This window comes from Aythya ferina (genome assembly GCF_964211825.1).
Source record: "Aythya ferina genome assembly, chromosome: Z".
NCBI lineage: Eukaryota > Metazoa > Chordata > Aves > Anseriformes > Anatidae > Aythya > Aythya ferina.
In genome coordinates this window covers 22007043-22128938 of record NC_140299.1, presented here as the reverse complement: position 1 = coordinate 22128938, position 121896 = coordinate 22007043, and the positions used below count along the sequence as shown (strand labels likewise).

The window sequence follows — 121896 nt, the reverse complement described above, 5'->3', positions numbered from 1 at the left end:
GATGACGAGCAGGATAGGATCCAGTATTGACACTTGGGGTTCACTGATAGTTACTCACCTCCAGGTAGACTTTTTTTCACTGCCCACAACCTCATGAGCCTGGCTGTTCGGCCAGTTTTCAGTCCACCTCATTGTCTATCAATAGTCTGCCTTATTACTTTTTGCTAATGGCATGTCCAAGGAGAGCTTGTTATACTGCTCCACATCTAGCCCAGACCAATCCACAGCATGTCTTGCCTCCTTTCTCTCAGCATATGCTGGGCTATGTGGCTGAACACCAGCAGAATACTCTTGCTGTCCTACCTTCATTTCTTCCTGTAGTCCGCATCTCCCCATGTACAAAGCTGGAATTCCCCAGAAGGACATCTAAAACCTTTGTGGGCAATCTTCTCTTCTTGATCAAAGCCAAACCACAGGATATTTCTATTCAGCCTGCTGTGTCTTCCCTTGAGGATATGAGACATAACCATGTAAGTAGGATCTGTTGTTTAAACCAAGAAATGTCTCCTGCTACATCTGCTACCCCTGCCAGTGCATGGTGATGCTGCTGTCATGAAGGCAGAAGTGAAACAGGAGCATCTCCGTGTCATGGTCATAGAATTTTACTTAGGAAATAGCAGCCTTCTCACTCTGAAGGCAAAAGTACTGCATTTAGGCTCTTTCTATCTTACGTTCATCCTACCCACTGTGCATTAGCGAAAGCCATCTGGTCATCTAACATAACTGGTACATCCTTACAGGAATATCTTAGCAATGCTAAGGTGAGTTCTGTTTTTTGCACCCATTGTAGCACCAGAAAAATAGCAAATGTGTAATTTCAGTCTTCTTTCCCTCTCTAACCTTTCCATCTTACAGGGATTCACGTACTAATTTCACATACTAATTTCTATATTATGAAGTAGTTTGAGCTGTCAAGGGCAAAAGATGTTGAATATAAATTCACAAAAGCAGTGCTATGCAATGAGACCATTACTTGTCATGATAGCTACAATAGTTACTCCTTCTCCCAGAGATTCATGTTACCAGTGCTGCTTTTCTCTAAAAACAACAAAATAAACCTAAACTCTGCTTCTTTGTCATCCTTTTTGATCCCAGAATCAATAACTGTGGTGTAGTGGGTTTATGTGGCAAGGTTTTGGTAGCAGGGGGCCATTGGAGTGGCTTCTGTGAGAAGAATCTAGAAGCTGCCCCATGTTAGGCACGGGCCCCACTGCTGACCAGAGCCAAGCCAATACGTGATGTTGTTTGTGCCTCTGTGAGAGAGTATTTAAGACATGGAAAACAAAACAAAACAGAACAGAACAAACAAACAAACAACAACAACAAAAATGCTGCTCCTCACAGCAGCTGGGAGAGTGAAAGGAGTGAGGAACAGCCTTGCAGGCACCAAGATCAGTAAAGAGGGAGGGGGAGAGGTGCTCCAGGTGCTGGAGCAGAAGTACCCTGCAGCCTGTAGTGAAGACCATGGTGAAGCAGGCTGTCCCCCTGCAGCCCATGGAGTACCACAGTGGAGCAGGGTTCCACGCTGCAGCCTGTGGAGGAGACCACGGTGGAGCAGGTGGACCTGCACTGACGGAGGCTGCCGCCTGTGGAGGACCCCTGCTGGAGCAGATTCCGGGCCGGACCTGTAGCCCGTGGAGAGGAGACCACGCAGGAGCAGGTGACCTGGCAGGAGCTGCTGCCCGTAGGGGAGCCAGCTTGGAGCAGTTTTCTCCTGAGGGATGGACCCCATGGTACACAGCCATATCTGGAGAAGTTCTGGAAGAGCTGCTGCCTGTGGGCAGCCCATGTCGGATCAGTTCAGCAATGACTGCATCCCGTGGGAGGGACCCCACAGCACAGGGGATGAGAGTGACCGAGAAGGAGCAGCAGAGAGGAAGTACTATAGACTGACCATAACCCCCATTTCCCCGTTCCTCTGCGCCGCTTGAGGGGAGGAGGTAGAAGAGGGTGGATGGGGGGAAGGTGCTTTTGGTTTCTTTCCTTTGTTTCTCACTTCTCTAGCTTGTTAGTAAACAGGCAATAAATCTTGCTGTCTCCCTATTCTGAGTCTGTTTTGCCCGTCATGATAATTGTTGAGTGATTTTCCCATCCTTATCTCAACCCTTGAGCTCTTTGCATCATATTTTTCTCCCCCTTTCCCTTTGAGGAGGGGGAATGAGAGAGCGGTTGTGGTGGAGCTCAGCTGCCCACCCGAGTAAAACCACCACACTGTGATAATAGTGTTACTGACATACATAAATATTGTAGGTGTATATGCAGTGTACTGGCAAAGGCTTACCTTAGATCTCAGCTTTTGTGGGAAGGTACATGGCTGTGAAAGGATCTGTTGTGCTTCACAGGTACTACTCTCCGTGCAGATATTGTGCAGAAATTTTTCAAAAAAGCTGTGGATGACCAGGCCTCTGGCAGAGCTACAAATATACCCACTGCTAGGCAAGAAACTCACACACTTCTGAGTGCATACACAGTGCCTTTGCCAGTCATAGGCAAATTTTTCAGTCTTGTCCTAGATTTATGCTGCCCTCAACAGTTAATCAGTCTGGACTAAGCACCAGCACTGAATCCTCTGCGTTACCAGAATGTGTAAAGATCCGCACCTTGCCCCAAGATAATTTTTGACAAAACCTGACCATTCTCTGGAAAGTACTGAAACAAACAAACAAACAAAAAAGGCTGCTAGTATGAAAAGAGGTAATCATCATAAAGAAAGTTCAACAGACCCCAGCTGCACCCCAAATAGAACAGACAGCACAGCAAAACAGATATTCACTGAAAAAAATATTAAAATTTAATTCCACCAAGCGAAAGCTAGTACATGGCTGCAAAATATTACAAACAACACAAATTTTATTGCAAACATTTTAATACCATTGTAGATAAGAAAGACAAGATTGCAGAGCAGGATCTACTTGACCAGAAAATTGCTTACAGAAGACCTGCTCTTGCTCCTACAGATATCAACAACATTTTACAGGCGGACTTCAATGAAAACCAGGTTTGAACTTCTGAATTATTGTTGTCTTTTTACAAAAGGTATCATAGAATCATAGAATCATAGAATATCCTGAGTTGGAAGGGACCCTTAAGGATCATCAAGTCCAACTCTTGACACCGCACAGGTCTACCCAAAAGTTCAGACCATGTGACTAAGTGCACAGTCCAATCTCTTCTTAAATTCAGACAGGCTCGGTGCAGTGACCACTTCCCTGGGGAGCCTGTTCCAGTGTGCAACCACCCTCTCTGTGAAGAACCCCCTCCTGACATCCAGCCTAAATTTCCCCTGCCTCAGCTTAACCCCGTTCCCGCGGGTCCTGTCACTAGTGTTAATGGAGAAAAGGTCTCCTGCCTCTCGACACCCCCTTACGAGGAAGTTGTAGACTGTGATGGGGTCTCCCCTCAGCCTCCTCTTCTCCAGGCTGAACAGGCCCAGTGACCTCAGCCGTTCTTCGTACGTCTTCCCCTCAAGGCCTTTCACCATCTTCGTAGCCCTCCTCTGGACACTTTCCAACAGTTTCATGTCCTTTTTATACTGTGGTGCCCAGAACTGCACACAGTACTCGAGGTGAGGCCGCACCAGCGCAGAGTAGAGCGGGACAATCACCTCCCTTGACCTACTAGCGATGCCGTGCTTGATGCACCCCAGGACACGGTTGGCCCTCCTGGCTGCCAGGGCACACTGCTGGCTCATATTCAACTTGCTGTCTACCACGACCCCCAGATCCCTCTCTCAAAATGTATCTCAAAAGAGCAGTAAAAGACAAACAATGTACCTTGTTTCTATGCACTTTTTTTTTTTTTTTTTTTTTTTTTTTTTTTTTTTTTTTTTGTCCTATGGAGGATGTCTCAAAGTTGCAACAGTCTGAACTATGAGCATTAACCCTTTAAAAGTAATTATCCCCTGGAATTAATAACAAACAATATGAAGTAAAACAGTGTAGGCCAAGAAAGAGTTTGCTGATTAGGTCTTAAAGGTACTGCTACACAGTTAGAAATGTCATACAAAACTGTCACTCTATTAAATTTAGGAAAATGCAGCCATTCCGCAGTCATCAACTCTTGCTCATACAAAAAAGGGCCAATATTACCTTGGATTTTTGACTCTTCTTGTTGCCTTTTTCAGAATAAATCCACGGTAACATGCTATTAAAAATTATATAAGTAACTCTTTCTTATATTATTAATTAGTACTTATATTATGTTTCTTATGTCTCAATATATTTCAAAATATTTACTTAAGGATATTTCTTTAGGAGATATCCTGGTTAAATTATTTTAATTTAAAATATTACTGCAATTTCAGACTACGTCAGTTAAGTTAAAGTAATTTTTCATTACATCTCTTTATTCTAGTATATTCTGAGATCAAAAGGTAGAAGTAATTTTGGCTTAGCAGGTAAATCAGTCCCTCTCTTTGCTAAGATAGGCGCATGAAGTTTGTAAGATTAGAGACAAACCAATAATGTGGGTAGAATCCCTGTCCTGGGATAGATGAGAAAACTTTTTAAAATTACTGATAACATTAAAGCATACAGACCTACACATCTGCATATAGCAAAAGATGAGCCTATGACCAAGGAAAACCTAGCTTTTTAAAGGCTTGTTTATATCAATACAAAGGGGAAAATTTACTGAGTGCTTTACTACAACCTTAAAGCTTTTAAAATGGCATGCCTAATGCCACCAGTAATAAAGCCAATCATTTTTAGGCAGAGATCAAACCTTAGGTTAAGATCAAACTAAGGGTACTGCAATTGTAGAAAATGTATTTCTGTGATGACCTTGTCTGCATGGTGATGTTTAATTTCAACTATTGCATCTCCTTAAGCTTGCATATAGTGTAGTTAGACTTGTAATTTTTAATTCTACATATATATTCTCAAAGATATAAAGAAATTATTTTATGCAGCCTGTAAGAAGACTAACTAAACAGTAGTAGCTGTTAAAGTTTCTGGTCCTGATCATTGTATAAACTATAAGAGACTGAGCATGACGGCCCTGCTCCAGCAAAGATGCATAAGCACATGCTTAATGTTAAGCACACTGATAAAACCTCTGATTTCATTCCATTCCAACACATTTGGCAGATGGCACCTTCCATAACACATTTTTCCTTGTTCTCTGCTAGAACAGGGGAGTACACCACCTACTGAAAAAAACACAGGTCTCCCACACAACTCCTGATACCAGAGCAACAATATACATGCTTTTTAAGATCAAACTACAGTGTACTTTATAGATCATGCCCTCACAAATAAGAACTTTCTTGTACCTTCCTGAAAAGTAAGCCCTTTAACTACCTTGTACCATTCTTGGGCACTTGATTCCCACAATAGTTTATAATATCCTCCCTGTAATTTAATAGATGCTTTTCCACTTCCATTTGAAAATATTGTGTAAAGCAGCAAGTACAGAATGACTGCTGAACTTGATGTAGCTTGTACTGAAAAACAGCAATCTTTACATGGAATAGCTATAAAGTGCTTTATAATTCTTTTACATGAAAGGTGCAAATAAATACTGTGTCCTCTTACATGGTCTCCTTGGAGACACATAGTACTGATGAGCCCACTCTTAAAGAGTATCCTGAAATTGTTACAGTCATTTAATAATGATTCAATCACACCTAGATTGAATTACAACTGGAGAATACTCCATTTCTATTATTTCCCTATTATTTACAGGGCATCACAGTTAGCAGACCTGCTGCTTGCCCTCAGTAACTGTCTTGCTTGAGCCATATGCACTCATCTGAATGGATACAAAAGGTACAGTGCTACTCTGGGAATCTGCGCAAAAAAGGTCCCTTTAATGTTCAGTAGTAGGGTTTGTTAGTCGATTTCTTCCGATTGCCATTTGCTGAAAAGATGAATTGTCAGCATGTGGTGCTGTATCATTTCTCTTTTTGGTTAATAGGCTCGAAATTTTAGGCACTGAGTACATCACATCCCCACAGCAGAAAGCTGACAGTTCCATCAATTGTCAAAACTTTCTAGAATTTGGATTATGCCAGTGAAATTGCTCCCGTAAATATCTATATAATATATGGTGCAGCACTGCAGTGCTTATCCCCAACAGATCTGACTATAAAAGGCATTTTTTTTTTTTTAAATATATACAATGAATTGAAGCACCAATGAATGAGAAGACTTACTTATGCTTACAAAGTGTGTCAATATAGAGTCAACCCCAAAAATGACTCTATGGATCATATTCTGTTATAGTACACAGAACTCTTCTAAGAATAAAAAGTACTGAATAATTCTACGGAGTAATTATTTTATACATTAGCAGTAAAATGCTGTTCTCACCAAAATCAAGGCAAAGCTCCCACTGAATGAAGAATGATCTGGATTTCACATTATTTCTGGAACCAAACTTGACTACTTTGTCACACACAGCAGAAGTATCAAATAGCCTCACAGCATGCTTGATGCAGTCTATTACAGTTCTGAATGATAAAAATGCAACATCAAACAAATATTTTGCCTTCTTCTTTTTTTTTTTTTTTTTTTTTTTCTATTCATATTATTGTGTTCACAATTGTTGTTTTCCTTAAGTGTGATTTTTACAGACTAGAAAGGAAAAAAGAAATAACAAAGAAAACAGAACACAATAAATCCTATTACCCAATTGACTGAATAAATGTAGATTATCACCATGTCCATATCAAACCGCCATCCACGGCTATCATCCTCAAAGTCCATGTAGTCCATCCTGTGAGCAGCGTGTGGGAAATGCCTCCTTGTTACAGTATCTGAGCGTCTTCGAAAACCTGCTGAAAAATACACCATGAGATAAACATTGTTATAAAAGTAACTAGATTCAGTAAGACAAAAATACTCCTGACTGGGAGTATTTGTGACTCCTTCTCCCAGTTATTCTCCCAATTATTTACAAATCAAATGGAAGCAGGAAATTTCACACCTCACTGCTAGGTTTTCTCACTTCGTTGGACAAGATACTCCCCGTGGACTTGATTTTGAAAGATTTAAAAACTAACTCTTGTCTTCCATGTCTGACAAATAATATGTTTGTCTAGATTTGGTGCTCCCTACATTGTAAGGTAGCTCCATAGGCTTATCTCATCCAGATCTATAAACACCTCTATTTTGGTGCCTTCTTTCACTGGATATGATTCAGTGATCTAGAAGTGAAATGCTTCAAACACTGTAATTCAACTTGAATAATTTTATACCTGGATTCCTTAAGTCTACTTTTGAGAATTCTTCAGGAATCTAGTCACATCCACATATGTACCCACACAGTTCAACAATGCAAATATATTAGAAATCCAAATTCCAGTATTTGAATTTATTTTCAAAACACTCTTCAAAGAAATTCTGCTTGCTTTAGTACTATGTCTCTGCATGATGAATACAAGAAAACGAGTTTTTACATTTCTGTTCGTGCCATAATAAAAATATAGATGCAGATACAAATGCAACTTTTCAAGTACAATTAAAATCCCAACACAAAACTCAATATACTTAATTAATCTAGACACACACACTTCTAATTTTAAACTTTTTTGTTGTGAGACCAATCTATGCTAAGGAATCCTCATAAAGATCAGCATCCAGCATGCCACTAGGGAACAACATTCCTAATAATAAAATTTTAAGTAAATGAGTCATTTGATTTCATGTTTTTGAGTTAGATTTTGAGATACTTGAGCTAAGTCATGTGTAACTTTCTTTGTAGCCTATACTATTTTTGTAAGCAATTATGATAACTCTACTGGCAGAACTAAAGCAGAGAGGACATCCACAATGAAAAAATACAGGGACTGATATACCACACCAGACCAATGGTATACTCCATCCAGCTTCTCTTTGTAACAAGTAACAAATGACACAGAAAGGTATAAAGAAACCTCTGTTCAACAGTTACACAACAATCTGATCTCATCTGCAAAAATCTAATTTGAAGAAAGTTGATTTTCATCCTCAAAATAAAAGGCTTGCTGTGTGCTCAAACAGTATTTCTGCGTAGTCACTCTTGGTTTTTAAAAAGGTTACTTGTGCCACACTTTCAAATATGCAAAGCTGAAATCATAGTTTGAATTCTGTAAAGCTCTTAATGTCAAAACTCTGAAGAATCAAGGGCTGGATGAGCAGAAAATATTAGTTGAACAGAAAATTCATTTCATAATGTAAAGCTTTTTTCCTAATATCTTTGAACTCTTTTGAACTTTACTAAAAATATGTTAAAAAAAAAAAAAAGGTAAGTCATGGTGGCCCATACATTTTGCAAGTTTCATTACTTTGTCTACAACGTCAATCACTGCAACTTTTCTCCGAAGAAGGACTTTTCCATATCTGATCATCTTTGTTGCATGTCTCCATGAAAACCCTCAATTTCTCTCTGTCATTTTGGAGATGTGTAATGAAATCTAAGCAGCTGAGTTAGAGACCTCCCAGTATTACACAGCCTCTGTGATACTCCAAGAACATCTTCATTGCAGGGCCCTGTCAAATGGTCATTTTTTTCCATTCCTCCTAACTTCCCTATGTGGTAAGAGAAATACTATTTAAGTGTATTACATGCATACACCAAGATAAGCTGCTCATGAGGTTAAAGAAGCCTTTAACCATCTGTGTGAGACATCAGTCGGTGGCACAGAAAAGAGTCTGGGGTGTGAGTTGTGAAGGCTGAAGAACTGGCCCACCTGTGAAGGACAAGGAGGCAAGGCAGCTCCTGCTTTACTTGTTCTGTTTTCAGGCTGCTCTCAATCATTATGACAGGTCTTTGCTGAGCTGCCCAAACTCTTCTCCTCTAAACAGATGTAATGGCTTTCAAAGTGAGTAGGGAGAGAGAAAATCTGTCTTCCCTTCACTGTGCACCAGTGCCCAAGAGCATGCATCAGAATGTATTCCTGTTTTACTTACTACTGTGCTGCCTTCTAGTCCAGCTTAATCAAGCCTCCTTGAAGTTCCTCCGTCTTCTGTTTTGGCTAATATAAATAATTGTGTCTAATTGATGTTCATATGACAGTAATTCTCATTTCATAACCTCAGACCTTTTTCAAGATAATTGAAACATCTATTTTAAAAATGTGTTCTAATACAGAACTTTACTGGATTTTCACTATTTTTCTTTTCAGTAGTGGATACTGGCTGTGTCTTTGTATTTTTTTTCTGAATAAATATTTTGTACAGAACTTCAGCACAATTGTTTCCACACCCTTTATACAAGAGTACTTTATCTCCTTCCTATACTTTATAATATGGTTCATGACTGTTTTCAGCTCTGGATCCCCCAGCACAAGAAGAACAAGGATATATTTGAACAACTCTTGAGGGGAGCCACGAGGTTGATCAGGGGCTGGAGCATCTCCCCTACAAAGACAGGCTGAGAGAGATGGGGTTGTTCAACCTGGAGAAGAGAATGCTCTGGGGGGCATAGCAGCCTTCCAGTACCTCAAGGGGGTCTGCAGAAAAGCTGGGGAGGGACTCTGTCAGGGAGTTCAGGGCTTGGACAAGAAGTAACGGTCTTAAACATCAGGATCCCTCTAGTTTCATTATTTTGGAGACTGTACATGAAATCTTCATGTTAGGGAAGGGAGTGATGATGTTTTATGATGATTTTCAGTGACTGCAGGTAGACTAAGATTTACCTCACACCTAAATATGCTATCCTGATTCTTGAAAAATAGTTAAAAAGTGGGATTTAATTACTAAGAGTACATTTAATTACTAAGAATACAACACCACTGAAACTTATGCATGCGTGAAAGCTAAAGATTTGCTTAAAGAGAAGAATAACTGTGCTAGTTTTGGCTGGGATGGAGTTAATTTTCTTCCTACTAGCTGGTGCGGTGGAGTTTTGGATTTAGGATGAGAATAATGCTGAAATCACACCAATGTTCTAGTTGCAGAGAAGTGCTTGCACAAAGCCCAGGACATTTCAGCTCCTTGTGCTGCCCTGCCTGTGCACCCCCTTTGTGCTGGGGGTGCACAAAGAGATGGGAGGGGACAATGCCAGGACAGCTGTCCCAGGATGGCAAAAGTGATGTCCTATACCATATGATGCAATGACGAAGAATAAAAGGCACTTGGCTGGAGGGGTGCCACTGCTTGGGGACTGCCTGGACATTGGTTGTCAGCAATTGCTTTTTGTGCATCACTTGCTCTATATATTCTTTTATCCCCATTATTATTTTACCTTCCTTTCTGTCTTATCATTTCTCTTTATAGCAACCCACAAGTTTTATCATTTTAGTGATTCTTTCCCCCATCCCACTTTGGGGGAGTGAGTGTATGGCTGTGTGGTGTTTAGATGCCTGCTAGGTTAAACCACAACAGTCCTTTTGGCACCCTGTGTGGGGCATGAACAATTGAGATAATGACAGATCTGACTGAAGTGTATTAAAACAAAATTGTTATGAACATTTCATTAGTTTAATAATTTCTGGTCACAATGTTGATCTTTTTGCTCTCAGAATTGTGTTTGTTCTCAGAGTTGTTTTGTGTAATACTTTACTTGCTGTACTTGTTCCCTGTTGTGCTGTTTATCATCTCTGGGGCTTAGATTAAGGTTAACATATCTGTGTAACACTGGCTTATGACATGATAAAAGTACCAGTTGTGAGACTAATCTGGTGTTTGTATTCAGCATTGCTGTCATCTCTGTACTTCAGGAACTATCTCTTGGAAATTATTAATAATTACACTCTTCACCTTTTCTCCTCAGGGAACCAATCTATGGGGGAAGGGAAGCGTGATACTTTCTCCCACTTCTTTCACTTCCCTTTTTCCTTCCCCTTCCCCTTCTTCACTAGGCTAGTTACAGCAGCTCTTCAGAATTTTGAATATAATTGGGATGTTCAAAACAACATGTTCCTATTGCTATGTCTCCTGAATGTGTTTCAGGTTTTGTTTAAGATTAACCAACTATTTAAGAATACTACCCAGAAACCTGCCCTTATTCAGGATAATTATGAGTGGGAGGGAGTGTGGGAGGCTATAGGCAGGCATCTAGAAGAGTGGGTACCTCCAATGCTTTAGAATTTCACCACTGAACAAGTGCAGAACTCTGACAATCTGGTAAAATGTTTAAGAGGTATGCCGTCACCCTGCAAATTGCATAGGGACATGAATCACTGCAACATGTTGGGGCCTGGCCTATGCGTACCAAATCACACTTAATATTAAATCAACCCTCCACAACAAGCACTTTGGCTAACCCAACCCCTGTGACAGGCCCTGCAGCTGAACCAGAGAAGCAACCCATCTTGTTTAAGAAGGGAAAGGAAGAAGAAGAGGACATGGGAAGCTACTCTGAAGTAGGTCCATCACGGGAACAGGAGGAGGAACAGGTAGGTTTCATAAATGATGCAGTAACTGCCTGAACCCTATCCTTAGATGAGAGGTGAGATATGTGAAAAGATTTCAGCTGTCATCCAGGATGTATTACAAAGCATGAGATCTGGCCATGAGGGCATCATGTAGATGGTATGGAATAAGGGCTGGATACTGTCCTGATCTCAGATGGGACCGAGTTAATTTTCCTCATAGTGGCTGGTATGGTGCTGTTTTGGATTTAGGATGAGAATAATGCTGATAACACACCGATGCTCCAGTGGTTGTGAAGCAGTGCTGAAAAGTCAAGGACTTTTCTGTTTCTTATACTGCCTTGCCAGGGAGGAGACACGGGCTTCAAAAGGAGATGGGAGGGGGCACAGCCAGGACAGCTGGTCAAAGGGATGTACTATACCACAGGGCATCATGATGAAGAATAAAAATGGGGCTTTTGGCTGGGGGGAATAAGTGGATGGCAGTGTGATACTTAGTTGTCTACCAGGTTAAACCACAACAATGTTATAGAATTCCTTATTTATTTATTTATTTATTTATTTATTTTTTTAACATTATGATGTAGATTATGTTAATTTCAAATTATGTTAATTTGAAATAATATATTTGATTACTTAAAAATAATATTAGTAATTCAGTAATTGAATTCTGAAAAATGTCAGTCTTCTTTAATTATCTACCAAGATGTAATTCACTTGAAAAATACTCATTAAAAAAAAATCTTGATTTCAGTTTTCCTTAACTTCTTTTCTGACACTCCTTAAACATTATTGTAAAATACAAATGTGGATTTATGTTTTTTTTTTTTTTTTTTTTTTTTTTTTTTAATTTAATTTGCAAATGACATTAAATTTTAACACTAATGCTGTATCATTCACTTTCCCTTTTAGACATCAATTTTAGTGTATACTATCCTCTCTGGAGGGTCTTAGTCAAGACTGCTACCCATTATTTCTTTTTACTTATTTCTAGACTTACTGTAAAGATAACACGAAATGCTGGAGGCTGTTTTTGGATCAACGGTTTGGGAACATCTCCTAATCAGGGGAATTTTGTAAACACGTAGCTGCATTAGTTTTGATGAAATATTCCTCACCTTCAAGAGGATTTAAACAAACATTATCCTTGATTTGCCTGTGCAATTCACCTTAAGCAAACATGCATTGAGTTTATCATGGATTAGACTTTGTAATGTAATTATTCTACATTCAAGAACAGCAGTTTCAGTCTAGGAAACTAACTATTCTCTAATTGCTCTTGCTATAGAAAGCCACAGAAAAACATAGGTGCTCTATTAAAGATACGTATAGGTACTCTATTAAAGATACGTATACAGTCAGGAGCTGCTTAGTGTACAAGATGTGTAATCTCTGTGGTTTCCCTAAGTGTGAGTAAAGCTATTGAATGTTGACAGCTCGTTATATGGATAGGTTTTAAATCCATTTACCAACTGTTAATTGATTAAACTTCAGGTGAAATTGTAAATAGTACAACTCTTCTGTAAACTGAATTATTGAACTTAACAGAGGCTAAGAAAGGTCAACATCTGTTTCTTTATCCTGACTATATTACAAAAAAATCTTAGGTACAGTACTGAAGCAGGTCAAATTTAGAAACCCTATATGATCATGCACAAAGTTTACTGCAGACACTATGATCCATACTGTGACTACTGTCTTCAGTAAGTTGTGACATGAAAATTACCTTCAGATGTCTCTCTCTCTAGCTAGAGTTGAAATATGCTGTCTCTGCATCTCATTCTAGCCATCTGCAGATAAAAACTGAGAGCTGTAAAGTTCCTTATAAACTGTACAGCAACATGCAGTATGGGGTTGAATTAGGAAGCAGAAGAGCTGACAGAGCTCCAAAACACTCCTAAAATATTTTCTTCTTTTTTAAAAAAGCAAACTCTACATTATTTGGCAATTACATTTCCTAAATCATTTCTACATAGGCATATATTTGTTAAAACATACACCTTAATTTTTTGTGCATGCCTGTTTGCTGTACACTGAACAAGAATGTCCAGTCAAATCATATGCATATGCATGCACAGTGTCCGCAGAGTCTGACAGACTGCTAGTAGAAACCTGTTGCTGGATAACAAAAGCAATGTTGTGTGCACATCACACTTTTATAATGACAGTGTGCATATCAAAAAAGATTTTCACCAGAACATGAACAGGCACATCTGTTGCATGTGTTACTGCCAAAGTTTTTGCAGCCTCCTGTTGAGGTACTAGCTCAAAATAAGGCTGCAAACAGTTAAAAATATCCTCCTGATTTTATAAGTTGGCGGAACTCAGTTTGCTATGACTGAAGAAGGTAAGATGTGAGAAGGAAAGCTTTCCTTTAAAAATGTGCATTTATAACCTGCAAGTTACATTAACTGTTTATCCTGTAAGAGCTCATGTAAGATTAGATTACATGAGAACAAATTTATCAAATACCAAAGTAATTTTAACCCAGTCTCCTATTTCTTATATGACCAGCAGCAAACAGACAGATCTGATAGGCTAAGAAAAAAGGAAAGAACAGATTGACACCTTCCCCTGTGCATCCTTGCAGAAACCAGCAGCTTAGGGCCCCAGCACTTTGGAAGTTGTGTTCAGAACAATGCATTAAAATATCATTGACAGGACTTTCTTTCCTGAAATGCCTGAAAGCATATCAGTACTTTTCAACCAGAACTCGCATTGACCTCACTTACTGCACTTTTTGTCCCTTAGTAGAGTAATCTCAGAGCAAACAAATTGATTTCACTTTGGGTGAAACTAAACCAGAAGATGAGCTCCAGGAGCTCTGATATGCACTGGTAATGTGCTCCAACCACTAATGGGCATTCATTCCATGGGATCAGAAGTAAGCAATTCCTCTCTTCCCTAAAATGCAAATGTAGACATATGGTCCTCGGTGACAACTGTTTGCCCCATCTTTTGTAGCTGATTTAATTGCAAATGTAAGAACACTTCTGAGACAGTGAACAATCTTTCCTAAAACATCTTTATGCCATTCATAATTTTAAAGACCTCTTGAACATTTTCTGTAATCTTTTCCAAATGAAAAAGTTGAAGACTTCCTCTGCATGGAAAAAGCTTTCAAAATTCAGTGCATTCTTTCTGTATTATGCCTCATTCTGCATTATCCTTCAAGATAATGGAATTCAAAATTATATAAAAAAATAGAGATGTGGGATCACCACAAATCTAGGTAACAGCATGCTGTTTTCTATTTTGTTATGAATGTAATAATTCCCATTTGCTTTCTGACTATAGCTATGCATTGAATGTTTTCAGAAAACTAACCACAACATTAACCAGATCTCTTAAAAGGCAATACATTATTTACAGCTCAAGAGACTGCATAGTCTCTGTGGGCAGCTGCTCCACCACTCAAATGTCCTCCTAGTGAAAACATTTGTCTTAATTGCAGTATGAACCTTTCATGTCCTCATCCTTCTGTCATGAAGAGGTGGCTCTGTCCTCATGGTGGCCTTCTTAAAGGTATTGCAGTGTTGCCTTGACATACCTCTGAAAGCCCTCCCTTTTCCAAACTAAACAAGCCCAGTTCCCTCAGCCTCTCCTTGCAGGGCAGGTTGCTCCAGCCCCCTTAACAATTTGGTGTCCCTCTGCGAAGCCTTCTCTAATTTATCAACTTCCTTCCAAGGAATGTTTTGTGCCCAATTGGGGGCACCAAAATTGCAGTACTGTAGGTGTGGCCTGATGAATAGCAGGGGATAACAACTTCCCTCATCTATTGGCTTTGCTTGTGTTTATACAGCTCAGGGTACTGTTGGGCTTCTTTGCTGCCAGGGCACACCGCCAGCTGTTGCTCAGCTTGCCCTCCAACAGGATGACCAGGCCCTTTCCACAGCACAGCTCTCCAGTGAGTACCCAGCCTGTCTCACTGCCAGGGGCTTCTCCCTCGCAGGTGAAGGACAATGCATTTGTTGTTGAGTTTCACAAGGTTCCTTTAAGCCCATTCCTCCAGCCCATCTAAATCTCTCTGAATGGCAGCCCTGCCTTTGAATCTGTCTGATAGTCCTTCAATGTACTGTCATCTGCAGACCTGAAGACAGGCAATTCTGCTGCCTCCTCCAAGTCACTGATAGAGAAAACTCTTAGATGTCAAGTTCCTATTTCCTTCATTGGTGAACTAAACAATTTTGTATCGCAAGTGATCTTCATCAATTCACTCTGTATTCATTTTCAAAATCACCAGTGAATGTCCTAACAAACTGCTGTGGGATTCCAACCATCCAGTGCAGTTTGATATATTCTTTTATAGCATATTTTTCGTCTTCTGTCTTGGTCTGTTTTCCTTTCTGTGTGCTCTGCCTGAAAGAGGACTTTATTTCATGAAGCATCTGCTTCCACTTCACTGTTTCCCACATGAAATTTCTCAGTGTTTGCCGTGTACTTTTTTTTTTTTTTTTTTTTAAGGATAAAGTATTTCTATGTGCTTTCACAGATGAGGTATCACCCCAAACTTCTTACATTTGTACCAGCCTTCTCCAATATGCATATGATGAGGTTTCATATTCTGGTTATAGCTAGTATTGTAAATTGTAAGAATTACTATTTAAAATAAGTGATGACTTCTGTATTTCCAATAAAGAAAAGAGCATGTATTACTAGAGAAGTTTATGAGAAAGTGGCAGTCATCCTGTGTAAATGCACACAAGTGTGTCCCACTGTGTCCCACTGACTCCCAATCTCACCTCTCAGGCTCTAAGTCAGTCAAACTCAACACAGCATTCTTCTCACAACATCCTTCTCTAAACCAAGGCCACTCACCACAATCATCATACTTCTCAAATCCAGACTTTTAGCTTTTCCTGCATGAAAAGCTTGAACTTCCATACCTTCCTGCCTGAGACATTTCAGTTCTGCACACCTGCTGTCTCAGAGGTCAAAATATCATTCTTTTCTACAGAAAGCCCCTGAATTCCAAACTTATTGTGCCCCAGGATGCACACCAGAACTCTTGGCTTCCTACACTAAAATTTCTACCATCCTGCTTCAAGGTCTTTTTCAATGCTAAGTCAAATCATCTTCCCCAATCTCATCCCAATCTTACTCCTACCTTTCCTTTGCTCTCTTTTAATACTTTACTGCTCTTGCCCTTCTAATTTCACCTGTGGGCTTTCACTGGCTGCCGTAACTTGTGCCTATGTGTGACTGAAATTTTATGATGGCCTAAACATCCTGAATCAATCCTGTTCCATCCTGAAAAACCAAGTCCTACTTTCTGCTAGCATCTGGGCTTTAAAAAACCTGGGCATAAGCTGTACTTAAGATGGACATAATCCTTATCTGAAACCATTTTTATATTCACTGTGATGTCTGTTTTACTGGCTGTAGAGCTTTTATAGAGCTTTTGGTTTAAATGCTGAAATCTGTGACAGTCCTAGACAGATAAATTGTGTGTAAGCAGTTATTTCCACATCCATAAAAGCTGATTTATTGAATCCACTTTGCATGTAATGCACAGTCCTTCTGTACACAAACAAATAAGCAGCATACAGGCAATTTAGCAGGCAGTATACAGTAACTACTTTTCAAGATGTCCAAAATCTTGTCTGCCAAGGGTATGGAAAAGCAACCAATTACTGTGAAAGTCTGAAAAAGCTGTGGCCTTTCACAAGGGACATAAGATTTCATTGTATACTGAACACTCCTTTTTGTAAGTCTGAGTGGTTAGGAACCATTGTTATCTCTACACTGTTGTAACTAGATTTTTTTTTTCTTGTGACTTTCATAAGTCATTTAGTATAACAAAAAGAACACAATGTACAGACAAAATTGTGCAGAAATCCCAAAATGATCTGTTGGAGAAAGAAGTTTATATAAACTGTTGTCCTACAGAATCAATCTTCAGTCAAATAGTCTTGCTGATCAGTTACCAGTGTAACTATGGACACTGCTATATAAGAATCATTTGTACTCTCTTAAAACTTTATAAATCCTACACGGATCTGGAAAAAGAATATACACAAGTGAACCAGGCATTACTTAGTACTTAGAAGAAAAAAAATAAAATAATTTATATAAGTTCTTGTAGCAATTATATTTCTTCTTTCTTTTTTTTTTTTTTTTTTTCAAAATTCAAAATATGTTTTTTTTTTTTAGCTATTCTCTGACTTTTTTGTACAGATATATGTAACCTAGATAAATTAGGCTCTAGATAAACCTAGGCTCTAAGCTTGTATACTGCATATTAATTCTCAGAAGCCCTGCTTGATTTCAGCATTTATTTGGACCATTTATTGTTAATCACTGCAGATAACACCTCTCAGGTCTTTTAGACAGAAAGAAGTGTTTTTCATTTGGAGTATTCTTCTGGTTTGAAATACTGTAAGTTTCATTCAATCAAAAAATTACAAATATTTACACCTCACGAAGAGATCTTACTCTGGATAGAAGTAGAAGAGGATATATATTTTTTTCCATTAAAATAAAGATTATTGGATTTTGGTGGATATTATTTAAAATTTAAGTTTTTTGCATAGCTACTGTTCATACCATTAATTTGAGTTGAAATATATAAATACAGTGCATGTGTCATAAATTAACAAAAATATTCTGAACCAAATAAAAAATTATGAAGACAGTTACCTCTTACTATTTTATAGTTAAAGAATTCAGCTCTTACCAATTAAAACACAAACCATAAAGCTAGCTGGTATATCTCATCAAATAATCAAATTATTGGAAAGTAAAACAAGAAAAAAATCTAAAAACTAATAAGAAAATCCATAAAGCCACATTAAATGAAAGCAAACACATTTTCACATGACTAAGTTTTATGCATAACTAAGATTTTTGTTAATTTATTAATTTATTATATTTACCAAATTTATGTAAAATATAAAACTACTGTGCCCAGTCACCCTTCTAAAAGCAAAGCTAGACATTTGCTTTTGCATTGTCTATCTTGGGGTGTTTATTTCCTTGGAAGTAAATGAATCAAGAAGCAAGAAGATTGTGGGAGGGCAGAATGATCTCAGAAAACATAGTCTGTCTCTGTCCAGACATCTGTGATTGTTCAGTAATTACCAATACTCACAAATACAAGCTAATTGGCTAGTCTAAGTGCTGGGATGCATACTAAAACAGTGGCAATTGATCTCACACTTCACAATATAAAAGTCATTTGACTGTGTGAGTTGTGAAGAAATTTTGATAGCCAGTCTGGAAGCAGATTTTTTTAAGTCAACAAATGCTTTATTTACTTGCTTTTTTTCCCTTCCCCTAAAACATAACACACTAAGTATCATACATACAACAGCTTTTTAAAATGATTTACAGCAAAACCCACCCTTCTACTTTAAAAACACTTTATTTCAAAATTCAATTAGGGGCAATGCAATAAAAGTAATATGCAGTAATTGAAATGTATGTCCTTGTTTTTCGAGGTGCAACCGAGCTCTGTAAAATGAATCATTGGCTTCTTTAACTCCCTTTCCCTTCACCATCTTGCACTTCTGATGGCAATTAATGCAGTCTTTGTAACCAATACCAAAAAATGAGGGTGTACACTGTCTCTGTGAAATGGTGTTTTGGATCTAAATACACAGTTTACATATATTCTGGACCAAAACCAACATCTTCCTTTAATTTTAAAGGGCACATTTTCAAAGTAAGCTTATATGCATAGTTTTAACATACATATGATAATCTAATAGTCACTGTAATTTTTATATATTTGCCCTTAAGATGGGTATTCTTAATCCATATTAATTATATTAATTCTTAATATTAATAATTAATATTAATACTATTAAGATTTTTTTTTTTCATTTTCATTTTCATGTAGACAAACTGTATCTTAACAGTGAGTTTAACTTGGGGACAACCTCTCTTCTTGCCATGACAGTGCAGGCAACCCAAAACAGGGAACGTCAAGCAGCAATTTCTAACATTTAATTTTCTGAGCATATGTATCAATAAACAATATGAGAAATGTAAAAAAAATCAGAATATTCTTACTCAATATAAATCTTCTTATAAATTCCCTTGTATCTGTTGTTCATTTCTCTTCCCTTGTCTCTTCACAGTCTCAAATGCTGTTCATTGTCGGCACTTTTTTTGCACTGCTCCTACTTTCTTACCACTGAACAGCTTCAAAAATCATATTGCAAATTTTTTTTTTTTTTTTTGGCCACTTTTGTCATCTCTCCAACTGATAAAATACTATATTTCAGATATAATCAACTCTTGCTAAATTATTATAAGATTCTCAACCTTTTACATCATGTTGCTGTAATGACATCACCTTCTGCTAGTTTCATCCCTCCTTCCTCATTAGATATAATACTAAAGATCATTTAATATAACCTTTGAAAAATTTTGTTACATACCGCTGTCCACAGGCTTTTCAGTGCTTAAGGCTTCAGTATTTTAAGCCAATTTTATTGGAAGACAATGAGGTAACAGTAATGCAAATACTTTCTTAAAACAAGTTAATGAATTGGCTCTACTTGTCTAAAGACGGGGTTGGTCTGACAGCAAAGGCCAGAGGCAACATAGAGTGTAGGCATTCTGGAGCCTCACCAAACCCTGCTTTAAGACAAGGCTTATATTTATGCAAAGCCTTTAGTTTATGTTTGCAAATCTAGCTGCCTGGCAGCATGCCTCCTGTAATTCCTTACATAGTGAATTGTGAATGACCTATCTTGGAGCCATGCCATTGTCTTCAAACAGACTTATATTCAGTTTTATAGTCGATGTCAATTCAGAAGATTCCTAATTGTTATTTGAGAAAACAAAAGAAATACTAGTTTCTACAGAGAAGGAAAAATACACAACACAAGACCATATCTTGAGAAAGCTGACATAGTTTTCTGGAACAGAAAGTTTTCTGATACTGGCATTACTTAACCATGTTTTAGAAAGCTGACCAAGGTTTTAAACAACTAGCTGTCTGAAAAGCCACCATATTTATTCACTGGAAGATTAAAAATAGATTTTCACAAAGAGAAGTTACCTAAAAGATTATCAAGAAAGAAACTATTTAAATTTAAAACATTAAAACTTTTTATGAACTGTTGAAAAATTCTTCCTTTAATCCTTCACTAAATATGCAATAGTAGTTATCTCTGACTTTTTCTGATGCCATTTCAAATACCTATCCTTATCTACTTAGTAAAAAGTATCTATCATCCTTATCTACTCTATCATACTAATCTATTCTACATCCTTGCCTACTCAGACTCACTGAAAGTCTCTGAGATATCCTGACTTTACTCTGCTGTTTGATCATCTCTTGCTCCTTGGAGAAGCTTCTTATCCCAGCTCTGATCTAACCTAAAACTGATCACTTTTTTTTTTTTTTTTTTTTTGCTTATTATTCTCACGCCACCTTGATTATTTTTATATTTCCTCTTTCGTACCTTCAACAAATTCAGATTTTGTTTTCACTTTTAGGGATCTACAAAACTCTGCCTATCCAAAAATATTTTGTTTAATTTCATATAGTTATGCTATGGAAACGGCAAATTCCTCCAGAAATCTTAACAGCTTTTTACCCAATAAGTGCTCCAGGATCAATCTGAACTCATATTCATGTCCATATTTTGGAACAGAGTGGAACTGTCTGTCCCAATGTTAGAGACACATGTGCACTGGGTCTGGCTGGAATGTTAACTTTCCCGGCAGCAGCCCATACAGCGCCGTACTCTGTACTTGTAGCTGGAACAGCAGTGTTATCACACCAGTGTTGTGTCTACTGCTGAGCAGCAGTGGCACAGCATTGGGCCTTTCTCTAACCCTCCTAGGGGGTGGGCAAAAAGTGAGGAGAGAAACATCACTAGGGCAGCTGACCTAAACCAATCAAAGGGATATTCCATACCATGTGGTGTCACACTCAGCAATAAAAGGTAGAAACAGGAAGAAGAGGGGAGGGGTGGGCTCTCGTTGAGAAGACGTCGGTCCTCCTCTCGAACACCGGCTGCGTGCATTGAGGCCTTGTTTCAAGGACGTGGTCAATCATCGCTCATTTGTGGGAAGTAGAGAGTAATTTCTTTCCTCTGCACTTCCATATAGCCTTCATTTATTTTGTTTGTTTTCCTTCCTTCTTTTTATTTTTCCTTTTCCCCTCCCTTTTCCCCTTTCCCTTTTTATTTCCCCTTAGTTAAATTGTTTAGTTCATGGTAGTCTTTATTTAATTATTATTATTATTTCCCTTTAATTAAATTATCCTTATCTCAACCTGTGAGTTGTTCTTTGCTTTACTTCTCCCCCTCCTCATCTAAAGGAGGGGGAGTGAGAGAGCGGTTGTGAGGTTTAGCTGCCCAGCACGGTAAAACCACCACAACATGAGAAAGAAATCAAGGACATGTTAGATAGCAGAAAAAGATACATGTTCATACTCTTTTGTTCTGTGATAACTGAATGTAACAGGTTGCCCTGAGAAGCTGTGGATGCCCCAGCTCTGGAAGTGTTCAAAGTCAGGCTGGATGGGGCTTTGAGCAACCTGGTCTAGTATGAGTTGTCCCTGCCCATGGCAGGGATTTGGACTACATGATCCTTCAGGGTCCCTTCCAACCCAAAACATTCTGTGAAGCCATTCTCACAACCTTTTGTCAGCCACAAATTTTTCTTTACTCTTAAAGTAAATGGGATTTCTGTATGGTATCAAATCAAAGCTCTAAAGAGTGAGCAAACATAACTTTCAAGACGTGTTTACAGCAGCATATCTTAGACTCTAGGAGCTACTTCATTACAAACTGCTCTACTATACAGTACATTTTAGTACTACCTGAACTAGGGGAGTACAGTGGGGAAGCATGTTTGACATAACCACTACTAAACGTAATTAGTTCACAGCTAATTATGAAGAAAATTAGTTTTACTGGTTCAGTCGTAACTATTTTTTTATCATTCTACTAGACATAGCTGGCCAGGATCATTCTCTGCTTCCAGTAAAATGCAAATAAAGATGCTTGCTAATTCCTGTTGTTGATGAAGACGGAAAGCATCTTTGCTTGCACTTGTTCACAGAGGCCGGTCATAAACTGAACTGGTCTCAGCAGACTCCTATGCAAGGCATGAAAATTAAGCCCATGAAATATATTATGCTCTAAACAGGCTCTGTGATGAAAGAGTACCACTGCAAAAAGCTGGTAGTTCCAAGTTTGGCTATGGTGGTTTAACCAGGATTATGTACTGTTCTCAATTGCCTTTAAAGGACAAATATTAAATATTTATGTAAACTTATTTGATAAATACATGAAATCATTTTATGATGCCTAAATTAAATTTGTAACTGAAGATCCCACTGTCAGCAAATTATAAGATATCTCATAAGAATAGGTGTACTGGAATAGACTAAAGGTCTATCCTATTATTGTTTCTCTGACTAGGTCAAGCAATGAGGAATTGATGAATGGTGATTAGAACAGGGCAAGAATATTGCTGTACTTTCCTGGTATATTCTCTCAACATCCATGGACCTGTGGTTCAATGATCTCTGTGGGCAAATGTGGTATCTTTGAGTTTAATTGACTTTACTGTATTTTTCTTCCAAGAATCTGATGTTATTTAAACATACTCTGTAAGTTTATGCACTTTTTATGTGGCATCCTGGAACAGCAAGTTCCATTGTCTGATTGCAAGTCTATAAGATTATAAGTCTAAAGATTTCCTTGACTTTGAATACGCCATATGATAATTTTATTTGATGTTCTTTTATTATGAGACAGTGAACAATAGCAGCCCATTCACTTCTGCCATGTCTCTCATGATTTTAATTAACTCTATTGCCTTCCCTCTTAGTCATCTCTTGTTCTGACTGAAGAACCTTAGTCTATTTACATAACTTCTGACTTCTTTATTTCTATTCTCTCTCTCTACCTTTCCATTTTAGTACTTTCTTTTGTGATGAAAGGAAATGAATGCAAACATTGCTGAAGATAACTCAGTATCATGACAACCTTACGCAACTGCTTGCAGTTGGCTTTCATTTATTATCCCGAGTATTTTAATACTATGAGCAAATTTGAACACCTCCATTTCTAGTTGCAAATAAGCTGGATAGTGCAAACTGTATCATAGCTGTTCTAGGATCAGACTGTGAATGTTCCTCCAGAGAGAAAACTGAATAATTTATTTCTATCTTTTTTTTTTTATTATTATCCTTTAACCATCTACTGATGGATGAGAGAACTTGTACTCTAAACACAGTTATGTTTTTTTTCAAACATCTTCAGAAAAAAATCTTTCTCATTGTTTGACCTAGTCAGAGAAACAACAATAGAAGGATAGAACTTCAGTCTATTCCAGTACACCTATTCTTATGAGATATCTTATAATTTGCTGACAGTGGGATCTTCAGTTACAATTTTAATTTAGGTATCATAAAATGATTTTATGTATTTATCAAATGAATTTACATAAAGTCTTTTGGAAGTTAAGAGCTGCAAGGTGAAAATCATGATGCCTCTATCTTTGTATGAGTTCAGCAGGGTACCTCCAGTGCAGCTCTGGGACCACAACTGGATAAGAGGTCTAACTTCTTAGCTTGTGAGTAGAAATACTTGGTTTGCTATGCATATTAACAAGGCCACTCTAACACCCATTCAGAGACATGCCGAGAAATACATGAGGAAAGACTAAGGTATGGGATTTTGTTACAGCCATTCTATCACAGTCTTTGGTGTATAATTATAGCTATTGATATTTCTGGCACAGCAGTCTTTCAGTACCCTGGTTATAGGTAAAAAAGCAACTCTGATGACACATATAGGTGACTTAGAGTTTGATTCTCTTTAATACACTAAGACACTCTCAATCAGCAATGCTTGGATCCTGTGTTTTCTGTCTTGGTATACTCTAGGCATAGCAGAGGCTCAACAACAACACTTCCCAGTAACATGTGTCTCCTTAAGAGAGAAAATTCACTTGCTGTGAAGACTGTACATTGTAAATTCATCTGGTGAGAAATGCATGTATGCAAATTGGCCTTCTGTGATTCCACAAGTTATACTAAAGAATCTGATGGATCCTGGCTACAAAAGGCAAGCATTCTGGTCAGGAAGCATTGCATGATCCCACAGCTGCAGTCTTGAGTACTATGACAAAGGAACAAACAAGTTCAAGAAATGAGGAAGGAAGGAAATTAACAGAAAGAAAACAGGACATTAAGGAAGGACACAGTAGTAGGACTGGAGGAAAAAGAGCTTCTACGGTTAAGAGGAACAAAGGATTGTATAAGCCGTGCTATCAGACCAGAAAAACTCTACAGACTACTGAAGTCTAGAATGTTAGCTTGTTGAAAGCCATCAAAATGAGAATGGATGTGTGATCATTGCTTAAAAACCCAATATACTTTCCTGTCCTGTCCTGTCCTTTCCTTTCTGTACTTCAGCAGCAAAGGCAAATAATTTATGAAAGTCTGAATAGTAATATAAGTATTATTCTAAGACACTTATACTCCAACATTATTATTTCTGGCTAAAATAAATGCTGCACCTTCTATTTTCAATAACATCTATTTTGTTTCTATTCTCTGTAGATATCACAGAATCCGTAACTTGAAAAACAGCATCAATTTTTTCTTCTTCACTTTAAACAGAGAAATACGATGAATTTAAAACCTAGCTAATATAATTTGATGGACATACATTTTTACAACTGTTTAACATCCTTCCTTTAGCATGTAACTGAAATCACAGTAAGAACCTTGAATCAAGAAAGTAGCTTTTAAAGTGTTGGACTCCAGTGTACAGTTTTAAAGATAGAGATAAAAAAAAAATCTGCCAATAGGTATTATTAAAATATTTCACAATATTTCTATTTTTTGTAAACTACATAGGAAATTGAGTGCTCTTTTCTTTAGAGAATGATTATGTAAAAGGACATGGTAGATGTGACCTGCTGTCACAATAGGAATTTCCATTGGTATCAGTAGGAGCTGAAGATGCTGTTGTGTCTTGCAATCCCTGCTTGATGCAGAAGCCAATAGGTTTTATTATGTTACTGGACAGATGAGACTAGTAAGGAGATAGCACAGATTTCACTGTATGCAACACTGGGGGAATATTTTCTAGATTAAGCATTCAAAAAAAAAATCTAAATTGGCTTTCCAATTTAATGATTATATTTTAAATAAAAATCTTATCACAAGAACACTTAGAAGGAATTTCCTATTACCTTGGCAAAACCTGTATCTTGAAATAGTAATCAAGGGCTGTAACTTCAGTGGTTTTGTAATTTCCATCTATCATTCTGAACACTATGTGTGTTCATCTTCAGGCTTATCAAATATGTCTTTCTCTAAGCAGGCAGCTTTCACCATTTTACAACTTTAACACCACTGTCTTGATTATATCCTATTTCTCTGGTTTCACTAATGTATTTCTATCTGAGTTCTATGCCAGAGCTTTTGAAATAACCCTTTTAGGCCCCATGCACTAACTGTCTCAGTCTGATTTTGATATTCCAGCTCTTGGCTACAGTAAATTCTCTATGTCGTATTATCATATCCTCAATTTAAATGAACTTTTTCACTGATTTTTTAATTCACACTTCTGGAATCAAATTACTTTTGGAGATTTACTAAGTTTAGTTTATAGAGTGAAACTCCAGTTTGGCATTGCCTGCCAAAGGCTGAACTCATGATGTTATTAAACCCTAAGTGTTAGAAAACAAAGTCCAATGAAGCATGTTTGCTATCTAACTATCCTATCCAAAATACGCCATGTATTTTAAAAACTATTTAAGGAAACTATTATTTTCAGATATTATTTTTATTGTGCAATTGCATTTTTAATGTTGACAATATCTGAAGTAATAGATAATATAATATCTTTGTTTATTTCATAAAAAAGAAAAGACATTTTACAGGCAGACTTTAAATCAACTTGTTAACTGTCACATATATTAAGTACCTGAAAGGTAAAAGATGATTGGCTTTCATTCTTGAATAGCATGTCTGTTTTATCTTTAATGTATCCTTGACCAAACAGAGCAATGAAAAGCAATGGCAATACATGTATAACATTTATGAAGCAAATGGGCATTCTGCTACTGATTTTAACCAGGGAAAAGAAAAAAAAAAAAAGGATAAACTATTTGGAATTAATTTTCATCAACTAAAAGCAAAGAAGAGCTACTGTGCTGTGGTTTCTTATTTTCTTTATACAAACTCAGAAGCTCTGTATTTTTATTTATTTTTTTAATTAGAAGAAAATATTACATTCCTTGTGGCAATTTTCGTAAGAGAGAAGACTCAGGTATTGATTAGAAAATCTGTCTTGGAGAATCAGTTCGGAAAAAAATTAAGAAAAAAGAGAAGGTGCTTGATGTTATCCAGCAGTCCTACTATATTCAGAAAATCTGACAAATCTTCTGTATAATCTAAGCTTTTCAACAACCATCCTTCTCTGCTTGCATCCAATCTAATTCTGAGTTCTAATTTTATCAGGTCTCACACCTCTAATGAGTGGTTTGCATGTTCAATATCTGCCATTTTAATGTACAGAATATTAAAAAAATATTCTGGAAATGGTTTTGTCATGTAGAAAACTTGAATGATATGAATTTTGAAAATAGCTGTCAGACTCTTAGTGACCATGACATCTGCTGGATATGAACCAGATAAAAGTGGATATGCATTTCTGATAGGGTCAATTTTATTTATTTATTTATTTTTAAACAATAAAAAAGCATATTATAAAGAAGCAGTTATCCTCACATTTGAAAAGTACGTATTTTCATCTCTTTCTGAACACTGTAATCATGTTCTTTTCTCTCCACTCACTCCACTAATGTCACCTACCCTTTCAGCTCTTTTCTTTCCATGTAGTATTTTTTGCCTTCAACTCTCATGTCTTACTACACTGTCACTTTCCTAATGAAGCAAAAATTAATCTAAGTTAGCTCTTTTTCCCTACTGCTCTCAGTGATGTTAGGGTTTCCAGTTAAAATGGCATCTATTATGGTCTCAGCAGGCTTTTGCTCCCACTATACTCAGCCTTCTAAGGCTGTAAAGTCCCTAGAAGCCTCCTGAGCCAGGGATCACAAGCGAAACTAAGAATACCAAATAAGGAGTTTTAGTTGGTGCTAAGTAAAATTTAGATGCAAGACCAAAAAAAGCTATCCAGCGAGAAAAAGCTATCCACTTGCTTTCTGAACTAACACAAACCTTGCAGTGATTTTATTCAAGTAAAAAGTCAGAGGAAAGATGTGGTTGTGACAATTGTATTTAAGAAGGCAAAGATAAAGTTTCAGAAAGCTACATGATTTGGGTTTCCTATTAACTAGATCTAATTGTGTTCCTGTTCAGTGTGTGGGATTTCTAGGCTGTCCTTTGGAGACACCTAATTCCAAGCACTCTAAATTACCTCTGTGGCACAAAATGGTTTATATGCAAATAGTACGATATTTAAGCTGTATGACCTCCCCAGATTTTCCTTTTATTTTAATATATTTTTATTTTGTACAAAGCTCAACACGCTAGCTTTTCACAAATATGAAAGACATAAAGACATAATTCATATGATGTTATGGCACATGTATCAACTATGTCACATATATAATGGAATACTACAATAAAGCAGTAAGTTCAACATGAACATCCAAACTATTTTAACTGCCATTAGAGAAAGCAATCACTTTTTTTTTTTTTTTTTTTTTTTTCTGCCAGAAACTTCAATTTCTGAATAATATCAAAGATGATCTGCCAATCCTCAAACTTCTCAAGTCTGATAATTTTTGATAGCTAGGAGTATTTATTATTTTCAGCATCAAATCATCACCATGCATTACACAGTTTTATAACTGAAGGGTATATCAAATTTGACCCACGGAAAGGCCTGAGTAGGCTCATAAAAGGAATATAAAAAGAATGTTCTGTTTTATTTTTTTTCCATGTACTTTTACAAAAAAATTATGTTGTTTTTATAAACGGGAAAAATACATGATATCAGAATGCAGGACTACAGAAAACTGCTGTGTAAGTAAACATAGAGGGGGCTTAGTGAAAAAAGGCCATTAGATTGAAAACAGTGAACCTGAGTAAAAAGTGAATCCCATATTTCCGTGCTCTAACTTAAATGTGTTTCAGTTAATCAACAGTTAATAGCCATAGAAACACTTAAGTCATAAACTATTAAGAAGAGGACTAAGCTTCCTTCTTATAATAAACAGAAAATAAAAGAAAGCTAAAAAAAACACACCTTTATTGCATTTCACATGTATAAAGCAAACAATGCAGAATAATATATATAATATTTTTCCAACTTTAATATGACTTGATACATAAAAAGCTGATTCTGATTTTTTTGGGGAGCAGTCTTTATTGACAAGATTCAGAATTGGGAACTTTTTATCTGGTCATTTTCTTTCTTCAGCTTTTCAGACACTTATTTATTTATTTATTTATTTATTTATTTATTTCTAAACAGTAAATGACATAGAATTATCCTGATAATGTGCACAAAATTAAAGATTTAAGTATAAATAAAAAAGTATACACATAAACTGCCTTTTTACATTTTGCAGTTTATGTTTAGATTCAGAGCACTGTGTATGAATCATACAAGGAGAATTTTACTCTCTTTTACTCCAGTAATCATCTGTCTCTGATATCCTATGACATGGACTAGCTAGAGGCTAGTGTTCTTGAGTACTCAAGATGGAATAAAGTTTAGGAAAAATTTCAATAAATACAGGTAATCAAGTCTGAAAATTAACCTTGTCAAAAATATACAGAAGTGATTTTCTTACCTTCAAATACTCTGAAAGCTTTCTTGCAGCTTGGTAGAGGCCATTTTGCAGAATTTGATTTTTGAAAACTTTCTTGTAACTTCAAATATTCCGTAGGGAAAAAAGACTTGGTAGAGTTGTTCAGTTCTACAATAATTAACAGGAAAGAATATTTGCATGTAATTTGCATATGGCTATACTATAAAATATAGTGCCTTATCTACTATACAGCACATTTTCTGATTAGAACACCTCTTAAAGATTTTTAAAATCACATGAAAATAATCTTTTCCAGATATAGCAAGAACAAGTCTTAAACATGCTCTTTTGATTTTATTCCTCAGAACTAAAGCACTTAGAAAACAAGATGTCAAATGCTAACAAAATGAAGTATGTTATAAATCAGGCTATTTAATTTACAAGCCTATGATGACCTCTATGAACGAAATAACATCTATCAGTCTGACTGTGGAATTAATTCTCAGTTCATGTTGTTTTTTGTTTTAACATTGTCACTCAATAGAGAGGGAAAAAATCTGACAATTATTTTGGAGTATTTTTTTATACTGTGAATTAACTGGCTTTAAGAACGCATTCATAGAATGATGAATGATAGATTGCAGGAGTTGACAATAACCTACAAATTGCAAGAACTCATTAGCTCCTCAGGATATAATTTGGATTATAATTCGGATTATATTTGCATGGACAGCTACTCAAAACTGGGAAAATTAACCTGTCCATAGCAATACAGAAATGGCAAACACAGCTTAAAAGTGACCATATTTTCCTACCACTGAAAAGAATTGATTTGATGGTAACAGGCAGAGTAGCCGAGTTAGCAGTTAGCATGGGAAACTTCAAAACCCCCAGTTACGCTTGCTTAACAAAGATTCTTCCTTCTAATTGTCATGACTGCAGATAAATACTAATAGTGTCAGCAGCTACTGCAATTTCTTGTATACTTTAAAAGGAAGAAAAGACTCTTCACAGACCTTTGAATAGACTTATGTATTGCTACTTTACTTGTTTCATTGCAATTTTACATACTTTTTCAATGATCTGGGTTTTATGAAAGGGACAAATCTTTTTCTCCAACAAATTAGAGAAAAGTCACTTTATAGAAACAGGCTCCAGAAAGAAAAAAAAAAAAGCAAATGCTCTTTAGCTGCAGTTTCTTTCTCTGTGTAACAGGAAGATGTTAGCAGTTTTGAAGTAAAAAAAAAATATACTGGCCTCATTCTAAAAAACTATTGGGTGCTTTTTGGTATTTCATCATGTCAGAATCCAGGTGGAAGTAGTCTACAAAAGACACACAAAGCACAGAAACCCCCAAATCCTTTTGCCTCATGTAAGAACAACACTATTACACCAATAACCCTCTGTCAGTGAATGGAAACAGCTGTTTTTTCTCCTAAATGTAAAGGGAACAAATTTTGTAATTTTCACTCATGTTTTTTAAGTTTTATAGAAGAACTTCATATGCTACTTAACATATTTTGATTAAGTACTATTTGTATTCAGAAAATAGCCTCTTGCCTCTGACAGCATCAACAAAGGGTGTTTTAGTTTTCTTCTACAGGCCTAAAAATTGACTCAGCTCTTTCAACTTTATTGTTCAAATTTAAACGTTGAATCCTCTACTGAGGCATTGATTTTTATTTATTTATTTATTTATTTATTCACTTTCTTTCCTGAAGAAAAGGCAGATGGGAGAAGGGCTTTCAAGAGTCTTCAGGAAGGATTGGAAGTTCACCCTCACGGTAACCAATAGAAAAGGCTCACTTGATATGGGCAATAGGACAGGATAAGTATCCTTGTGGATCATGTTTTAACACATCCTTTGTGGACAGTTGAGCTGTTTGCCTTCATCATTTTTCAGATGTTATGTGCATCCTTCTATTGTAGTTAGATTCAGTCAGTTTGCAAGATAGCACAAAAAAAGGTTATCTTCCTAAATGTTTTGTTTTTGAGATATCCTCGTAAAATAAAATGCAATTATACAGAAGGAACATTGCAGAAAGCATACAGAATAAATTAATGAGGGAAATGAGACATCCAGGCTGTAGCTATTAGAGAAATAAATATAGAATACTAGCAATTCTGCTTCCTTAGCTACCCAAACCTATAACAACAGTGACTTTTGCATAACTTTTAAAAGGATTAATAAGCCTCCTGAGTTAAAAAAAAATATTAATTACTTCTTATATTGGTCCATCATCATCCATTTTCCCTAATGTGTTGATTTTATTAATTTAAGGATAAATTAAGGATTAATTTCAGGATATAGTTAAGGATATGTTATCATCATAGTGGGTGATATTGGTAGTAGGGTGATGGTTGGACCAGATGATCTCGAAGGTCTTTTCTAACCTCAATGACTTTATGATCATCAGTATTTCTTGGTTGACTTAAAAGCAGCCTGAAGTGTTAGGCATTGGGAAATTACAAAATATTTTTCTTAGTATATAGTTAATCCTAAACACATGTCATACTGTTATTACTACTTACATTAGACTCTCTCTGTATAACATTGTATTTACACTTCAGCTGCATAAGTCCAGTTCCTCAATAAAACTAAATAACTTTTATTTAAATAACTTTTAAATATCAAAATAAATATTTTGATAGAATGGGTTAGGTTGGAAGTCATATCCTGAGATCAACTAGTCCAACCCAACTGCTCAAGCAGGGTCAGCTAGAGCAGGTTGCCCAGGTATGTCCAGTTGGGTTTCGATTCTTCAGGTGGATTTTCCACAAACTCTTTGAGCAACCTGTTCTAGTGCTTGGTCACCCTCACAATGGAAAAGTGTTTTCTTGCATTCAGATGGAATTTTATGTGATTAAGTTTGTGTCCATTGCCTTCTGTCCTGTTGGTGGGTACTACTGAGAAGAGTCTATTGGTCTCTGCTTTGCTCCCTCCTATCAGGTATTTATACACATTGTATATTTTGGGTTAGAAACTGGCTGGATAGCCGGGCACAAAGAGTCGTGGTGAATGGAGCCAAGTCCAGTTGGAGGCCAGTCACTAGTGGTGTCCCCCAGGGCTTGGTGCTGGGGCCGGTCCTCTTTAATATCTTCATCGATGATCTGGATGAGGGCATTGAGTGCACCCTCAGTAAGTTTGCAGATGACACCGAGCTATGTGCATGTGTCGATCTGCTTGAGGGTAGGAAAGCTCTGCAGGAGGATCTGGATAGGCTGCACCGATGGGCTGAGGTCAACTACATGAAGTTCAACAAGGCCGAGTACTGGGTCCTGCACCTGGGGCTCAATAACCCCAAGCAGAGCTACAGGCTGGGAGATAAGTGGTTGGAGAGCTGCCAGGCAGAGAAGGACCTGGGAGTGATGGTGGATAGTCGGCTGAATATGAGCCAGCAGTGTGCTCAGGTGGCCAAGAAGGCCAACGGCATCCTGGCTTGTATTAGGAACAGCGTGACCAGCAGGGCTAGGGAGGTGATCGTCCCCCTGTACTCGGCTCTGGTGAGGCCGCACCTCGAGTACTGTGTTCAGTTTTGGGCCCCTCGCTACAAGAAGGACATTGAGGTGCTTGAGCGGGTGCAGAGAAGGGCGACGAAGCTGGTGAGGGGCCTGGAGACCAAGTCCTATGAGGAGCGGCTGAGGGAGCTGGGCTTGTTCAGCCTGGAGAAAAGGAGGCTCAGGGGTGACCTTATTGCTCTCTACAGATACCTTAAAGGAGGCTGTAGCGAGGTGGGGGTTGGCCTGTTCTCCCACGTGCCTGGTGACAGGACGAGGGGGAATGCGCTTAAGTTGAGCCAGGGGAGTTTTAGGTTAGATGTTAGGAAGAACTTCTGTACTGAAAGGGTTGTTAGACACTGGAACAGGCTGCCCAGGGAAGTGGTGGAGTCACCATCCCTGGAGGTCTTTAAAAGACATTTAGATGTAGAGCTTAGGGATATGGTTTAGTGGGGATTGTTAGCGTTAGGTAGAGGTTGGACTCGATGATCTTGAGGTCTCTTCCAACCTAGAAATTCTGTGATTCTGTGATTCTGTAAAGTAAGAACTGAAAAACTATAAATAATCCTGAAATATTTCACTTAAACAAAAATACTTCAAAGGTGTTTAAAGTTTTCCAAATACATTTTATCAAGTGTCCATTTCCCTCTTTACACTCTCCCAGTAATGTTTTACTGCAGCAACTCTGTTAAATAGCTTTTCTTTACTTAAAATCCCCTCAATAACTAAAAACAATTATCTATTGGTGAAACACACTTTAAATCAGTTCCAAAGGGGCATTAAACATTAAGAAAATGAAATGAAATCAAGCTGAAACTTCTAAACACCAGGTAGGCATTTTTTTTACCCATCTTCTCTGCTGCAGTGCTGGCTTAGTCAGTCCTTACCCATGGCCACCACCAACTCCCCGGTGAACCATCTTGTGGCAACTAGTTCATCTGAAAAAAATGCCTCCTTCCCATCCAAATAACTTTTTTTTTTTTTTTTTTTTTTCCTTTTTAGTCCAGACAGTTCCTCAAACTCATCTGTCATCAGATTATATAAAATTGTGCCTGTGCAGTGGAGGAGTCTGTGTACAACCAGAAATACAAGCTGGGCAGCTCTGCAGATCAATAGAAAATCTCTCTTTAATCTACATTCCCAACCTGTCATCACCACAGCACTCGCTCAGTTTAAACGGAAGAGCTGCATGATCTCTGAAGCACACGAAAATAAACATTTCAGCATGGCTGAGTTATTTCCATTATTTTGTGACCAGTATATGCACAGTTTTAAGTGCTGTGAAGGGCCTAGTTCCAGTCATCAGTCATATCATAGTGGAATTTGACTATAGTGGAATTCTATTCATATGGATATCAATATAAATTCAAAAATTTTATGAATTTACTTTTTATAGTTCCAGGTATAAAAGACTGACTCATGCTATTCTAGGTAAAATACCTGTGGCACTCTCTCCTATTCCTATATAATTTATGACATCAAAAAACACTTACTGACCATGTTTTCCTACTGCTTAAAGTCAGGAACACTAGAGATGAGGGTGGAAGAGGCCAGGAAAGAAGACTTTAAAAATAAGATTAGTTAGTAGAATTCTATAGTACTGCCAACCTTATTTTCAATTGTAGCTGAATTAAAGTCACAAAGCCAAAAGGTTTATTTTTTGCTAATTAAGTTATCCATTTAAAAAATGCTGTTCTAGTGAGATATTTTGAGAAAATGTATGCTTATAATGCTTGGAATTTGTAATTATTTAGCAAGAGAAAGCCAAAAAATACAAAATATCAGAACCTCACTTCAAATATCAAAAAGTTTTAAAATACATTCTCAGAATAGTTCCTTACAACTTAAGAAAGCTTGTGTGGCACAGTCCTAGAAAGAATCCTAGCAAAGAATTCCTCACAATGGATAACAAGACTACATTTTAATCTCAATGGATTTTGGATGTACTTGTACATTATTATTTCTTTGGACAAGAAACTAATTTTATGACTGTATTTGGTCAGCATGGATTTACTATACTTTTAACTACATATTGATTCAGACCAGAAATACAGGAATGAAAAGCAAGAAAAAATTGTCTATATTGTAAAAACTTTAATTTTTATACCTGCTTGGAAAAAGACTCTGGCTATTGTAGTACGACATAGTGGACATGGAGTGCTGGCTGGATTGTCTTTGGCAAGCATCCTTAAACAAGGTTCACAAAAGATGTGGTGACATGGATAGCACATGTAAGGATTGAAATAAACATCCAGGCATACGGCACAGAGATAGCTTTCTTTATCTCTTCTGAGTTCAGGCTCATCTTCTGTATGCAGGTTATCATTTGCAGTCTGCAAGAAGAAAAAGAAAAAAATCTCTTTACAGCTCATAACTATTTTGGATAAAACAATATGTAGGAAGATGTTTTTAAATAAAACTTAAGAAGTCAGTACACACCGACTTCATTAATTTTTAATACAGGTTACTTTTAATGAGATGATGAAACATACAGTTAAGAGAGGACTGCCACAACAAGCATGGGAAGAAGAACAAATATCATATGAGACAGTAAAAGAAAGAAATAACAAAACCAAAAAGGTTGATTAAAATTGTACTCTGGTCATATTTCTTAAAATAAACTTTACAATTTATTTGTAACTTTGTTACCAAAATAACTGGTTACTTTTCTATGAAATGCAGAAGATAGTAACAATCCCTAAAAATAACCCATGGATTGTTCTTCCTTTGAAAGGTCATTAGTGAAGTACATGTTTCAGCATGAATAATGATTCACAATTTGAAACAAGCCACAACTTTATTACTATAACGCAGAACCTTCACCTTAAAGTAGACAGTCTAGGAAATCCTAACACTTTTGGAAAGTGCTTTATTTTGCCAGCATGTATGCTTTGAATTTCCTTGCACTGATATATTTGTAGGAGGATATAGCTGGACTTCCTATATGGTGTTCATGCCATATGAACATAAGAATCTGGATATATTGCCAGGTTCCTGCCTTGCTCTTGTAGGATGACTAAAACTTTCCATGCAACCTGAAGATTTTATATGAAGAGCAGCTAGTGTTTTCGGCGCAAAGAAAAAAAGTATTCTTTTCATCTCTATGAGAGACACACAAGACACATTGGCCTTGCTGTAGTTCATCTATCCCTGCTCTCTGTTTCACAGCTAAAAATCAGAACCCAACATATACCAAAATCCAAGAGACCCACAGGTTAAGAACCAAGACAGAGGAGGGCGTCAGACACTGCTGAGTGACAAACTCTTCCCTTGTGCCCCTTGTTCTGAACTCCCAATCCTTGCCTAATGATCCTAATTTAAGTGTCTTATTTCTAAGCTCTGTAGTAGTATCAGTGACTTCTGGCAAGCTCCAGCATCCATACTTAATGCCTCTTGCTCAACCACTGCTCTGTATATACCTCCTTGTTAGCCCTGCACAAGTCCTTACATGTTGACATTAAGCATACTTCATGATGTCTTTCTACCCCATAAATACTACTTGTGCTAGAGTAGCTGCTTGATTTGGGTATAATTTGCATGACTACCTGTGTAAGATATATGACTTGTATATATGTTATGCAGGACGTTTTTGATACTTGTAGGCCATGGCAGAAAATGACTGCCTGATGCTGGTATACCAACCTTTAATTATAATGTTACTTTGTGCCTACTGTAGAGATGGAAGTCTCTACATCTGTTTCAAGGATGATTACATTTCTAGCATCCTGGCTTGGATTTCTGTTGTCTCTTATTAGTATTAGTCTGCTGCTGCCTGGGATACTAAACACTGCAAATAATGAATAAGCCCTAATATGATAGGTATGGAATGCATTTAAAAACACAGAGCAGAAATCTTTCCAGAATTTATCATTTCTGTATCAACACTTGTCCCACCAGTCTATCTCAGCCCCAGTATCACACTTTCCAGTTGCCAAAAGGGTTTAGAGACTCTGGACTGCTGAAACTGCACCCCCACAGAAAGCAAGGAACATAGTCAGAGCCTGATACATGACTTCAGCAGAAACAGTGAAACCCTACTACATTGTAAGAAAAACTTCCTCTGCTCCCACCACGCACAACTCAGCCATGTAAGGACAAAATCATAATTAAAAGCTAGCACAAATCCAAAAGATATTGGGTTCAGGCAAGTATTTGCTGACTAGTTTTGGTGAGCACTGACTGTAAAGGAAATACCTAGTGTGCACAGAGGAGCTGCCTCTCTTGCTGGCTGCAAGTTAAACATTTTCCATGAGCCAATTAAGCAAATGAGGGAGCTAGAGGAAAAATGGCTGAGAACTCAAGAGTAATTGTTAGTTCTGGGGTAGGTTTGTAATCAGGATAAGATGAACATACAGGACAATCTGAGAGTCATTTGCAATTAGAAAGCAGATCAAAATTATTCTAATGTGCCAACGAGACTCCAGTTAGGAGTAATTTGATTAGAGGATCAGAGAAAGACCTGTCATTTCTACAGATTTGCACCCCTCCTCAAAAGACCTATCTGTGCACACTTCATCATTTAGCTGATGATGACAAAGCTGATATCAGTGCAATTCCCTTATGAAATAACCTAATGCAAAAGATCTTAAATGGGTATTATTTTTCATCTGCAATTAAGTAGTGCCTGAATATTCCAATCAGAAGCAGAGTTTCAGTGCTTCAGAGCTTTATAAACATAAAATGGACTGTTCCTCTTGAAGAATTATAGTACAGACAAAATTGAGAAAGGCCATGCAGACATTGAGGATAGTGACAGGAGGAAAAGATAGTCAAAGACAAACAGCAAAACCTTGAAAGCAAAGCAATACTATTACTACTAAGAAATGAAAGAAAGATGGAGAGTCCTCAAAAGGTTTCATTTTTCCAAGTCAATTGGAAACTGCTAAAACTGACTTTATCACCTAACTGTAATCACTGATATTTCACTGGGTAGATGGCAGAAGTATGATATCAAAACCAACCAACCAATCAACCAAAAAAAAAAAAAAACACAAAACAACAAAAACCCAATACAACAGAGGAACAAAGGATCAACTTTTGCTTGAAAAGTCTATGCATAATGTTAACTAACAGAAGGAGTCTAACGTAGTTTGGCCGGACTACATGAAAGTATTTAATTCAGTTTTGCATTCAGAGAGATCACAGGCACCAATGAATAGTATGGCATTTACTGTAAGATTTACCTTACACTATAAGCATGTAAAATACCTCAAACTAGTGGATGTAGACATTAACAAGAAAACTTTCTATATGTGTACTACAAGTAAAAAGAAGTTCAGAAGAAGATCTGGGAGTATGATCAGAACAGCACACCTAAGATGTGCACCAAGGTGCCAAACTATGAAAAAGCCTTGCCAAAAGTTCATGTTAAGCTCAACAATTCAGAATGCTTTCTAAGTTCAAAAATGTCCACAATTAGAGGGTTTGATAACCAAGAAAATACCAGTTCTGTCCTTCGTAAGATTATCTTGCAAAGATAGCTGCCCTGAAATAAAACTCAGAAAAAATACATAAAACCGTACTTCATAGAAATATTAAGCCAGCAAAGTTTAATGATCAAAGGTGGTTTTTTTTTTTTGAAGGGCCCTGAAGTTAAGTAAATATCAGAGAATGTTTTCCATATATTTCACTTTTTAATCAGAAGAATGAAAGTATAAAGGTACCTGTGTATACTTTCAGAATGCAAACATAATTCCAAGTTAATTAGTAGTTGACTTATTATTAGGACATAATAATTGCACCATACTTTGCCCCAAAATAAGAGCAGAATATGACAATAAATGCCTCATATGTCTGCATTCTCTAAGTCTTCCAAACAGGTCTTCAAACAGAAGAATGCTGTGGACTCTGCTTTGCAATCTAAATGAAATTGGTGTGAAGGCAGAACCAGGGGTAAGCCATTCAGCCTTGACATGCCTTTATCAGGCAAGTGCTTTGTAGTGTTGCGTTGCTAATAATGAGAAATAATATGTATATTGGATGTAATACACAGCATAGTGCTGTGCAATATGGAGGACTAGAGAAACACCTAGCCGTGTAAAGTGCTGACTTGAGTCTTAGCAATGTGCACTATGAAATAGCTGGGCATTAAACACTGCATGAGATGGTATAGTAAATTGTGTATGAGTGATGAAGAACCCTGTGGAACAGAGACGGGGAAAATATTACAGGTACGTTAATACTGTGTGGCTCATCAAATACATCCAAAAGTTCTTGTGAGTGCTTAAAATGAGAAACATTCTTCATCCTTGCCATAAAACTCTGGAGACCCCATTCCAGACCACATTTGTAATATAATGGTGCTCCACTGGATAATTTTTCATATTTTTCAATTATTCCTTACTAAAAGATATTGGCATATATGCTGATCAGAATACATATTCTCTTAGATGCTACACAGACTGGCTGGGAGGGGAAAAATCTCTTTCTGTTCTTGAATGCTTGTCAACACCTTCACTGCTCTTACATGAACAGTACCTCAAATGGCACCTCAAAATTTGAGCAGTGGTGTGGGAAGCTCAAGAATACATACAGCCACATTTTCACCCTGACAAACCAGGAGAAAGATGTGATTTGCTGTGCATTTGGATACCTCACACTACGAAAGGGGGCAGTATGCATATTCTCCTTTGTTATCCGGGAAGCTGCCCCTTGGTAGTCTGTTCCATGCTATTCCCAAGCTGTACACAAATGATACAAAAATTGATTCGCAGCCGTAAAGTAGAATTTAAGCCTTCAGTTATATTATATAGTCAGAACCATACACTACAGGTCTGAAAAATTTGAAAGAATGAATATAGATCCTGTTTTGTACAGACAAGGATCAGGAAGACATAAATACTTCCTGTTTGCTGCTGGAAAAAATCATCAGTGGTTTGAGCCTTATTTCCTACAGAAATGCAGCTCATGAGATTGCCTTGTCTATCCATCTGTCAGGTGGTCCCACAACGGCTTTGGAACCCATTAGTCAATTGTAACCAAATCTCACAGGATGGTTGAGAGAATTATATTGGCTTACTGAAAAATTCATAAAAATTGACAGATAGATTGAGTAGAGAGACTGAAATGAGTGCCATCACTTTAAAGCTATTAGAGAGTGTCCAATGGAGGGCAACAAAGATGGTGAACGGTCTAAAGGGCAAGACCTATAAGGCGCAGCTAGGGTCCCTTGGTTTGTTCAGCCCAGAGCAGGGCAGGCTGAGGGGAGGCCTCATGGCGGCCTGCAGCTCCCTCACGAGGGGAGCGGAGGGGCAGGCGCTGAGCTCTGCTCTCTGGGGACAGCGACAGGACCCGAGGGAACAGCATGGAGCTGGGACAGGGCAGGGTCAGGCTGGGGGTTAAGGAATGGTTCCGCACCCAGAGGGTGGTTGGGCACTGGGGCAGGCTCCTCAGGGCAGTCAGTGGTCATAGCACTGAGCCTGCTGGAATTCCAGAAGCATTTGGACAATGTTCTCAGATATCTGGTTTGATTTTGGAGTGGTGCTGTGTGGAGCCAGGAGTTGGACTTGATGATCCTTGTGGGTCCCTTCCAACTAGGGATATTCTATGATTTTATGATCACTATGGGAATGTCTGCAGGACTTGGAAGAAGAAATTGGGGAAAAGTGGAGTACTGTATAAAACTTTAACATCTTTAAATAACAGCTCAGACAGTTAGTGGTAAGGAAAGTAAAGAATGAGAAGGAAATCATAGAATAGGCATAAGTATGGTAGTTATGTGATAGGAAGACATAGAAAAGCAGGAGCTACTTAGTTGCATAACAATTTCTAGTTATTTTCTGTTTCTTTCAGGTTAGTGATACTGATAACTACTGATGATAACAGTAGTAATATGTTGTTGCTTTGATCAGAAATTATCTAGCCTGATTTCTGCAGACTAAGTTGGTGGCTTCTGGAGTTTTACAAGCAAAAAGAAAACAAATTCATGTACAATCTTAAAATGCAGTATAAAAAATCCCAAATCTTTTCTAACTAATCTAGAATTTTGTCTGAATTAGGCCATAGAGTCCACTGGGCTTTGTATGCCTTTAAGCACTCTGGTTTTGTTGACTGATATGATGAATGCAAAAGGACTTCTTTTCAGGCTTCTGGCAAACCTAAGCTTGAAACATATAAATCATAATATGGCACTGGCACCAATGCCCATGGATTAAATATTTGTACAAATCAATAATTCATTCTGAACAACCTGCACTCTAAATTTCTCTCTATACAACATTTCAAAAAAATCCAAAAGCAATCTAAAAACTAGAAAGCAGAGCAAAGCAACTTAAGCAGCTCTCTGGAGCTACCTACTGCAAGGAGCTGTGTTCTCCCTTCAGAACCTCTCTGCTGCACTTTGGTTAGATAAATTGCTCAAGGGAAAAACAACTGAAGGACATTTTCTTCCACAGAGAACTTTTGTTTAAAGAGAACAGTGTATTTATTTTTATTTTGTGTCATTTAGAGGTAGCTTTAGGCAATGGATTTATTCAACTCCTGTGATGAAGTACTTTGCAGACCCTAGCTTCTGCTGATGAGACACCTGTACTTTTACTATATGAGGCTCTAAAGAGACAACAATAAATGAATAAGCAATAGAAGTGAAAATTAGAATATTCTGAACAGATATTTGCACTCTAACCTCCAGTTAGCCTCTTCCATGTTCCAGAGAAAATAAATTACATATCTTCCTTCTTTTCAGAAAAGATATTCTCCTTAACACTCAAATTCCCCTTCCCTCTTTATTTGTTTTTCTGTGGTTATATGTTTATTCATGAAGGTTACTACTATACTGACCTGAAAAGACATTTTGACTCCATTTTTTTTGCCATGTTCTAGCAGCCTGCCTAATCAAATATGCTTCATTTGATTTGTCTAATCAAATATATGTACACATACTAACTTTATCTATCTCAAATTGTTTCTATCTTCATCTAATGACGACTACAACAGTAGACTACAAACTTTTCTTAATAATGAATGATCTCATAAAGAAAAACACAGGAAAATTAAATTACTTACCTAGTTGAAGTTCACTGAATTATTATGCACAGACTGTGGCTAAGAAACTAAAATATCAGATTTTTAATGCTTACTATATCCAGACTTTATACATCTACAAATAGATCCATATCAGTAAGTCTAAGTTTTCACTGAGATTGTCATACTCCTGCCCATGGTAATAACCAGCCCAATATTTTGGTACCTGAATACTTCACCAGTGCAACTCATGTAAGATTGTATGGTTAGCTGAAATTACTTTCTCTAATATGCATTAACAGTTTCTGTACTTGTTTGTTGTGACTTTGTACTATTGCCAGCATACTCAGATATGGCAAATTTCTGAAGTTTTGCATAGCATTGTTTGGACTTGACTGGGTAACTGCCTTTGTACAGGACACTGGTGAATCTTTAAAATGTCCAAGTCTGTTAGCCACAAATTAAAACACACGATGAATAACTGGATACTGTACAGAAAATAAATGGGAGATTAAATCAGGATAGCAACGTGATGAGCTGTTCCTAGAGAGGTGTTTGCTCGTTAAGAACCCTAACACATGAGCTGGCACTGGTACTGTTTTCCTCTGCTCAGGTGTACAGTATGACACAATTAGCAGCAAGGATCAAAGGTACTGACAGGGCTCTGCACAGCCAACATCTCTTTGAGAGATTCACTTCTCTCCTCTTGATTTCAAAGAAGGTCTGTTGTGCACCCTGAAATCTAAGTCTTCTCATATGCTGACCAGGAAGCTTGCTATGGTTATAATCTCACTGGTGTTACAGAGATGTTGTGTGGAGGACAAGCGCAGCCTTGGTGGTAGTGAACATGAAATGGTGCTGTTCAGGATCCTGAGGGCATAAAGGATGGAGCACGGCAAGCTTGCTACCCTAGACATTAGGAGAGCAGACTTAGGCCTCTTGAGGGATCTGCTTGGTAGGGTACCAAGGCCCATGAAGAGGGGTCCCAAGAAAGCTAGTTAATGTTGAAGGATCACCTCCTCCAAGCTCAGGAGTGATGCATCCCAACAAAGAGGAAGTCAGTAAAAAATGCCTGGAACCTTACATGGAAGATTGAGTTCCTCCTGGCCAAACTCAGGCAGAAAAAGGCCTACACAGGGTGGAAGCAAGGACATATAACCTGAGAGGGATACAGAGAAATTGTACAAGCAGACAGGGATTAGGTTAGGAAAGCTGAAGCTCTATTAGAATAAAATTAGACCACGGATGTCAAGAATGACAAGAAAGGCTTCTATATGCATATTGATGGTAAAAAGAAGACCAGGGAAATTGTGGCCCTTTCCAGAAGGAAAGAGGAGACCTGGTTGCCTGGGATACAGAGAAGGTTGAGGTACTCAATGACTTTTTTTTTTGCATCAGTCTTCCCTGATAAGAACTATGGTCACATAGACCAGGTCCCAGAAGGCAGGAATCAGGAGAATGAAGAACTGCTGTAGGAAAAGATCAAGTTTGAGACCAGCTACAGAACCTAAAGGTGCACAGGTCCATAGGACCTCATGACATGCATCCAATAGTCCTGAGGGAACTGGTGGATGTAGCTGCTAAGCCACTGTCCATCATATTTGAGAGGTCATGGCAGTCCAGTGAAGTTCGAATTAACTACAAGAGGGTAAACATAAGCCCCATTTTTAAAAAATGAAAAAAGGAAGGCCTAAGGATCCACAGGCCAGTCAGTCTCACGTCTGTGCCTGGCACCGTAGAGTAGATGCCATGGAGCAGATCCTCCAGAAAAATATGCAAAGGAATGTGGAAATAAGGAAGTGATTGTTGACAGCCACCATGGCTTCAATAAGGGCCAATTGTGCTTGACAAAACTGGTGGCCTTCTATGGTGGGTTTACAGCATTGGTGGTGGATAGGGGAAGAGCTACTGACATCATCTACTTGGACTTGTGCACAGCATTTGACACTGTCCCACATGATATCCTTGTCTTTAAATTGGAGAGGTAAGGATTGGTGGGTAAGGAATTGGCTGGATGGTCACACTTGAAGTGTTGCAGTCAATGATTCAATGTCCAAGTGGAGATCAGTAATGAGTGGTGTTCCTCAGGAGTTGGTATTGGGACTGGTATTATTTTACATCTTTATTAGCGACATGGACAGAGGGATTGAGTGCACCCTCAGCAAGTTTGCTGATCATAACAAGCTGTGTGGTGCTGTTGACATGCTGGAAGGAAGGGATGCCCTCCCTTCACAAGTTTGAGAGGTGGCCTACGTGAACTTCGTGAAGTTCAACGAGGTCACAGGCAAGGTCCTGCATCTGGGCTAAGGCAATCCCAAGCACAGATAAAAGGTTAGACAGAAAATGCAGGCCTGAAGAGAAAGACTAGAGCATGTTGGTTGATGATGAGCTCATTGTGAGCTAGTAAGCCAACTGTAACCTGGGCTGCATCAAAAGAAGCATGGCCAGCAGATCAAGTGAGGCAATTCTTCCCATCTGCTCTGCTCTTGTGAGATCCCACCTTAAGTAATGTGTTCAGCTCTGGGGCTCCCAGCACAAGAGGTGGAACTATTAAATTGAGGCCAGAGGAGGGCCACAAAGATGATCAAGGGGCTGGAGCACCTCTCCTATGAAGATAGGCTGAAGGTGTTGGGTTTGTTCAGCCTGGAGAAGAGAAGGCTCCTCTGGAGAGATCTTATAGTGGCCTTCCAGTACCTAAAGTAGACCTACAGGAAAGTAGGAGAGGGACTCTTTATCAGGGAGTGTAGAGATAAGAGAAGGAGCATATTAAGTATTATTAATATTAATTACTTGGAGGATGGTGAGGCACTGGCAGTCCCTACTAGCAGTAGGGTTCGAACCAGACAATCCTTAAGGTCCCTTCCAACTCAAACCATGATTTTATGAAAATTCTTCAATTATTTATTGAATATCAGGATGCCTTCATACTCGCAGGATAAATGTGCATATAGAAAACTATTTGAAGAAAATAGCTTGTACCTACCCAAAGGGAGCGTCTTCTTATTCCTTACACAAGTTGATTTTAAAGGTTCTCCTGAAATTTAGTACAGGTTGTTACTGAGACCTCTTCTAGAATAAAATAGCTAAGCCTAAGCATTTCAAATTGACATTGAAAACCAGAGAGGGCACAACGTATACATTTAACAGCCTAAAATACATCTTACAACAGAAAGCAAAGGAATTCAACCAACCTGGATTTTTAAAATCTACCATAAGAAGGAATAAATGAGATACCACATCTTATAGATGTAATTAACACCTCGAAGTTAAAATAAAACATAAATTTTAAATGAGAACAGTAACAATTTGAATGAATTATGAACATGCCATTAAACTCTTCTCCACTTACAGGCTACATACATGGGCTATTTTTTCCAAAATAGCTAAACTCATGGCCTATAAATTGGTGGAATAAGTATAAGACATGCTGAGTGCAAAGCTTCCAAGAGGCTGTTTTTCAGTGGATGAACTACAGTCCAGCTGCATTCAGAAGTTAACTAAGAGATAATGCTAGCACTCTAAGGAACATCAAGCCCATTTACTGCAGTCTAAGTAAGTTCAGTCTGCATTTTTCTACTCTGGAGAAGCAGTTATCCTCAAGAAATATCAAGGTGATCTGGCAGTATCTTGAAGGATGTTGATTGTTTAGAACAGGTCCAGAGGAGGACCACAAAGATGATCAGAGGGCTGGAGCACCTCTCCTATGAAGAAAAGCTGAGAGAGCTGGGACTGTTCAGCCTCAAGAAAAGAGGGTTCTGGGGGGACCTCATTGCAGCTTTTCTGTGCTTAAAGGGTTCTTATAAAAACTATGGAGAGCAACATTTTGCTCGAGCAGATAATGACAGGACAAGGGGGACTGGTTTTAAACTAAAAGAGAAGAGATTTGGATTAGAGGTTAGGAAGAAATTCTTCACTCACACGGTGGTGAGGTACTATCACAGGTTGCCCAGAGATGTTGTGGATGCCCCATCCCTGGAGTTGTTCAAAACCTGGTTGGATGAGGCCTTGGACAACCTGGTCTAGTAGGTGGCATGAGGGCCCCCCCCATGGCAGAGGGGTTGGAAATGGATAATAAGTTCCCTTCCAACCTGAGTGTTTCTATGATTGTATAATTCTGTCTGATTTTCGTAGACCTAAAACTATTAGGAAAAAGACCACAGACCAAACCAACCAACTAAACAAACAAAAACAACTACAGCAAAAAATCCATACCTGAGCCAGAATAAATTTGAAGTTTTAGAGGGTGTATTTATCTATTTTGATTGTTCAAGGAACCATGTCCTTTTTTATACATGTCATTAAGTCTTACTCTTTCTACCAAAGTAATTAATGAACATTATTTAGACCTTTTAAAAAACTTCATGTTAGAAATCTCTTTAGAGTTACAGAACCATAATAACCTCAAGTAGCTTCTTAATGACAAACATTATGTAATGTTAGTCAAAAGAACACGAATGTGATTTCTTCTAAGTAAAAGACAATCTGAGGACATGACTAGATTATATTAAGAGTAATAAATTTATAAAATGGCTTGATACATGAAAAGTTAACCAGTTTGTCTCATAGAAATATTTTCAATTCAGCAGAGAGTTAGTCTCATTAATATCAGGAGATAGAGGATTATTTGTGGAGAAAGTGAAAAAAAAACAACAAAAAAACCACCTCACAAATATAGGTAAAGGAGAAGAAAAGGACACAATGTCTTCACTTTTTATTCCCCCAAACACCTCACAGAACTAGTAATGAATATTTTAATTTATTACTGATTCCTACTGTTTTCATCAGGTTGCAACAAGCTGCACAGTACAGAATAACCCTTGTGCTAGATACTGTGCATAGATACAGTATATATCTCCCCTTTTTTACCAAGCATTATATATATTTCAGTTGCCTGTTACGATGGATTTGAAATCGTTTACACATCTTTTATTAAGCAGCTTGGATGATCTCTCCAGTTCTTTTTATGGAATAATTGAGCTGTTAAGCTTTTGGAATGTACATCTACATTGGCAGCTCTAGATATTATTACTGTCTTGGAAATTTCTCCTAGGAGAATCACATTTATTTCTAAAGGAACACCTGCAAACACAGCTTTTATGCAGATCTCTTGAAGATGATAGCAACTACTTCATTCAAAAAGATTTTTTTCTACTAAAATAATTTAATTTCCAAGATGAATTCAGAGATAGGCTACAGGAATAAATATTACTCAAAGTACTTGAATGACAATCACTTTAATGCTTGAATATTTACACTCACCCCTGAACTAGTAGAGAAGAAATGTGTCATGTTACAAGTCTATCTTCATTTTTACTTTGATTTTGCATCTAATGAAATACACACATTACCGATTCAGGCATTTAAGTAAAGAGAATAATGTAGGCATTACAGATAAATTGGCAAACAAAGCTTCACAGCAAAAATTAATATGCAGAGAACATCCAGGCACAGCTATTAGTTAGGCTACACGTAACAATAAAGCAAATTTTAATAATAATTAATCATTAGAACAGCCAGTATTTCAAACAATAAGGGGGAAAATTAATTCCCAGAGGTCTGCAAAAGATTCTGTGAATTTCCTAGAGCCTTGATGCAATGAATAAATTACACGTAAAAGGTTGGGCTGGACCTTCTGGTATGAATTCCATGCAGAGAAAATACAGACTTTTTTTTTTTTTTTTTTTTTTTTTTTTTTTAACTTTTACAGAATCCCTTTGCACTTTGAAAATTAAAACAATATAGAACTGGCAGTAACACGTGCTAAACCTGCTGTTGAGGTTTACAGATGTATTTTTGCTGAGAGGTTAAATTTTAGATCTGAAACAGTAAAAAGGCTGTAAGCACTAAGACTGCCTTCTGCTAGATCAAAGCAATCACTATTTACATCTGAAAAGTTCTCGTCTGCTAGTAGTGTTTGTTCTGAAACATGGTAAAAAGAGAGTCCTGTTAATTCACATCTATAAAGAACTAGAAAATCAATAAATTATTTTTGTTGATATACATATCAATATAATGATATAATGTTACTCCTGTAAAAACTGTTCTTTTAATAAATTTGCAGCACTGAAATAACAGACAATTGTATGTGTTTATTTTTCCATTTTTATTCTAGGCTTTGTGGGAATGCATATAGTACTACCCTTTCAGGGAACATGCTCTTAACAAAATGCCTATAAAGGGATGTCCGGAGCAGTGCTGCTATATTTTGACAGCTTTGAATAAATATAGTCATTGTATATCAAACAATCCATCTGAAATTCTTCTTCAGCATAAATCTAAAGCAATTTATAGTGAAGCATGACACAATCCCTGTTAATAGAGAGTGTACAAAATGCCCTTTTCTGCACAACTCCTATTGCTGTCATTAAAATAGGTCTCTTCTCCAGCACTGTATGGCAGAACATGGAGATGACAACATGGAAAGAGATCTGTCTGGATACAGAGTTCCTCTTCTGTTCTGAACAGCATTTACAAGCTGTTTTTATCTCCAATGTATCTCCACTTCTGGGACACAACTTTGTAAAAAACAACATCAGCTGATAGATTTTAGTTTCCTACTAATGTTTCACTGTTCATGGGATTTGTCAGCTCCAAGTGGCCTATGTAATTCTCTACAGCCTATAGTCTCTCTTTATGTAGACTATCTATTTTACTGCTTATATAATCTACAGCAACTGCAGTTGTCCGCAAACAGCTATCAAAATAAAGCTACACAGATTTTCTGGCTTGGTTATATATGATGTTCACATACATATGAATATATTATATAATGATATATATTACATGATATATAGAATACATAATATACATTATACAATGCATATATATGAATAAATATGACATGGATATAGAAGGCTTACTGATGTTTTGGACAGAAAGATGGGTTTGATAAACTTAATTCTCATCAAAAGCTCTTTTAAGGAATTTAAATAAATTTTACACAAATTCTACAGTGTTTTCATTCTTTTACATCAGCATGACCTTCAGTCATTAATTGCTGTGTCTCTAATTTTATTGTTACAATGATAACACAGACTTCCAACACAGACCAGTGAGAACGTTCTTGCATACAATTCATCAGATAGAAAGTAATTTAGGTAAGAACCATCACAACACTGACTTGAAACAGAAATTTAACCAATATATATTAATCCGTGTCTCTGCCTGCATTTACTTGGATGTGCATTATGGTATGCCCCAAACATAACCAGCTGGGCACCTGTTGAAATGTGACATGCTTCCAACTGGGCTGGTAGCCCAGGGTGTCCTTTCCATTGGGCTGGGATGCATCTGCCTCTCACCCCAAAATCAAGATACAAACAGGACACCTAGATTTATGAATCTGCTAGTACCTTTGGTTTCCACAGTCAAGGCATAGCTTATGACATATTACAGTAAAAGAAAGATTCGTTAAGTGAGATGAATAGATTTAAAATATGTCATCCTAAAATTAGGAACCTATATCTATATTTAGACAATTAAATGACTGTTCCAGTTTTCAGATGTTTCCTTACCTGGATGGACGAACTGGTGATCATTTTGCTTAGAACAATCAGGCCACCTATTTAAAGTGTCCTGCCCGAGTTTCTTAAACTGAATTTAATTATTTATTACATAAACAGATTCCATCTGCAAACAGCGTTTAAAGTAAAACATCCCCTCACACTGAAGAAAAGTAAAGGCAAGTGAAACATTTTGAATATGACTATATTTAAGAAACTGAGGTGAAATTTAATCATCTTTCATCACTTTATGCACTGTAAGATCACTACTGAATAATCCTAATTCAGTAGCCTTGAATCTTTGAATTCACTTCTCACATAGTTCAGGAACGAATTGACAAAATCAAAAGAGTTTTTTCCTTAAAATGCAAACAAACAAATAACTGAAATATAAAAAATATGTTTTTACTTCAACAACATCAGGAAATTTAAGGTAGATACTCCATTAGTACCAATATACAAGGTCAAATCTCTATGAATTCCTGCAGACCTTGTATTGTCTTCATGAGATTTTCAGTTGTAAATGATGATTTGAAAAGCATAGTGATTTAGATTTAAGATACTAGGACTCAAAACCAACAAACATACCTGTAAACAGGCCAAACATACCTGTAAACAGTTTTTAGTTATTTACTTGTATTTTTGCTATTCTGACTCAGTAAAATTTGAAGATTATAGTCCATCTGAAGTAGACATTTCAATGCAAAATGAAGACAATAAACCACCAAAAATATAAAAGTGTTTTAAATATCTTCATGTATCAATTGAAAAAAAGTCCCTTTTGTTTTTTCTTTTCAAGCATCCTTCTGAGTGACACTGAAATTTGGTCCTGTTCTTAAAAAAAAATAAAATAAAAATCTAGCTTAATCTGCAGTAACAAAATGCAATTCAAATATTCCACATATTTCTTTTCTGAAAAATTGAGATCTAGATATTCAGTTTGCTTAACCAATCTCAACTGATTTTTTTATAGTGTATGATCAGAAAATGTAAATTATGGTTCTGTGATGGCAGCTGTCAGCAATAAGCACTGTATTTATTCCTTGGAATTTTATTCAGTCATATCCAAGTCACCCAAACTGTGCAAAAGCTTATTTAACCATTAAATGTCCCAGTTTGAAAATGCTGAACATGGATATCTTCAAAGGGGTCAGTTGTCAGTATGTTGGTACTTAAATAAATCCTCTTTCCAGATACTCTATTTAAACAGCTGTTATCCAAATCTTTTCTGTCTGATAAACAGAACAGAAATTATTGCCTATTTTAATTTCTCAGTATAAGTGGAAAATCTTGTATTTTGCATGCACATTTTTTGTAATAATTAGTAATTTAATACACAGTTCCATACAGAGCAAACTACACTTCTTGTACAGCTAATACAACATTCATACTTTATTTTATGTAAAGGTGAATTATCTGTGTTGTATAATCAGCATGTTGCATCCTGCTTCATTTTCCCCATAAGTTATTTATAATGATGATAAGAACATTTTATATTTTAGGGTGATAACTCTTCTTGTAAGCCTTCCTTCAAAAGCCTTGAGAGGACTGAATAACACATTATAACAATTTCAATCTTTTCTCTTTGCTGTGATTTAACATTGCAGATTTTTCTTCTAGTGATGTCTCTCCCAAAGCTTCTCAGAAACCAAATATGAAGATCTGCCTTCTCAACCCCCCCTCCAGAGAAAAATCTCAGAACTGAAAGCTCTGCTTTCGAGTGACAGAATGATGAAACAGAAAAATGGAGCTGAACATCTGCTATTTCACTATTAATGTTGGTGCAACATACTCATCAACAGACGGATTTAAGAGTTACTGTGCTAAAGTGTATAACTGACTGTAAATAGGATTAGTAGCAAAATGAAAGTACTACTAGCAACCTCAAAGTGGTTGATAACTATATGACAGCCTACAGATAAAAAAAAATAAAAATCAGAATCATTTACCTGTGGCCATCATTTCTCAAGCACCATATCCTTTGCCATAAATTCGTTAAAATATAAACTATACAAAAGGTCTAGCTAGTCCACAAATAGTAGCTTTCTGAATTTTACGAAGTAGACTGATGACAAGATCTTATAACAAGCACTGCCAGCTGTCCACCACTCTTGTAGAGATCTCTTCACCTCTCTGCAGTGGGCTAGGCATAATATGTGTCACTTATGTAATTGGCAAAAAGATGTTATGTGCAGTTTTATTTACGATACATATGCTACTCTGCTAATTGTCATGCCTTAAGTTTCTGTTTAAACAACACATTGCTACAAGACTGGGCCCTTTGATTAAAAAATGTAAAAGAACAACAATGCTGGAAGACTTTTTTTTTTTTTTCCTTGCATGGCTGGTGAAATTTTATTAGCAAAGGAAACAAGCACTTGACTATAGTTGCACAGGAATTATTATTATTATTTTAAATCAACATTTCTCTTGATTTAGCATAAAGGAAACATGGGCCTGAATATGACACAGACATGGCAGAAAAAGCCTTTCAAAGAACCAGATGGATGAAGAAACATGAAAACCTGCCTTGGCTCAACTTTTCAGGGATGCACTGACAGCCAGTATTTAGGAGGTAGAATGAGACCTCTCTCTTAGGAGATCTTGGACACTCAGCTGTGATATATCTCTTTTAACATCAGTTTCAGTCCTGAAAAGAGCCACATCCACAATTCCATTGACCAAACATAATTCTTTTTCCCTGAGTCACAGGATATGGAAGAAGCCATTGGGAGACATGCTCCCAAGTCTGTCTTCAGAGCGGATGTGATACACAAAGACATGTCTTTTCAGAGGGGGAAAAGTCACCATTGACCACTGCTATTGCAATGCTCAACAAAATTACTTTTCTGGTGGTCTTTTTGTCTGAACAACACTTACTTGCATCCTGATCAGCTGCACAGGACAGTGGTAAGAAATGTTTATTTTTGAGGTGAGAATAGTGTTAGGTTACGATTCTGCAACCATGTGTGTTCTTTCAATCAGATGTATTTTCTGTCCTTCCTGTAACATTTACACTCATACTGTACACTAACCTGGAATATATCTTTCCATTATTAGCAAAATATAAAACAGCAATGTATGTTTTCATTAAAGGAATCTATACAGAAATGCTCCACGTTCTCACTTTCACCTGTAAGTTACTCTTTTGATAGTGTAATGAAAGAAAATACAGCTGATACCAAATAGTAATAAACAGAATTTGAAAAGAATGCTTGTACTTTTGGCTGTCACAGACAGAGAATTAAAGTAAATAATTTGGATATTCAGTTAACCAGTTAGCTAGAATCTACAGAATTTGTTACTCAAATGAAACTAGCAGCCACACACAAACTAAGTTAAAAAAATGGAATTAACTTTGGAAAAAACAAACAAAAACCTTTATGGTAGTTATTGCTAAATATAACACCCTTTCCACCTTCCCTCACCCTCTCAAAGCTCATTAAAACAGACAAACAAACTAACAAACAACAACAAAAAACAAACAAACAACAAAACAAACAACAACAACAACAACAACAAAACAAACAACAAAACAAACAGAAAACAGAAAAGTCAAGTTTCTTTCCACTGCAGAGTGCCCTAATTTGGTCTTCCATATGGAAATGGTAATTAAGGAGCCCAAAGCAGTAATCCATGTTAGCACACTGCTGTGTACAAGCTAATGAACTTTTCCTCTCAATGGGGATAATTAGTGTGGGCAAAAGGCAGTACTAGTATGGCTAGAATAATTGCTGTTCCACAGATAACTTTTGTGTATCTACGCTATACTCCATTGTGAATTGCAGTCATCATCAATGACATTTGCTTATGGTAGCTCCATTAACTCTTTTCAAGAACTTCGTAATACAGAAAAAGCTTTTCTTATGTAGGTGAACAGGAATTTAGCATAGAAGACTGTATTCATGCTTAATCACCACAGAAAGCAAACTGCTACAGAAAGTTTCTTTCAAATTTTGTAGATATTTCTCAACAGTAGAAAAGTTGAGTAACTAGGCATAATATCGCTATTCTTTTTTATACCAATTCAGCTTCAGTGGGCCTAGAAATTTCATGAAATCTATTTTAACTGGACAGCTTCTATGATGCAATGGGAGCTAAAGTCAAGTGCAATGGTGACTGTAACTGTCCTGATCAAGAACTCTGACACCAACTTAAAAAATAATTACTGCCAGTTGCTCTTATAACTTGGCTTCTTGTGAACTCAGCATACCTAAAGATGCAGGAGACACTCAGCAGTGGGAATTTGCTCTGACTTTCTATACTGGTAAAATGATCATAGGAAAATGCTGAAAATGCTGTGAAAGTACAGAAAAGTATGTGTACCAAAGAAACAGAGAAAGATGCTATAAGGTGTTTCAATAATAATTTAAAATGACTCCTGTTCTTTCACGAAAATTTAACCTACATCACTGCAGACAACAGGCAATGACGAGATGCTGCCTGAGAAAGGGATACAATTCACTCTACTGCTGACATTCATTTCACACTTTTAATATTTTTTGTTTGTTTGCTTTGTTTTGTTTGTTTTTGTTAATGAATTTACTGGGAATCTACTGGTCAAAAAGCACTTTTTCAGGAATTAAAAAAATCATACTCAGGCAATCTCTCATAGGAAGAAACCATTTTAGAGCCATGTTACAAATGAACATTTTCATAGTTAAGAAGCAGATACAATGTCCATTGGGATTTTTTACTAATTGCCTATATTTCAGAGCCCAAGAGGATATGAAGGAAATAATTTATTAGAACAGAAAAAATAAATATTTTTTTTTTATTGGAAAACTGAAATGCAATTTAGATTGAGAATACTGGAGACAAAATGATTTAACTCCACCAAACATCAAACAAGCTCTTCTGTAACTATAACAATGCATTTTAAAGCCATGACACTTTTGGCACTTTGGTGCCAATAGGGTGAAACCAATGTCCATTAAAGTCACCTTGACAGGTCTAGGATTTTATTCTGCTGCATTAGTTAAGATGACATTACCATGAGTTTATTGCAGCAGTATAGTTTGCATAAATTTGGAACTAGTACCATAATGTGTATTTATAAATATATAGGTTGCAGATCAAAAAATTATGATATAAACAGAGGCATACAGCAAGTCTTAGCAATTAGTGATCTTTTGCAGAATTTTAATGTAAAAAATTATTTGTGATCATTAGATGCTGGCTAAGACTCTTGTTTAAGGACTGCAATTTTGCAGAAAGTAGTCCAGGAAAAAAAAAAACACATTAAACATGACCATTTTCTTTCATCTAAAATGGATCACAAGCTTTTGAAGTTATCTCAGCACCAGCATACCTTATCTAAAAAGCTTAAATTGTCATGCAGCAACCCTCCCAAATATATATTCAGTAAGAGTCTCAAGATATTTGGATTTACACATCACCCTACAATTCACATATTTGACTCAGCTTAGATATATGACAAAATAAATAGACAGATCTGACTATGGTAGACAATATACAAAACAATTCATCATTAGTAGGCAAGGCATCTCAAAAATTCAGTGCTGCCAGCCTAAAAGTTCTTGCCAGACTAACACTAAGAAGGTAAAAGAGAATTTGGAAATTTGTAGAAATATAAACAAACAAAATAGAAAACAGAGCTTACAATATTTTTATTAGAAGAACATTTCAAAATATGCTCATGGAAAAAAAGAAACATCAGAAAGGGTTACCTATGAATCATTGCTATAAATTACACAAAATGATTTTATTTATTTTATTTTTTTGTTTTGCAAGGCACTGTATTTTAGTTTGAAATCAGAATACACATAATCCTTTTTGAAAAATTCAATAGATTTCAAATTTGAATGTGATAATCTAATACTGCCCACTAGTATTGACATTAGCTAAAGATAGTTTTATTTTTAATTATATGAAATGAAGAAGTGACTCTATTACCTACCTTGCATCTTGTAAACCAGTGGGAAGAAAAGAGAAACATAATCTTATTAAACTTCAGCAGAAGACAGATCTCACATAAGAGCATGCACATTATTCAGGACTCTCAAGCGAGGTCTTGCAAACTTTTTTATTTTAGCTAAATAAGAGCACTGAGCAGTGTCCCAGGATATATCACAGTTGTTTTGGGTATGACTGCTGTGACACAGCACACTGGGACCCATCTCACCCTTCCCCACATAAGACCCCAAAAATCAGCAATGAAAGAGAACTCTCTGGTGACCAAAAGAGGCATTCAACTTCAGAAGAAAGGCTTTCACTTAAATAGAAATACCAGGCTCCTGCCTGAGGTATATTTGCTTTTTTTTTTTTTTTTTTTAAATTTAATTTTTGATGAATAGATGTGTTCAGAGTCTCGGTAGCTGAATGAGACAGGGCATCCTTTGCTGGGAAAAATCACTCTTTGTTGCTGAGGTTAATGCATAAAGTGAACCCTTCTTTAGTTTAGCATATTTTAAATATTTTAAACATTTCTTAACCCTCCTAGATTTGATACATATTTTTTTTTATTTTTTTTTTTTAAAGAATAATTTGGCTTATGTCCTTAATGCAGGCAGCATCTTGCGACCTAGTTTATTAGAATGGAAAAAATCTTTCCTGATAAGGGAATGCAACAGTCAAAGACAAAAGACCCAGTACAGCAAAGCACACAAAGTAAACCAATGCCATTTAATTTGATTGTGATAGGTTGGTTGCCTCCTTAATGTAAGTTTGTGGCTGACAAACTGTGATCATTTTTAGATGGATTATTTATGTGAGTTCCTCAGGCAAAAAACAGGGCTTATTTGGAGCAATGAAGCTCACTTGTATTTTATTCAAAGACCTGGCTATCTTAAAAGAATAAAACATGGTAAGCTACATTTTATTTTATGGCTTTCACAGTGAATTCAGTTGGAGGCTGGTACTTTATTTCGGGTTCTTAAAAGCCCTCCAGCAGAAGATCCAACACAAAGCCTTTGTGAAGGGTACAACAAGCATGAATACTTAGGCTGCACATGACAATCCTCTAGCACCCAATGTTTTGTTACTAAAAAGTAGTTCTTACCCTCGTTCTGCAGAAAAACCTTCAAAAATAATAAAATTTAACTGGCGGAGACAACCTGAAAGAAAAACTCAGTGATGCGAACTCTGCCCCTCTTAAGCCTGACTGCAGTATTAGCTCTGAAGTCCATCAATGTCAACTTAAGTCACTTAATGACTGAAGTATGGGGTATGAAATGGTAACGAAACAGACTCAGATTTCAATTGGAGTTGCTGCTGGGAAGAAAATGCAGAGAAAAGCACAAAGGTGAATCAAACTACCAATTAGAGAAAAAATGAACTCTCTCTTTCCTCTCCACCTCATTTAGGTTTGGTATGGGCCTGAGCCTGGGAGAAGATGTAGCCAAAAGAGATGATCCATACTGACCAAAGGTATATTCCACCAATCCAAGACATTACCCTTAGTAACAATAGCTCAGGGTTAGGATGAGGAAGTAGTGACATGCATAGTTCTGGCATTTGTTTTTGCCAGCAACCATGACAAGTGCTGAGACCCTGTTTTCCAGGCAGCAGATGGACATCTGTCTGATGATCAGAGTTAGTGAGTGAATTCCTCTTCTGCTTTGCTTACATTTGCAGCTTTTATTTCCCTAATTAAATTGGCATTATCTGGTTCCATGAGTCTTCTTGACTTCCTTGTATTTTCTCCCCAGAGTGGGGAGAGGGGAGTGAGAGAAAGGCTAGGTGAGTGTCTGGCTATTGACCAGGGTCAGCCCAACATAGCCCTGAAGGTACTAAGCAGGTATTACCAAGTAATTATTCTTCCAATGGCAGTACCCTGTCAGAATCGGGAAAGCCTACAGATCATAAAAAAATATATTAAAATATATGTATCTTATATATGTAAATTTTATACATATATAAAATATATGTATCTTTATATACATATATAAAATACAACAAAAACATGGCACCCGTTACATAATTGTGGGGGATAATCATACAGAAGATGAGAAGATAAGAAAGCACTATACATGCCACTTTCCCACACTGAACCTTACATTACTATACACAGATTACAAGCTTCATTGGCTATTTTTTAAATACCAGAAGAGACCACTTAATATTACGGACAAATGACTTTAAAATATTATTTCAAAAGGTCTTGTAAGAAGCCCAAACAAATCCTAAAATTAAATAATTGTAAGTTTTATGTAAAATATTACCGTAAGCCACCCTCAAATGCTGTTCTTAATTCAGTATCTCATAAACATAATCATCCACCTAAAAACTACAAGAAACTGTGAAAACAATTCTTTTGTACCTTTGCACAGCTGCAGCAGAAAACTACAGAGTTAAACTACTTTCACATTCAGGGAAAGGTTGCCAGAAGTGACATACTATATACTACAAAAGTAATTTTCCTAAGTGGTAGAAAGCAGTATTTGTTAACTCTGAAGTATAAAGAATATTGATTTTCAAATATTCCTACAAAAAAAAAATAAATAAATCAGAGTAGTTAAAACTATACAACAACTGAATATTAGTTTGTTAGGTAATACCATACAAATGAAGTCCATATAGCAGCTCACTTTATACATCCCATGCTTCCATTTCAAAACACACAAGCTCACTCTATAAGACTTTATAGAGAAGTAGTCAACATATAATGACTGCATAATGTTGCCAACCAAATATAAGAAAAAAAAAAAAAAAAAGAAAAATGAAAAAAATTAGACAGCAATTAAGACAGTTAATTGCAAATACACAAAATTAGTTTAATTTGAAAAATCAAGATATAATAATTTTTGACTCGATGATCTTGAGGTCTCTTCCAACCTAGACAATTCTGTGATAATACCAAATATATTACTTATATATTACCAGTTCTAAAAAGTACAAATGTTATGGTACCTTCATGTGACAAGTGCTTAGGAGCGGTACATTCTGAATGTATATATTAATCATTAATCATTATTAATAATTAACTTATAGGTAAATAAACAAAAAGCAAATTGCAGGAAGAAAGGTAGTATATGGATGGAAAAGGAGAGAAAGATATGCCTTTCTTTACGTAATTTAAGGTTTTGCATCTCATTTGCTCAGGTCTTACTCTTAGCTATGCAATACATACTCACAATTTGATTTTGTAAAAATCACTGCACTGATATACTGTGGAATCTGTAGTCCTTATATCATTTCAGAGACTTTGAACTGACAGAGGAAACATCCAAGACCTGATTGCATCTTCAGACTGTGGTTCTCTGACCCAGAGCCAAGCTCTGTTTTGTCCTATAGGAAGGACAAAACTAGCATTCTCTGGGGGAAACGAACTCTAAGCAAAGAGCACAGGACCATGGCTTTCACGCTTAACACGCACATTTCCTAGACCACATTCCAATATCCTGAGACAAAGTTTACATTTGTACTGAAAGGCAAAAGCAAAACCAACATCCTAGCAAACTAAGGAAGGAAATCAATACCTGATATGGTATTGATGGGCAGTATGAACTTTCCAGAGATCTGTATATAAACCTGCATTCACCAGTTCAACATGTGTGAATTTTTTTTTCCTGGCACCAAATCTAGTAATTAGGTTTACTCCTGAGAATACAAACACAGCGTGTCAACCAAACATCTGAGAACTTAATGCCAAAACATTCTGTCTACATCATCTCTAGCTGTGGCAAATTTGCAATGCTTCATGACCTTCTAAGAGCCTGAATTTTATGTAAACAAAAGCTAAAATCCAGTGGTATAAAAAGTAAATTGTGCAGCATGGTTCTTTTCTACCTCTGCCATGGTAAGCATGATACTCTGAAAAGACGGGTTAGAATGGTTAGAATGACCTCAGACATTGCCTTTGATAAAAGGTTTATGTAGCATACATGATGACTTTACTCTTATTTTTCACTTCAACAATGTTTAATTTTCTGTATTTACAAGAAAACCACATAACCTGACATTCTGAATGACACTATTTTCTTGCTTTGTATTTCAAAAGGACAATCTTGTAGAAGAGTGAAAGGCACGCACGCTAACTTGAAGCAGATGCTAGTGTTTCATTTTTCTTCTTACAGAAGATTACACTTTTAGAGCACAAATACCACAATTTAGTGCTTTACTTGTTGTATCAAAGGAAATTTGAGATCAAGATCCTGAACATTTTAATGGAAAATAACCCTGAACTACTGGTTTCACAAAACGTGTAGCTGTACACATTATAATTGCTTGAATGGCAATATAATATAATTCCTTGTAATAGAGCTGCAATTCTTTTGAAGATCCAAAGGCTAACATGATCCTTAAATTAACTATAACCTAACATTTCTGTTAAAATTGCAACAATTTTTAGAAGGCATCAAGATATTCTGGTCAAAAATCCAGGAAGAGTCTTCAGAGAACACAGTAATTACCCCTATTCTCCCAGGTTTGAGCATGACCTGTTTTAACCTCAGTTTTCAGTACAGCAAGAGAAATGTACTTTACCAACAGAAATTGCTTTCCTAGACAACTGCTGTAAGCTGTGAATCTGTTTTAACCACCTTGAAAAAGGTTCATTATTTTTCACTTAGTTAAAGCTTTGTATGTATCTACTTATCCCAAAAATCTGCATCAAAACAATGCACCTCACGATCTCAACTCCGTTACCTGAACCAGAGCTCTTAACTACTTCTGATTTTTATGACTGTTTTCAGACAACTGTCCTTTTGTCAAGCAGGCATTTTGAGTTTCAGATTATGCTCTGTTTTCGAGCATACTGATTTATTCAGACTTAACATTAAATATTCATTAATATCTTTAAAACACAGATAACAGCTCTGTAAAAGCATATATCACCTTTTATAACAAAATCAATTAAGAACTATTTTACCTGCCAAATGAAACTCAATTAATAATTCAGACTGCTCCATAATACCACAATCAATACATGTACAAGCTTTTAACTCAACTTAGAAAAATACTTTATAAGACTATGATCTGTTATATCAGTAATGATCTGTGGATTGTAACAGGCGTAAATATGTATATGCATATGCATACATATACATTTACATGTAAAATTTTTGCATTTAGGAAAGATGGTCATGTAAGAAAACAAGAATTACCCACATGCCTTGCAAAGCAAACATGTAACTAGTTTATGAAAATTAACCTTTTGTAATATTCTAACACTGGAAATACATGTACCCAGTGAAAAACCATTTGCCACCATTTGCCGCCATTCTTATATGGGCTAATCTTGCATTCTGCACTGGCAACCATCTGTTTCTGGAATGTCTGTCTGGGTTGTGATTAATTGTCATCAGTGCAAAGACAACTGACTCTTTGCACATTCATTTGTATCTAGCAGGTCTCATAGGACATATCGAGAATCACATGAAAGGTTATCATAAGCTTTCAGGGCCAATTAGACATATGAGCAGTCTAACCACTTGCAGTCTAACCACTTTCATATGGTGTGAAGAAATAAAAATAGCATACCAGAAATGTTTCTGTGCAATGTTAGCTCAAATACTTCTGCTCAATAGTCCCAGAAACAGGAAGGTATGATGAAGAAACATGTATGAAGAAACTTAGATGTTTCCATCACATGCACATCCTTGACAGTGCAAAGGCACATCAACTTGTATGTAGCTCTCACTGCATTCATGCTAATTGTCCTGTGATACAGGAAAGGACGGTAAATGAACTGAGGAACACTTGCAAAATTCAGCTTGCTCCTGAACAGGCTAACTTCTCCATACTGGAAAAAGTGACATGCTTAGTTTTGCATCAGATTCTATAAAAATCTGAAGGCATGGGTTAGGTATGCTAGGGGCATACCTAACCCCATGTATTCTATCTCACAACACCTGGTTTGACAGTGTTTCTAGCCTGTACATTGGATGTCCTTTTTCACCCACAGGTCTATAAACACTATAAAACACTGCAACCTCCACAAATTATCTAACCATTAATCACCACAGCACCTACTTCAGCCACAATAACTACAAAAAACAACAACAAACTATTTATAATGTTGTTAACTAAATTAATTTGGTCATGTGCTTCTTGATATGCTAGGTTTTGCTGAGAATTTCATTTTATTTCTCCAATTTTCACTTCTTCCTTCAGCTGATCTTCAGCCTTCTAGCTGATTCTTTCACTGAATCACTTCTGAAAGTAAACTGCATGCCCTTGAGGCAGGGATTATTGATTTTACCTACAGTGAAAAGTATCTAATACTTCTAAAGTTCTCTGAAACAAATAAAGATGTTAGGATACTCTACCTCCTAAAGTCTTCATTAAAAAATGCTGCAAATCAATTCTACGGAAATGCTACAGAACCAAAAGGATGTTGTTTATTAACCAAATGATTTAGTATGAATTTAGGAATATTAAAAGTAAATGGTATAGCAGTTCTTTGCAGTTCTTACACTCTTAGTCTCCTTAACTGTACATTTAGAATGACTGCACACTGTACACTGGTAAATTTCTACATTTAACTTCATAACTATCCTGCTAGAATGCTGAGTCCTTTTTTTTCCAATTTGTAAGTAGCAAATGCATGCTTATGTACCTCAAGAAGTAATGAATTTTGTGGGATACAAATCATCTGTGATGACAGCTAGTGTTTAGACACAGAGCAGTCTTTTCGAAAACACTATTGAAAAAAAGAATATGAAATAATTTTTATAGTCTTTGGAAGGAATATATAATGCAGTATGAAGAAGCTAAACTAAGCCAGGTCCTCCTTATGGAGAGAATGAATCAAGCACAAGAATTAGCCTTAATGTACTGGCAACCTTTTTACTTTCAATTGTGTAATTATTGGTATCCATATATTTGGCATCATTATAATTTGACATTATTGCTACAGCAATATTCAGTGAAAACTATGCACTATTGAAACAAGTGCTATATACTTTTTACTAATCTGTATGTACTGCAGTGGATGATTTTTTTTAAAAAAAATATGATATTCCTAAGGAAAAAAAAAAAAAAAAAAAAAAAAAACAGCAGGAAAAACATTCTTACTGCTTCATATAATACAAGACTACAGCATGCTACTATGCAACATAATTAATGAGGCAGTGCAATAGCTGAAGTCACACTAGTATTCCCAGAATACATTTGTACTTTCAGAGCATATATTTCTTTTTTTGAGATTCCTACATGGCATAAAATATCTCCTAGAGATAAAACTAAAATGCCACTAACTGAATTCCTCTACAACATGAATGGACTTTTTTCTGTTATCAAATGACCAAAATATAACTCTTGTAATTTCAGGTCAGATTTACAAATACTGGTAGCAAGTAGTTGATTGTAACTATGTTTATGATGTACTGTCTTATCCAGTTAGACTACATGTAGCTATCAAAACTAATAAGGCCATGTTTTCATGCTATAGCTCAGCTGACCTACTGGATACCAGTTCTTTACCTCTAACCACACAGTTCTACCTGTCCTCTTATGTTGGCTGTAGCCATCATCCACTGAATTCAATGTGAGCTGACACTGCAGAAAGATCAACAAAGAACCACTCAGTTTTTGTTTTGTTTTCCACTCTGAATAGGGGCACTGTGGAATCAGATAAGACAAGACAAGTAGACAGCTGTGTCCAGAATCATAGGGGAATTCCATTTCGTCCACTGCAACAACTAAGCACTAGCTTAGTGTGAAATGCCAAATCACACTAGCATTTAAAATAAAGATGATAAGATACTGGAATATCTCGGTACTGGCATGTGGCTCTTTGTTCGTGTTTTGTACATAGCACTGTGCAAATTGCCCAGAAAATAATTCATAAAATGATGTGGCAATAGTATATCACTGACATGGTGATTCATACACATTCCTTACTGCTCATGCTTGGAAAAAGAAAAGCATGAAAAAAACCTGAAAAATTCTGGTTCAGTCACCTATCCAACATGTCAATCCAGCAGTTCTGACAGGCTGGTGTTCTTAAAACAGATTAAACAAAGTAAATAGTAGGAGACCTGCATAAAGGCTTATGACTCAGTATTGTACAAGTGTCATACCTATTGCTTTGTCTTGTGCCAAAAATCTAGCTCAGTTTGTAAGCTTGTCAAAGGGGCAATCCTATAAAGTACCAAGTACCTTGAACTGCTAGCAAGTTTCTAGCAGAACATGTCAGAGAAGCTGCATCTTGCATCAATAGGGTCTAAATGAGGAAAGGTGAACTACTGGCATTGATAAAAAGTTAGATCAGCAAAAAATTTTGTTGAAACAATATTTCAACATCATTGAAATGATATTTTAACAAACCACCATGTATGTTTCTCTGAATAAATTAGGCATGAAATAATAATAAAAAATGTTCAACATTACAGCATTACACTGGATTAGAGGTACTTCTTTAATGAAAAACCTAAGATTATATGAAAATACAAAAGATGTTCTTGAATACAGCTTGGAAATTGCTGCAATTTGCTTTTTAACTATATGTCTTAACTCTTTCTCAAAAAGAGAAATGCAAAGGCAAATGAATAAAAGATGCTCTCCATTTTGTGTGTTCCACATCCTCATATCCTGCTCTCCTCTACCTCCCCAATTCTTTGCATCTTTCTTCAACATTCAAATTACAAGCATGAGTTGAGAGGCCTCACTTGTTTCCATTTTGCAGTAAGTTAGTAGATGACACCAAGTTGTGGGGAAGTGTAGATCTGCTGGAGGGTAGGAAGGCCCTGCAGAGGGACCTGGACAGAATGGATCAATGGGCAGAGGCCAATGGGATGAGGTTCAGCATGGCTCAGTGCTGCATCCTGCACTTTGGTCACAACAACCCCATGCAGCGCTACAGGCATGGGGCAGAGTGGCTGGAAAGCTGTGCAGAGGAAAGGGATCTGGGTGTGCTGACTGATGCTCACTTGAACATGAGCTGGCAGTGTGCCCAGGTGGCCAAGAAGGCCAATGGCATCCTGGCTTGTATCAGGAATAGTGCAGCCAGCAGGACCAGGGAGGTGATCATTCCTGTACTCAGCTCTGGTGAGGCTGCGCCTTGAGTGCTGTGTTCAGCTTTGGGCCTCTCACTACAGGAAGGACATCGAGGCCCTGGAGAGTGTCCAGAGAAAGGCTCTGAAGCTGGTGAAGGGCCTGGAACACAAGTCCCATGGGGAGCAGCTGAGGGCACTGGGGTTGTTTAGTCTGGAGAAGAGGAGGCTTAGGGGAGACCTTATTGCTCTCTAGAGATCCCTGTGTGGAAGGTGTGGGAAGCTGCAGATCATCCTCTTCTCATAGGTAACTGGTGATAGGACTAGAGGGAATGGTTTCAAGTTGTGCTTGTTCAAGGTTCAAGGCTTGTTGTTCAAGGTTCACATTGTAAATTATGAGACATTTCTTCTCAGAAAGAGCAGTCAGGTGTTGGAATGGGTTGCCAAAAGAGTTGCTGGAGTCACTGTCCCTGGGGGTGTTTAAGGAAAGGTTGGACATGGTGCTTCGGGACATGGTTTAGTGGGTGACATTGGCAGTATGGTGATGGTTGGATCAGATGATCTTGAAGGTCTTTTCCAACCGTAATGATTCTATGACTCTATTTTCTATTTACATTTCACTTCTATGTGTCTATGGAAATATCCTACTGCATAATAGAAGCAGAGAAGATGTGCATTTGCACTTCATCTCCACCACCTTTTGTTATGCTTCTCTCACCTCCAGTTACAGTTCTATCCAACACAGCACTAGCATGATGAGACAACTGTAGAGAAAAACAAAACTTGTATTTTGCCTGCTCTCTTAGACTAAACAGTTTCTCTCTTGGACTCAAGATTCACAGTTTGTCAGTGAAGTTCTCACTACACACCAGCCAGCTGAGTTGTTCCTGATCTGTTCCAGGTCTGTTTCCTTTCCATAGAAAAGGGTCCCTACATATTAATATCAGAGGCACACAGGAGTGCAGAAGGTCACATGAAATTTAGCTATGGGCCACTCCATAGCATGTTTAGTGCATATTCCATTTGGCTAGGAAAATACTGACAAACATTTCTTACACTGTCCGTTCACAAGTTTACCAAATGTTTTCTTCTATTGTGCTCAGAATCTCACTTTCTGCCTGCTTTTCATGAGGAATTACTTGTACAGTTGAACAGTAAATGATGATAAAAAGCATATAGCATACAAAAATATAGCAAGTCTGTTCTCAAAAGACATGTGCAGCTGTATATGAAAAGTGAAAAAGATTGATAGAAGATAAATAGGAAAAAAAAAGTTTTAGGGTGAAAATAAGGAAGTGAAGATATGATGAGAAAATGCACATGAAAATTCACAAAAAGAAATGCAAAGATCTCAAACCTTTTGATTTGGTAACACATGGAATGGCAGAAGAGACAAAATGCTGTCAAGAGCCCAGGGAAAAGATTAGGTAGAGAAACTTGGGACAGATAAACGGATATTCTGAATCTCCATCTAACTGGAACGCTGGATATGTAGAGATTCCAAATGCAACTACAAGAAAGAGAAAAACGTGTCTTTGTAGCTGAAGGTGACGAAAAAGTGGTATAGATGAAGTTAAACAGAGAACTCATACAACGTGCTGCTAGAGATCAAATCCAGTAACACATTTCATTGCTCTTGCCCAAAACAGGCTTAAAAGAGGTAAAGTCATACAATATCCTGACTTGGAAAGGACCCACAAGGATCCCCGAGTCTGAATTCTGTCTCCACCCCAAAATCAAACAAGGTGTCTGAGAGCATTGTCCAAATGCTTCTGGAGTTCCAGCAGGCTCAGTGCTGTGCCCACTGCCGTGGGGAGCCTGTCCCAGTGCCCGACCACCCTCTGGGTGCAGAACCTTTCCCTAACACCCAGCCTGACCCTCCCCTGTCCCAGCTCCATGCTGTTCCCTCGGGTCCTGTTGCTGTCCCCAGAGAGCAGAGCTCAGCGCCTGCCCTTCTGCTCCCCTTGTGAAGGAACCGCAGGCTGCCATGAGGCCTCCCCTCAGCCTACTCTGATCTGGGCTGAACAAACCAAGTGATATGGGAGAAAAAGTGAAGAAAAACTATGAACCCATATGAGACTGTTTGAGCAATCACCTGCTACATCAGCTCTCCACTGAAAAGTGAGACTACGTGCTATGCATAGGGTAGTGACAATACCATTACTCCCAGTGACCCCCATCATATTCTTTCCCCACTGTCACAGACCACATATTGTACTTTCCAGCATACCTCTCTAAAATTCAGTTCTGCTCATATAATTATATAAAAATACTTTCAGTAAATGCTACATTTATATTTAAACTAAAGATAAATAGGATATTTTTAGAACAAAAGAAATACTGAAGACAGACATCTACACAGTGGTTAATACCATCATAAATACGGATATATATTCCATAGATTAACAGATTTCAGTCCAGAAAGATTCATCTAGTAGTAATTCAAATATATTATTTATATCCTCACAAAACAGCTTACTGTTAGAAACCAGATTGGTCTGGTGTGCTGGAAACAACATATTATCACAGTGACTACAAAAATGGTGTTCTGCTTTTCAGTTTAGTAGTTCCCTGTACAAGAGATTTGATCATCTAGGAAAAACCTGTTTCTGTTCACTGTTTCTTTTAATGCATAGATCCAGTATTCACTTTGCTAGTATGCTAAGATAAGAATTTTTTTTTATTGTAACAAAATTAACATTCTCACTTCGATCTAGATTTTGGACCCACCTCAAAGGGACCACTACTTAATTAATGTGTCATTATACAGCCAAGAGCAATTACCATGTTTGCCTGTATCTAATCTTCAAATAGTCTCTCTGTATATTTTCACACACCGTGATTACTTTTCCTGTAATAAGTGAGACTGAACACTGAACCCACTTAAAAACAGGCAAAAAAAAAAAAAATAATAAGAATTACATACAATTGCCAATATGCAATGCTACATTTTTTATTGCCTATTCCAGAAACCTACTTTTCCAATGTTAAATGGACAAAACATACTGAGGAAATATGTCAAAATGAAGAATGTAAGTTCTGTTATATGAATGGTTGGCACACAGTTTTTACCTTTTTCCAGGTCTAATATTATTTTCTAAACACCTTTTTATTTTGTTTTATTTATTTTATTATTATTATTATTATTATTATTATTATTATTATTATTATTATTATTATTATTATTATTATTATTATTATTTACAACAAACCCTCTGTTACTTCCAACTGGAAAACATTCAGAATGTTCCAAAATCATTTATTTCTGCCAATTCTGGGAACCCACTGAATGTAATCCTCCAAATTGCATGTTTTCTTTCACTATGCTGTACTTTTTCTTCCCCCACCATGGCTGCAGTCATGCCCTTTTTAGTATTTTAATGAGTGTTTTTTTTTCTCTGATCCTTATGAATTCAATAGCTTTCTGTGTCTTTTTTGTTCTTTACTAATGGATTGCTTTGTATGAAAATTAACATGACAAGAATGATAGTGGAGTAAGTATGCAGTTGGAGTTTTATTTCTCCAGTAAAATGCATTTCAGAACCACACTGTATTTTTAACTCTCCTCTTCCTGAGATATACTAATTTTAATCTGCAAATTGAAGTTGACGTATTCTAAATCAGATCTACTCGGATCTACTTCTAATTTTACAATTTAAAAAAGTCCACAGAAATGTTTTTTTTTTTTTTTTAATATTTTTTCATCTTCTATACAGCTTTCACCAAATGATTAGAAATTATTATAAATTAGAAATTTTACATTTATGGAAGAGGTTAAATTAGAAAATCATCATTCTTCACCAGTTGCTTCTTCATACTCTCTCTTAGCTAAGATCATATTTTAATGCAAAATTTGCTAATTATTTGCAATTTGCTTCAGAGTCTATATTAGCACTGCACCATAGCAAAAAGTCTAAATCACAATCAAAATGCAAAATGGCTTTCAAAAGTTGGGAGAAGAATCAAATGGTTTATTTCTCTATGTGTTCATAATGTCAAATACTTATTTGATTTTCCACACCTACAAAATCGATTAGTAAAAGTTCTTCTCACCCTATATGTAGAAGAAAATGAGATTTACATATTATGAAAATAAATTTACTTACAAGTTTTCAACTTTTTGAGCTACAAAAGATTAAGATTTGATCAATCTTCTGTCAAACTGCTGGATTTCTTTTTAAAGATTACGGGGAGGAAGCCTTCCTTAATGATGATGAATTTGTTTCTTTCTGTCCAATAGTATTTTCAAAAATGTGAGATCATTACTAAATCAGAACGTTTCTGCTTTTCATGCCCACTGTGTCTAAAGGTTGTAATTTTGATACTCCAGTATTCCAGTCTTTAGAAACAATACATCTAAACTCCTAATTATCAAATAGAAGGTGAAACACTTAAAATTTAGAAAACTAAATTAAGAACCTAAATTTAGAAACTTCTTCAACTATAACAGTAGATGCCATCTTTCCTTACATTTATTTATGAAATGTTTTTATAAAAAACATCTCTTCAGTATTATATATAACAATTATTTTCACTATTTTTTATTTTAATTCTTCTATTTCTTAATAAAATCACTGAGAGCTTATCAATTTCAGAAATGGTGAGGTTGTATTAAATCTTTTCTGCTCTGTTCTACTTGTGTGATGTCTTTGTGATGCTTAGAGTGACTTCTCAGTGCATGTCTACAGTTTTAGCTAAAATAGTTGAAAAACTATAGAAAAAAATAGATAGCATTATTTTCTTCCAAATGGAGATATGAGAAAAACAACAACAAGAACAAAACAAACAAGCGAACAAACAACCCACTTAGATGCTTGATAGCATAAAACTGAAGAGGAGTTTTGAATGAGAAAAATTCATCGATACCTTGACCACTACATAGCATGAAGGATTAGATCTTTTAAAAACAAGCTAACAAATAATAATAATAAAAACAAACAAACAAACAAAAAAACAACTGTATGGAGATTTAATATTCCCAGATGTGAGGAACTTTTTTCCTGAAAGAAAAATATTTCTGCATTTCTAGACTCAAGCCCTGCTCTCTACTTAAAATTTCTACTTAAAAATGCAAAAGTCTATTTAATTTGCCTCCATTTATATGTGTTCAGTGAGTTTAGTAACATGAAAACCAATCAGAAATACAAAACTAACTCAAATGCATAGTCAGAAAGTCATTAGCAGAACAATTTGTAGAAGTGAAGGATTACAGGTCTAGGACACAAAATTGTATAACAATTCATCATTTTCCAGTATAAGAACTAATCTTAAACTCTGTCCTTACTGTGCATGTGATGTGGTCCTTCTGGTAATCCACAGTAAATCTCATAAATATGAAAGTACTCCTATATTCTTGTTCATACCATTGTTGAACTTTGATTTTTATCTGTCATGAGTCATCTTACTTAACTGCGCAATTTAGTCTGCTCTTCACTCTGTGTAATAAAGATCCATGCTGGAATTATGGCATGCACCTAGCTGCACACCACTATGACTTACCTCCATGAAAGAGTCATTGTCATTTTTAGTCGAGGGAAAGCAAGTCTCATGAATTGTTATTATCTAAGCTGTCTGTGGGCTTCTAGAAAAACTAAAATAAGCAGCAGATACACCCCCACCACTTCCCCTCTCCCCCCCCCCCCCCCCCCCCCCAAAATGAGCATTTAACACAAAGCAGCTCAATTGTGGACTTGGCAGTGCTAGGTTAAAGGCCAGACTAGGTGATCTTACAGGTCTTTTTCAAACAAAATGATTCTATGAATCTATGACTTCTGCTGTGCTGAGGTTAATCTGCAGCAATTGTATATTCTGAAAATATCTTATAGACAAACAGATTAATCATATATATTTCACTTAAATGAAGGAAAATACGCACAACACAGATGACTACTTTGGCCTTCAGTAAAGCTATATTACAACAGTGTACCTATACTAAATTCTACTCTATAGATTCTAGTTTCAAGATAACCATAAAAAAATTAGAATACATAGTGATACACTGAGACAACCTTGATGTGTTCTGTTTGTCCAGTAGCTCCATGAGTAATTTTACACAGAGAGCACAACTGCAATTTAAAGAAGGGACGTTACAGATTTTGGCATGAATCCAACATTGTCAATACCTCCTTGTTACTCCGGTTTACAATCTGTGACAGAATTAAACCCCTAATTACAAAAATCACCAGATAACAGTTACAACCAAATCAAAAGCAAAGATAGACAAGCTTTGGCTCAGAAGCTACTCAGGTCCAAAATTTCCTACCTAAATAAAAATACTGCCTTATGCTTAAAACTAAGTAGCCCTGTAACACAACCCTGTATTGTCATTGCTAGAAACTGACCATCAGCTCTCCACTTAACCTGCAAGGCCTCAGGGCTGAGGCTTGCTCTGCCTGAAATTTTCTTGACCTGTCTGCAGCTTTCTTGTACTTGGTTTAGCAATTACTCTAATTGACCAGGTATCTGCAGCCAGTATGCTTTTTTACCTTTGTTATCTTTTATATTTTTTGTTATCTTTGTATGGTGCAATCACAGCCATAACAAGCAGTTATTCCACAGGAAATGTGATATTAATAACTGTAATTTAGTGTAGTGTAAAGAAATACAAGCCTGGTAAGATAGAAGAGACTTTGAGAAAGAGACACACGATGCAGTTCGGATGACCAGTAAGTAGTATGTTTTTGGATGGGTCAGTGTCACAGTTTTGGCTGGGACAGAGTTATCTTCTTTGTAGAGGCTTACACAATGCTGTTTTGGATTTTTGATGAAAATAGTGGTGATAACACTCCAATGTTTTTAGCTGTTGCAAAGCCGTGCTTGCACAGAGCCCAGGACGTTTCATCTCCTTGTGCTGCCCTGCCAGTGAGGAGGCTGGGGGTGCCCCAGGAGCTGGGAGGGGACACAGCCAGGAAAACTAGCCCAGGATGGCCTAAGGGATGTCCCACACCATGTGGTGCTGTGATCAGTAGTAACAACTGGGGTAAAGAAGGAGAAAGGGAGGGACATTTGATGACTTCTGTGATGGTGTTTGTCTTCCCAATAAACTGTTACCTGTGATGAGCCCTGCTTTCCTTGAAGGGGCTAAACACCTGTTTTGCTTCATCTGCATTACCTGTGAAGCTGTCTGTATCTTTTTTCCTGCACCTCTCTCTTTCTGATTCTCTTCCCCATTCCACCGGGGAGAGTGAGAAAGCAGATGTGGTACTCAACTGCCTGCTGGGGTGAAACCACAACAATCAGGATGATTTCCAAGAGGATACCAGTTTTGAAGCTAGCTATGTAGACTTGCTCTGTGTAAAATGATTATGAACAGAAACAAAACAGGAGAAGCAATAAATTATATTTCTGTCTTTCATGTTTCAGAAAATTCATATGAACTTTAGACACTAGTAAATAATGCAAATGTAACAAGATGTACACAAAAGAGTTTGTAATGTAAATCTTCTTACCTATAGCAGCAAATACAAAAATGCTTATTAACACTAGCAATTCCTAGACCTAGATACTTACTGTTATACCCTACCAATATACCCAACAGCTAGAAATCCCCCACAAACACAAGCATGCACACATATGTGCACACAAAACATAGGTATCCTCTCCAGGCTTTAAGAGCTTTCTATTGCAGAGCAGTCGGAGGAAGCTTGGGTCCCTCTGCTGTTAGCAGGGTATCTCATCTCAGTCCTGCACCTATTCCACAGAGACAGCATAAGTGCAAGGGCAAATGCAGGCAAGGAGCTCACAGAACTGTTCCTATTTACAATTTTAAGCTTATATACTTCAACTTCACTACAGTGAGCATTCTGCCATGACACAACATTCATAGGCATTTTAGCTTACTTAAAGACAGTAGAACAACTCAACAGATAGTTATCATGCTACAAAATAAACTGGGCTTTGCATTTGCAAAGCAAGTCCAAAGTCTGAAAAGGTCTCTCAAAATGCTTTTCAGTTGGAAAGGCCGCAAGTAGTCTGTGGCAAAGTAGCATCACATCCTGTGACACTGTCGGACTGTAGAAGGGATGTGATTTTCTGGTCCACATTATCGTGGGAAGATATTTACAGTGATGGGAAGTGCAACTGCATTAGCCACACATGTTGACAGACAGTCTGAAAAGTATGGGTTTTTATGCTCTTTTTAATATTCCTTCTCAGGTCACAGACTTTCAGCACAAGTAAAGAAATCAATGACCTTCAGGGAAAACAAACTGAAATAACTACCCCTTAAAACTACTATTTAAACCTGATTATTTATTTCACATACCTCTTAAATATGTTCTGAATGTGTAAATTGCATGCTTGCTGATTAGACATACCAGATTTAACAACTGTATTCATTTTTAAAAAGTTTGATATAGCAAACTGATGTAGAGGAATAGGTAGGGCATTGTTTAACAAGAACATTTGAAAGTACATTTTTTCTTTCTTCAGCTACTGCAAATTAGGAAAATTTGTACATTTTACTCTTGAAAGTAGCATCTGGAGAGACTGCAGATGACATGACTGCGCAAATGCTCATATAAGCCAGGCTTTTGCACCCTTATTTCATTCAAGAAAAATAATATAGAACTGGATTTTTTAAAGCCATTTTAGGGATGCTGACATCTAATAATCTTTAAACTTAGTAGAAAATAGGCATTCAATATTAAAACATCCAGGTCTTGGAACGGTTCTTTATTCTCAGTATCAGTGAGGTATTTTACAAAATCAGATTTCCAAATATGACAAGGCCAATTAAAACCTCTCTTTAAATTAAACAAAAATCCTTCCCAAAGGCAAAAAAAAAAAAAAAAAAAGAAAAAGAAAAAAAAAGTCTGGTATACTAAAAAGTCTTATGATATGTCCCCAGACCCAGCACATTCTCAAGCTGGTTCTTAAATTTAATTAAGAGAGACAGCCTCCAGGTAACTATCTCTTGATCCTGAATTCAGTGCTCTGCCTTTATTCCATACTACATTCTAAAGGTTCTACTGGCAGTATGTAGGAAAGAGCCCAAAGTCACGCAACGTCTGAGCATACTGTAAGAGGTCAGTGGAATATTAACGGTGAAAAACGTTTATGTACTAATGACTAAAGTAAGATTCATACATGAACCATTGGTCCTAGATATCCTATTTATTTGCAAACCAACAAAAACAGTTTAATACCTAAGCTAAGCATAGCCTGTTAAAACAAGATTGGGGTTTCTCAAAAAAGCATAAATATCAAATTAAACTTTACTGATACCAAATGCAAAACAATCACATAAAATATATCTGTGAAATAAGGCTTACTGGAGATTTGCATGTCACTGCACTTCACAATGACATATCTTCCTAAAGTGGGAATGATTTCTGGAGTAGATATTACTTCTCTGGTGAGAGTGAGCATGTTTGCTCTCTCTAGCCACACAGTATTTTATAGCAGAAATTATATGAGGAGGAATTTTCTTTTAAAGGTATACATATCATCAACCTTTCTAATTAATTACTGAGCAAACTGTAACTGTTATTCATGTAAAGATATACTCCCAGTCTCTGCCCTCCTCACCCTTCCAAATTTGCATGACCATCAGTTTTGTTTAATTCTGTTCTTCTTTAATGGAATGAAGAGGGAAAACATAGATGTATAATTGAAACGTGTAAAAGCTTTATAAAAATATGTAATTATTTTTTCTAGATTTGTAGACAAAGTATTTAGCTACTAAAGCTATAGTAAACAATCAGTTCTTTACTCAAAGAAAAAAATAATTGTTTTATAATAAATGGTAAATGCAAACATCTTAAAAAAAAAAATATATATATATTTTTAATGCAAAGATAACCCCAAATCTCATTACTTAATACCTAAGAAATGCTGAAATACTACTGTTTCTGATTTAAAAGATTTGTATATTTAGGCCTCCTTTAATCACATTGATTAAATTTTACCTTCCATTTCGGATTTGTTGTTACATCACAACAAAAGGTCAACAGAAATGAGTTATGTATATCTACCAAGATCTGATTTTAATACAGCAAAAATAAATAAATAAATAAATAAATAAATAGGTTGAATTAGAAAAATTACATGCAGGAAGAAGTTGCAATACCTTATGAGACAGTATCAAAAACTAAAAATTATAAAAGCAGGTGAAACAAAAAAAAGTAGCACAATTCACTTTAAACACCTACTTGCTTCTGTAGCCACTGTTCTCGCCTCCTTTGTTTTCTTCTTAAGCTTTTCAACTTGTTTCTTTCTCTCTTATTCAGTTTTTGGTTGACGGAAGTGTTTGTAGGCTGCACAAGACCAACAGGTGCAATATATTGTTCCTCTTCTACAGCACTCACAGATGAAGAAATGTTCATCACAAAAGGTGACCCGTCAGCAATGGCACTCCCAGAAGATTGTCCAGCAGCTTCAAAATCACATTCACTCTCTATGCCTCTATGTACCAATGTGGTAAAGGAAGTATCTCGAATCCTCTTCTGTAGTTTGTCAGCATTTGACCTATATTGTTCCTGAAAAGCACTACTGTTGGACTCTAACTGCAAGCCACTTTGTGTGTAAACAGGTGGATTTGCATTTTGTCCATTCGACCATTTCATATGGTAAATAGTTCCTGTACTGGAAGTTTCAAATGAAGGTGACAAAACAAGTCTCTTGCTGACATTTAAATCCCAACTACGTGATCTTCTGCAGAAAGGTTTTAGAGTGCATGCATCATTCAGAAGACAGGAAGCAGAAAGATTTCCTTTTTGATTTAATGCCTTTAAGACAAGTTTTTTCCTTTTCATCTCTGATCTGGGAGATCTTGCTTCAAGGCAAAGTGCTTCTGTTAATCTTCCAGTATTATTATTTCTGGCCATGTATGAAAGCCTTTGTGGTTTGATTTCCAAAGTTGCTGTTACCACTTCTTGGTGGGTATCTGTGCTAAAATCAGACTTAATTTTGCAGAGAGGTAAGTGTTTTCCTGATGATTTTGCCAATTTAAGAGAGAAAGCTGGCTGATAGTCAGTTCGACTTTTGCAGAAATGTATGTTTACTAACTGTCCACAGGAACACTTTGTGTTGCAGACAAAGTTAAAGCCCCCTAAACGGGCCTCACAAAACGGACAATGCAGTTTTCCAATTGTCCACTGTGCCTATTAACAAAAAAAAGAAAACAAACTGACATCCAACACATTCATTATAAATCAATGATTAAGAAATCATTACTAGATTTACTTTTCTCCTTTAATAAAAGGGCTTGTTTTTTGTTTGTCAAACACAAAAAGAGACTGCAGATCAAAAAGAAAATCCACCATAGAAAACGTTCCAGTGAAAACTCTGCTTGATGAAGTGAAAATTAGCTGTAAGTGATAACTATCCTAAATCTAAGAAATCTAGAACTAACACACATTTCAAACTGTAGAGGCTTTAAAGTATTTTAATTATTTGTCCACTGATAGAATAATGCTGCAATGCCAACGAAAACATTAGATCCTTTAAAATAGTGAAATCAATTTACCACGTTAATCTGGAATTGGCAAGGACAGTTTCTCAGCTAAGTTTTCTGAGTGCTAATACATTTCTTGCATACTAAGTACAGTGGAAGGAGATTTCTCAAAGAGAATATAGCTTTTTACTTTGCTTACCCACAAAAGACTTGAAATGCTACTGGCATTTTGATTTATGTAGTATTACAACATAATCTGTGTGCAAATGACATCACAAATATTTAATACTGTATCATTAGGGACACACTTCTTTACATTATCTATATTTTTATGAATCTCATTTCAATCCTAAAGTCACTCTTTGAAAATAAGATACATATCAGACAACTATAAGCTCCTACATACTTGCACAACTATTAGTGTTTTTACTAAATATATTAATCTGTTCAGGAGAAACTTTTTTGAGGATTAAAGTCATGCGAGTGTTCTCATGATCACAGCCCATAGGAAAAACATTATAAACTCCAGTCACACATTACTCACTAGTGTGCCCAATGTGGGGTTAAGGCATGAATACAGAAGCTATCCAACGTTTCTAGCATTGCTTTCAGTTGCAAATGTCTTTGCAAGGTAGTTTGGGAAAATGATTCTATGACTGATGCTTGTCTGAGTGAATGCTCTGGAAAGTTTCAGTAAAACCATTTTTGCAGTTTCAGAAAAATGCTGGTGTGGATTAAAGGTTATATTCCACATGCAATAATAGAAAAAGTTCTGGAAACACTTCTTTCACTTCTTTGAGAAGCTCACATGTGTGTTGTGGGTTAAAAACTCAAAATTTCACAAAGTATCAAAGATGTGCATTTATGGCACTTATGAGAATCTGTTTAAATCTGGACATATTATTAACTTAGAGAAAAAGAAATCTGTTTACATATGCCCCAAACACTTTTAAATTCCCAAAAACTCCTTAAACATACACAGTCTTAGTTTACAAGGCTGACAAATTTGTGTCTATGCCATTACCTAAGAAATACTAAGCTGGCACAGAGGTTTACTCTAAATCTCCCACACTCTGTTTCTCAGATGTTATGGACTAGGAACTAAAATTCAGGAATAAGCACTTAGTGTCTTTAGTGAGTATTGCAGGCAGTCAGCCACTACAGAATAATAACCCAGATTGCCAAAAGGGGAGAAAAAAGTATCCACAAAGGTTAGAGAAGAAGGCTAACAGTCTGGTAAACTGGAACACAAAAGGTTCCTCCTGAACATCAGGAAGCACTTTACTGTGCAGGTGATGGAGTACTGGCACAGGTTGCCCAGATATGTTGCAGAGTCTCCCTCCTTGGAGATCTTCAAAAGCTGCCTGGACATTGTCCTGGGCAACCTGCTCTGGGTGATCCTGCTTCAGCAGGAGGGTTGGACCAGAAGGACCCTGAGGTTCCTTCCAACCTCAGCTGTTCTGTGATTCTGGCAGAAATGGGAAAACAAGAGTTTGTAGGGAAGAAAAAGAACAATGCTACACCCTATGAGCTGCAGTACAAGGAAGTCTGGGATTGATTTAGTATGAGCTTGGCAAGGGAGTGTGGAAGCACTGACTCAGGATAAGAAGTAACAGCCTACTAGTGGAGGCGGTGGCAGCGGGAAAATCAGCAAGATCTGAAAAGAAGCTGAGGGTACACAGATTTAATGATGGTGTGCATTAAGAGGAAAAACTAAGAAGGGTTAGCTAAAGAAGCTAAACCAAGTGATGAGTAACGGGGCAAAGAGAATGCAAGTCAATAAAGGTCACTAACAGCGCTAGCAAGGTATTTATAATTATTGAAGATTCTCTATACACTAATTTGTGCATGAAACCCAATGAGATTGGTTAAGAACAGGGACAGATGGCAAAAAAGAACTGGCTGGGAAGCAGTGGGCTGTTACAGACTGCAAATAGACTTTGTGCTTATGTAAAATGTTTTAGCCTTTGATTCAGGAGTCATACAGGAGAAAATAACACATGATCACAAAATTATTCAGAGCCCAGGAGGATCTGGGGACAAGTCGAAATTGTTTAAAAATGCCACAAATTTATCCATAAACCTGCAGCATCTTTCCAGAGAAGTCAGAAGTGAATGAGACAAGAGTTCCCAGGACATGAAAGGATGAACAACAAACCTTATGACACTGCAGGCTTTCAAAGAGTACAATACTGGTGCCCTTTATATTATAATAGTACAAATATTGTACTATTATTGCCTCGGCCACCAGAGGAGCATTGGTCTTCTGCAGTGTTGAAAAATATGCTAAGCCTTTTCTTAGCAGTCACTGTCTATAGGTTTTTTATCTCACAGGTCTCCAACTCGACCTTTTAGGCTTTCAAATGCATTAGACGGGGCATTTACAGCTAAAGGTGAAAAGAGATATGCTAATATCAACTTTAACTCCAATTGTACTGAAATAATATAACAAACTACTATAAAAACTGTGTATTCATGATCAGACTTTCAAGATTCTGCAATTCTGTAAAGCACGAAAATAACTCATCACCCCTAATTTATTTTCTCTTCAAAGATTAGTATTTTGTCATACACTATTGTAGTCTCCATGAGATCATTAATTTTCTTAAGGGCTTAATTAATGTTTAACAAAATAAAATATACAGCAAAACTCTGAAGGAAGATGAAACAAATTTTCTTAATTTTTGAATGATTAGTTTTACAGTCGTATATATATTTTTTTGTGTGTTGGATGGATTTACTTAGCTCAGAAGTTATTTTCAGTATAGAATAGAACAGAATAAAACAGAACAGAACAGCTGAAAGAGACCCACAAAGATCAATTCCAACTGGCTGACCACTTCGACCACTTCACAGAAAATCTAAAGTACATACATATACATATGCATATATGCATATTCTTTTGTATACAGTATATAGTAAAGCTTAGACACTGAAGCCTAATTAGAAAGCAATGCAAAGAGCATTTGCTTCTCAAAATCAAACACTAATCAGAGGAAATCTGTAAGGCAAACATTAACCACAGTTGCTGCTTATTATATCCATGCCATGACATTAACTTCTAGCCCTGAAATAAAGTATACACTCAACAGAAGCAATAATTTCAAGAAGGAGAGTTGTGAGATGCTTTGTAATTTAAAATGGGCAGTTAAAGCAGGGACACTAACTCATCAGATGTTTGAATCTGCAAGAAAGCAACTATTTTCTAGCCATGTGCCAACATCATCATAGAATCATAGAATATGCCGAGTTGGAAGGGACCCACAAGGATCATTGATTCCAGCTACTGGCTCCACACAGGAACAAGCCCAAATCAGACCTGAGAGCTGGAACTCCAGCAACTCAGTGCCATGACCACTGCCCTGGGGAGCCTGTCCCAGTGCCCAACCACCCTCTGGGTGCAAAACCTTTTCCTAACACCTAGCCTGACCGTCCCCTGTCCCAGTTCCATGCCATTCCCTTGGGTCCTGTTGCTGTCCCCAGAGAACTGAGCTCAGCGCCTGCCCCTCTGCTCCCCTCATGAAGGAGCTGCAGGCTGCCATGAAGCTCCCCTCAGCCTCCTCTGCTCTGGGCTGAAGAAATTAAGGGACCTCAGCTGCTACTCAGATGTCTTCTCCTCCAGACCCTTCATTATATTTGTAATATTATTTGGAAAATAATGGTTTTATGTCTTTCTTATATTCTGGCACCTAAAACTGCATTCAGTACTCAAGGTGAGTCTGCACCAGTGCAGAGCAGAGCAGGACAATCCTTTCCCTCCACCAGCTAGCAGTGCCATGTCTGATGCACCCCAGGGTACAGTTGGCCCTTTTGGCTGCCAGGGCTCACTGCTGACTCATGTTCAACTTGCCATCAAACAGAATGCTCAGATCCCTTCCCACGAGGTTGTTCTCCAGCCCCTTGGCCCCCAGTCTGTATGCACATCCAGCCAGTGTTGACCCATCCCAGATGCAGAATCAAGCACTCACTCTTGTTAAACTTCATATTATTGATGACTGCCCAACCCTCTAATTTGTCAAGATCTCTCTGCAATGCCTCTCTACCCTTGAGGGAGTCAACAGCTCCTTCCAATTTAGAGTTGGCTGCAAAATTTGTATGCTTTCAAGTTCTGTATCCAAGTCATTTATGAAAATGCTAAAGAGAACTGGCTCTTAAATGGAGGCCTGCAGAACTCGTCTAATGATTGGCCACCAGCCTGATGTTACTATGACCTTCAAACAATTGTTCACCCATTGTACTATGAATTTGTCTAGCTGTATGCTGGACATTTTGTCCAGAAGGATGCTGTGAAAGACGGTATAAAAAGTTTTGCTGAAATGCTAAAAGATTACATTAACTGGCTTCGCTTAGTCAACTAGCAGGATGACCTTGTAATAAAAAGAAATTAGGTTTGTTTAGCAGGTCTTTCTGCTCATAAACCCATTCTGACTGTAACCAATGACTGCACTGTCTTTCAGGTGATTTTCAATAACTCCCAGGATAATCTTCACAATTTCACCAGGCACTGAATTAAGACCAGGGTTTTCTTTCTTACCCTTCTTGAAAATCGGAATGTTTGCCAGGTTTCATTTGACTGGGACCTCTCCAGACTCCTTAGACTGTTGTGAGAGAGGTCTCACTATGACATCTGTCATCTCTCTGAGTACCTCGGGAGGAGTCCCATGAAGCCCCATACACTTACATGCACCCAGCTGGAGCACCAAATCCTGCATAAATTTGGGGCTGGCTGGGAGTTTATTGTTACAACAGTCATAGTCCTCTAACTCAGGGCTCTGAGGGTCTCAAAGCCCACCACTGGTGTTGAAGACAGAGGTAAGGAAGGCACTAAATCATAGAATCATAGAATGGCCTAGGCTGAAAATGACCTTAAAGATCATTTAACTCCAATCCCCCTGCCATAGGCAGGTTTGCCAACCACCAGACCAGGCTGCCCAGAGCGACATTCAGCCTGGCCTTGAACACCTCCAGGGATGGGGCAACCACAACCTCTCTGGGCAACCTGTTACAGTGCCTCACCACCCTCTGAGTGAAAAACTTTCTCCTAATATGTAACCTAAATCTCCCATCTTACTTTAAAATCATCCCCCCTTGTCCTATCACTATGAACACACGTAAACAGAAATAAATATCTCTGCTTTGTCTAAGTCCCTATTTATGAGGTGACTGCCCCATTAAGAAATGTTTTCTCTGGTCCTCCTTTTGCTGTTAATGTGTTTTAGAAAGACCTTTTTATTTCCCCCCACAGTACTGCCCAGCTTCATCTCTGAGCTTTGGCTGCATGAATTTTCTCCCTACAATGGTGAACAGCATCTCTGTAGTCCTCCCATGTCACCTGACCCTATTTCCAGTGGCCACACACTTTCTGACTAAGCTCTAGAAGAAAATCCCTGCTCAGACAAGGCAACCTTCTGCCCTGCCTGCCTGACTTCTGACATTTCAGAATTGCCTGTTCCTGTGCTCTTACAAGGTAGTACTTAACATGTGACCAGTAGTGATGGAGCCCAGTGCTTTCAAAAGCAGGTTCCCAGGGGACCTTAATAATGAGCTACTCGAGCAGCCTGAATTCTACTCTCCCCATATCCAGGGCTGAAGTTTTGATGGTACTTTTGGTGGCACTATTACCAAAGATTTTAAACTTGACTACTTTGTGGTTGCTATGGTCAAGATTGCCACCAACTGCCACTTCACCCATAAGACACTATGTTCACAATCAACAAATCCAGGAAGGCAACTCTTCTAGTCAGCTTTAGTATCTGTACCAAGAAGTTACCATTAAGGTATTTTAGGAATCTCCTGGAGCTGTTTGTATCAGCTGTATGGTAGCCGTTCATGTTTGTCACCCATGCCATGTCACAAGGGCAGCTAATCTACAGGCATCTCTCAGTTCCTTAAAGAATAATTCATCAGTTTAAGTATTGTCAGGGTATGCAGTGTTGCCCATAACAGTCATTCGGACAAATGTATATACATTCATCTATAAATGGGCAGGAACAGAATTTATCAATTTTAGGTTTCGAACACACATTTTAAAAAAATAATCAAAAGGGGATAAAGATTCTATGAATGGTAATAATAAAACCTACTGACAAAAATTCTCTCAATTACAAGGTCTCTGAAATATATATGGACTTTGTCAGAAAGGTACCCTTGAATTTTGTTCCCCTTACTAATTTCACACTTGCTTGAATGATAAAGATGTAAGGAAAAAAAATCTACCTTCTCAATGACGCATTTCACCCACTCTGGAATGGCTTCTAAGTTCACATGCCATACATTGCAAGACTCCAGAGCAGCAGCTGAAGGTTGTGATGTCTATTAAAAAAAGAAATATTGTATTGATATTCAACATTCGTGTAAACTTCTGTTGTTTGAACATATCTAGAAATCAGTCTCCCTATTATTTACTATTTAGTAAATATTTTTATTAATAAATGGTACATCTCAATGTTGTTGGTGCATTCTTTAAGCCAAAAATCAGGTAGCTGCTGTCAATTATACTCTATTTCTGGATCTAAGGACATTGGACAGACTCCACTGTGGAGATGGAGGCGTTTGGAGGTGTTTTTGTTTTGTTTGCAAGAACAGAAAGTATGCAATGGCTGATCTTCAAGTATATTAGGAAACTGATTTCACAAGCACTATCAGCTGGCACAATTTTCCAGTAAAGACAGTAAAAATTTAAGTTCTAGTTTATATGAAGACTGTGGTCAGTACTGGATAACTATTCCACATGTAGTTTTAAATTCATTTTCTCAAACGTTTGTTAGAAAAACAATCTAAGAAAACAGGGACTTCTAGGAATTTTTCAATTTTAACTGCAATTATGTGACCAAATGAAGACAAAATAAATCAGAAAAAGTTGTTAATTAAGAATAGCATAACATTTCAGTAACTGATACTAAACTAAATAAAAATATTTAACTTCCATTTAGCACGGAAGTGATACAAATGTAATTAAAACCTTTTAATATTGTCTAGAGTATCAGTAAAGTTATAAGGATGGCTAAAACACAAGAAAACTCTGTTGAGTGTCAAAGTCTTAAAATCAGTTGTAAAGAATGATGAACATAAAACAAACAAACAAACAACAACAACAACAAAAAACAGTCACTGACTCCTATGTTACAGAACTCACGGTAGGAAAAAAATATTATGAAAATTGAAAGGGGGGCTATATACAGAAGACTGAAACTTTCAAAAATTCCCCACTTAATGACAGAAGAACTTAAAATATACAGATAGATTCATTTATCATACTCATGCCACATCTTCCTCCTGTCTATGGATACTGCTCTTACTCCAAATTAGATATAATTCTAATATAAGTTTTTGATAGTGTATTCATAACTTCAACATTTGTCTTTTAGGTTTCTTCTAAACACCTTCTTCTAAGGTTGTTCTTCTATGTTCTTCTTATAAGAACTCATAGTTCAGCTACATCTTTGATTGCAAGTGAAAAATCCAACAGGAAAAAAAATATACTAAAAACACTACTCTTCTCATCTGAGCACATTCTTGCCTCCCACTGCCTTCGAAAGCAGCACTAAGTTACATTTTTTATCTGCTATCTACATAATTAGAGAAAGAGTGCTTTCAGTCCTGTGCACAAGGAAGGTGGCCCTCTGCTAGGAATTGAACGTTCAACCACATTCTTCCATGAAAGGATTGAAAATCCTCCCCAATAAAAACAAACAAAATTAAATCATGCATAAAACAAACAAACAAAAGCTTTAAGCATGAAAAATATTCTGGAACCTCAAGCTCTGTAAGCAAAGGAAGTGCACTGTTAGAAATGTAATCATTTAAAAATGAAAAAAAAAAAAAAAAAAAAAAAACGTAAAAAAAAGTCTATACTGTTAGAAAGAAGATGAATTCCTTGCTATTTTTTTTTGCAATGTCTTATACGTTAGGACATTGAGATCACATCTGTTATTATGGGCAGCTGGTTCCACACATGTTAACCATAGATCCTGAAATACACAACAGCATAGAGCAATGCCAACTGAGTCACCTTGGACCATATGCATGTTGGTACTGAATGTACAGCTCTGCTTGACAGGTGTGTTTTACTACTTTAACAGTGTGCCACAGGAACCCTTGGAACCAACTGAATGTGTCTGCAGAGCTATGATGGTTTAGGAAATCTACACTAGACTTGATTTCCCAAAGATAACCCCTTCTACAAAACAAAATAGGAGGTGAAAAAAAAATGCAACATGAACTGAAATTGAAAATACAATTTGTGTACTTTGTGATGTGAGGAAGACAAGAACATATTATGTGAGTTATTTTAGTGACAATATGTCCCCATAGCCTGTGCAGAAGAGCGGAGATTTCTAGTATGTATGCAACAGGTCAGTCTTTTCCTACCCTCTAGTAGGTACCTTCTCACATACAGGCATGACATCCACTGACACGTATGATCTCTGTAAGAACAGTGATGTATTGGAACTAAAGTGTTTTTGAAAGTGAGCTTTCATTTTACAAACAGAGTAACTCCAGTAATAAGGCACTTAACAATTATACTATTTAAGTACAAGTTCAAAAAAAAATGCATTAAATGTGAAAAGATTTTAGTTTAAATAAAGCTATTCTTGTCAAGAAATATCTGCAGTTCAGATACTTAAGTTTCAGGTGGTGTCTAAGACTTAGTATTTGTTATGTCTAAATATTGCTGACTTTGATTGCATTATTTATTCAAAAGGAATAATATTACTAATAAACTTTTGCTTCAGAAATTTTACAAAACCATTTAAAAGCTTTACTTTTGTATTGTAAGATAGTTACACAAAATTTCTTAATTTGTTTTAAAGAAAATGGAGCTTTTAACTTTAAAATAAATACCAAAAGAACCTAAATACCAGAACCTAAAAGCAGTGCAAGAATAGGTTTTCTACTTTTTTTTTTTAATGTTATTGTCTTCTATGTTTATGTCTTTCTTTCAATTCTTTGAAGAAGAGCTATAGCAATATTAGAAAAAAGTAAAGATGGTGAAAGTATTTTCTTAATGCTGAGTTCTGAGATGAACGTACCTTGTAGTCTAAAATTCAAATTCAGCTAATAAACCACCTTAAGTCTCCAGAAGCTTAAAAACAGAAAGATCACAGAATCACAGAATCACAGAATTTCTAGGTTGGAAGAGACCTCAAGATCATCGAGTCCAACCTCTGACCTAACGCTAGCAGTCCCCACTAAACTATATCCCTAAGCTCTACATCTAAACGTCTTTTGAAGACTTCCAGGGATGGTGACTCCACCACTTCCCTGGGCAGCCTGTTCCAATGCCTCACAACCCTTTCAGTGAAGAAGTTCTTCCTAACATCTAACCTAAAACTCCCCTGGCTCAACTTAAGCCCATTCCCCCTCGTCCTGTCACCAGGCACGTGGGAGAACAGACCAACCCCCACCTCGCTACAGCCTCCCTTGAGGTACCTATAGAGAGCGATAAGGTCGCCCCTGAGCCTCCTCTTCTCCAGGCTGAACAAGCCCAGCTCCCTCAGCCGCTCCTCGTAGGACTTTTGTTCTCCAGGCCCCTCACCAGCTTCGTCGCCCTTCTCTGCACCCGCTCAAGCACCTCAATGTCCTTCTTGTAGCGAGGGGCCCAAAACTGAACACAGTACTCGAGGTGCGGCCTCACCAGAGCTGAGTACAGGGGGACGATCACCTCCCTAGCCCTGCTGGTCACACTGTTCCTGATACAAGCCAGGATGCTGTTGGCCTTCTTGGCCACCTGAGCACACTGCTGGCTCATATTCAGCCGACTATCCACCATCACTCCCAGGTCCTTCTCTGCCTGGCTGCTCTCCAACCATTCCTCTCCCAGCCTGTAGCTCTGCTTGGGGTTATTGAGCCCCAGGTGCAGGACCCGGCACTTGGCCTTGTTGAACTTCATGCAGTTGACCTCAGCCCATCGGTGCAGCCTATCCAGATCCTCCTGCAGAGCTTTCCTACCCTCAAGCAGATCGACACACGCACCTAACTTGGTGTCATCTGCAAACTTACTGAGGGTGCACTCAATGCCCTCGTCCAGATCATCGATGAAGATATTAAAGAGGACCAGCCCCAGCACTGAGCCCTGGGGGACGCCACTAGTGACTGGCCTCCAACTGGACTTGGCTCCATTCACCACGACTCTTTGGGCCTGGCTACCCAGCCAGTTTCTAGCTCAACAAAGCGTGCGCCAGTCCAAGCCAAGAGCAGCCAGTTTCTTGAGGAGAATGCTGTGGGAGACGGTGTCAAAAGCCTTGCTGAAGTCAAGGTAGACCACATCCACAGCCTTTCCCTCATCCACCCAGCGCGTCACTTTGTCATAGAAGGAGATCAGGTTCATCAAGCAGGACCTGCCTTTCATAAACCCATGCTGACTGGGCCTGATCGCCTGCTTGCCCTGCAAGTGCTGCGTGATGACTCTCAGGAGGATCTGCTCCATGAGCTTCCCTGGCACTGAGGTCAAACTGACAGGCCTGTAGTTTCCCAAGTCTGCCCTCCGGCCCTTCTTGTAGATGGGCGTCACATTTGCTAGCCGCCAGTCAACTGGGACCTCCCCCGATCGCCAGGACTGCTGATAAATGATGGACAGTGGCTTGGGCAGCTCCTCTGCCAGTTCTCTCAGTACCCTTGGGTGGATTCCATCCGGCCCCATCGACTTGTGCACATCCAAGTGCCGTAGCAGGTCACCAACCAGTTCTTTGAGGATAGTGAGGGCCACATCCTGCTCCCCATCCCCTTCCACCAGCTCAGGGTACTGAGTATCCAGAGAACAACTGGTATTGCCGCTAAAGACTGAGGCAAAGAAGGCATTGAATACCTCCGCCTTTTCCTCATCTCTTGTAACTAAGTTTCCCCCCGCATCCAGTAAAGGATGGAGATTCTCCTTAGTCCTCCTTTTTGTGTTGATGTATTTATAGAAACGTTTTTTGTTATCTTTAACGGCAGTAGCCAGATTGAGCTCCAGATGAGCTTTGGCCTTCCTAATTTTGTCACTGCACAGCCTCGCTACATCCTTAAAGTCCTCCCTAGTGGCCTGCCCACTTTTCCAAAGCTTATAAACCCTCTTTTTTCTCCTAAGATCAAGCCACAATTCTCTGTTGAGCCAGGCTGGTCTTCTTCCCCGCCAGCTCGTCTTTGGGCACGTGGGGACAGACCGTTCCTGCGCCATTAAGATTTCCCTCTTGAAGAGCGCCCAGCCTTCCTGGACCCCTCTGCCCTTCAGAACCGCCTCCCAAGGGACTCCACCAACTAGTGTCCTGAGCAGCTCAAAGTCAGCCCTCCGAAAGTCCAATACAGCGGTTTTACTGGTCCCCTTCCTGGCCTCGCCAAGAATAGTGAACTCCACCATTTTGTGGTCACTCTGCCCAAGACAGCTCCCGACAATCACATCCTCCACCAGTCCTTCTCTGTTTGTGAAGAGAAGGTCTAGCAGGGCACCACCCCTGGTAGGTTCACTAACCAGCTGCGTCAGGAAGCTATCTTCCACGCTCTCCAGAAACCTCCTAGACTGCTATAGTCAATGGTAAGAAAATACACTGCTTTTTAAGGATGGACTACTGAAAATGTTGTTGGAGATGTATATCAGGAGAAAGCATGTCCCACTCTCCTGCAAATATGTGTTGAAAACATTTGATTTCTGACTACTGAACTGAATGCATACAGATGGATAAAATGGAGATTATTATTAATACTAATTGTATCAAGATCTTAAAAAATAATACAATTTTTGTGTTTAACTCCACTGGCTATGGCCTTCTCCAGTGCTAAAAAAGAGTGTCGCTACATTTCTGGTGTGTGAAAAAAAAAACAAACAACAAAACATTACCTTCTACTTACTTTTTCTCTTTGATTCAATAGCGGAGGATGTAAGCACAGCATTCTTGGTGTATTTAGAAAAAACTCTTAACACTTTATGATAACTAAGTGCCATTATGAAGCAGCAGGAAATACTCTGTCACTCTTTTATTCTGTACGATCATTTTACTTTTTATTTTAATGATAATGATGTGAGTCACTAAGTTGTATTTTAACCTGGCAGGGCATCCGCCATCATGGCAGGCAAATCTGAATGATTTATGTGCCCAGACTATCCCCCACCTTTTAAAAATAAGTAGCAAGAGTATCTGAGTTAGGTAACACTGTATATATTACAGGAGCTAGTACACAAATGTATCATGAATACCAGCCTTCATGTTGCAGAACATAAAGTTGAATGTTTCTTTTTTGGCTTCAGTAGCATTACTGCTTACATTCTTATCTACATTTTAACTATATATATTTTAATTTGTCCACAGGACAAATTAAGTGAAGGCAAATCTAATAGTTCTCCTTTATTTAAAACCAATGGCACTGGAAAAAACAAACAAACAAACAAAAAACATACAAACAAACAAAAAATAAAACAAACAACAACAACAACAGACATTATACTTACATCAGATGGTTCTTTTCCATGACATTTTGCAAGGCAGTTAGAATTTGCTATGTATTTTCTACATCTCCAGCAACGTAGCACATCAGACTCTTGGCTACTCATTTCCACTTCTGATTCTTCGGCTCTGTATGTCTATTTGAAAAAAAAAAAAACAAAAATGTACAATTCAGTCAGCTGTTAAAATTACATATGGTTTCATTGTGCAATCTCAAAGTCTATCAGTCATCTCTTCACGATGGACTAGACCAATACTTTGTCTATACATGTAAGCATTCTTTAATCATGTACAGCACACCACCTAAACACTTTAAATAGTAAAGAGAAACATCCGTTTTTGTTTTCAGGCTGCACATGAAACTAGAAAACAACAACAACAACAAACAAACTAAAACCAACTTTCTCAGTGTTTACACAAAAGACAAGAACTTCAGCCTTCTGATTTCAAATCACCTCTTCCACAACATACTACTTCCCAGCCTATGTCCATAGAAACAAGTCATTGTTATCCCACACATTTAATACACACACATACACATATGTCACATAACAAAAAGGAATGCTGACATAAAAACAAAGGTTGTTTACTCAGTATGTCCCAGGAGGCTTGCTACAGGGAGATGGGAGGATCAGTGCTACAGCTGTAACAGAGCTTTTCACAGACCAGAATCAACCTTCTCATAAAACAGATTCAAATTAAGACTTAAATTAAGAAGGGCAAGATGAGTATTTTTCTTTCTTTGTGCCTTGCTATGTTCCAATGTTTCTTTGGTCTACTCTAACCTTTTTCCAAAGCCTTCTCTTTTGCCAAGCTTTCTCTAAATGTTCCCCTCTTTTCTACATACTTCTTTCTGTTCCACTCTCTTGTGCTAGCTACATGGAAAAGAGCTAAAAATATCTTCACATATACACACTCAACTGGATGGTTATACCGACTCACTGTGCTAAATTGCACCATCCTTTCTAACAAGGAGGAAGTAGCATAAAATCAAACCAGTATTAAAGAATCTCTATTCTTCTATAGTTCAAACACTTGGTTTAGCAGTTCTTTCAACAATTTCATTTTAGTATATTTTTCACTGAGGTCATCAACACCAGATGTGTTGATGTACATGATGTACCAGATGTACAGCTATGTGGCTTATACACATAAATCTATGCTCTTCCCCATTTCTGTCTTGCCTTCTCCTACCTCATTTTCTGAATGGAAATGAACACACACATTGGTTATTCATTGTTTCTCATTTATATCTGAGTTCTTCTCTCATGAGATATCCTACTCTTTCTAACTATGCAGACAGTCTAAGTGTGGTTTGACAAGGAAGAGCTAAAACATCACGTGCATTCAGTAGATTCTTAGCTCAATGTACACACAACTTTTTGTAACCAGATCCACACTAAGCTTAGAAAGTGAAATGAAGGCAATCGTTCTCTCAACATCAAAATAAATTAAGATGAAATTTTATCAAAATTCCATTTTTCTTCCTTTCCAGATAAATAAACATAAGTAGTTAATGTAAGTTAAGATGGCCAAGCAAAAGATCATGGAAGAGACACTTGCAGAAAAGGCAGGATTATGCTAGAAGCCCTTGCTAGAAGGGCAAGGCAGGGACCTACTCTGGAAGTCGTTTGAGGTCTAGCTGGGTTTGGAGCAAGAGAAAAGGACAGACCAGTCTTCAGTGCAGACCAGCTGGGTAGGTACATCACTGCTGCTAGGGGCAAGCAGCGGTATTAGCATGCTCATCAGCAGACAGAGAAGGGAAAACAGAGTTGAGGAAGGGAGCTGGAACTCCCAGCTCTATTTCCTTCAGCTTTAGGGGCTGATGGCACAGGGAGCTCCACACAGTTTTGATGCCAAATGCATTCCCTTTTGTCATTATTCATGACAAAAATTTGATGATTCAAATGCCTTAACCAGAGTCTAAACTTTTTATTAACCTTGCTCTGTGAAACAGTGTGAAAGTGAGTAACATTAAAAAACAACAACAAAAGACAAATTTAGGCTCTGAAAGATTTTACAGGTAGTGTGCATCACTTTACAGTGATAAATGCAGCATTAGACTTCACAGGTTATTGAAGGAGTGATTACCAGTTATGAGTGTGTATCACTCCCACACCTGTAAAGCTGTTGTAATTAATTTATTCTTGGCAGTTTCATAACATACTTCTAAAATTCATTTAATCTTATAACAGCTCACTGGGAACCTGGGATCTAAGACCAACCAGGAAGGTCAGACAGACTTTTTGCCTAAGGCTTGCTCAAATAGGCATTTCAAGTACAGCCGTATCCCCATATGCCAGTAAAGATACATTCTTGGAACATACTGCAGTTACTGACATCTATCTTGTATACCATATATCCTGTATCTGTCTATTAAAATGGTATACATGTATATATATTTAAATCTCTGTATATAGCATGTTATCCTTATTATAGCTGTTCTAGAAAACAAACAAACAAACAAACAAAACACCCTGGTTTGCTATCTGTTCAACATCTGCTTCATTTGAGGCTAGTGATGCTTCCTGGGTAAAGACATCTGAAGTGATGTAAACGTCTCCCTTTCCTGAACAGTATCTAGCAAGCAATCACTGTTATACTGCAAAATGAAAGCTCCTTTGTTTTGCTGATAAACACTTTAAAAGTATTTTCTTAGTTCTGCATACATCTTTTTTTTAAAAATACACTTTAGTAAGAGAAATGAATGTATAATGTACTATAGATACAATAATCTGCATACCACAGGTATTTGAATGACCAAAAATGCTGACAGTGAACTATATGAAAAAAAATATTAAAATCCTTAAAGTGCAAATACTTTTTAATAAAATATCACAATAGACTTAGGTATTCTTCTGGCCTAGCAGAATTTAAAAAGGAAAGTTCCTGTTGGTCTATTAAAATTCTGCATGTATGTGCCCTTTTGCAGGTCTTACTGAGGGCAGAAGAAACACTATAATTGTACATTAACACATTACAGAGGTTTCTACAAGCACCATGTTAGAAAACAGCAAATGAGACATTTCTGATTTTTTACATGACCATTCATTCCTCTTTTGATTTGCATATAACTTAAACTGGAACTCAAATGAAAACACACACACAAAGAATTGTGAAGTGTTTTTATTATTCAAATGCAGTTTAACCATAGTGTTCTGGATGCATTTTAGCAAATTTTTATCTCTCGCGGTTTGCATTTAGAACTGTGAAAAGGCATATGGTTCTCACTTTGCGTTGTCTTTCAGCAAAAATGCTGACATAAAGGCCAGAGATTCCATTTTGAGAGGCAGACACGCAGAGACTAGATGGTGTCACTCTCAGCAGGCCTTTTCAGCTTGGCACAGGGCCATGTTTGTTGTGGCTGCACTGCTTTCAGATCAGTTGCCTTGTGCAAGCTCATGTTTTCCTCCAAAATAGCATGCAGACATATATGAGTGTAAAAAAGCCTACGCTCCTCTGTGGCTTGTTTTATGTCCTTCAAACTTTTTTTCCTGTGACTCAGTCATAGAAAAGCCAAGAGCAGAGGGTTCCTTCCCAAGTTGGGTACCCAGTCCTCTTTCTTGAGAAATGTCTGTCTAACCTTCTCTTACAGACTTTTGATGGAGATTTTTCAGCCTTCCCAAACCATTTTATTACCTTGTTATCTCCTGTCATTATAGCCTTTCCCCTTGCATCTAACCTGATTTTTTGTGCAATTTAAATCTTACTCTCTCTTATTTGCTGTGAATACAGAGGACAAAATGTCCCCTTTTCTTCTGTGCAGCAACATTTTACAACTTTAAGCACTCACATATCAGCTACTCTTTTAGCTTGTCTTTGGGCTAAATAAATTTAATTCTTTTCCTTTCTCCTCACAGATCATGATTTCTTGATCTCTGTCACTACTATTCAGGTATTCAGTGAACTCTTCCAAATGGGTCAGCTATTCTTGCACAGCAGTGTTCAAATCTGGCTGCAGAACACAAAATGAAGTAGTACCAGCCCTGAATTGATCAGACAGATGACAAAAATATCCAAGAGCATAAAAAGAAGAGAATGCTTTTTTAGGGTTGAAAAGAATAGAAAATACACTAGATCTTTTTTAAAATGTTGTTTCTTACATTTATAAGGATGGGAAATACTATAAGATTAAATAACTATTCCAATTGCAAGTAAATTTCACGTGCAAACTCAGCATAAGATCTTCAAGATTCATACATGCTCATCAATATGTTAAGGGAAGAAGGAACAATAATTACATTTTTCCTTTCTCTCACTCCATCTGGAAAACTTATGAGCAACAACACTGAAAGCTAGTGGGACAATTTGCAAAGAAAACAGTAAAAATTAGGTGAAAGATCAAGTGGCAGACAGCAATCAAAGAAATGGCACAGAGCTGATCTGCTTCCTGTTTACTTATCATTTCTTGAATGGGATGCTTTCCCTTTTGGCATCTTCTCATAAATAGGAAGTCCCCTTTGATATCTATATCTATACAATTTGGATTGTGTTAAGAAACAATGTATTAAGCTCTGACCATTTATCACCAAAAAGATTGCTGGAAAACTGAAGTAAAGCCCCCCAAAAGTTTCTCAAATGTGCAAGGTAAAAGACTAAATATAAAAACATATTTCTATTGAAAGCCTATTCAAGGATTTCTCTTCAACTAACTTCACTTTCCTCTCAAAAATGTAAAACTAAAAGAATGGGTAGAGCAGAACACGTGGTTTTCGATGCTTTTTTCTTCAAAAGTCATCTATAACCCCTTCAGGATGCCACAGCCACAAGGATGACAATAATAATTAGGTTGCAGTAAGGAATTAGGGCACAGAAACTTGAGCATTAGTTACAGCAAGCATTGTAAAGAACAGTAGGTGCTTGCCAGCTTTGAGGTAAGGTGACGAAGACAAGTCAGATGAGCTGTCATGGACAACAAGTGCCCAGAACCAGAAGTTCCTGCTCCCAGGAAGGCAGGAACGGACACTTTGCTAAACAGGGAAACAATCCTGGAAGGCATTCAGGCACACGTGAAAACTAACTACAAACTTCCAATGTCTGCAGCTTTTCAGCTTTGAGGAGACACTTCTGGAAAGACACTTAAGGAGCATTCCTCAATAAAGCAACAGTTATGCAGGGAGAAAGAAAACGATGTTTGAGGAACTGCCTCCAGACTGCCAGAGAAGCGAAGCAGCACGGTGGGTTTAGTGTCATCCAGGCTGCTCCTGTGTCGGCTCCTGCTGGACTGTGAACTGTTTTGCCAGTTCAGCTATTGTTGTGGGGTCAGCTCCCATATCTTGGTCCACTGCTTGACGAGACAGGGCAACCAGACTCTCTCCCGCAGCAAGAGCAGCCCACATAAATTAGAAATCAGTTAATGTAACAATAGGAAAGAGCGTGTTACTTGCAAGGTGTTACTTAATCGCTAACAAATCCTACTGCATGCTGGCTAAGCCGATGGGTGTAGAAGGTAACAGCGAGAGAACGCCGAGCGCTTAAATCGCTTTGACAGGGAGCAGACAAAACAGCTCAGCGGGAAGCCAGGGACCGGCGGCGCGTACGCTCTTTTCTCTCATGCGATCCCACGGGCGGTCTCACCGCTGCTCGCTGCTCTTGCACGCCCAAGCGCCAGCCGCCGCACAAAACCGGGGGCCAAACACACACGCACGCTGTGCGGGGCACGGACCGCGGGGCAGCGGGGCAGCGGCCGCCTCCAGGCCGCCCCGCGGGTGCTGACAGGCGGCGGCAGCGCCGCTGAGTGCGCTGCGAGGAGACGCCGGGGGCTCGCCGGGGGCTGTCCGGGGGCTCCCCGCGGCTCGCAGCGCGCCCCCCGCCCCGCCGCCCCGCCCCGCCCCGCCGGCAGGTGTCGGCCCCGCGGCCCCGCGCCCCGCGCCCCCGAGGCGCCGCTTACCGGGGCCGCGCCGTGCGAGGGAGGCTGCGAGGAGGAGGAGGAGGCGGGGAAGGGGTTGCGCAGCGGCAGCTGCTCCTGCGAACGGGAAGAGACGGGAGACAAACGGCAGCGGAAAGCGCTCGGCGAGCGCCGAGACCGGCCCCCTCCCCGGCGGCTCTGCCCGCCGTGGAGGTCGCCCTGCGGCCGGCAGCTTCCCCTCGGCGGCCGCCTCGCCCCGTCCCTGCCGCGGGGGGCCGGGGAAGGAGGCGGCGGGCGGTGGCCGGGGCCGCCCGTGCCGCGGCGAGGCCTGAGGGTGGCACGGCCTCTCGGCTGCTGACTGGCGGAGGGGGAGCCGGGGTGGGGTCGGCCCCGGCGGCAGGGTGTGACCGAGGCGGTGGGAGAAGCGAAATGGAAGTTTTCAATGCAAACTGGAAGATTTGAGTGTGTGTGTGTGTGTGTGTGTGTGTGTGTGTGTGTGTGTGTGTGCTGGGGAGAAGCGGTCTCTGTCTGCAAAGAGGGGAGTGCAGGTACTCCCTGAGGCGTCAGGCTGCTGCTTCAGGTGCGCAGCGCGGGGCTCGCCGTGCTTGGGGCTCCTCAGGGCCAAGGAACAAGCCCTGGCCCAGCTCACAGCCAGGGAGTGGGGCCAGGGCGATCAGAGGACACACAGCCGCCAGCAAGCAGTCACGTACTGAGCAGCCTGTCAGCTCATCAGCAGCCCCTGCGTGTTTTAATAGGCACCAAAGGAAAGAGGAAGTTTTAAACTAAATACGGAACAACAACAAAGTAAATTAATGAACGCAGAGTTGCTCTAAATCATGTAGGGCAGCATGGGAGAGAACCCAGACACAAAAGTGCCTGTAAATGTAGCAGATACACCAGAGGGGCATGCTGCCATCCAGGGGAACATGGATGGGGTGGAGAAGCAGGCTGACAAGAATCTCATGAAAATCAACAAGAAGTGCAGAATATGACACCTGGGGAGGAACAACCCCAGGTACCAGGGCAGGCTGGGGCCACCCAGCTGGGAAGCAGCTCTGCAGGAAGGGACCTGGGGGTCCTGGTGGGCACCAAGCTGAACATGAGCCAGCAATGCAGCCTTGCAGCAGGAAGGTTCATGGCATTGTGGGCTGCATTAGGAGAAGTGTGGCTGGCTGGGCAAGGGAGCTGATCCTTCTCTATTCAGTACTGGTTACTAGGCTAAGCCTAGAGAAGTCCTGCAGCCAGTTCTGTGCTCACCAGTGCAAGAGAGACATGGATGTACTGGAGAGAGCCCAACAAAGGGCCACAAAGGTGATGAAGGAGCTGGAGCACTTCTCGCATGAGGACAGACTGAGATAGCTGGGACTGTTCAACCAGGAGATGCTGAACATCCCTTCTGGCCTGTGGGAATCTTCTCAATGAAGATTTCTCAATGAAGGCCATTATCTTGAGCATGGGTGGGCAAAGAGATTATGGTGTCCATCCTTGGTGATACTCAAAAGCATTTGGACATGGTCCTCAGAAAACACCTCTAAGGTGGTTGTGCTTGAGCACAGTGTTAGACCAGAAGACATCCAGAGGTCCCTTTCATTCTTAGCCATTCTGTGATTCTGCGATACCATTGATGTTTGCTCTTTGCTATGCTGTGGTTCTGATAGACTGCCTTCTACCAGAGAAATTATTTAGTCTGTTGTTTCTTGGCAGAGTGTATAGATTTTTTCAGTTCCAGCTATCTAAAGTCTTATTCATGGGAAGAGATTTCAAAGAATAGCATGATACAAATAACAATAAACATTCATTCAGAAACTCTTATGTTTTTCAGTAACTACAGTTAACTAAAATACTTTATGCTTGTTGGTTTTGTGGTTATACACTATAATTGCTTGTGTTTGTTAAACAAACAACAAAACACAACCCCCTCCCCACCCAAAATTACCCTGGATTATGTTCAACTACTTACCTGTCTTGTTGTTTTCTTTCTCCATGGTTAAAAAACCTGATTTTTTTTTTTTTTTTTTAAGAAAAGGATTGTTAGGATTAATCACTAACTCCTTTTAGTGAGTAATACATTTGGTGAGAAGTTGTGCTAATTGCTTCTTTTTCCTGTTTTATGTAGACCCAGTAGAAAGGGTCTACATAAAAATGTTCACAGGTAGGATGCTCACAATAATTAAGTTCTGTTGTGCTCTGCCATGATTGCCCAGTAATCTTAAGTAGAAAAGAGAGACTTATTTTGAAGTAATTTCTGGTATGGTACAATATGTTCAAATTTTAACCAAAAGTACTGTTTAGAAAAAACAGTATTTATCAGTTATGAATAGGTATAAGGCATTGTATAGCAGACAATTGGTAAAGGCATGTAGAACAAGCAAAATAAGGAAATGAATGGAGTAAATAAAAGAGCTGCTAGTTTAGGGCTTCAGAGTTAAAAGAATATTAAATCAGATCAGAAAGCTTTTGCTATTTTAAAAGTTTGTCATCTCATTTGATTCTTCTTAAGGGAGACGTAGGGTTGGACTAAGGGAATTTATTGGCTTACAGAGAAATACCGAAGATGGCACTGGGGAAAGAAATGAAAGATACTGTATGGCTTATGTCATAGAAATAGCAAATAAAATGAGGAAAGATAAAACCTTTCTTCTACTTATGAGATTATATTTTGAGAATTTTTCTTCAGCATCTTTGATTTTATTGACCAAAGGGAAAGTGTACTCAGCTGTGTGGTTAGCTGTATTTCTTGTCTTACAGGTAGTTTTTGTCTGTCACAGGATGAGGACAGAGCAGCTGGCCTGTGTGAGGTTAGAGAGGGTAAAGTGATCAGTAAGAAGGTTAATGGATATTGCTTGTGTTGAGAAGTTAGCTCTCAAATTTGTATAGGTATGAAGTGCTTTTTTTTTTTGCTGGGATGACCCCTTAGGTCTACAGTGGGCAATGCAAGGAGCAGTACCAGTACCAAACTGAGAGACAATAAAACAGAAAACAATATTTTTGACCTGCTATTGACTCAAGGATGGGATATCAGGAAGGCTATAATGAAGTGAATGCAGTGAATTATTGAACATCGCAGAGTACACTCCAATAGTGCCATGCTTTGTGCATGTCTGGTGGCATGCACTTTCACCTCCATGGCACATGGATAGCATGTCCAGTTCACAAGTGCTGTAGGAACATTGCCCTGGCTTCTAGCAAGTGGTAGTAGACAGAACAGGGACATGTTCTCCTTGCCAACAATGATGCTGAACTGGGAAAAAAAGCAATAAATCTTAGCTACTTAGGCAAATGGATTACTAGACTTTTACTCTTGTAGTGTTCATTTCTTTACCGAAATACATCTACAACAGAAGAAACTACATTTTGTCCAAATATTCAACAGTGAACTAAAGATTGCCCTAGGCATTAACCCAGTTCTGTAATACCTGGCCCTTTGACACATTATGAGAACAATCCCAGACATGAGTAGACTGGGAGAAGAACGTATTAAGAGCAGTCTTGCAGGGAAGGATTTATGGGTTCTGGTGGACAAAAAAACTTGACATGAGCCAGAAGTGTGTGCTTGCAGTTAAGAAAGCCTTCTGCAACCTGGGCTGCATCACCAGAAGAATGGGCAGCAGGTTGAGGGAGGTGATTATCCCCCTCTATTCTGCCCTTGTGAGGCTTCACTTGGAGTGCTGCACCCTGGTCTGGGGCCTCCAACACAAGAAAGACATGTACCTGTTAAAGCAGGTCCAAGAGTACCATGAGGATGGTCAGAGAGCTGGAGTGCCTCTCCTATGAAGACAGTCTGAAAAAGCTAGGGACATTTTCTTTTCCCGGCTTGTGCAGCCTGGAAGAGTCTGGGGAGACCTTTCAGTACTTAAAAGGGGATTATAGAAAAGGTGGAGATGACTTTGTTATGGGCAGATAGTGATAAGACAAGGGGTAATGGCTTTAAATTAAAAGAGGTCATTCTATTCCACTTAGATTAGATATTCGAAAGAGATTATTTACTATGAGGGTGGTGTGGCACTGGAACAAGTTGCCCAGAGAAGCTGTGGATGCCCCATCCCTGGAAGTGCTCAAGGCCAGGCTGGATGGGGCTTTGGGCAACCTGGTCTGGTGAGAGGTGTCCCTGCCCATGGCAGGGGGTGGAATGGGGTGATCTTTTATATCCCTTCCAACCCAAGCTGTTGTATGATTCTATGTAATTATACTGTCCCCATCAGCTGGGTTTGTCTCTAACACCTGCATATCTATTATTTGATTAATTGTGCTGGAGCAAATTATCTTAGGAAATGGCCAGAGAGTTAGCATTAGGAAATATGAGTGAAGAAATAGAATCTGTTATGCAGAATATTCAGGACTTGATTCTGAGTGCAGGAAGAAATTTATTTTTGCCCTTAACTTTTTCTTATCCTAAGCAGCTTGCATATTTGAATATCATAATATTAGCAGAACAGCATTATATTAGCAGAACCCCAGTGAGAAAACCCCTGTTTCACCCTTCACCATAGGATTCATTGTTAGAAAATCTTAGGTGACTCTAGGCATTTCAATAACCATAAAGCACAACATTTCACTGTGTGGAGATTACCATCTTGCTCTTTATAGTCCTTTTAAAAATACACCCTGATTTTCAATCTGATTTACCATTGAAGAAATCTTACTATTACAAAGTAAATTGTAAGAAAATGACATTTCTTTCCCTTTCCCTCAAAGATAACGGTTTATATTTGCAGTTAAATTTCCAAATCTGATTTGTGAAGCTCATCATACTCCTATATGAAATCTCTAGATTATACAGAAAATCCATCTTTTAACAAATCATAAGCTTTATTTTTGCTTCCCTTCAAAGAATAATCAGATCAGTCTAAAATTGCTGTGTATGGTCATAGGCCATGTTAGAGCTAAGGTAAACATTTTTAAAGCATCCAAGTCACTCAGGGCTAGATCTAATAAAACAATTCTTGATACCACTTTCTTTTCTGGTAGTCACTTCTTCACTGGAATGGAATCTTTAACAGTGTTATATGCAGGAATCTCCTCAGTGCTTCAGAATCCTGATGATCTAGGAATCTTGTTGTCCTGAGGCAGGGAAAAGAAAATGCCACAAAGATTATACAGTCTGAAAACTGTTCAGGCTGTTGAAGTTTGTTTATTAGTTTGTGTTCTGTTTATTACCTGTTGAGATCTAGTTCCTGCAGCTGAAGGCACTTAGAAATAGAACTAAGATTACTACTCTCCATAGCCTGTTCATTCATCCTACATTTCCTACAATGTGGGAGAATGTAGGAATTTACCTAATTTACCAGGTAATTTACCTAATTAACCAGGTAAAGATAAAAACACTCTGTCTTTTGCTCTGTGGTGTCCTAGCTTCAAAGAAATTAAGATCTGTGGGACTATACACAGTGGAAGAGAACATGCCTGTGCCGAAAGGATTGTAGTACTCACATGGGAAAAGGAATTTCAGTGATTTTCAAGGACTGACTTCTGTGTTTTACTCTAAGCAGATATGTAGAAATTCATTAACAATCCTTTGAAGAGGGTTCTGTGCTATTTTATAGTTAGTTTAGGTAACCAGGTAAAAAAATAGGGACATTACGAGTAAGCCTGTCATTGCAAATTTTCATAAGGGTTTTTGATTAAGTTGTTTAATTTTAAGTTAAATGGAAAGATAAACAAAACTATATTTTAAAGTAAAGTGCTTGAGTTGAAGAGTGAGCTTAGATAAGCTAAAGAAACTGTAATCAAACTGCAGTTTAATTAGCTCAGCTGGGCTGAAATGCTCAGGAATTTGAATGGAGAGGTTATCTGGAATTAAAATTTATTTCAGCTACCAAGAATATATATCCAAGCAAGGAAAAGACTTCCAGAAATAATGCTAGACCTAAATGTACAGTTACCCAAAGAACAACTTAGAAATATATGGATACCTACAAGCAATAGAAAAAAACAGAAATGGGTAAAAAATACCGATAAACAAAATTATTCCTTAAAATGTAGAGTAAGAATAAAAATTGTTTAAGCCACAGCTGAGTTGGAACTTGCAAAGAATATGAAGAAATGGAAAACATACAAGATTCAAGTGAATAATATGCAAGATTATGTGCTTGGAATCTGCTAGCAAGGATTTTTTCCTGTTGACAGAGGACTAATTAATAAGAAGGAGAAGTGTCAGAGTATAATAAAAGGTCACAGGATGTCAATGCCTTGAAAAGGCAAATTGTGACCTGGACTTTGGACATAATTCTAGTACATAGAGAGGAATATCAGTGCTTTGGAAATTCTTTATTTGAAAAATTTTTAAATCCTTATTCTTTATTTTTATTTATTTTATTTATTTATTTATTTATTTATTATATCATACAGATAGTTGTAATCGCCCATTTTCAAAAAAGAAATTAAAGATAGAGTAGATAAAAGAAGTACTAATGGAAAGATCACAATGAAGAGAGCCAGTCTTACAGAAAGACAAAATCAGCTTTGCTTAGTTCAGCAAAACAAATGCTGAGAAAGTTTTTTCTTGCTAGGTAATCAGTGAGAAAAGAAAAGAGATTACAACAACTCAGAGAAGTAAAAAATAGTTATGAATTGGCTGTTAAGAAATTCATGGAATTTCATGGTGGAAATTAAAAAGTTGTAGCTGTCTCAGTAGGGAAATGAATGGAATTTTTCATGGAAGTATTATGAAAGTATTACAGAAAAACAGTAATTAATGTAAAGATGAAGTACAGCTTTATGAAATCAAGCTTACAGCAGTTGTTTGGACTTCAAGATCTGGAAGGTTCTGGAAGTGTTACTACACACTCTCTCTCTTCTATTTATGTATTTTTTTAAATTTTGTTTTTAAATATTACACTTTCTGGGAAAATTTGTCTTTGGTAATTTGCTACTTTGTGATGGACTGTGTTTCTGTGTACTTAGATATGATTTTCCTGTCCTGTAAGAGATAATGTCTCATCAGTGCCTGAATATTAAACCAAAATTTCTAAACAAGTATAAGAATATATTTTTATATCATTTAGAAAAGATATAAAGGCTATTTTATTTTATTTTACTTTATTTTATTATTTTATTTTAATTTTATTACTATTTTTTTTTTCCAATGATGCTCTTATTCAAAAACACTGAACAGCTCTCTGCACAGTAATTTTGATTTGGTGAAGCTTTCATGAGAGTCCACAATCACATGCTGTTTTACCATTGCCTAAATAATTTATTTATTTATTTATTTATTTATTTATTTTGTAATTATTTATTGAAGCGTTATATAGCTTGTAAGAGCACCCTGGGATTCACTCCATTTCTAAAACTGTCAATTTCACTTTTTTAGTAGGAATCAGTAGAAAGCAGTGAAAGTTTCTTTTGCTCATTATTGCTAATATGTGCATGTAACAGGTTTGTTCTAAGGCTGAGATACAAATAAATGAATCATTCTATTAAACTTGTTTTTGTGTTTGTAGTGTTTTTAGTGTATATTTTTTTTGTATGTGTATAGTATCATATTTAAAAGTTCAGCTTTTAAACAGTGTTTTTCTTTTATATAGATGTATGTATGCATTATATATTTAATCTTATATTTTATGAATATTAAATAGAGAGAAGCAAGTTGTCTGACTGCTGGAGAAAACAATGTGATCTGTTTTCTTTTTAGAAGTCAGCCTAGGTTAAAATATCTCATTCTCCTTAAAAATATTTTAAATAATAATTTATAGGACTTCTTTAAATGGACATATACTGTGAACAAGACATTTTTGCATAAATTATGATTTACAATGGCTTTGTGTTTGTTTCATATTCCTTTTTATTTTCTATTAATGTAGTTCTCAGCTTTGTTTTTAGCCTATTAAATTGCTGGAATTTATCAACTGAAAAAGCATGGTATATAACAAGAAATCACTGGGCAATAAATTAATCTATGCATTATTTCAGAATTGGCTTGTTTACATATGTGTTACAGTTAAGTTCCATAATTAACATGTTTAGTTATGAAAAACTTCTTTGTTTTACACTGTCGTGGTTTCGCTCGAGTGGGCAGCCGAGCTCCACCACAGCCGCTCTCTCACTCCCCCTCCTCAAAGAGGAATGGGGAGAAAATATGTGAAAAGGGCTCAAGGGTTGAGATAAGGACGAGAAAATCACACAATAATTATTGTAACGGGCAAAACAGACTCGGCATAAGGAGATAGTAAGATTTATTGCCTATTACTAACAAGCGAGAGAAGTGAGAAAACAAAGGAAAAAAAACCAAAACCACCTTCCCCCCCATCCACCCTCTTCCACCTCCTCCCCCTGAGCGGCACAGGGGAATGGGGGAATGGGGGTTATGGTCAGTCTACAGCACTTCTTCTCTGCCGCTCCTTCTCGGTCACTCTCGTCCCCTGTGCTGTGGGGTCCCACCCACAGGATGCAGTCCTTGATGAACTGATCCGGCGTGGGCTTCCCACAGGCAGCAGCTCTTCCAGAACTGCTCCAGATATGGGTCCGTACCACGGGGTCCATCCCTCAGGAGAAAACTGCTCCAACCTGGCTCCCCCACGGGCAGCAGCTCCTGCCAGATCACCTGCTCCTGCCTGCGTGGTCTCCTCTCCACGGGCTACAGGTCCGGCCCGGAATCTGCTCCGGCAGGGGTCTTCCACAGGCGGCAGCCTCCGTCGGTGCAGGGCCACCTGCTCCACCGTGGTCTCCTCCACGGGCTGCAGCGTGGAACCCTGCTCCACCGTGGTACTCCATGGGCTGCAGGGGGACATCCTGCTCCACCATGGTCCTCACCACAGGCTGCAGGGGACTTCTCCTCCGGTGCCTGGAGCACCTCTCCCCCTCCCTCTACACTGACCTTGGCACCTGCAAGGCTGTTCTCTCACTCCCGGCTGCTGTCTGGTGCAGTGTTTTTTTCCCTGTCTTAAATATGCTCTCACAGAGGCGCAAAACAACATCGCTTATTGGCTCAGGTCTGGAAAACAATGGGGCCCTTCCCAAACATGGGGCAGCTTCTAGATCTTTCTCACAGAAACCACCCCTATGGCTCCCTGCTACCAAAACCTTGCCACGTAAACCCACTACATACACCCAGAGGGTGATAGTCTCATTCAGATAACAATTTTAATTGACAGAAATACTTCTAAGATGTTTTCTGTCTTTCCTTTTTTGAAAATGTTGTTGATTATTTATATTTCATGGTTTCCAAATCAAGAATTGAGGTCTGATTTATGCTATTTTGTGCTTGGGATATGCAATTGGAAAGTGTAATAAAATATAAGACTTTGAAGCTTTATCTTTCTAACATGATACTGTGTTCAAATATTCTTTTGTTGTAGTCAAAAGAACCACCTACTCTCATGCCTGATTATGCATAATATTTTCACTATTACTGAAATATGATGCCTGTGAATTCTGCTGCCAGATCTTACAGAGATCCAAAATTCTCCTCTTGTCATATAATCATCTAAAATTTGTAATATAATAAGTCACTACATTAAACAATGTTTTCACTTTAGTTATGTATCTGTTACCAGTCTTTATCTAAACTGAGAGTTACTGTGCTGCTTTTGCTGTAGAAGACAATCTGTAATCCTTAAATGTAAACTTTGGTTTATCCCAACGAAGGTACCTGCTAAAGCAACCATTTCAGATGCCAGAACTAAGTACTGATTGGCTGAAAGGAAACTCCCTGCTTTAGTGAGGTGATTCAGGGCAGCTGCGTGCCTCACAGAGACAGTGGAGGGTGAGATCCCCAAAGGGCGATTTTCTGTTCCAGCGCTGAGCAGGATGCTGCCAGAGCTAGTGAGTAAGAATTCACGCCCATGCAATCATGATGCTCAGCTCTCTTCAGGTCAAAGCACTGATGCTATGAGCTAACAGAGCAGTCACTTTTATGGCCTTTGGTATGGCTTAGTCACACCCCCACCTCATGCTCAAGGTGCACCGGACTTACGGACAAGACTATGGACCCAAGACTTCTCAACAAGACACTAGGCTTAAATGTTTAGACAACAGTGTGGTTCATAATATGGACATCTATAAACTGCAGGCATTTAAAAGGCTAGTTGGCCATCAAAAAATTGGTATGCTGAGTGTTTTTTATGATTTTGGCACAAAGTTTGTTTTAGATATCCACACATAGGACTTCAGTGCTACTTAAAGTGTTAATATGTTTATAATAATGGTAAGTATCACATGGCCTTCCAGAGCAACAGCAGCAGACCAGGTTAAATACCTGAGAGCACCTCAAATGGCAATACAAACTTTGTCACTCACAGTTGAACTGAGTCATAACAGTCCATCAAAATGTACCTGAGATGCCCCCCAAAGTAGCTGTTCCTCCTGCCTCCCCCACCCAAAAAAAGTATTTCAGTTTTAAAGGCCTTCAAATTCTGATGCCAAAGACAGTGTAATGCTTAATGCATTGCATCTGATCTAGAATTAGATTCTTAATCACTCGTTTGCTATAGTTGCTCATACGTCCAATTAGGCTCATGTGTTTACTTTCATAATTATGCTAAGAAGTTCATATATGTTTATAAGTGTTTGGTTTGTGTAGCATTTTATTATCTTTCTTATGAGGTTTAAAACAAGGGATACAAGAACGTTATGAATGTTAAATTCATTGTTTATGAATATCCAAAGTCATACAGTATATAACTAACTTCAGAGTAGATTTTAATCTGAACAAGTACAAGGCTTGGAGAGAAATTCTAGACGATTAAACACTGAATCTGTGCCATTTTATGGAAAACACCATATATAAAGAGAAAACTCCATGAGAAGGATGGATGGAATTACCATAGTAAGACGTGGAGCTGATCTACACTCATGGTAAAGATGTCATTCAGGTGAAAAATACTTACAGTTTAATGTGAGTGGAATGGAATAAGGATATATGGGTAGAAATAGAAAGTACAAATTATAATTCAAGCTGTGACAGGGGAGGTTCAGCTTGGATATCAGGAAAAGGTTCTTCACTGAGAGGGTGGTTGTGCACAGGAACAAACTCCCCAGGGATGTAGTCATGGCACCAAGACCGTCAGAGCTTAAGAAGTGTTTGGACTGTGCTCTTAGTCATATGGTCTGAATTTTTCATAGACCTATGAGGAGGCTAGGACTTGGACTCAATGATTCTTATGGGTCCATTCCAACTCAGGATATTCTATGATTCTAGAATAGTATGAAGAGCAGTATATATTGATATATATGAGGATTGTATATATTCATTTATAGGTTGTGATTCAGTTTACAGTTGGATAAAGGACAGCTACATTCTTGTTAAAAGTCTACAAAAGTACTTTGTACGTTGAGTTACAGGATCAAAAATGAGATGGTGATTTACAGAGATATAAAGCTTTAAATTGAAGTACAATCAGTAAAAAGGATAACATTGTGATATTTATATTTTCATATTTATAGAGAGTATATTGATTTTAGAAGCCTTTATCCTTCCTCAGAGCTTGGCTGGTGGCTGTGAAACACACCATCTTTGCAGCATAACCTTTACAATCAACATAATCGTTACAATCTTTATGACATGATAGTACACATGACATCTCCCACTTCCCACATCTACTCAGATGACCCACTTGCATTCCTCAAACTGAAAATCCTTAGGGAAGGTGATATGGAATTTTGTGTATCTTTAAGGATTAGCATGAAAGAGACCGGATCTGTGACTGGATCTGTCACAGGCGTAACAGTGCCACAGTGATGTCACAGTGTAACAGTGACAATACAGTTGGCATGTAATTGTAAATTTTACAGTCTTCTGCAGCAGTCTTCTGCCAATGCTTTGTCCTTTGTTCCATGATATCACAGTTTGAATGTCTGAAATACTGGCTGCAGCAGCTGTTGTTCTCTTCTTTAGGAATCTAAGGTCTGTGATTTTGTATGTTTCAGGTTTCTGTTTTGATGCATCTCTTCCCCTTCCTGCCCCTTCCCCACCCCCTCTCTCCCCCCCCCACCCCCCAAGTTAGGTCTTTAATAATGAAGACATATGAAAAAAAATAGTTCAATAGTGTGTTGATTTCTATGTTAGCACTGTTGTACTTTACAGGAGAACCTGTGGCCCCTCATGCTAAGTGCAGCAATGCAAAATCATTGTAAATTTATATACAGTAGAATTAATGAAAGATTATAAGAACCAGTTTTTTAATTTTATTGAGTGGTAAAATCCATCTATACCTCTGCAAAAACACTTAATTCTCATTACCCATTCAAAGGTAAGTTGAAGTGGTAAGATCTATTAGTACTTGGCAAGCAAATTTAGTTTACTTCAAGAATCTCTGTCCCATTGGTGGGGCTACAGAAATGTATGTAGGAAAATTTTACTATCTTTTAAAGCTGAATTTTTAAAAGTGTAATTCTCATTAAAAAAAAGGAGGAATGAAATATTTCTGAATTAGGTTGCAAACTGAATTTCATTTCCAATAACAGAAAAGAATTATACATCTGTAAAAACATCTAAATATATGGCTAAAGGAATCAGAATAATGACAGAAAATGTTTGTGTTCTGCATGTTCTCACAGCCAGGTAATGTGCCGAGGAGAAGCACGTGTGGGTCATAGAATGACATTCCCCACCTGGAGTATTGCCTGTGGTTGATAGTGGGAGCCTACCTGGACTAGTGCTTGGAGAACTCCAGGGAGAACAGTTGGAGGCATCTATGGATTGGAGTTCTCCCTCCTGGGTGCACACTTGCTCTTCGTTTTTCTGCTTCTTGTCAGTCAGTGTGTGTACAGCTGTCACTGCAGTGGCTGTTTCTGTATGGTCCATGGACAAAGGAATCTGCCACAGCAACTTACCTGTGGTGGGGTATTAAAGTGTCACATCACTGACCAAATGAGCTAAAGATACTATTTCTGCCTCCAAGAGAAGGAACAACTAGACATCATTAGCAGACTCATGTCCACAACTGTATTCTTCCATCTTCCAACCTGAGAAATCAGATTCATGTCCTACCAGCTTTTTAACATGACATTTTAAATATAAAGTAGAAATGTCAGGAAAATTATATTTTCAGCTACCCACAAGAGGTTAAACTGTCAGTGATCAGGAACAGTATTGTCTTGATATAAACTGATGGTCCTGCACAGGAACAATCCTATGGTACAGAGGATGAATACATTTGTCACTGTGTCTTCTAGGAAGTGCATGATTGGAATAGTTACAGAATCGAGGTCTAGGTATTTACCTTCACATTTATTTGTATTTTTAATATGTTCCATATTTCTCCTAACTGCATAGTTAATACGCTTGTTGGTACTTGTTTAGCCTCTGTAAAATTTTCTGCAATATTAAGTTTAAAAAGTTTTATTTGTCTCCTCTTCAATCTTTTATCTCTCTGTCTTGTTAAGGTATTTTTTTTTTTTTTAATCTTTGTCTTATTTGCTTTCAGTATTTTTTCATCTGGACCTATTTTTCTTTTTTTTTGTGTTTTTATCCAACATTGCATTTTTCCATTAAATCTTTCTCTCTCAATTTTCTGATTTCAACAGAAACGTTCAACAAGTACATATGAGACTTCTTTATGTCAAGCAAAAGTACTGACTGTGCTTCTAGACAGTGGGACACCAAACAGATAGGAGAAGATAAAACCATAGGTTAGATCTGTCTGGTAAATGCTGAATTGATATTGTGAACTGCAGAAGCAAAAGGCTCAAATAACCAGTAGAGGGAGCGATTTCCACAGTCAATGCCCCTCTGTCAGGGATGCCTTGACTTCAGCCCCAAAGTGCAAGTGTCAGAGTACCAGCAGATGCACAAGCACAACGTTTATGAGGAGATGTGCAAAAGAAAAGAGATGGCTAAAGCAGTTAGTGCAGAATATGTCAACTATCTAAACAGAAGGCTCTATCTTGAAATGGTTGTAGTTCTTAGTTAACTAGTTATAAGCTTGAGAAATTTAGGAAGTAAAAATACAGAAATAATGGTTAGCTGACTAGAAGTGTGAGACTTTAGGGAAACATTTTAATTAATGATGGTGACATTTATCTTCGAGATTGCTACAAATAAAATATTGATGAAGTGAGATTAAGTCTCTAGCAGGGAAATTTATTTCATTACTGGAACAAGTAATTTTTCAAATCTGTTCATTAGGGTAAACTGAAATGATACATCTTGCTGTAACGGTTACTGGTTAACATGAATTTCATCACTAGCTATGGAAAATATGTAAATAAATGATTAAAACAAACAGTTCATAAAGGCTGACCTATGTAAAGAGCAATTAATTCACTGGTTGTGTCTGGGACTATAAGAATCTAATTTTGATCACTATCTTCTGAGCAAGTAACAAGGTAGAAATCTGGTTATTTTTGCAGAATGTTTGTTCTTAATTATTCTAAAGATTTTTCTGAATTACATTCCTGGAATTGAATGGGGAAAGCTGGCTGACTTATCCATGAGCCATCAGCATTTTGCAGGCCATCATTGATCTTTAGGTATAACAAGCCCTAAGAAGAGTGTGGATTGTGATGAAGTACTTAGCTACTGGTATCCATAATTTTTTACTGACAACAGAAAAGGAGGTGGGATATAGACAAAGTGGACTGACCTGAATAACAGTCCAGGAGGAATTAAACTGACCCAAAACCTAACTTGTAGTTAGGTTTGGTAAACCCCCTTTCTTCCATAATTTACTGAAATTTTCAGTTCTATTAAAAATAGTGTTGTTGGGGAACAGCCTTCTTCTTTTTAGATTAGAAACAAAATTAATGGGCTTGGTTATTATGTGCTAAAGAATAATTGTTCAAACTAATTGTGAGGAGGTAACTGTCAGGATTCAACAAAAAAGTCTGTATTTGGGACAGTATCAGTTGATGTGTCTTGTTAATGATTCAAATAACATTTTAATAAATGAATTGACATGGCTTTAGGATGTCATTTTAGATCAAAGCACAAGATAAAGGGAAATTATAGAATAGTTTGTAGTTTTCAGAAAACATACTGTGATAAAAATTATTAGCAATAGGAAAAACTAAACTACAGCTTAAAAGACATCCAAGGAGTTCTGGGCAACTAATCCAATCCAATATGTAGAATAAATCCAATATGTAGAATAAATAAGCTTGTTTGAAATTTAGGTAAAATAAGGAAGCCTACTCTTGTTGATTTCCAGGCCGTAACAAATATCAGGGTAATATTTACCTTACATGTTTTTATTGGGATAGGTAGTGAAAGGTTACTTTTTTTTTTTTTTTTCTTTTTTTGTTAAGAGTGTCTTGTTTTGTTATGATAGCATTTTCTCAATATATAGAAGCCATACTATTAACTATGCACATAGACTCTGCACATTTAATACAATCTAGTATTCAGCAGAAGGATGGAGAAAATGCAGCAGCCAACTGAAAATTATAAACTTTACTTGATTACTTACTGTAATTTGTACAGCACCTGCCACAATAGGCCTCTGCATGGCTTTGGTCATTAGGAACTCTTTTAAGAATATCTAGTAATAACATCCAAAGGGAGGCTACATAAACATCTTCCTCACCAAAATTAATTGTGAAATATGCTAATTTCACAGTAGTTGAAGTGAGGGAGGGGTACCTATTGTGCTAGGTACCATATTGAGATAGAAGGCTTCTTGTAAAAATCCTATATCAAGCAGGGAACCAACAAAGAATAAAAACCTACTGGTATTCTCATCTAAAAAAAAAAAAAAAAAAAAAAAAAAAAAAGCTTTAAATCAATCATTATTGTCAAAGGTGATGGACACTTGTGATATATCTGAACAGTCTGTTACAGTCTGAAGATCAAGCACTAAATTTGCACTTTGATAATATCAGCTAAATTTATATTCTTCTCAGAAAGGGAGGTGACACTAGGTAATATTTTCATCACATTCTTTTTTCTTGACTGGAATACATGTAACTCAGTTCTTAACAGAAAGTGAAAATATCAGAAGATAAAAATTTAAGTTGTTGACAGTGAAGAACATAACACTGAATTATTAAGGGATGGCAAAAACTGTATACGTTGGCACTATTAAAAGAAAACTAAGAGTAACATAAAGATTTCTACATTGTGTCAACATATTGTATTTGGTCAACATGATATCCACAAGAGGAAACTTAAGCATTGGAAGGGAGATAATTGAGGAGAGACCTAATAACTATTTTTGGCTCTGGCTGTTGTCATTATTTTCATATAGAATTAGAGAAGGCAACTCTTTATATAGATAAAGGGTTTGAAAGACAAATTATGATATTAAATATATGAAAGAGTATTTCTCACTAACTGAGTGTTCAGAAATGTTTTGCCAGGAAAAACAGTGTCATTTTTTAGGATTTTTTTTTTTTTTTGAGTCAGTTTCTTCTGTTTTGGGGAAATATCCTTTTAGGGAGGGATAGCATTTTATGGTTGACAGACAGTATTTGAAAAAAAAGCAAGCAGTGTTTCATAAGGCATACACTATTGCAATGTCATGATATAAATGGCCTTAAGCATTTATGAGAGCAATTGCAGAATCATAGAATGTTTTGGGTTGGAAGGGACCTTAAAGACCATCTAATTTATGGAACATGTCATCTTGAATGCAGTCACACAACATGTGCAAGACAACCAGGGAATCCGTCCCAGTCAGCATGGGTTCATGAAAGGCAAGTATTGTCTGACCAACCTCTTTTCCTTCTATGACGGGGTGACCCACCTGGTGGATGAGGAAAAACCTGTTGACATAGTCTACCTAGACTTCAGCAAAGCCTTTGATATGGTTTCCCACAGACTTCTGGAGAAGCTGGCAGCCCATGGATTGGAAAGTGCACTCTATGCTGGATTAAAAACTGGGCCCAGAGAGTGGTAGAGAATGGATTTAAATCCAACTGGGGACTGGTCATGAATGGTGTTCCCCGGGGGTCAATATTGGGGCCTATGCTCTTTAAGATCTTTATCGATGATTTGGACAAGGGAACTGAATGCACCCTAAGTAAGTTTGCAGATGACATCAAGCTGGAGGTAAGTGTTGATCTGCAATGCTAAAAGCTTGGGGTAGAGTGGCTCTGCAGAGAAAAATGATCTGGAGGTTTAGGTTGATGCTCACCTGAACATGAGTCAGCAGTGAGCCCAGGTGGCCAAGAAGGCCTACAGCATCCTGGCTTGTATCAGGAATAGTGTAGCCCGCAGGACCAGGGAGGTGATCGTCCCCCTGTATTCTGCTCTGGTGAGGCTGCGCCTTGAGTACTATGTTCAATTTTGGGCCCTTCACTACAAGAAGGACATTGAGGCCCTAGAGGGTGTCCAGAGCAGGTCTACGAAACTGGCGAAGGGCCTGGAATGCAAGTCCTATGGGGAGCAGCTGAGGTTGTTTAGTCTGGAGAAGAGGAGACTTAGGGGAGACCTTATTGCTCTCTACAGCTCCCTGAAAGGAAGTTGTGGAGAGCTGCGGGTCATCCTCTTCTCATAGGTAACTGGTGATAGGACTAGAGGGAATGGTTTCAAGTTTTGCCAGGTAAGGTTCACACTGTAAATTAGGAGACATTTCTTCTCAGATAGAGTAGTCAGGCTTTGGAATGGGTTGCCCAGGGAGGTGGTAGAGTCACTGTTCCTGAGGGTGTTTAAGGAAAGGTTGGATATGGTACTTAGGGACATGCTTTACTGTGTGATATTAGTAGTAGGGGGATGATTGGACCAGGTGATCTTGAAGGTCTTTTCTAACCTTAATGATTCTATGATACTTTGATTCCAACTGCTTGCCATGGGTAGGGACTCCTCCCACAAGATCATGTTCATCTAAGCCCCACTGTATTTGGCCTCGAACACTTCCAGGGATGGCATATCCACAGCTTCTCTGAGCAACTTGTTCCAGTGCCTCACCACACTCTGTGTAAAGAATTTCCTCCTATTGTCTAAACTAAATCTACCCTTTTTTAGTTTAAAAAACATTGTTTAAATTCTACAAGACCAAGACAGATACTTTATTCAAACATGTTGCTACACTTAATTGTTTCATCCTCACCCACAGCAGCATTTTCATCAGTGTTACTAATTTTCTGTGAATTTGATCAATAAAAAGCATAAACTACATGGACTGCACCGAAGATAATAACCTTTTAGTTAAATATCTAATAAAATCTTTTTTTTTTTTTTTTTTTTTTTTTTTTTAATCTATTATCTATGAATGATGCTTTAATCATGTATAGTAACTCCCATCATCCTCTCATCGTCAGGCTGTCCTCAAAATAAATATCCAAAATACTGAGTTCACCTTGTTTTATTTGTATTCTGGAGACATATCTCCATGGAAAATAATGTATGGCGGGAGAGACAGCTAATGCAAATTCACTCAAAAGCATATATTCAACATTTTCTTTTGTCAAAAGGGCATCAGGTTTAAGATAACAGAACAGTCAAAATGACTGGCACATGGTTATTCTGTCCTTCTTCTTGTCTTCAGTGAAACTAAATAAAAAATTTAAGAAAAAAAAAAAAAGATTTTTGTAGGTTGGCCTACGGCAACCAACTATAACTGTTTTTTAATGTTATATGCTGGCCATCCTTTTCCTCATTACAAAGGTATGTAGGAGAATGCTGAGCCATAGGATGTCAAACAGATCCTCTTGTCAAACTTCTAGAATTGATGCTGGACTCTCAGATCTCTTCTGGACTGCTTTTATTGGGAAAATATTTCTGACTTTTATATAGGAGATACTAATTCTCTTTCTTATAAAGGTATGTTTGACTTCATCTTAGAATGTTTTTTATCTTTTTGTGACTCCTCTCCCATCTGTTCAAGTCAGCTACCTGAAACATTGCAAGAGAGAGACAAAAGGGGATGAGGGGACAGAGGAGGAATACAAATAATGGTACTGCAGCTTGGAAAGAGGAAACACAAAGTAGACACCTGTCTAGCAGTCCACCCAAAGAGGCTTCCAGAAGTTCCCAGCTGCCTTATTGATGTTTAGCCAAATGTTAATAATAGTGTAAATTAATACTAATTAAGCGCTGATGTTCTTAAAAGCATATGGCGGCCTTTATCCCCTTCTTTACAGTGTTTAAATCACTGAGTACAGCATATAAAAAAATGGTTAACCATCAAATTGACAATTTCTTTCATATCATTTTATTTTTTGATCTAGTACCATCTTTACATTAAAGATGAGTGTGCTGCTTATTGCTCTTTTGGAACCTGACTTGGTTTCATTACACAGAGCCCTAATCCTCCATGCATTCAAATAGAGTTGTATCAGTAATCAAAACAGAAGGATGGTAAAATAGAAGCAGCACATATGGTAATAAATCCCATGAAAAGAACACAGACTGTAGCATAAATCTACCATCTGCTGTAAGATTTACAGACTCCCTTTTTGCTTACTAGATGACAAACAGATAGATCACCCACCCTGTTAGCCCACACTGAAAGGGATTTTTCTACTGTCTAGTAATACAATTAGCTTGGGCTGAAATGTGCCTCATGCCTAGAATTGCCCGTTTGAAACTCCCCAGTGTATGGAAGAATTCTAACAATCTACAGTCTCCCTTCCAAACTGAGATATTACTCAAGATTCATTGTAACTCCTAGCGGTTCCTCCAAGCATGGTGAAAGGGAAGGCCACACATTTCTATTTATATAAAGCAAAGCAGCTATAAATCTGCATTTACAATTTAGAAAGACAACAGGATACAAGCACAACAGTATCTTCTGTAGCTGAAAGCCTCACCTTGCCATGGCTATTTTTTATGACTGCACAGTGGTGCCCTTTTTTCCTAGTGGTTATCCAGTGACTTAGTTGCTTCTACATATAAATAAGATATGTGTAAAAAAGTGTCAATCAGGACTTTGTATTTTCCAAAAATTCCAGTTTAAAGTCCTTCCTTTTGCACTGGAGCTTCAGGCAGCAGAACAAGACTGGAAGGAAGCTATTTTCCACTTCCAGGAGTTGCAGTGATTTTCTTGCCTTTCACAGAAGCCTGCTCCATGCCCATGCATTTGCTGCCAGGACTCCTGCAAACATGTGGAAGAATCTCAGTTTCTGTGGGAAGAATCTGAATCAATATCGCAAAGGCTTAACTCTTCTGTCCCTGCCCACTGCTGTCATTAACTGGAGGACAAGAGTCCCCAGTGGTAAGCAAGAACAACAATTTAATATCTGTACTGCCTCATATTCTAGAACTAACAATTGTGCTCTTAGTAATGCATAACACCCTCAAACCCTCATGCTTTGTCATCCCCTTGAAATGTCCTTTCAGATAAATTTTTCACCTCTGAATATAACATAATTGACAGTATTGTTATTTGAAATGTCTACATTTGACTCCAGTGTTAAGACCTCAGATATAAATGAGGCACTTCAACTATTTTCTCAGAACTCTTGTTCCACATCACTGATCTGCATTCTCATTAGGATCATACATAGGTTTCAAACACAGAGCCACAGCTGCAGATAGACGAATTAGAATCTGAAAAGCCTGATCTGCAAAACTGTTGAACACACAAAACTTAAGCAAGTCCTATAGAAATCTCTGAAACTCAGAATACACAGGGAAAATTGTACACCTCAAGAAAGAAAGCTAAAAATCAAAACAAAACAGAAAAGAGAAAGAGAGAAGGTTTAGGTCATAATTAAAATTTTAAAAGATATTAAAAAACTCGTATAGAGTATTAATCTATTGCGTTGAATTGGATTTCCATAACACTTTACACTTTTCTTTCTTATAGTGGTCTCACTTGTAAACAAGTCTTGTACACTACCAAAATGAAAGCATCTTATGTAACTGAGTATGTCATTTGTTCTTCTGCCTTCTTGCAGATTTCTGCTAGAAAGCACGTTTTTTCTACTCTTGCCTTGTTTGAGAATTCTTAGGCTTGTATGAAGCTAGAATATATTCAAGAAGATCAATGGGAATAAATGTTTCCAATTCTGAATACAACTTTTTGTCTCAAAGATACATTTTATTAATGCAGATTTAACACTAATGCTCCAAATACTTTTAAGTGTCTAGATACACTTTGAAGTCAGGCTGAGGGAGTTGGGATTGTTCAGCTTCGAGAAAAGAAGGCTTTGGCGAAACCTTATAGCAGTCTTCCAGTACCTAAAGGAGGCCTACAGGAAAGCTGGGGAGGGACTCTTTGTCAAGGAACGCAGTGATAGAATGAGGAGTAATGGTTTTAAACCAAAACAGGGGAGTTTTAGATTCAATATAAAGAAGAAATCTGTGAGGTTGGTGAGGCACTGGAATAGGCTGTCCAGAAAAGTTGTGGATGCCCCATCCCTGGAAATTCTCAGGGCCAGGCTGGATGGGACTTCAGGCAACCCAGTCTGGCGGAAGGTGTCCCAGCCCATGGCAGGGAATTGGAACCAGATGATCTTTAATGTTCCTTCCAATCCAAACAATTCTATGATTCTATAAACAGCAAGGCCATAGATATCAAATAAACAATTAACTTACTTAGTCTTCTCTAATTTCTTTTATTTTCTTTTGGTCAGAATTTCCTTGAGATTTTTTTTTTTTTTTTTTCTTTCTCTTTCCTGTAAATTTTGAGGAAACTTAGAAAATTTCTGTGGCATCACAGACTGGCTTGCTGTGTAGAACTTCTAAGAAGTGTGAATAGGAATGTGAATAGAAAAAAACTCTTGATGATGTTTACTATTCTTATTGTTGCACAGAAATGGCAGAAAATTGCTTACACAAGGGTTAAAATTATACATACTTTTCTTGTAGAGAAAAACAATTAACAATTCCATTTTTCTTTCATTTTAATGACTACTTAATGAATCTCTTCTTTAGCAACTGACATTGTGTTACAGAAAGTCAATGTATGCTTCATATATACAGACTTTTATGGCACTTTCTAGATTACAAAAATGCTTAACTGAGCAAATTACCTCAAGCAGTCCTACCAGGCAAACTGAAACCTACTAGCAAATTGCACAGTGCAAGCCAATGTCCTTGGCAGTGAAATTCAATTGTGCATGCCGTGAAATTTTTAACATGGTTCCTAGTGGCCCACATGAGCTCTTCCAAACAATTTCCAAACTCAGTTTTCTATACACTTTGGACCATTTCCACTAGTCAGTTTGCATGTGCCCATTCTGCTTTACACTATGAGATAATTTAATAACAAGGAAGTGAGCCGTTCTCTCCTGGTTGGTATCAGAAAGAGCAAATGGTCTCAGAAACATGTATTATACTTATTTAGGGTCTATCAAGTGACATAAGAGAAACTACATAATTTTGTTCCTTGGCATACTGAAGACCTATTAACAATCTCACCTTGTAAGGCTATCCTATTCCCTTTTTCAGAGTAGCCATCTAACATGTTCTCGATTTCTTGACAGCTTGATGGACTGGCTGACTGATACCCAAGTCTGCTTATCTCCTTGCCTCAAATCTCAACCAGAAGTGGAGATGCTCACTGTAACAGAATCTTTGCATACAAATGCAGGGAAAGTCTTGCCAGCTTTCAGTCACAGGATTTACTAGTGTGAAAGCATTGATCCTGGTTTTCAAAATGCCTCTGCAAATGCATTTTCTCACTCAAACTAGGCAGGAAAAAAACAAGCTGAAAGTGCAAATGCACACTAAAAATCATAGACAATATATGTTATTGCAGAAAACTTTGTTTGGCATTATGAGATAAAAGAGAAATCCCAAAGACATAAACCAGGCAGAGTACAAGCTGTGTTTCTGAAAATCACTTCAAAACAGATGCCTGTTCTGTGTGTACCCATCCAGTTTAGGTCAACTAGAACAGATGCTAAAAGTGCCAAATCCTCTGTCTTAATGTACTCCCAGAAGATAATTTAACTTTGCTTGAAAACAATTACTAATACAGTGATGTAGTTGAAAGAAAATAATTAACTCATATTCTCAGAGGCGATTTTCTACTTGTTTAAATATAAAGTTATCAAAGAAATGCTTGAACACATAGAACACATAGAAGATAAGATACTTAATTTTAAATCACACCTGTCTAAGTTAAATAGATTCTGCAGAAGACAGAGGTAAGTAGTCAAACATTTCATGTCCTCAGTAGTGATGGAAATGGAATTTACTGTTTAAAACCAACTGAAATATATTCTGCATGAAATCCTAGGCGCTGAAGCACAGACTGAAGTCTTGGGTTTCATATCATAATTGCTAACTGGTAGACATTCATTATCCATTATATTGATGTCTTTTTGCACTCTGGAGTGGTCTCATTCCTCTTCCTGGATACTGCTTGTCACATACTGTGTCTGTCATGCTGCAGATTCTAGCTGAAAGAAACAAGAAGCCAAATAATGAGGGTACAGAATCAAGCGCAGATGAAAGTTTATTGTCACAAATGTGGGAAGATCTGGTAGTACGTCTGAACAGTAGTTCTTACTCTTGTCAGGAAAGCAGTTTTTAAGATCTCTGTCATTTCAAGGACTGCTTATTTTAAGAATTCAGTTTCAAAGTTCTCTTTCATTCCTGTAATTAGTACAAAACATAAATAAATGTGTATTGTGTATTAGTATACAGTTTGTCCGTTGATAATATCTGTGTTTGCTTTTAGGTTGCTAATCATTTTTAAATTAAATTTAAATTTATTTAAATTAAATTAAATTAAATTTTTAGGTTGCTAATTAGTTTAAAATTATTTTTAAACCTATATATATTTTCTTCATACAACTGTAGTCATGCCATAAAATTGTATGGGATGATATATAAAAACACCTGTACAATGCAGTCATTTTTTGTGAATTTGATAGAAGGGGAGGTAAAAATTTCTAACTGTAAGTCATGTATTCAGCAATGAATACATGTAATGAAAACCTCAGAAAATGTGTACTTTTCTTAAACAACCTTGTTTTTTTCCCATAACACCTCTTGCAATCTTTTTTTGATTACATTTTCCCATCATCCCCAAATGAGTGTGCCCTGAATAGAAGCTATGAGCAAAACCAGTTGGAATCACAGAGAAAAAAAGACTTCAGAGGTTTGGAGTATACGGGGAGCACTTTTGCTCCTTCTCCTCATATAACGTGAGCTCTATGGCTCTGGAAAGATGGACAGAAAGCTGACTGATCACCACAGGCTCAAAGTCTTAGTAAAAGATATGGGAATTGCCAGACTAAAAGCTTTCAGTGTGAACGTAAATAAAGGGCAGTGGATAAAGAAAGGGAATATTGTATATAATCACAAATCATAATTTCTGTATTTGGCTGTATGGATTATGAATTGTAATAAGAAGGACAGCAAGTTTGTCTCACTGCTGAATTTTAACCCATGTCTTAAAAGCTGATCTTGGTCCCATCAAAACAATTTATTTATTTATTTATTTATTTATTTATTTATTTATTATTAACATCTGTAGGAGTCAAGCTGTATATATGGTCTATAAAGTCTAATTTAAAAAAAAAAGAAAGAAAAAAGAAAGAAAGCAAACATCCTCCTATTTTATTTTATTTTATTTTATTTTATTTTATTTTATTTTATTTTATTTTATTTTATTTTATTTTATTTTATTTTCTTGTAGTTGAATAAGGAAGCAGTAGCAATTATTAGCAGAATCCTAATAACTATACACCACTCTCACACAGAGCAGCAACAAGGCAGGTCTCTAACAAAAGTAGTATTTTGATAGTTTTCTTGGAGCTGGGCTGTGACTTTGTATATGAATTCTGATATTTTTAAATGGATTTCCAGAGTGGGCTGTTCAAGCAGTTAAATCCAGGCACCACAGGCCTTAAAAGAACCTAAGCATTACAAATACAGGCAAAACATTCTTATGAGGACAGTCTTTGGAATAACAATAAAGCAAATTTATTATGACAGCCTTGACTTAGAACTACCTTATCTATAAATTTTGAAGGTCAAATAATGAAGTCACAGGTAAAAGAAGAAATCCCTATTCAACTTGCATACACTTATAATGTGTTGGCATTGAAGTGTCCTTTTTGTTATTCCATTTAAGAGATTATCTGTGAGGACATCACAGACAATGAGCAACACCATTCCATCAATGTTGTTAATTTCTGATGAGGTAACTACAAAGGAAACAAAAATAAATAAATTGTAGAATGAAATGAATCATTAGAAAAATAATGTACAATATTTGTAAATAATTTGTAAATGGTAAAAATGTCAACCATCCAAAACCAAAATTGGTGTGAGAAAGAAAAATGATATCAACAATATGTCAGTTCATATCAGTTAATTATAAATGTTTATCTGTACCGATCCACATTTTTTTTCTTTTTAATAGTAAAGCAAGATTATTTTTTTTTTTTTCAGATTTCTTTTCATACACATTTGATGGACTTTTTCCCCTTTTTTGATAAAAAGAATCTCACTGTCTGTTTATTCTATTTAAAAATAACATTTAAGGAAATGGAAAATGTAAGTAAACTGTAAAACAATTTCTGGGAATGTATACTTGCTCTCTACCTGCCCTGTACCGAGTATTCTACAAATATCCTTCTTCTGCATCATATATGATCTCCATTGATGCAAGCTTAGCAATAAGCTACTCTGCTTCTATGAATTTCACCTTGTTTCATGGCAGAAAGGTATACACAATAATGCAGCTCTTTTGAACTTTGAACATCACTCATTTCTCTTAGCTGAGCTAAAGACTGATTCCATGTTTTCTTCACACTATTTTAATGTCAGGTTCCTGTAAGTACGGTAGCATAAACATACCATTAATATCCATGATTCAATGTTTGAAAGTGATATTTCAGTAGTGGAATAGTTGTCCCAGAATTACAGAAAAATGGTTGAAGTTGCCAGGGTCCTTTGGAGGTCTAACCTCCTACTCAAGAAGGGACACCCAGAGCAGGTTGTTCACGACCATACTGAGGCAGCTTTTTAAAATCTCTAAAGAGGGACACTCCCCAGCCCCTCTAGGCAAGCTGTGCCAGTGCTCAGTAAAAATCACAGTAAAAAGAGTATCTCCCCTGTTCCAGCTTGAGCTCATTGTCTTTTGTCCTTGCATGGGGCACCACTGAAAAGAGCCTGGCTCCGTCTTCTTTGCAACCGCCCTTCAGGTATTTATAGACATTGATGACATCCACTCCACCTTGCCTCCTGAGCCTTCTCCAGGCTAAACAGTCCCATTGTCACTGGAAACAATCATGCACTTAGGATTATGAGGGCATATCATACAGATAAGTATTTTTCAACTTCAGTGAATATAAATCCTTTCTGAAGATTGATTTCTAATAAAAGGTTTAATTAGAGAAGCGCGGGTTTTTGGAGAAGACATTTATGTGTGGGATTTTTGACAATATTGATTAATCTATTTTCTATTGATTCCCATATGAGTTAATACAAACCACCTTTCCCTTTTCAAAAATTACAGAATAAAATTTATACTTCTTACAATAAAATCTGAATAATCTGTGATTGTCTTCTCCTCAGAATTTTATTTCCAGCAATGTGATTAAACTCAGAATAATAAAAATAAATAACAATCTGATTTAAGATATTCCAGAGTACTCAAATATGTATTTACTTAATATAATAATTTAACAAAACTTCCACTAAGTAGAGAAATATTTACAGTTAGACAGTCTGGTTTTGCCCATTCAAGTGTGTAGAGAACAGATTTTTTTTTTTTTCTGTTTACTTTGTTTAAGTTCACATTCCCATACAAAAATCTGATAGCAATTGAGAAGTATACTATTTTTGTTGGTATAGTCCACTGTGTTCAATGCATTGTTATTTCAAACATCAGTGAGCTCTTAATCAGAGAAATGTCTAAAAATTTCAAAGTTATTTCTGCATCAAATCTGTTAATTATACTTTTTTAAATAGGTTTTTAATTGCAAACACAGCTGAGATGAGTTGTACTGTATTATTTTCTCCCCAAATTCTGAAAACATGTAGTTCTATAGTCACATTTGATGGATAAGGGATTAAATCCTTTTTTTCTCCTCTGTAGCTGAGCAGCACCATTGCACTAACAAACAAAGGAAAGACTTATTATCCTTTCCTGTATGTCAAGTTTTCCAGTACTTCAGTGAACATGACACTGGGCAATGAGGACAGAATTTAGATATCAGACTAATAAAATTTTTGCATTGTAAACTGAAGGAGCTATATTATTTTAATGGTGTTGAAATAATATGGAATGGTAAAAGACAGTGGTCTATAGTTGATTACAGAAGTTTACTTCCAGAAACTTTCTACAAAGCTGTCCTGAAATAAAATTTGACTTTTGATAGTTTCAGTTGAGTTGGTACAAGCTAACAACATGTTTCACAAGATCCCTGCATAGATCCTCTTGAATGAACTCATTTTAGATCCAAACGCGATGCCTATGCAATAAAGAGGGTACACTAAGTTGCATGGAAGTGCTTTCCTTAATCCTCATGAACATCCAAATAAAGAAATGGGAGGAAGGGAGGAAGGGAGGAAGACACTGGTCAACCTGTCATCCACCAGAACCCCCAGATCCTTCTCCGCAGAGCTCCTCCCCCAGCCTGTAGTGATACATGCACTTGTTCCTTCCCAGGTGCATAGAGTATAACTGATTTAAGATTCTGCAGTAACTGCTTTTTATAGTTCAGTGAGCATTAAGGGAATATCTGTAAATGCTCATCATGAGAGTCTCAGAATACAGACTAGTAAACCAGTAAACACAATTTTTCCTTTGGCTTTAGAAATGCAATCTTATTTGGGCTACGTGGCAGGAGTATATACAAGTAAAATATTTTGCAATAAAAAATGATATCCTTGTTATTTTTCAATCTGGTACCTAAAGATTATATGATTTTATTTAAAACTGATAGTTAAAATTAAGATTTCCCCGTGCTGTTATCATAGGCTACATTTTGATAAACCATGTAAATTACAGCTTGTGTTGACACAGTTTACCAATTATGTTTTGAACAATTCATCTATAACCAGGTGTTTTAGATAACACCTTTTTGCAAAATATTTTATTATTGCAATAGTCTTCGATAGAATAGGATCACAGGGTATTTTTATATTGGTTCTCTTCTCTGTGTATATGAACTCTTAGGTAAAACTGGGATTTATTATTATCACTATTACCACTACTACTATTTATTATTATTATTATTAGTAGTAGTAGTAGTACTATTAGCATTGGTAGCATTAGTAGCATTAGTAGCATTAGTATTAATTATTATTTTTATTTATTATTATACCAGCTGTGATATACTTGGTAAAATAAATATGCCCTCAGCCTGTGGTTTCATGATGTGCACAGTCTGGCTTTAGGGTTTCTAGTAACAAACCAAAATCACTACCATTGCATGACACAAAAGCAATGACCCAGTGTAAGCTCTTTGCTGCTTGAGATGTTTTCACACTTTGAATGGGCTGACCTTCTATCATGGGCTTATCATCTGACTTCCTGTGTCTAGCTTTTGGCATTAAGCCTGTCATGAATTTCACAGTATATTCCAAAGTATATTCACAGTATATGCTAAAGCAGAGTAAATACAGCCATAAACTGCAAGCTTGAT

General features: G+C 37.5%; 1 protein-coding gene across 3 annotated transcripts; it reads right to left on the bottom strand.

The window, feature by feature from the left end:
- Nucleotides 1-6436: 6436 nt before the first annotated feature.
- Nucleotides 6437-93798, bottom strand: RNF180 (ring finger protein 180). Of its 3 annotated transcripts, none has more exons than XM_084505410.1 (7): nucleotides 93568-93798; nucleotides 87683-87814; nucleotides 81475-81570; nucleotides 74015-74965; nucleotides 34611-34836; nucleotides 29048-29173; nucleotides 6437-6778 (listed from the first exon to the last, which is right to left on the bottom strand). In XM_084505410.1, exons 2-7 carry the CDS (start codon nucleotides 87782-87784, stop codon nucleotides 6576-6578), a joined length of 1704 nt encoding a protein of 567 aa, XP_084361536.1. In that variant the 5' UTR covers nucleotides 87785-87814; nucleotides 93568-93798; the 3' UTR covers nucleotides 6437-6575. The 3 variants fall into 3 exon arrangements, with proteins under 3 accessions (XP_084361536.1, XP_084361534.1, XP_084361535.1); XM_084505408.1 differs by having other exon boundaries at nucleotides 6437-6775; nucleotides 93568-93700; XM_084505409.1 differs by lacking the exon at nucleotides 81475-81570 and having other exon boundaries at nucleotides 93568-93700.
- Between the last annotated feature and the right edge of the window lie 28098 nt (nucleotides 93799-121896).

Coding starts and splice junctions, on each gene's coding strand:
- RNF180 (XM_084505410.1), bottom strand. CDS start 87,784: ATGAGTAGCCAAGAGTCTGATGTGCTACGTTGCTGGAGATGTAGAAAA. Junction 34,837..74,014: donor AACAGTGGCTACAGAAGCAA/GTAGGTGTTTAA, acceptor TTCTTCTTGCAG/ACTGCAAATGATAACCTGCA. Junction 6,779..29,047: donor AGCTTTCAGAGTATTTGAAG/GTAAGAAAATCA, acceptor TGTATTTTTCAG/CAGGTTTTCGAAGACGCTCA.